Source organism: Halichoerus grypus, chromosome 6 (assembly GCF_964656455.1).
Source record: "Halichoerus grypus chromosome 6, mHalGry1.hap1.1, whole genome shotgun sequence".
Lineage (NCBI taxonomy): Eukaryota > Metazoa > Chordata > Mammalia > Carnivora > Phocidae > Halichoerus > Halichoerus grypus.
Genome location: NC_135717.1, coordinates 24,028,873 through 24,170,976, shown reverse-complemented (window position 1 = coordinate 24,170,976; position 142,104 = coordinate 24,028,873). Strand labels below are relative to the sequence as shown.

The following is a 142,104-nucleotide window of genomic DNA, read 5'->3' as shown; positions in this document are numbered from 1 at the left end:
CAGCCCCTCGTAGAGTGTGCAGTGGAAATGACAGGTTCCTAAGAGGCCTCCATATCCTGGAAAAGCAGTCTGCAAGGTATGGTCCGCTTCCTCCAGGGACCACATAAAATGATTTGGCATCAGGAAAGGAAATCTGAGAACTTGTGTGTGTGGTCTTTAGTGGTTCAAGGAAGAAGTCAATGTAATGTTGTGTATGGATGCTAGAGCCCTCCCTTGAAATGTCCACGTCAGACAGTGAGACTCAGGAACCTCAGGCCCAGGAGGGCGACTGGTAACAGCACCATCATTGGGGTGCACTGCCTATACTGCAGCTCCGTGCACCCCGAAAGGGGCTGTGCAGATAAATTACCATCTGTGAGTAGGCTAACCATCACCGAGCAGGCATGTGGCTTAAAAACGTCCCCCACCACAAAACCGCAGCCTGAAGATAATACTAACAGAGCAAACCCAAGAACACAATAGAGTCGACTCTCCCCCTCTCTGCAACAGCTAGCTTGTCGCAAGGTGAGAAACAAAGATTGTCTATTCAGATCAAAGCAAAGTCAGCCAAAAACAATCAAAACTCTCGTGAGAAATATTCAAAAAATGGATTGCTTATTAATGATGAGCTTCCTCCTCAAGCTTTGAGATATTCGCTGATGCTTGCATGACATCATCATGCTTAGCAACACATTTTAAGGTATTCATTGTACCTTCAGTTCAGTTTGAAATTTGTTTTCATATATGCTTTATAATGCTCCTAATAGCTGTTCACGGGTATGAGCACATACTTATGAGTAAAACAAATGGGCATGTATTAGGGCATGTACTAAAAAGCATGTTATAACATGTGTACAAAAGATACAATAAATAAATAAAGGGGAAGAACCAACTATGTGCTGTAAGCCTAACAAATTCAATGGGATTTGTCATCTATTTGTGGCACAGTTTGGGTGCTTCTCAAACAAAGTGCATGTTACCTAGGGGTCTTATTAAAATGCAGATTTGGGGGGCGCCTGGGTGGCTCCGTCAGTTAAGCATCTGCCTTCGGCTCAGGTCATGATCCCGGGGTCCTGGGATCGAGCCCCACATGGGGCTCCCTGCTCAGCAGGAAGCCTGCTTCTCCCTCTGCCTGCCACTCCCCCTGCTTGTGTGCTCGCTCTCTCTCTCTCTCTCTCTCAAATAAATAAAATCTTTTTAAAAAAATGCAGAGCTTCAGTTTCAGGAAGCCTGAGGCAAGGCTAGAGATCCTTCTGCTCAAGCTCCAAGGTAATAAAAATGTTGTTGCTCCACGTCACACTCTGAGTAGCAAGATCCTAAAAGTACTATGACCGTCAATTTTTAGTGTCAACTTGACTGGGCCACAAGGTGCCCAAATATTTGGTCGAAAGTCATTCTGGACGTGTCTGAGAATGTGCTTTTGGAGGAGATGCACATTTACATCAAGAGACTAAGGAAAGCAGATTGCCCTCCATCGTGTGGGTGGGCCTTGTCTAATCAGTTGAAGACTTGAATAGCCCAAAAGGCTGACCCTCCCCTGAGTAAAAGGGAATTTTCCTGCTGGACAACCTTCAAACTGGGATGTCAGTTCTGCAGATTTCAGAGTTGTTAAGGGCAAGTCCACATAATGTCTCTCTTCCTTGATATCCCTTCACCCAGTTCAGAACAATTACGTTGAAACACTGCCATTTCTGAAGTGAAACGATTGAATACTAGCAATTTTATAAGGTTCAATTTAATGTCCACTTCCTTCTAGATGTACTTCTGTGTTATTTGTCTTGAGCCATTTGACTGTTGGCTCTGTCAGTGCGGGAATTATGTCTGTACAATTCACTCTTCTTATAGCTCTCCAAACAGTGCTAGATATGCCACAGGTACTCAATAAATACTTATGACGTGACTATGTGAAAGAGTGAATGAATAAAAGAAGAGATACTTTCTTATGTAAACCAGGATGTCAGAAAGCAGAACTCCTCTGTGCCAGATACCGTCCTGGGTGCTGAGGATACAACAGCGGAAGAGACTTTGGTGTCCCTGCACTCCTTCCTATGGACAGTAATGCAAGGAGAGAGATAATAAACTAGCAAACCAGTAAATGAGTAAGCTAATTTTAGGCTATAATGTGAAATGAAGCCAGTAACTCCAAACGATGGGCTGGAGGGGCCGGGGCGGTGGTAACTGAGCCTGGGTGGTCAGGGACGGCTTCTCAGAGAAGGTGATATTTGAGCTAAGACCTGAAGAGTAAGAGCCAGCCTGTGAGGTCTGACGGAGGAGAAGAATTTGAGCCAAGCCAACACAACAGCTCCAAGGTAGCAATGAGCTTGGTACATTTGAGGAACAAAAAGAGAAGGCTGTGTCCCTTTACTTTCCAATTATAGTGAGCAAGTAAAAGACCCCACTGTTTCCAAACAGAGCTCAGAGTCCCAGCATCTTGCTTCAAAGCTTCCAGGAGTCCCAAGGTCTGAACTATGTTCTGACATTTAAACACTTGAATAGGATTCCTGAGCATTTCCTCTCCTACCAGAAACATCTTTTATTTTTTAGAAGGCAAGGGCCATGGGCAGGAGGTAACTTCCTGGAGTGGTGGTTATACAGGTGTAGATGAAGCTCATCCAACGGCACTTTGCCTTTTATGGTGTACATTATACCCCAGTGAAGGTGACTTCTAAAATGCAAGGACTCAGGGGCACCTGGGTGGCCGACACTGTCGCTTCAGGTCATGATCTCAGGGTCGTGAGATCGAGCCCCCCATGTTGGGCTCCATGCTGGGCGTGGAGTCTGCTTAAGAGTCTCTCTCTCCCTCTCCCTCAGCCCCTCTCCCTGAGCGCCCTCTCTCGAAAAAAATAAAAATAAAATAAAATGCAGGACTCAATGCCCCAAGAGAAGCAAACATATTTTGCCAGGAAGAAGACTTTATAGAGACTTTTCCATGGCCAACAGGATACGCATGCAAGGGCTCCTCTCACCTGGGGAGCTGGTCGAAGCCACAGGATAAGCACAGATGTGCAGCAAGAGGGGGAAGCTGGAAACAGAGAGAAAAGGCAAGAGAAGGAAGGACACTTACCACTTGATGCTATTTCTTTGCAAGGGACGCCAGCTCTTGCGAAGCATGTTTGAAAAACACACAGGACACTGGGCTACGTAATTTGCCACTTGGATTTCTGATTCTCTTTGAAGGTGGGCAAGATAATGACATGTGTCCCCTACTGGTTTCGAGTGTACAGAGCTTCAAACATGCGTTCCTGCCCCAAGGTCATACCTCATCAATGCCTTCTCCGAGAGGGCTGGCCCTGCCAGGGGCAGATGCAGAAAACATCCCTGGTCTTGATCTTACAGTGGCTCCTTGAACTGGCCCCACCGCATGTGTTGCTATTTGCAAAGCATCAAGCACTTGTTTGTGATGTGAGACAGCAGACGTGCTGCATGTGTCCGCTGCAAGGCAGTGCAGTGTAGTGGTCAGGGACCTGTGCTCTGGCCTCGGACTGATTGGGTTTGAGGTCTGACTCCTCCACTGCCCGGAGGGGGGCTTGTTCATCCTCATGGAAAGTAACCTGTGCCTCTTAAAAGGCAGACTGTCGTAAGGCTTGCCTCACTGGGGAAGGACCGAAAATCCTGTGAGAAGTTACACACAAGCTTACCGCCGAAGGTGCTTCAACATCACCTAGGCCAAAACTTTGCAAGGCATTTCATGTGGTCATCCACGGGTCTTCTCTCCTATTCTGAACCTGCCCCCTCCTCCTGCTAAGTCTGGAGTTGGGAGACCTGACCAATGTCACACAGCTAAAAAGATGTAGCAGAGCAAGGGCTAGGTACTGAGTTCCAGACTACAGCATTTACCCCTTTGGCAGAAACGGGACAGAAAATTCTAATAATAAGAGTTAGAGTCACTGAGCAGTGACCGTAAAGAGGTCCTGTGCTAAGAGCTTCCCAAGCCCAGTCTCAGCGAAACCTCACACAAGCCTATGACACAAGGATCATGGTTATCTCGTCTTACAGACAAGAAGAATCTAAAACTCAGAGAGGTGAAGTCACTTTCCCAAGGTCACACAGCTATTAAGTGGCCAAGCTGGATTGAATCTCAGGCTATATGACTGGAGCCCCCACTGCTAAGGTCGGCCTGACAGAGTTTCTAGGGACTGCAGCTAACAGCGCTAAGTGAACTGCATGGGGGTGGAGACCCAGGGGGAACCTGCAAGCTTCCTAAGAGGGAAGTCACCTCTCAAAGTCAACCAACAACTTCCATGGGAAAATGAAGGTCCAATGCTGTCGGACCTGCCAATTTCTCAAGAGAAGTCAGAAATCTGGATATCTGCGTGAACACGCCCGGCTTTTAAACATTGGCAACTGGTTCTAAGTTGGTTTTAAAACACGATATATAATAGGGACTAAAGAAATTTCACATCTAGATGCAGTGAGCCTTGACTGGATCCTAGTTTGAAACCCCAAGCTGTGGAAGACATTTTTTGGCATGACTGGGAACATTTTAAGATGATCGGATATCTGATGATATGATGGAATTTCCGTCCTTTATCTGGGGTGTGATACTGGAATTGTGTTGTGTGGGAGAATGTCCTTGTTCTCAGGAGATCCACGCTCAAGTATTTAAGGATGAAGTGTCATGTCTGCAACTGATTTTCAAAGGCTTCAGCCAAAAAACAAAGGAAAAAAGGAGGGAATGAAAGAGGAAGAAAGGGAGAGAGGAAATGAAAATATGGAGAGTACTAGAAAGCAAATATGACAAAACACTAATGATTGTTCAGTCTAGATTAGTAGTTCTCAATGAGGGGTGATTCTACCCCCTTGATGACATGTGGCTATGGCTAAGGACTTTTTTTTTTTCACTGTCACAGCTGGGTTGTGGGGTGGGTACTACTGGCACCTAGTGGGTAGAGTCCAAGGATGCTGGCAAACACCCTTCACTGCACAGAACAGCCCCCCACCACCAAGAAAGAGCCGGCCCCAAATGTTGGTGGTGCCGGGGATAAGAAACCTCAGAGACTATTCTGGAGTTCGTTCTTATTAGTCTTTCAAGTTTTTTTTTTGGTTTTGGTTTTTTATGGTATGTTTAAAATGTTTCACAGTAAAAAAAAAAAAAAAAGAGAGAGAGACAGAGAAACTTAAAAATTAAGAATGCATCAATAGCAATACCTTGCAGACCAAACAAAATATGTCTGTGCGGTTTGATAACCATAGCTGGCCACCATTCGCAGTCTGTTCTTCCAATAAATAGTGGCTGGATGTCATGTTGCTGTAGCTGGTGGTGAGTGTCTGGGAAGCTCTTACAATAGCGTGGGCAAGACCCCCAGAGCTCTGAGAATTACTGACTTTCTCCTGCTTCTAGTCCCAATCAGCCCAGAAGGAGGCAGGTCACATGCCCAGGGCTCTGAGCCCGAAAACTGACATCATCGAGGCCTCTCCTGGGATCACACGAGTGCACGGGGTCACAGGAGCATTTGGCGACATGGGGACAGCAAGGGGCTGTAAGTCTTTGAAGGGAGGCTGCGGGCAGATGAAATGAGAACAAGCCCCTCAGCTCCGTAACCCTCACAGCCCAAGACAAACTAATTAAGAGACTGCAGCCAGCACATTGGTTTCACCTGGAAGCCACCTCGGACCCTCTGTGAGGCCAAGCTCAGGTGTGCCGCCCCCACCCAACTCACCCTTCAGCCCCTCCAGCCAACAGCTAATGAGCTCGGGCTGTGGCTGGGACTCCAAATGATTCACTGCCTCAACAGGGCAAGATGCATCTGGAGGGTCCTTGGGGCAGCCCCCAGCACCACAAATGCACAGAGAGCCCTATACGTGCACGCAACACAAAACAGAAAGCAAGTAAGAGAGTCGCACTGGATTAATTCCTCCACCCCCAACCCTGTTAAGATAGTCCCAAACTCAAGAACAGTCTTTGTTAATGCTGAGGCCACTTTTTGGGAGCCATTCAGGGAGGCTGTTACACATGTGGATTTCTAGGGCTCATCCCAGACCTACATTGATTTGGAATCTCTGCGGACAGAACCATGAGAATGCGCATTTTGCATTTTTAGGAAGCACGGCCCCCCACCCCCCAATGCTCACTGAAACTGAAAACACAGTTGAAACCAGGGGGCTGGGGATTTGCAGTTTCCTGTGTGACCTTGGGCCAGCCACCCAAACTGAGCCAGGATTTTCTCCTCTATAAATGGGAATTAACAGCACCTGTCTCATAGTTGGGAGCACTGAAGAGGTTTACACACACATGCACTCACACGCACACACTTGTGCGTGCACGCGTGCGCACACACACACCCCCCCCCAGTACGGTGCCTGGCAAATGTTAGTTCCTTTTCCTTAATAGTGATTGGCCACACACTGGAAAGCCTAGAGAGCTTTACAGAAGTACACAGCCTGCACGCAGCCCCTAGAGATTCTGATCTAAATTGTCTAGGGTGGGGCCCCTTAGCAACAGGATTTTTTAAAAAAGCATTCCAGGGGATCTGAAATAGCAGTCAGGGTTGAAAACCATACCCTGGAAACTGCCAATAAAAGTCAACTATTCTTGGGGGCACCTGGGTGGCTCTGACCGTTGAGCCTCCAACTCCATCTCAGCTCAGGTCTTGATCTCAGGGTGGTGAGTTCAAGCCCCGGGATGGGCTCCACTCTGGGTGGGGGGCGGGTTTCAACTGTTCTTTCTCTTCAAGAGAATGCACTTCCACTGCATTCTGGAATTCCCAAAAGGTGTACAGAGGAGAAGCTGTGTTGAGGCTCTTACCAGGGACTGGGTGCGCGCAGATTCCACCCCAAGCAGCCCTTTGCAGGTACCTGCAGAAGAAAGGGGCTGCAACCTGCTAGGCTGGGCGATTCTTTTTCTCCTGACAGAGCTGCAAGGAGGCAGGACAGGAAGTGGAGTCCCTGCTGGGCCCTCAGGTCTGCGGTGAAGTGCTGTCTCCACAGGAATACACAGATCAAAGAGAGCCTGAAGCTAGCAGCACCTTCTCCCACAGACGTCCAAAGAGAGCCGCCCACCCTTAGCTCGACTCCCACCTTCTCACCTCCCTACTCCCGGCCTCCCTCCCCTCCCCCACCCCCCACCCAAACACCCAGGAGGGCTCCTCTAAGCGCTGGTTTGCAAGGAAAAGGCTCAGTGGATATTTGGGCAGAGGAATTCACCCGAATCTGCAAGGCAGCCTGCCTATCCCTGGGTGACTCCCTCCCTACACCAAGGCGACACCCGCCGCCTGCCGCAGTCCTGCCTTGGCACTCCTCCCTCACCTTAACACAGACCCCGGGAAGCTACAGGGATTGGCGGGGGACTGCGGGGACGCGAAACACCCGCGGCTGGGGCTGGAGACGGGGCATCTTGGGGTTGCAGGAGGTGGGCGGGGCCAGCGTGTTCCTCTTTTAGTTGGTCAGGGTTTCTTGAATACCCTCCAAGCTTACTTTGTGCCCCAAGACCCCAACATCCATTCACGCCTCCCTGCTGACCCAAACCAAGAGGAACTTCTTCACCTCTTCCCCCAAATCCCTCCCTACTGGAAAAAAAAAAAGGCATCGGATACTCTGCGTATAAATAGAAAATAATTACTAGTGAGGTGGTCATGTTCCTTCGCCTAGTTTTAGTGGGTCTCTTTGTTCAGTTTTGGGCAGGCGCACGGAGCGCGTGCATCCACACGCGCACACATGGGCCCCCGCCGGAGGTGTGGGGAGGGTGTGTGTCTGTGTGTAGGGGGTGGGACACATGGCGACCCCGTTGCCCACACTCGGAAAGAAGATCGAGCTTGCGCCCAACCCTCCAGCTATTGGAAGACTGCCTGTCGCTCTTCAACCCCGCCCGCCCAGACCTCACGCCAACCCTGGCCTCTGGTGGGTCTGGGGGCTGCGTCCCCGTGGCGGTGTCCTCCGCCTCCAAAGTTGTGAGAATCAATTTAGACACTTTTTAAAAAAGCAAAAGGCAAATAGCTCCATTAATCCCCAAATGCCTTCTCCCATCTGCTGCGACTTCCTCGCGCTGGGTCTTGCATAATGAATAAGGCAACCGGGAAAGTTGACGAATCAGGGTGTTGGGGGGCGGCGGGGTGGTGGGGGTTGGTGAACGGGGCTCCCGCCCTTGAAGTCCACGCCAACCCCGGCAAGGGGCTCAGCGCGCAGCTGAGGCCGCGGCCCCCAGCAAGGAGAGGTGGTGACCGGGGAAAGGGGCGAGGGTTTTGGGCAGGGGGAGGCAACCGAGGTCCCAACTGCAGGGACCAGGCAGCTCAGGGAGAGCGAGGCGGCCGCTCCAGGCAGGGCTTTTGTTCTCGCCCTCCCCTCTCCTTCCACCTCCCTCGCCTCTTTTTCGCGAGCCCTACGAATTGCAGGCGGCACACACTCCTTCCGTCCCTCCCTCACACACGCGCGCGCGGGCTCACACACGCCCCCCTTCCCTTTCGAGCTCGCCTGCTCTGTTTACCTAGAGGCTAGGATGTGGAATCCGAGCGGGGGACCCCTCCCCCAAACCCAAGACTTCGGGGCCACAGGCTCCCGGGCTGTGTGTCTCAGATCCGCTTCAATCCTAGGCGGGAGGGGGCGGCGAGAGGGTGAAGGGGGCAGAGACCCCCGACACACACACACATACACACGCGCAAATCCACACCTGTGCGGTGCCCAGCGCCCCCTCTCCGCGCTCCCAGCCGAAGTTGGCTTTCCCGGGCGACCTCCCCCAGCGGAGACGCGGGGGTTGGGGGGGGAGCGCCATTGCCCGCGGAAAGGTGGAGAGGGAAGAGCAGGGAGAGCGGCGCCCGGAGGGGAGGCGGAGGGGGGAGGCAGCCCACCTGGACATGTGTTCCCTTTGGGGCCGGTGCGCTTTCTCCAGCCCCAGCTTGGTGAAGATGCCTACAAGCACCATGACGGCCACCACCCCGCAGATGATGTAAACGATCAGGTTGGTCTTGTCCTTGGTGGGGTCGTGCAGGGGGTCGTCCTTGCGCGCAGGGGGCTTGCCGGTGTTGAGCCACAGCGGGGTGTTCTAGTTGGTGCAGGTGCTCTGTCTGGTTCAGTCGCCGCTTCTTAAACGTGCAGCAGAACCGGAAGCCACAAGTCCCGCAGCAGAAGATGAAGTCGCCCGAGCTGCAGTTGAACGGCGGGTCCCACTGGCCCATGACATCGAAGTAGCCCCTGCAGAAGTCTGGCGTGGGCGCCCGGGTGGGCGGAGCGTCCGAGACCCCCGCGCCCTCGCCGGCCTCTCCGGAGGCGGCCCCGGAGCGGTTGCCCCCCGCCAGCACTACCACGCCGCCCAGCTGCGCCAGCTGCCCGTGCCCCGCTCGCTCCTGCGCCCGGCACACGCGGGCGCACAGCTCGGTGAGGAAGCAGCCGAGGAGCAGCCGGAGGACGCGGCGCATCGTGTCTCCCAGCCCGGGCTCGGCCGCCGCTGCAGCCGCTGCAGCCGCCTCTCGAGGCGCGGCCGAAGCTGCCGAGGCTGCTGCCGGGGGCTGCGAGCCGCCGCGGGCCGCACATGCAGGGAGCGGCGCGGGGCGCTCGGCTCAGCCCGCGTTCGCCTCCAGCGCGCCGCGCGCCGAGGGGCCGGCCGGGCAGGAGCGCGCCTGGCCGGGCGGGGGGAGGATGAGCGGGGGCAAGCGCCGGGTGCAGGTCCCGCCGGCTACGGGGAGAGGCGGGGGCTGGCGAGCAGGGGAGAGTCGGTCTCTTCGCGCTTCCCCTCCGCCGGCGGCTCCGGACAAGCCGCCCCGCGCCCGATCCTTCTCACCTCTCCAGCTCGCCAAGTGCGCTGGAGAGAGCGAAGCAACACTTGTGGAATGAAGGGAGGGCAGGAGTGAAGGGGGAGGGGAGGAGGGTGAGCAGAGGAGGGGGGTGTGGAACGGGCGCGAGCTCGAGAGGGGCGGGGGCGCGGAAGAGGTGACTCGGGCGGGCGGGCGGGAGCGAGTTGGGGGGCGCGCAGAGCTGAGCTAGGCTGACTGGCGGGCGGGGAGGGGGGAGCTTCTTCGGCAGCCGCCGGGGCTGAAGGCACCGCTCGGGTTTCCCGGCAGGTGGAGGACCGCTGCCGGACCTCCCGCGCCCTCTCTGGGCGGGAGGCGCGGCTCAGACCTGTTCTGGGCGCAGAGGCGGCTCCGGCCGTGCCTTTTTCAGGCGTGCGTGCGCACAAGCTACGGCTCGAAAATGCCCTCCAGGGAAGGGGTGACTCGGAGGGGATAAGGACAGACTAAGTGGCTCCCACTCCAAAGCAGACGGGGGCACAGTCTGATTAGGCTCGCCCTTTCCAGGTGCACCGGACCACCTCGCCCTTCCCCCGACTGCGCCCTCCAGCCAGGCGCGCCTCCCGGATGGTGGAACTCCCTGGCAGGAGCCGAGGACCAAGGCTGAGCTGAGAAGGCGGGGTGGCAAGCCACTGGGGCCCGGGGTAGGCACCCCCGGGAGAGGGCCGTGGGACGAACTATAGTCAAAGAAGCGCTGGGGGTAGGGAGGAGGCAGCAGACAAGGCCAAGGCAGTGGCACGTCCCACGTCCCGGAATGTCTTTCCTTGGGACTCTCCTAGGCCCCTGGACCTGCCACTTTCTGTCCCTCTACGACCTCGCAGCGTTCCCTGCGTTCCACAGGAGGGCACACCGCGGCGCCGCCTCTGCGCGCCCAGATCTGGTGCAGCGCAAGGCCTGGGCACCCAGCCTCAGCCACCCTCCCGCACCTGGAGCCCGCGTGTGGGTCTCCGGAGCCGGCTAGCCCCTGTGCTCACCGAACTCCCCCCCCCCCCCCCCCCCCCCCCCGCCCAGACATCCTCACCTAGTGCTGCGGAGCCCGGCCTTGGGCCCTCAGCTTCCAGCCTCCCGTCGCCTGTCAGCAGTTTCCAAATCGGCCTTCTCCAACTCAGCCGATTCCAGTCATCCGGCGGCCCTCTCGCATTTCTCCCACTTCTTCTTTCCTCTGCTTGAATTTGACTCCAGTGGCCCCCAAAACGCGATGTGCACCAAAGCTGCTACACCGAATTTAGATCTCCACACGCCCCTGCGTTTTGTTTTTAATTGCATTAACTAAGTATACACTTTGCAGTCGGCTAGGCGATTTGCAGGGAAATGATGTCTCCACCACAATCCCCTCCATAGGACTGCAGTCGGGGGCTTCTCCGGGCGTTTTCAAAGCGCCAAAAAGTTGGGCCACAAATAAAATGACATCCTGGGTCCCCTTAATGGAAAAAGCATGGAGCGTGGGTGTTGGACTCTACTGCAAGTTTTTCAGAAGGAGAGGGACTTTAGCTAATTGTGCTTTCTCTCTGATGAATGCCACCTGTCTTCCCAAAGACTAGCCAAGAATGACCCTGTTCCAGCAAAAACACCAGGCCAACACTGATGGAGCATATCCAGGAGTATACCAGCCCTAGAAGATTCGTTGAATTGCGGGCTGTATTTTGTCCCAAACCCACCTGGACAAGGTATGAAATTGTTTAGTCTAAATTCATCAGCTCCATCATAATGGGATCCCCAAAATAGGATCGTGTGGCGCGTCTGTCGACCCACACCCACCACCACTGTGTGAGTCTCTACAAACACAAGCATTGGTGTGTGAGAGCTAATGATAGCTGACATTAATTCAGTGCTTGCAACATGCCCACTAAGCTTGTCTTTTCTAAAATCACCTCCTCACAGATGCTTAGAGCAGTGCCTAGCATCTAGCAGACAATCTGGGAATATTTGCTACAACATTTGAGGGACTGATCTCATTTAGCTCTATCTGCTAGATAATATAACCAGGCCCACACAACAGAGGAAGAGACTGAGGCCCAAAGCAATTAAACCAGTTTCCCATAGTAGCACAGGGAGGAAGTGCCTCCCTTGGCTTCTGACCCAAGAAATTTGACTCCTGGGCCTGTGTTCTAACCACTGCAGGTAATGCCTTCCTAAAACAGGCCTCCAGACTCCCTATCCACCTGATGTTACAATAGATGTTTGGTTTCTGTCTGTCTCCCCACACTGAAATGGTAAACTCCAGGGCAGAAAGGGGCCTCGACTCGTGCAGTCTCCCAGCACCTACAGCAGCGCTGGATGTGAGAAGCACTCAAAAAATATTTACAGTTTGCTTTGATTCACTTGTTCAGGTCTTCAATGCAAGACCCTTGGTGTTAACCCGAGAGGAAAGGGACAGACAATGGAGTTTCTGCTGTGGGGACCTTGCAGAGGGGTTGGGATATTTCTATGCACTAAATTAGAATCCAGGAGGGCTGCTCCAGCAGACTTGCCAAGGTCCAGGAAGCTGAGGCTCAGAGAGGTTAAGGGCTTTGTCCAAGGTCAAGTGGCCAGCAAATGGGAAAGCCAGGGCTAGATGCAGCCTGCCAGACTTCTAATCTCTGGCTTCCTGCCTTCCCACCCCACTGCACCCCACTGAGGTACCTCCCAGCCAGCATCAGGGCTGGGAGCTTAGGGCAACAACCTGATAGAAGAGTAGGTCACAGACACCTTCCCCCAAGTGCTGGGGGTTTTCAGACACTTCTAAATTTAATTGGAAAAAAGAAAAAAAAATCTGAGCGAAAAGAGACAAAATCTAGACAGAAAAGTCCATTTTAGAATCTGCCTCCGATCTCCGTAAAGTATTGCCTGTCACCAGGACATTTGAGTCCGGTCCTCAGAGGAGACTCACTCTGGCCGCAGTTCCCAGCTTTAATTAACAGAGACTGCCCCCTGTTTGGGACAAGGAGAGTGCAGGGATCCTGCTTGGGAAAGAAGCCCACCTGATCTTACCCCTCATGGCTTATTTGCCAGATCCCAACCCTTAAGCCTGCTATTGCCCCGCCACCGCCCCCTGCCCTGAGTTTCACCCAAACCAAATTCCCTTGCTGCACCTGCCTGCCAAGGCTGCTGCTGCACTCTGGAATATTGTCCACACCTGTTTCCCAAGCCTTTGAAAAACATAAGAGGGAAGAACCGTCTAGGTTCATTTTCCTCTTTAAAGGAAGAAAGTCCCTTCTTTTTTTAAGATTTTATTTATTTGAGAGAGAGAGAGAGAGAGCATGGGGAAGGGGGAGAGGGAGAAGCAGATTCCCCACTGAGCAGGGAGCCCAAGGTCATGACCTGAGCAGAAGGCAGACGCTTAACCAGGACCCCAAGATCATGACCTGAGCTGAAGGCAGATGCTTAACCGACTGAGCCACCCAGGCGCCCCGGAAGAAAGTCCCTTTCCTCTGGGTATGTCCACTCAATCAATAGAGTCACTACCTGCTAATAGATGTGTGGTTATTGAGAACATGCCCCCATTCAGAACACGTGATTGAGAAAGTATTTCTTTCAGGGCTCCTGAGTGGGGGAGGGGGTTTTAGAAACTTCCTAATTGAAACACCTGGCAAGTTCATGGAAGATGAAAAATCATCAAATACCACCCCCCACCACTAGCCAAATGAATTCATGCAAATGTGTTGAAATTAAAATGCAGCTCTTAATGAAAATACTTTCTATGAAAGAGATGATGACATTATTATTTACAACACAGGCACTTTTAATATCTAAAGAAGAATCTCCTTTGCTCTAGGCTTAATTATGTCAGATGGCAGAATGGCTTGCAACAAGACCAAAATCCCTACTCCCCAACAATTAGGGGAGGGAACAACGTTACAAAGAATCTTTACTTACCAGGACTTGCAACCAGGGTCCATCAGCAAGTCAGCAAATTAGATTATGTGTGCAGTGGCCCTCACTGGAGGGAGTTGTTTGTTAATAAGTCCTCATCAGATAGCTTTTAGGGTTTCAAAAAGGTTTCTTAGCAACTGTTAGCCTTGAGGAAGAAAAAAAAGAAAAAGAGATGACACAGAAGCTTTTGGTGTGAAACCTAAGGAGCTACCTGGGTGAAAATCGAAACTGGACCCCCCCCCCCAGACCAAGGCCAAGGAGAGACCAAAGAAAAGAGGCAGACCTCTCCAGAAAGGTAAGTAGGAGGGGTAATAAGCAAAGGAACTTACAAGGCTTATCCTGGGCCCCCCACAACAAGGGGATCTCTGCGCCTGCCTGCCAGAATCTTACAAGTTTATATTATCTAGAGGCTTCAGTGGGGGGTCAGTAGTGTATGGTCCAGATGGTCCTAACAGCACTTTGCTGTCTCAAGGCCGCATCCTTGAAATAGATTCCTAGTGCCAGAACAGTGGGTGGAATATACATCTGAGGACAGCGGAGGGGGGAGGAGCCTCTGCCCACCTGCTGCCCCCGGGGTCAGCCGGAGGTCATGTCCCCTCGATGACTTCCTCCAACAGAAGCCAAAACGGGGCTAGCCCCTGGCCATGCTCAAGCAACATGCTGATTTGATATATTTTATTCTCTTATTCTGAGAAGATAAAGGATCCCTTATGGAAGAAGTCAAGTGGGTCTGAAGTATGATTTCCCCAGACTGCAAGAGGTATGTGAGATGACTTTTGGTTTTACCCCCAAAGATTTTTTTTTAATAGTTTTAGATTTATTTCAATGTGTAGCAGAAAAAAAATAATGGCACATCAAACACGTGGCTTCACGGGCATAAATATTTAAGGTGTACATCAATTTAAAGTCAATGTAAGAAAAATAATAAATACGTTATAGTATTTATTAGTGAAATATAAAGAAAATGTGAAGTGCCTGGTGTTTAGGAGACATGGGTTTTGGTATCAGGACGGGGCTTCTCAGCTTCAGCGCTCCTGACGTTTTAGGGTGGATCCTTCTGTGTGGTGGGGGGCTGTCCTGTGCATTGCAGGAGGCTTAGCAGGATCCCCGGGCTCTACCCACTAGATGCCAGTAGCAACTCCCCATCGTGACAACCAAACACTCTTGGCAAGCAGACATTGCAAAATCGACTGAGAACCAGTGATTCCTGCCTATGTTTAAATCCTGCTTCTTTCTCATCTGAGGTCTAGGACCTCCAATGAGACGTCACTTCTCTAAGCCTCAGTTTTCCTATCTATAAGATGGGGATAAGAATGGTGTCTTTTCCCAGGAATATTACAGACACTCTGTATCTGGTGCAGAGTGCTTAGCACAATGAACAGAACCTTGGCAGGGCTTAGTAAAAGGTCATTCTTATTGCAGGAAGCTTGAGGGGGCCTACTGGGTGCCCTGAGTGTTGGGGAGACAGATGGCTAAGACAAAATCCTTGCCCTCGAGGACCTCCAAATCTCCAGGGCAAGTTAGAATATGCCTACTGTGCAGTCTTACAGGATCCCATGCTCAAGAGGGCCCCAGGCTTCGTCCACTGCTCTGCAGTTGCCTTGAAATTCTACATGATTTCTAAACAGGGGGCCCCATCTGTTAGGTAGCCAGTCCTCTCTATAGGGGATGCAGCTTGGGCAGAAAAAGAGGTCAAGCTTATGGGGACTTAGAGGGGGATGTTTAGCTCCAACTTCCAGCAGTCCTATGTTAAATGTATACAAGCATTCTCAGCAACGGAGCAGAAAGAATTTTGGTATACTCTCTTTAAAAGTAGTCCTCGAATGTCAGTCCAAAGCACAATACTGAAGGTGTCAGTAGTAAAGTTTTCACTGGTCCATAGAAAATTGAGAAAAATTATGGTTGATAAAATAGGCACTCAGTAAGCACCTCTTTTAATGGTTGTAGACTATTTGTATAACAATTCACATTCTGAAGTTATGTTAGTCTTATATTTATCATCCTGTGTGTGTGTGTGTGTGTGTGTCTGTGTGTGTGTGTGTAGTATTTTTAAAATACTTTTTACCAGGGAAAAAACGGATAAACTTATCCTCCCCAGTTTTTGGTCATTTTACTATAGATGAAATCCCAGCATCTGGGATGACTAATTTAAGAACCTCGCTTTAGTTCCCAAGTCAAGTGGCAGTTTGAAGCAGTTCTATGAATAATTTAAGTCCCTCCAACTGTACTGGGAAACGAAAACAGGTTTTAGGGTCATGCATTTTCCAGCTAGCTACCTTGGTTAAAATTACAAGGTGTCTCCCCAGGAATCAGCTAAGGCTAGATGGAAATCACACAGCTCCCCAGACCCATGTCTCTGTGCTCCCACCAATGCCTACAAATAAAGATTGTATCAGTTAGTTTTCTGCCATGGAACAAATCATCCTAAAACTTACTGGCTTAAAATAACAACTTTTTTATTTAACTAACAGTTCTATAGATTGGCAACTTAGGTTGGTATCAACTGGATGGTTCCTCTGGTCTTAGTTGGACTCACTCATGAATTTGCTGCTAACTGCCAGGTCACCAGCATGCTGGTTGTTCTGGGACAGCCTTCAGTTGGGACAGCTCCTCTTTGCTCCATGAGATTTTTCGTAAACCATCAGGCTAGCTTTTTCACATGGTGCCTCGGCAGGGGTCCCGAATCACTAAAATAAAGCATGCAAGACTTATTGAGACCCAGGGTCAGAACATTCTCTTGGTAAAAAGCAAAGCCATAAAGCCAGATCCTATTCAAGTAGGAGGGAAATAGACTTCTCTTAATTGGAAGAGTGGCAAAGTTGCATTGAAAAGAGACATGCATATAGGGATGTGGGACTAACTAGCCATATCAATGGTCTTAGTCCATTTGGGCTGCTCTAACAAAACACCATCCATTGGGTGGTTTGTGAATAGTAGAAATTTATTTCTCACAGTTCTGGAAGCTGGCAGGTTTAAGATCAAGACACAAGTCTGGTCAGGGCACCTGGGTGGCTCATTCGGTTGATTTTATTTCAGCTCAGGCCAGGCTCTCAGGGTCATGAAATCAAGCCCCACATCGGGTTCTATGATGGACATGGAGCCTGCTTAAGATTCTCTCTCTCCCTCTCCCTCTGCCCCTCCCCTCCATGCTCTCATGCTCGCTCTCTCTCTCTCTCAAAAAATAAAGAAAAGACACAAGCATGGTCACATTCTGGTGACAGCCCTCTTCCTGGTTCAAAGTCAGCACTTGTTCGCCGTGTCCTCACATGGTCGAAGGGGTGATGGACCTCTGTGGAGTCTCTTTTATAAGAAGAGTGATTCCATTTACGCAAATTCTACCCTCATGACCTAACTACTTCTCAGAGGCCCCACCTCCTAATTCCGTACACTGGGCATTAGGATTTCACGATACAAATTTTGAGAGGACACAAACATTCAGATGCACAGACGTGCATCGACTAACTACACAGTTCAAATCCCATTACTACCGACCACAGTAGAATGAAAATCTCCATATCACCAAGACTGCCCCACCAACAGTATTCCAGGAGAAATTTCTACACGGCTAGAGAAGCAACAGTTACCTAGAGCTATATGAGCTGTGTTTTCACCTGCATGTTCAGAACAACGCCCACATTGGAAAGTTCAGCGCACCAATAGCCAGCCATGTGTCCAAACCAGTAAACTGGGAGGTCCTTGATGCCATCCTTTGTCTCAACTTCTATATCCTATTGGTCACCAAGTTCTGTCAATTCTCCCTCCCGAATAAGCATCAAACCCTTCCTTTCTGTCATCCCCATTGTTCCTGCTTCAGTTCAGCCCTCATAATCTCTCCCAGGGACAAGGATACGGCTCCCTAGTTTTGTCTAACCCCCCCCCATGTCCTCATCCTGAATCCAATTGCCCTTCTGTCACTTAGCAAGACTTTATGGAATGCTCACTTCGTGCCAAGCACTGTGCTGGTGGCGGGGGATACAATAGGAAATCGGATAGAGCCTACAGTTTGGTAAAGGAAAGAAGCATAAAAAGACAAATTTATTAGTCAGGGTAGGGTATCTGCTATACTATGTAACCACAAAATCTCTGTGGCTTCACACAGTACATGGTGACTTAGGAATCCAAGTCCCTCCCATCTCGCAGTTCCGCCGTCATGAAATCATTGACTTTTAGCCGTGTGGAGGCCACATGGAGGCCATATGGAGCCATAGAGGAAAGAGCAGAAGGATGGCGTGAGGCAATTTACGGCCATGTCTGGAAGTGGCATACATCATTCCCACCGTATTCCGTTCGCTGAACTCGGTCACATGGTCCCAACTTAAACACAAAGAAGTCTGGGAATTGTAGTGTTCCTACGTGCTCAGAGGAGGAAAAAGCACTGGTGAGTATATCACCAGCTCCTTCCTCGATAGACGATTGTAAGGCATATGATAGACACTATGGTTAGAAAAGTAGAGCATCCTGTGGGAACCAGGGGAGGGCCTAATGTATTTAATATATCCTCGGATTCAGGAAGGTAGGGCAGGTGAACTGAATCATGGCCCCCAAAGATATCCGAGTCCTAAACCCTGGAACCTCAAACCGAGTTCCTGGCGAAAAGGACTCTGTAGATGTGATGAAGTTAAGGATTTTGAGATCAATTAACCTGAATTATCCAAGGGGTCCCTAACTGTAATCATGAGTGTTCTTATAAGAGGGAGCTGGAAAGAGATCTGGCTAGGGAAGAGGAAGAGGAGACGGGATGGAAGAAGCAGAGGTTGGAGTGACGCTCTCTGAAGATGGAAGAAGGGTCTCACGAGCCCAGGAAAGTGAAAAAAGGCGAGGAAGAGATTCTCTGCTGGAGCCTCCAGAAGGAATCAGCCTGCTGACATTTTGATTTTATTTTTTTTTATTTTTTTAAATTTTTTATTGTTATGTTAATCCCCATACATTACATCATTAGTTTTAGATATAGTGTTCCATGATTCATTGTTTGTGCATAACACCCAGTGCTCCATGCAGAACGTGCCCTCCTCAATACCCATCACCAGGCTAACCCATCCTCCCAGCCCCCTCCCCTCTAGAACCCTCAGTTTGTTTTTCAGAGTCCATCGTCTCTCATGGTTCTTCTCCCCCTCCGATTTCCCTCCCTTCATTCTTCCCCTCCTGCTACATTCTTCTTCTTCTTTTTTTCTTTCTTAACATCTATTGCATTATTTGTTTCAGAGGTACAGATCTGAGATTCAACAGTCTTGCACAATTCACAGCGCTTACCAGAACACATACCCTCCCCAGTGTCCATCACCCAGTCACCCCATCCCTCCCACCCCACCCCCCACTCCAGCAACCCTCAGTTTGTTTCCTGAGATTAAGAATTCCTCATATCAGTGAGGTCATATGATACCTGTCTTTCTCTGTTTGACTTATTTCGCTCAGCATAATACCCTCCAGTTCCATCCACGTCGTTGCAAATGGCAAGATCTCATTCCTTTTGATGGCTGCATAATATTCCATTGTATATATATACCACATCTTCTTTATCCATTCATCTGTTGATGGACGTCTTGGCGCTTTCCACAGTTTGGCTATTGTGGACATTGTTGAGCAGCTTTTTGCTCCCTAAAATGGGTAGGTTAATCCTCACCTTGAATGCTCTCTCCCTTATTGGCCATCTTCCAGCTTCATTGGCCTTCTTTCTTGTACCTCAGATATTTGATCTCTTTCCTGCCTCAGGGCCTTTGCACTCGCTGTTCCCTCTGCCAGGAAGGTTCTTTCCATCATCTTTATGTGACCACCTCCTCACCATTCAGGGCTCAACTCAAATGTCTCCTCCTCAGGAAAGGTTTTCCAGACCACCTTATGTCTCTTTCTCTGTTTATGTAGAATTTTTAGAAAGTGTACAATTCAGTGATTTTTGGCATAGTCACAGAGTTGAACAACCATCACCACTCTGATCCCAGAACCTTTTGATTATCGAAAGTCTGTATACATTAATGCAACAGCCAGTCCCCAGTCCTCCCTCTCTCCAGCCCCTGGCCATCACCACTCATCTACTTTCTATCTCTATGGATTTGCCTCTTCTGAACATTTCATATAAATAGAATCATCCGTTCTGTGGCTTTTTGGGTCTGGCTTTTTTGCAGAGGATCAGGTTTCTAGGTTCCATTCACGTTGTACCAGGCGTCAATACCTTAGTGCTTTTCATGGCTGAGTCATACTCCAGCTCGTATCACATATTTTGGTTATCCATTCATTCGTTTATTTGGGTCGTTTTCCACTTTGGGGCTGTTTGGAATAACGCTGCTATGCACCGGTGTCTCTTGATCCCGTTACACTTTTGTGTATTTAAGTTTCACAGCTCTCGGTGACTTATTTCACGTGCATACTTCTTATCCTGTCCCCTAGAATATAAGCTGCAGGCGGGCAGTGGTCTTGTTCATCTTGCATATTGCTGTATTCCCGGAGCCTTAAATAGTGCCTGGCACAGAGTAAGCAGTAGATGTTTGTTCAGTGAATGAATGAATGAATGAATGGGAGCAATTGCTATTCTCTTGTCTCTTGGAGGACTCAGTCTTTTCCTCAAGGGTCCACGTGGGACCCTTGCTGTGTTCCCTGTATCTCACATCTGACACTTCTCGCCGCCTGTAGTTCTCCATTATCTCATTGCCCCGTGAGCGACCACTCCCCCAAGCTCGGGGCCTCTGTTACCCTAACCGTCTCAGACTTGAATGTGCAGCAGAAAACGCAGGTGGCCTGGGCCCTGGAGTTTCTGAGTCAGTGGGTCTGGGTGGTTCTGAAAATTTGCATTTTAACGTACTTCGGGGGAGGGTTTTGCTCTTGGTTGGCAGACCACTATCTGAGAATCGGTGCTCTAGGGGGTAAATTTCAGCAGGCGGACTGGGCCTGTTGAGTTCAGAAGCGGTATGTGTGGGCCTCACTCAAAGCTCACCTTGCTTCTCTTTCTCCCTTGATGGGGATTCAGAGGGTTGTGGTTTGTTAAGAGCATCCTGATGGATCTGAGATCATGGCAGTATTGCTTGTGGGGGTGGACCCTGGAGAGGAGGCATGGATGAGGATGCTTACTGCAGGGTTGTGTACGGAGGTAGGGGGTGGCGCTGACCATCTAGGTTCCCCTAACCAGGGAAATGGAGAAGCAGGGCTGATACTCTGCCGCTTCACCGTGAAACCACGGCATGAAGGACATTCACATTTCTCAATAGGGCCAGCTCTCAGGTTGTGCAAAGAGAAAGAAACAATGAGGCTTATGGCAAAAACACTGCTCATGTCAAAGATACACGGCTGTGCAATGATATCTGCAACAGTCTATACCGTTCCAGGAGAATCCTATCTAAATAAAGATCCGACGGAGAGCAGGTGAAGAGGAGTAAATGTGTTGGTGAGGTCTGACCTTAGGAGTGATATCTGACAGCTGTCTCTGTTCTGTTCTGTGTGCAAACATTGAGCTGCTTGGCTAAGGTTACGTCTAATTGTGAAGGTCACTGTTCCGGTTGAATTGGGTGCCGGCCCTGCCCCCATCCCCTCCCCCCCATTAAAACAAGTCTTTTTTAAAGTCCTGATCTTGTGGTCCTGGGAATGTGACTTGATTTAGACATAGGGTCGTTGCAGATGTCGTGATTTAAGACAAGGTTATCCTGGAGCAGGGTGGGCCTCTAACCCGATATGACTGGTGTCCTTAAAAGACAGAGACTGTGGGAGACACACCAGGGGAAGATGGAGATTTCTAGCAACCGGCAGAAGCCAGGACGAGTCAAGGGAGGAGGCCCCCTGTAGGTTTCCGAAGGGGTGTGGCCCTGCCAACATCTTGATTTTGGATTTCTGGCCTCCAGAACTGTGAGACCATAATTTGTGTGGTTCGAAGCCATCTGGTTTGTGGTACATTGTTCTAGCAGTCCCGGGAAACTAATACAGTCCCTTCACACCTCTCTCCTTGTTTTCTTATTTGTCGAATAATAGTAAAAAATATCAACCCTTGGGTGAGCGTCAGCGAGATTAAACATGATGATAAATGGGAAGGGCCCAAAACACAGTAGGTGACTCGGGTTGTATGCTTTCCCTTCATCCCAGCTACTGATTAAGAGGGGCACCAACAAGGGGCGTGGCTGGATCACACCAAATCCTCCCTAGCTGCAGGAAACCCAGTTCACGCAGGATACAGAGCTCTGCGTAGGCTCTGGCTCAGCCCTGTACAACTGGCTGTGTGACCTTCAGCAGGTTAATTCACCTCTCTGAGCCTTTGTTTGCTCATCTGCAAAGAAGGAGTAATAAACCTCAGAAGGTGTTCGTATGCTACTTAGTTGAATTAAGGCTTGTAACGTGATTAGCATGGGGGCTGGCTTATGGTAAGTACTCCATAAATGTTACTTATTGCTAATAGTGGGCCATTGCTGTACATGAAGCATGGGCTCTAGCGTTAGCTATGAAGGGGGACTAAGTTTATGGGGTGCAGACATATTAGGTTCTTCACTGAATCCTCTCAACAACTCTGCAAGGTGGGTGATACTGCTCTTACGTAGCTATTGTGAGGAGCATGTGGACTGTTTTGCACAAAGTCCTTCTGTAACCTCTAATTGCAGTGACCATTTTACTCCCTTACGTCCTTTTTTGCCCTCCCACCCCTAACGAGAATGGCAGCTCGTGGAGTCAGGGGCCTCGTCTTCATAAGCCCAGTGCTCCGAGCACAGCAGATGCCAGTCATTGTGTTTGGAATGAACAGATTTAAATTCTTTCTTCTTTCAGGGCCCTTGCAGATGTCATGAGCCCACAGGGCCACTGCAACACTGACCACATGGAGAGGGACCTCAACATTGTGGTTCATGTCCAGCATTATGAAAACATGGATACCAGAACCCCCATAAATAATCTTCGTAAGTATAGTCGTGCGGTCCATTCCCAGCCCCGCTTGGTTATCCATGCAGTGATCATGTGTCTAGATTTCATGGTCTGTGTTTGGGTTCACTAAGAGCTTTTCTGTTTGTTGGCTAGTTAGAAGTTTGATTTCATCTCTCCAGGATGAAGCTGTGTTTGGCTTCATCCGATTTCACTTGGTTTGTTTCTCGGTTAAAGAGCGATCCACTTGGTTGGTTTCCTACGGTTGGTTCTGTTAACGGATGGCCTTCTTGTTTGGTTCATGATGGTTGGGTACCTCGTTAACCAATGGTTTACTTGGTTGGTTCATCTGAGATAGTTAATCTGTTAGCCAATAACCCATTTTATTGGTTCATCTTGATGGGGAAATCGGTGAACCAATGGCCCATTTGCTTATTTGCTTCTTGAAGTAGACCAGTTGTGATCTTTAGGTTTCATGCTGTTTTCCATGAACAGATAGTAGTTCAGAAGAATTAGATCTTCTTTTTCATCAAAATAAAGTTTGGCAAAAATAAATCCCAAACTAGCCTGTGTGTGTATGCCCACACACGTGCACATACGTGTTTGTGTGTGGGGTGTTCAGCTGTGGTTATGTTGGTTTGGGGTGTGTACACGTGACTCAGTAGCAAATTCCCTTCCATTTTTCTGCCAGGGGGAAAAAATGCTACATAGGTATTCTTGAGCTGACAGAGCATACTTGGGGATCTCAGTATGCTCCCTCAATTTTTCTTTCCTTTCAAAGGTCTTTATATACAATATACGTTATGGAGCTGATGTACTGACTAATGGGAGGGGGAAAGCAAGATTGTTTGGTTTTTGACAATAGTGTGCTACCGTGTTTATTCCTAGCAATTATGTTTCCAAGTAACCCCCACATTAAAGTAATGTGGAGGGCTTGATTTAAAATAACAAAAGCCAGACAATTTAAAAGATGCATTTAGTTGTGGCTGGAGGTTCTTCAAAACATCACGCATTTTAGAGACTGGGTTGCCTTGGCTGAGACTCCACTAGCAGAGTTGCATCGGTGTTTTATTTGCTGAATCATCGTTTTCAACTGTTTGGCCGCCAATTTTTATGCTCGATGGGTAGAGGAATAAATCTGTGGCATTTGATATAGGTGATGCAAATTCTTTGATTCTGTGTGGTGATAATTTTTCATAGCCTTGGAAAAATGTTGCAGTATATTTGTAAAGTCAACGTTTACACAGTTTGGAAATGGGTTACCAGATAGAATGTCTTAGGTGTCATTGTATTAAAGAATTCGACATTATTTATTTAGGAACCTGGTCGTAGAATGGCATGAGAAATAGCCACGTTTTAGAGCCAAATACATCAGCAATTGAAGTTTTATGACCGAATCTCACAGCCCTGAAAGATATGGTAAATTGTACCAACTCTGACATGGCAGTTGCTGAGCCCAGTTCTGGCTTTGATGGAAATAAGCACATTCTCTTTCAGATGTCACTGGGAAATAAGTTGAACCTAGGTGTATGTGGGTTCCAGCCCTGACACGTGAGCGAATACCATCACGGAGGAGACAAAGTTGAAATGGTGTTGAGTCCCTGGCTATACAAGGTGACTGTTAACAAGTTTCTCATGTGAAGTTTCAATCTTTAGGATGATTTTTGAATCAGCACTCAAATGGAATGACAAACTCATTGAAGTCACCCACGTTTCATCATTGCATCAGGCAAAAGGGCAAGGAACATTAATGAATCTTGTTTCAGTAAGGGACTTTTGTTTAAAGTTGTACTGAAAACAAGTTACTGCTCAGAGATGGGTGTCCAGGCACTGAGTAATTCAGAAGTCTCGTGACGGACTAACTGGGTCTATTTATGATTCTTGCTTTTAGTCTCTCAGTAATCAGTGCTATTTATACTAATCAGAACAAATGTGTCTTGTAATATTCTACTGGGTAGAAGTATACCACAGCATTCCTGGTGGACTACAGAAGAGAATTCCAGGTGTATGCCAACATTGTATTAACAAGATGTTAATTGTGTATATTGCTGCTGGGTTGATCCAGTCCTTATTTCCTAGAATTCTTGGGAACATCTGGAAAATAAGAAGCATATAGCCCTTCCGCAGATTTCCATTAATCAGTTCAATTTTTGTAACTAATTCAGTACTTGGTAGGAATGATAGGCTTCCTTGTAATGACTTTGTCTTTTTATTGATTCACAGGAGCTATTGATAGATTATAGACACAGGGAAAATTGACATGTTCAGGAGAAGGAGTGATTTTTGGGAGTTCACTGAAAGGATAGGCCTCGATGACTGGTATTTATCAGTTGTCAGGGGTTCAAGAAGCCATGCAGTTGCTAGAGCCCATTTTGACCCACAGAGAACTAGGAGAGAAGGAATCCAGTCCAACTGAGAAGTTAGACCAGCTCTTGGTGCCAGAATGAGAATGCACCTATTGAATATAAAACCTTTTTCCGGACATTGTGGGAACTATGAAGATTTACAATTACAAAAAGTGGGGAAAAAATGCATCCATTTGTGATATACCAGAAAGGGGCCCATCATGCCGTTGTTGGGGTGTTCTTCACTCAACATTCAAGTGACCAGATCTGACAGGGAATTTGATAGCCCAAACTTGAATGCCATTTTTATCTCTATTCAGTGACCCACTCGACATAGCTTTAAGAGAATCCTCCTCTCCATCTATTTATCTTTCTTCATCTTAATACTAATGCTAGACCCCTTTCTGGTCTTCCCATTATGCTTTGGTCACATGCTAAGAGAATCCAAAGTCAGTGGCAATTGAGAAAGAAGGGAGTGGGGAACGACTAGGGTAGAGGCAAATGGAAGGGGGCGGAAAGCTTCAATGTGGGGAAATTTTGCCACTTTTCCTTTCTAATTTTCCTATGGTAGATTTTTCCTGTGATATGCAAGACTTGCCTTTTTATCTGAAGATGGATTTTTCTTCAGCTGATGCCGTTCATATTCTTTCCAGGCATTCAGTGATATTGCCTAAAAATATTTAGTCTGATAATCAAAAGGGCCTCGACCTCTTTGATGAACAGGATGTAGATTCAGATGAGATAGTGATTTTTCACAAACGCTCCTCAGCTTCTGTATAATTAGAGTTTGCTTTTGAAGGCACATTTTGTCCTCAAGTGCTATGAACGTGCTCTGTCTCCCCCACCCCAGCCTCGCAGCCTGCCAGTGACACTCCCCATCCTTTCTGGGAGTGCAGGGTAAATATAGGCTCCCTTTCGTCTTAAGGATGGGTGATCGGAGTGAGGACCATGGATACAAGGAGAGAGCTCGGATCAACGTCTCTCAACTCGTTTGTGTTAACAGCACACTTTATTTTTTTTAAATGCAGTTTTAGTTTTGGAATACTTTTATCTTTACAGAGAGGTTGCAAAGATAACACCCAGAGTTCTGTATACTCCTCACCCACTTACCCCTAATGTGAACATCTTACATCACTGTGTACACCTGTCAAAACTAAGAAATCAACATTGGTACGTTATTTTTAGCTGAGCTGTAGATAATGTTTAGATTTCATGATATTTCTTCATTTACGTCCCTTTTCTGTTCCAGGATACCGCATTGTATTTAGTACAGCAAACTGGATAGTAGAATTTTGGTTGGCAGTACTGTTTAATGATGTGGTAAAGCCTGAAAACAACCCTAAATAAGTCAGCAGCAATTACAAAGCCTTTATTGCCATAGTATAAAAAGCGTCTCCCAGTGTCTCTAAAAATAGCCACATAAAATTATTTACCTGGTCACTGTTGGAATAGAACCAGTTGATACACTGATTGTGCTCTCACATAGACTCGTGGGACAGAGTACCCTCCGGTTCCACCCAAACATGCAACCCCTCTTTGGAATTGGATTGATGTTCCCCTATTTATTTAGCAGCATAACCTGAGCAGGTGAGATCTCACGCTGAACTGAGGAGAAATGCTAACTTGATGTTTCAGGATATAGAATCCATCAGAAAGACCAGGCTCCCATTCCAGCCTCACCCTACCCCCTACTGCCCCAGGACCATTCCCAGGTGGGTTTACAAGGAACCAGATGCAAAGCAGATCCCTGGTTTAGCTTCTGAAGATGCTGTACAGCTCATGTCTAGGGCCAAATGGATTTCCATTCATTTGTCCATATTTACAAAGGTACTTGGGTGTCGTTTAGTTGACTTTTGGAGACACTGGTCCAGATATTCCCAAATATCTTTTCAAAATCGGGGAGTTTCCTAATCAGGGCAGGTGTATAAGATTCAAACATATGTAAGATAACGAAATGTTAACAGTAACTTATATAGACAGCATTCTAAACCCCAAAAGCAATGAATCTTCAAAACCTTATTAGGTTGGTACTGTTCTTTTCACCTCATAAAGGTGGGGAAACTGAGGCTCAGAGAGGTTAAATGGCTTATCGAAAGTTCATCCAGCTACTCAATGATGGAGCTGGGATTTAAACAGGGCCAGTCAGACCCTAAGGTCTGTGTTGTAAGCACTACACTACATGACCTCTCCTTCTGGTACAGGTGTTTGCAGAATGGGGAAGTCTTCCCCTTAGGAGTTGAAGTTGATAAAGGATATGCTAGATGAACCCAAAGATCGGTTGGCAGTGTAGGAAAGAGAGCTATTTCCAAAATATACTCCAAGTATATTGTGGAGTCCTTCCTTAGGAGGAACAGTAACTAACATTTATTGAGCACTTGCTATGTGCCAGGCATTGTGTTAAAACTTTGGATGCCTTAGCTCGTTTTGTACTGAAAACAACCTTCAAACAGCCTAGCTCAACCCTGCCTCAGGATCTTTGCACTTGCGGTGCTTCCCGCCTACAGAACCCGGCTCCCAGGCCTCCACCCTTTTACATCTTACGCCCAAAGCTGCCTCATTGGAGAGGACTTCCTTGTTTCCCTCTGGCCCCCAAGTCACCTACTGTTCCCCATTTCCCCATTATTTTCTTTGTAACTTTTCTTCCCTCTGGAATTGTCTTCCTCATTCTTTATGCCTACAACATAAACTCCATGAGAACAAATGCTATGTGTTGTCATAGCGGCCCCACACGCTGTGGGAACCGGGCTGGCTCACCACAGCAGCCCCATACATTTTTGTCCAGTGAATGAAAAAGCCCATGGAAGGGGTATTGTTATGCCTGTTTTATGAAGGAGAAAACAGATTCATGGAAACTGAGGAACTCACCTAACACGATGACTGGGGTTGACTATAAAAATCACTAAGAAAACATAAAATTGTGGGGGATGGCAGATGAAACAGAAGAGGGAGAATATTATTGCAGCTGGGTGGCCAGATACATAGGGGTTCATTCTGTTCTTGTGTCTATTTGAAAATATCCACAATGAAATTAAAAGGGAAAGAACTTGTCCATGGTGTCCTAGTTAGTAGACAGAGGAAGTAGGATTCATACCCAGGTCTGTCTGATGACATAGCCTGGACTTTGTTGGATACACATGGGGGTTTCTTCTGGTGAATATCCAGGCTCAGGAAGGGTGGGAATCAGGGCCACTTTCGGGATTTCAGTAGGTGGAGTAAGTAATAAAGCATCACGATCTTTTGTCTTGAATGCATGTAATCGCTGTGTCTTTTAGATCCTATTCTTCAGAGAGACAAAATGTGATTCGTTTCTGACCAGCCAGCGACCTGGCTTCCTCTGGATCGACTGTCTGACTCTGGTTCAATCACTTGGATGTGGTGGAGAGTATCTTGACCCCTCTCATGACTATGGTGGGGCCGGTTCTCCAAGAAGGCCATGCTTGAGAAGTGGGGTGGAGATTGCCGTTTGAAGCTTTCTTGGGGTGGGAGCAGGGATCATGTCTGTTTTATTCACCCCTGTATCTCCTGTGAGATGACACAGTGCTCAATAGATGTTTGTTGAATGAACGGACACATGCATGGATGGATGAATCTCAAGCCGATGCGCCATAAGAAGCCCACTGGAACCTGTTAGCAGGAACCTTGGGATTTTGAATGTTGAGGAAACTCGGCTAATTCCAACTCCTGTGAGGCTTGAACTCTTTTCAACTCAGCCGCAGCTACCAACACTCTTTGTTTCTGAAATGTGAACATTCTTTTCCACAGTTGGGCAGGCTAAAACTGCTCCATCTGAGGACCTGTGACTATTACGGTTTTGGCACTTGGGTCAGTAAATTATAGAGTTAATGAGAGTTAGGGGTTGGATCTATAACTGGATTAGCTAAAAACATTTGTAGCTAAAAACAAGTGCAATGGTTTGAGCCAATTTTGTGTGGTTTTGGATCAAGAGTTCTGGTTTTCTCTTGAAGTATTCAGTGTCACAGATGAGTCTCTGATGTGGATGATGCCCGCTAAACATATCCAATGTGACTTCGCGATAGTGCATTGAGGGAGTGGGTAATATGGGCTTGGCAGGTCTCGGGTAACTGAACTGGGTATCTGCTCTTTCACCTATTAGCTATGTAATCTTGGAAAAATTTATGTTTTGAACCTCGGTGTCCCATAGTATAAAAGGAGCAAAATACAAGATTGTTGGGAGGATTAAATGCATTAACACATATAATGAACTTAGCATAATGGCTGGTAACATATAAATGTTGGTCGCTACCGTTATTATTTGTGGAACGAGTGAACATTAGTGCTAATGTGGTCCATTAACGAGGGGACAATGGTACACACCAGCACGAATTCATCGTGCAGTTGATATTTCACAGTGAAAATGTTTTCACTCTGTGTCAGTTGATAACACAATCTGTGTGTGTGCATGTGTGTGTTTGTTACTACTAATGTTTTTGATGCAAATGAGAACTAAAGAATCTGTCAATTTCTTCCCAAGGAAATAACTCTGATGGAGCAGCTGTACCATTCTTAGACATTTGTTCCTGTCTTATGTTTTCCTTCGATGCCCGCTGAAACACACAAGCTTTTGTTCTGTTAGGAATATTGATTTTAATATTTTATTTACAGTGGCAGACTAGGCCTGTAGGAATTTGTATGGTCTCAAACATGTCTTGTGTTTCCACTCAGAAAATGAGATTGTGTATGCGTGAGGGTGTGTGTGTGAGGGTGTGTGTATGTGTGTGTGCAAGCAACCGAGAAACAGAGCCCTTAAAGGAAAAAAAAAAAACCAAAGCCTACCACCTCCTGGGCTGTTTTCAAAAATTGCTATTAATGCTGGCCACATGGCATTGCCTAATTAAATTTGCATTGCTTTTCCAAAGTGCTTCAAAGCAGCTGTAGGACTATTTGTAAAGAAAGCCTAGGTGCCCATCACAGTGTCTGGTTTAGCTTAAAAGATGCGAAGTTCTGTTACTTCCATACCCAGGAAAGCCTATTCTTGGACACAGTTTCCTTGGGAGAGCATTTCTATTTCTATATCGGGATTAAATGATGCAACATGCCTACTATGTTTTTGACACTTAGCGTGGATATAAAAGGAGTAAAAAATAAAACAGATATAGGTATTGAAATAGGTATCGCACAGCCATGTTATAGATGAGAAGACTGTGGCTCAGAGAGTTGAAGTAACCTGCCCAAGGCCACAGGCATACTCGGTAAGGAGTTCCGATCCTATACGTGGGTCCAAACACGAACCCATCTCTGTCTGGCTTTAAGCTTTGTGCTCTATTGATGACGTTTCTTGCTTCCCCAAAGACCTACACTGGGTGATGCTCCAGTTACATCTCTTCTTCTCTTTCTTGTCCTCATTTATTGATTTCTGCTAAGAATCACTGTATTAGACTATACTAATCTTTGAAAATGGACCAGTTGAGATAAAGTCACTATTTCTGTTTTGGAGGACTCAGATCTTAGCCAATTTGTCTGATTCTTTATCATTAAAATTTCCATTGAGTCCATCAATATTTAACTGATACTTACTCTAATCCTGCTATGAGCCAGGCAGTGTACTTGGAATTGGAGGTATGAGGATGAATGAGACAAAAATCGGAACTGTTCTCTTGGAGTTTATGGGACAGTGAAATAAATAGGTAATTGCAAAGAAGCATGGTAGGAGTAAAAGTCAGGGTGCTTTAGGAGCATGCAGGAGACCTCCTCGAAACATCTGGGGTTGAAGGAGAGGGAAGAGATTAGGACCTTTTTTTTGAGAAATTGATATTTAGTTCTGAGAGAGCAATACACCCTAACAACTTCCCAAGAATCATATTGAAAGAAAGCAGAAAAATTTCATGTATTGATTTTCCCTGCCTTTGGTCGAGGGGAGATCTATCGGTTTTAGAATCTAGGTCTTTCTGGGCACCGGGGCGGCTCAGTCGGTTGAGTGGCTGACTCTTGATTGCGGTTCAGGTTGTGATCTCAGGGTCCTGAGATGGAGTCCCATGACCGGCTCCATGCTCAGTGGGGAGTCTAATTGAGGCTTCTCCCTCTCTCCCTCTACCCCTTCCCCTGCTCTTTCTCTCTCTCTTTAACATAAAAAAATAAATCTTAAAAAAAAGAATCTAGGTCTTTCTTGCAGGTCTGATTAGTTTTATACAAATTGTATACAGGGAGAAGGGGATTTTGTTTGGTCAGGGTCACACTGCTTTTAGTAGGAAAACAAAAATGCCATATTTAGGAAGACCTAAACTTCAGGATTAGCTGTCAGGAGTTGAATATAGATTGTTTTCAGAGTATTCTTTTCAGTTCAGTCAGCTTGCTGTTCTTCAAGATTAGTGTTGAATTTTTTCTTCTTTAAAAAAATAACAGCTGATACAAAATTAAGCAATATAGTTTAATACCATAATACATATATTCAAATAATTTAGAATAAGGTTTTAGGAAGCTGCTTGAAAAACCCCAATAAGAATTCTCAATAAAGTTAATTTTACAAGTTGAAAAGGAAACCCCATCACATTATTCTGATAATGCAGTTAATGAAACTCAGTGTAATCATAATCTGAATATTTCATTAAATGGAGACTTCAACTCATTACTTTAGGTATTAGGCTTGGAGTTGTGTGCTCACATGAAGACTGCCATGTTCAAAGCAGAGCCTGCACTGTATTCTATGCATTTAAATCCAGCCCTCTGTCCCCCAAGATGGGCTCGCCTTTGGAGATCTGTCCATGGCGCTGAATCACTCCCTGGATGCACTTATATGGTTCAAACGACCCAGCAAGAAAAGTTTATCTCCTAGAAGTTTGGAGCTTGAGGGCACTTCAGGAATCCTCTTGCCTTTGGCTCACCCCACTTTTGTTTTCAAAGATGATTAGAAATTGTAAAGAGATTGAAGAACCGTGGGATCCACATAGTGTACTAACTTTCAATTTTGCCAAGAAAGGGAAATTATGGTAAAAATAACTACAAGATACTATCACCATCATTTCATAAATGGCATGGGCATTTTCTCTCCTTTTCCCTCCCATCCGTTGAAAATGAGAACAAGGATTTGCAGTTTGGGGGATCACTGATTATTCCTTAAATGGTTTGCTCATTGAATGAGTATTTATTGAGTAAATACTGGGGGTTGGTGCTAGGGATACAGAGATTGGCTTTGTGTGTGTGTGTGTGTGTGTTTAGGGATGTAGGTTTATACATATATGACTTCATAGAGATTATACTCTGTCCATTCTTTGCATTTTACAAGTAATGAAACTGAGGACCAGGAAAATGTATGGTGTTTTTTTTTAAGTTCTCCAACAGTGAAACTTATCAGATTAACACTGTTTTAAAAATTTTATTGAATATTTAGGACAAAATAATTGATCACAAATACATGTTACTTGGCAGTCCTCTGAAATGGACTTAAAGTTGTGAAGGGAGGGGATAGACTTTATAGCTATTGGTACAGCACTAGTTTAGTTTGATGCCTTACCTGTAATCCAAACGAAACTCTTTGAAATATTCAGATATTCTTGACATTTTAAAAAAAGATTTTATTTATTTATTTATTTAGCACGAGTGGAGGTGGGGAGGGGCAGAGGGAGAGAAAGAATCCCAAGCAGGCTCCATGCTGAATGCAGAGCCTGACATGGGGCTTGATCGAATGACCCTGAGATCATGACCTGAGCCCAAATCAAGAGTCGGACGCCCAACCGACTGAGCCACACAGGCGCCCTGGACATTTTTGACATTTTGAAGAAAATACTGACTTGCCGAGAGCCCATGAATTGGAAGCTGTGCAGGGGCAGCATGTGGTATTTGACCTCCTTTATTGAGTAGTAACAAGGAATGGAGGAAGTGCTTCGTTCTTCAGAGACATTACTTGAGAATGTTAGTGCATAGATTCAAAGTCAAAGATGGTCATCAATCAAAAAATTCTTTGATAACGGCCAACAAAGACATTGCATAAACTTGCTTTTAAAAATTGTTCCCTGTGAACATTTTTGTTCCCTAATTAGCTTAGAGGTTTAGATTCTGGTATGCTTCTTAAAACATGTATTTATTGTTATTTTACTTACAAGAACGTGACATACATACATATAGTCCTAAAAATCTTCATATAATATAGGACTGAAAATCTTGCTTCTGTCTTTAATAACTCCTTTATAGATACAAACATGATCTTACATCATATAATATTAATTCAAGGTAAACTAGAATATTTCATTTTATTTCAACATGTACGTACCACGTATGACTTAAATACTTAAATTTCATCTATTTTGTTCATTGTTCTATCTTCAGTGCCTGTGATAGTGTCTGCCATATAGTATGTGCTCAATGTGTATTGCTAAATGAGTGAATGAATTTATAGAATTTTGGCACTAGGAAGAAATTCAGAGATTAGTTAGCTGGTCACCTCAATTTCACTACAGTACTGAATCATCATCTATAAATTTTACTTGCCTAAGATTGCCTCATTTTTGGGTAACAGCACCTTGATGTTTCTTTTGGGGGAACCATTTCTCATCTAGGTTTTGAGTGCAGCTAATCTCATCCTCCTCTTCCAAGTGTGAGCTTTTGACTCAGTCATAAGCCAACAAATGTATTCTGTTTCTACAGCGTATTCTAAATTTTGGAATAATATAGTGTTGGTCATCCAACTTTGTTATTTTTCTTCAGAGTTGTTTTGACCGCAGTGATGGGTTCGAGACTAGGCAGGTGACCCAGTAAGACCTAGGTCCACAATTTTGTTGCTGTACTGGAGAGAAAATAACTTACTGATAGGGCTGCAAGGAAGAGAAGATGTTCTCCTGGAGTTTCTGGAAGCCATCTTGTCACTACAATGTGGAAAACCTCCTAGAATAAAGCTATTATGCAGAAAGGCAGAATGGAGAGAGTGAGTTTAGTTCTGATGAGACTGTTTGAGTTCCTGGATCCAGCCACAATTGAAGTGAGATTTTTAGTGACCTAAGAGAATGAATTTCTTTCAGACAATCAGCTTGAGTTGGATTTCTGTCACTTGCAATGGAAAGAACTTCTGTAAGCAAAAGCTACATTTTCTAAATTACAGTTTTCAAAGCGTGTATCTCATTTAAATCTTACAAAAATCACTTGGGACTATAGCCTGTTAGCCAGGAATACCCCAATATATGCATAAATGGGCTAATTCTGTTGTGATTTCATCCTACTAGACTGTGAGCTCTTTGAGGTCTGGGATTAGGTCCCAACATTTGCACCTAAACATATAGTAGGCAATTAGTAAATAGTTGGTAAATAGACTAATGAAGCCCTGCCACTTAACTAGTTGTGACTGGTCTAAGCTAAGTGACTAGAACCCCAGTCTCCAAACTCCAGATCTAGTGCTCTTGCTTCCCCACCTAGCATTTGAGCATTGGGCAGTTTGGGGGTATAGTGACATCTGGTCTTCACTTTCATTACATCATGAATTACATTACCTGCTTACCACTATCCAATTGAGCTTTCCATTGCTCATTTCCACCGCAATAAAATAAAAATATCAAACTCCTCACATGCCTACAAGATCCTACATAACCTGCCAGAGCTCTTGTCCTTCTACTCTTTATCTCACTTGACCACAGCAAGTTCTTTTTTTCTTCTTGGAACACACCAGGATCACTGCCACCTTAGGAACTTGACTTTTGCTCTTCCATCTGCCTGTGACACTTGTCCCCAGATCTTTGCAAATGCGTGCTCCTTCCTGTTATTTGGGTCTTGGCTAAACTGTTATCTTTTGGGGAAACCTTCCCTATAGAAAGCAACCTATCCTATATAAAAAGTCCTACCACCATCCCTCTCTATTAGGTCTCCATTTTATTTTCATCATAGCTCACTCCCTAAAGTCATCTTGTTTACTAGTTTTCTTTGTGTCTTCCCCACCAAAATGTCAGCTCCATGATCCTGGGGACCTTGTGTGTCTTGTTCCCCACTTGTATCCCCCCTGCCCAGCACAGTGCCTGGTACATGGTAGGTGCTCTATAAGAATTAATCAAGTGAATGCTGTCACAATACAGTCCTGGGCACATTTTCAAGTATTTGCCACTGTTACTTTTTCTTTGTCAATCCATGGGGGTTTGATTTCTTGTGGACTCAACCTTCAGTGTTGTTAGCAGAGTTTAGCAGATGCCAACTTATGTGCTAAGAGAAGTTGCATACGTTTAAAAGATCATGAATAGATATTCCAGCATTACCTGGAAATTATGAAATGTCACACAAAGACAATGCTTTCAGAGTCTAGTCGACCGATTGAATCCCAATTGATTTTTTTCAATAGCGTTTCTCTCCATTTCTTTCAGCTTCTTTGGATCTTAGATTACCTCGTTAATGTCCTATCCGTGCTGACTCTCAATTTCATCAGCATGAAAGCAAATTAAGGAAGGAATTGGGTGTGTTTAATATTTATGCAATGACTATGGTGTGTTGATATGGATAATAATAAAAAAAAAAAACCTTAACTCTGGCGGGGCGAAGTAACGTTAATAATCTCCTGCTTTGGATCACAATATTGATTTAAATGTATTGCCAAGCAGAGTATTCTATCTCCTGCAGCTATGTTCTACATTTAATTATTATATTTGAAAGGAAGTCTTAACAATCCAGACGGAGGAGGTGGTGGGTACAAGGAAAAAAAAAAATCACAATAGACCCACAGATTCATTTCATATCCTGTAATTGGGCAATCATCCAATGGCAAGCTCTAAGCCCTGGCTTATCCATGGTTAAGATCAAGTATTTACCCACTCTTTGACTCTGAGTCCCCAAATGCCCCAAATATGCCACCAGATCTTATAATCCTCACCTCTGGAGCAAACTCAGGTCAGGCTAAGAAAAGCACTTAAGAACAAAAGATTTAGTCTTAGGATTTTCAATCACAAACTCTCTGAGCATCTCCTGCTTCCCAGGATACTTTTTAGTAAAAGCATGGAAAAAAAAAAATGGGATGGATTGTGTTGTGGATAGAGGGGATAGAGGGAGGAAGTTGTTTTTTTGTTACATTTTCTTGGTTTTCTGTCTTTGTGCCCCATTGTGCTCGCTTCAGCAAGGTTTCTGTTCATGCCTGTCCATTTTGTTAAGCAATCGCTCTGTATGTGAAACCCTCTATGAGGTTTACATGCGGTAAAAGGAAGAGCGCCGATAACATCTCCTGGATAGCTGCTGTGTGGCAGGTGTTTCGAATATATTATCTCATTTAATTCTCTTAACAAAGAGAAGGTGGGTAGGATTATCTATATCTGACAGAGTAAACTGGCCCAGACTATCCTTCTGCTACATGGATTCAAACACACTGGGGAAGGGGGAAGGCGCCGAGGGCAGCCCAGCCTGGTGATTCCACTTGCTGCCAGACCATTCCTCACCGCTCCATCCAGCATCCCATGGATCTGCTGCCTCTGTATGCTGCTGCTTCCAGGTCCCAGCCTGCACCAGCTTAGGTGTGGGAGGGATCTGCCCTGTGGGGACCCAGGAATCCTGCAAGACTCCTCCAGCCCTTTCCGGGGTGCCCGATCCCCCATTCCTTCCATGGAGCCCAGGAGCTCCGTTCCCCAGCCCTCCGTAGGGTCCCCCAATCACTCACCCTTCCCCAGGGCCCAGGAATCCCTCAGCCTCCCCAGGGGCCCGGAGCTCTCCCCGCACTTTAGGAGGTCCTCCTGCCATCTGGAGCCCGAGAGACGATGTGTGCAAAGGGCAGGGCTTAGCACAGGCCTGAAACAGGAGGGACCTGTGCTTGTCACCAGTGTCGCCTTTAACAGCTGTGAGACGTGAGGCACCGCATCTGGGAAGGCCCTTGCCCCATGGAGATGATGCTGCTCATGTCCATAGGTGCTCAGCACGTGGCTTCCTCTTGTCCTCAGCACAGTTATGGACACAGGCTTGGACGCCCCCAGCTCACTGAAGGAAACCAGCCCAGGGTCACACAGCTGGTAAGCAGCACAGCTGGATGTCACACTCTAGGCTCCCGGCCCTGTTTCCAGGGGCCACGAAGGGCTTCGTAGACGGGAGGCTGACGCTGGCTTTGGGGACACTTCCTCACCTCCACGAGTGATCTCACCTGTTCGAGGCCCCCAAACTCTGTTCACTGCTTCTTCTTTCCCTGCTCCCTGTTCCACTTATAATCAGGGTGACCCCGGCCATCCTTCCTGGAATTCCCTAGTCCCCCTTAGAGGCTGGGCCTCTCTCCCGTTCACTTTTGGGCTAGTCTGACTCCACCCCTTCTGTAGCTGGTCTCTCCTTCTATAACCAGGACCACCCAACTCTGGGGCTCTGGAGGCGGGCAGCAGCATCTAAACAGAATTTCATACAAATGTTTTGCTCTCCTTGTTTTGTTTTTGTTTGCTTGTTTTTTATGGTTTCTTTATATTTATGTTCAAGATACTGCGTTCCTATTTTAGCAGTGCTAAAATGGTTCCTGTTGACAAGAAATTGACACAATAAGTGGTGGCTTGTAGAGCATTGATTTTCAGCTGCCTTGGGCCTGAATGAGTTGGGGAAACATTGTGTTAGTCCTAGAGAGAAACAGTTTAGGAAGTTCGGCTCAGGACAGGGCCCAAGACAGATGATCACAGGGGGTTTGTCTAGTCACCTGGGTCCCTGGCCCTACCCACCTGCTTGGCTCTCCCCGCCCAGCACACCTGGAGCTGCCAGCTCTCTGGGTGTTGTCTTGGATCCCCCGGGAGAGAAGCTGGTGAATCTTTTCTCTTAAAATGCTTTCATTCCTAGAGGTCCCAAGAGATCCCATGAGAGTCAGCTTGGATTGTTTCCCCTGTGAGGTTCATAACGTAAAGCCCAAGCTAGTGTGTAGCAGGGTCACATAGGTAAGTGACAGATCTACCGCTGTTTGAGGTGTTAAAATGTCTCCGTCAATTAGGGATGATTTTGAGGCCATACGGTCTTCTCATACTAATATCCCAGGATATACCAGCCCAGAAGACATACTTGATTACAATTTTGTCATGCTTATTTCATTCGGTTCCAAGGTAGCTTTCTCTTTGGGATTTCTTTACTCCTATTTTATTTATAGAGGTACTTCTCCATTTCTAAACATATGGGAAATTCTAGTGAGCTTTTTATCCATGATTTCTAGCACATTCTATTACCACAACATGCTCTGTGTGATTTCATGCCTCTGAAACATACTGAAATGTCCCTTATGACCAAAATAGATCGGGTGCATTTTCGTAAGTGTATCCTATATGCCTAAAGTTAGTGTGTCCTCCACAGTGGTATATGGATGTGGACAGACATACGGAGATAGCTGTGGGATTCAGATGGTTTGCTATCAAGGTCTACATGTTATGGATGTTCTGTGTGCTTTGAGTCACTGAGAGAGGGTTGAAACCTCCCACTCTGCTTGTGTATTTGCTTGTTGTTGCAGTTCTGTCCTCCTTTGCTTTATATGTTGTTCAGCCAATGGCTCTAGGATGGGAGTTCTGGAAGGAAGGAGATAGCGCCCAGAAGAGGGGAACAGGGACCCGGGTTGGGAGGGAGCAGAAACAAGAAGGATGGCCAAAGTTCCAGAGAGGACCTGTTATTGGGATGGCACGTGGTGGGGCGCCAGTTGGGGAGGGGCTCTTTAAGTATGAGGTCACGCGGGGTGTCCATTATGATCTAGCAGGGGCAAAGGCAGATGACTGGCTGAGAGAGAGTATAAAGCCTCTGGGTTGCTAAGGAACGGTTCAACCAGGGCAAGGCTTGGAGAAAAGTGTATCGTCCTCCAATCCCTTCACCTGCTACTGTTTCCTGCTGACCTAGTGATTTCCTAACCTGCTGACCTACTACCCTTTCTGAACCTCCCCTCGAGTACTTACTCTGACCCTGACACCGTTGCTGACCCCTTCTTCTCCTGACAAACGCCTTCCCCAATCCCACCCTTTATTTCTACCCTGCTCCCAACCCTCCTTAAAACCCTGTCCCCTTCCCACCCCTTCCCACCCCTCCCTACCCCACCCACCCCTACCTCCACTCCACCCCCCATCTCCACCTCCTCCCTGACGCCCCAGCACCCCTTGGAAGGACCAAGACATGAAGGTCCAGAGGCTGTTGTTCCTGGTGCTCTTGCTCTGGTGTCCCGGTTCCCCAAACCCAAATGTGAGTAAACATGGCACTTCACTGGTATCTTCACAGGTGTGGGGGGGGAAGGGCAGAGGGGGAGGGAGAGAGAGAATCCCAAGCCAGCTGTGCAGTGAGTCCAGAGCCTGAAGAGGGGCTCAGCCTCAGGACCATGAGATCATGACTTGATCCAAACCAAGACGTCGTCACTTAACTGACTGAGCCACCCGGTGACTCAAAGCTGCTAGTGGTGTCTTCGTTCCTACTGGGTTCTTTCACATGGTGGTTAAATAATAGTTTCTTCATGGGGTTCTTGGTGGGAACTTGAGAAGAACTGCAGTTCTTCCTGAAGACCGAGGACCGCAGGGCAGGTTTCTCGGTCAGCCTGAAGGGGCTGGGGCCACAGGCGTCCACATCAAGTTCTGGGTCCTGTCTGTGCGCTTGGTCCAAAAAGAGCAGCTCTGGCAGGATGGAAACCTGAAAATACTAGGGTTATGGTGTCAAGAAGGAAGGATTTGAGAAGCTATGAAAAGCCATTGAGCTCTTTGTCTTCAATAGGGGGCTTGTATGATATGTACATTAGATCTCATTCAACTTGTCTTTGAAAATGTCAGGAATGCTAATGTCTAGGAGCTACGGGTATTAGACTGGCTCCTGGAAGCCCAGTGAAGATCCTGCTTCAAGCCTTGTATGTTGAGGGTCCATCTTCTACATACTTTGATTTCATATCAGCACATTGTTCATATTTGTGAAGTTTGGCAGCCCTGGGAACAGTGGTATCTTAGGCATCGGTGTTGGGACTCGAGTGTTAAACAGTGAAGTGTCCTTTGTGCTCTGTGCTTCCTGGTTGGTTGACTTGTAACAACTTCTGAGTCAGCCCTTTCCTTCTGGCCTTGGAAGCTGTCCCCAGGGGCTCTGTGTCCCACCAGGTCCACGGGAGCCTTGAGAAGCCCAGCAGACACTAAGTGACCGCATCTTGCTGGGACGTCTGTCCCAGGAAAATCTGATGGATTGATGTCATCAGGAAGCGAATGAGTTGTTATCCATTCTTTGGCCCAGTATGTACAGAGTGTTGATTTCCCCAAAGTCAAAAGCTCCTGAATGTCCTTAGGATTGTCCCAATATAAAGAAATACCTGGTTCCTAGTCTGACATTTCACTCCTTAAAAAATAAAACCCTTACCGTCAGGAGAGAGAGACAGACAGGGAACACCCTAGAAATAAGCAGACTTTTTTAGATCCGGCCTACACCAGATTCTTAGAGAGGGCTCTGCAAAGTGGGAGTAGTCAGGAAGGACCCTAGTGTTGAGGCAGACTCATCCCACATGAATACCTCCAGTCAAAAGAGACTCGATTCTGTTTCTTTTGAGTCTTCAAAGGAGGGAATTTCTTGGTAGTCTTTATTGGAAATATTCCCCTCTACCGAGGCTGCATCTCATAGATCACTTGGACTTTCTCACCCTCCCTCATCTCTGAGCTCTTGCATAAACTACCTGGTCTTGCATTTCCCTCCTCCACCTGCTCATGGCCATTGTCTGTTAGAAGCTAGTGTTATTGGCCCCATTGGATGTCATCTAGTTAAGAGTCAGCTACTGGTCAGCATCCCGACAGCTGCCAGATGTACCACGTGGCCACAACTGGGGGTGTTTTCCATTTGTGACAAGATGGCCTCTGTCTTTTGTGCATTTGATCCCCATGATCAACCATTGTGCAGATAGCTAATGTTCTCTTTCAGACAGCGGCTGTTCAAAGACCGTGTATGTTTCCCACCAGCACACATGTTTGTGACCTCAGCTGTGAGGGCTGAAGATGAAAATGTTATAGATTTCAGGGGTACTTTCTAGAGAGTTGTGTTTGCACGCAATTCAAGCTTGGTGTGAATGAGTATGAATTGCATTGTGAGCGTCTCGTCTCCTAAAATACTTGGAAGTCCAGTTTTTGTAAAATGAGATGTGTTCTTTGTTTTGGTGTCCATATCCAGGAATTTTGTATTCTTTTAGAAATGAAATTTCATGGTCACCTGGGTGGCTCAGTCAGTTGAGCTTCTGCCTTAGCCTTGGGTCATGATCCCAGGGTCCTGGGATTGAGCCCTGCTTGGGCTCCCTGCTCAGCTGGCAGTCTTCTTTTCTGTCTCCCTCTACCCCTTCCCCTGCCATGCTCTCTCTCTCTCTTTCACATCAATAAATAAAATCTTTTAAAAAATTAAATTTTAGAGTTGCTCTTGACTGATTTAGTTACAATACTGAGAAATAGGAACATGAGTGCCTTTCACTGGCTTTTGGAGATAGGTGTTCAAGTAATTTAAAATGTCACAGATATCATCAAAAGAAACAAGATCACCTGATCATGAAAATCTTCATGTACCCCTGAAATCTGACATTTTGGGCTGTGATTCTGAAGCAAAGTGGGCATTGAAAGAAAACATGACTGTTTTCAGAAACTAAACAATAATTCTCATTTATTTTTGTTGAAATACTCATCCCATATTATTCTAATAGAAGCCTCCTGTCTCTCTCTCACTCATGTCCTTATCGATAAACATCTGTCCATAGAACATTCTCATTTATATCTCTAGTACATTTTTTATTCTTGCTTTCTCTCATTCTTCCATAAATTTGGGGCATATTTTTGGAAAGGTTCCAGAGGAGTTTATCCAGGTCCTTCATGGATGTACAATAGAAGTCAGTGACTTCTTACCTACTGTAAGTATACATTTACTTATCTTGTCTATTTTATGTGGGCTTATAAACTCTTAAGTTCTGTTAGCTATAGAAAATTTATTTGCAATGTGTTTGTAGGCAAAATCAAATCTCTTCAGATTTGCCTATTAGATTTTTCCTACAGCTTCAGTGTTCTATAATGTATATATGATCACAACACCTTTTTCAAGAATAGAGTTTGTTGATATTTGACATAGGTAAACACAGTGAAACCCATCAGCACAGTATGATAGTAAACACACTCATCACTCCCAAAAGTGTGCCCCTGCTCCTTTGGAATTCCTCTGTGCTCCTTCTCCTCCGTGGGGAGGCAGTTGAGAGGTGTGCTTACCTGGGGAAGGCTGGTTGAGGGTTTGTAAAGTTGATTGTTTGGGACAGAGACATTGTAAATCTTTGAGATTCCTCATTGTCTCACGTGTTATTTCAGCTTGTCCATGTTGTGCCTGACCGTTTCCCTCTTGGCCCTGATGGGGTTGGAGTCCTATGGAAACTTCCCATTATCACTGCCCCCTTGGGAGTTTGTGTCCTTCTCATTTATATCTGGAGAACCATCCTCGCTGTAAGTATACTAAAGTAGCTTATATATACTGTTCTTCATACATAAGCAGAAAATTTTATAGTCATTGGACCTTTTGTATCCATTCAGTAATAGAAATATCCCTCTAATACATCAATTTTGATGATCACCTAGATTGAAATAGATGTAAATTTGTGTTGCAGTGCCTTCTGTGATCCATATGTTCTTTTTTTTTTAAAGTTCAAGCATAATTGGCCAACAGTGTAGTATTCGTTTCAGGTGTACAACATGATTCAGCAAGTCTATACATTTCTCAGTGCTCATCACAATAAGTGTACTCTTAATCCCCTTCACCTCTTTCATCCATCCCTCCACCCACCTGCCCTCCAACCCATGTGTTCTTTAGAAGTGTGTTGTTTCATCTCCATTTTTGGGTCATTCTCTAGCTATCTTTCGGTGCTTGATGTCTAGTTTGAGTCGTCTGTGGTCTGAGAACATACTTCCTGTGATTTCTTTTCCTTTGGTTGTTCAGATGTATCTTATGGCCCCGAATATGGCCTCTCTTAGTGAATGTTCCATGGGAACTTGAGAAGAATGTCTTTCCTTGGGTTGTTGAATGGATTATTCTGCAGATGTTAATGGATCCAGCTGATCGGTGATGCTTTTCAGTTCACCTGTGTTCTCATGGAATTTCTGTATCTGTTGGATCTGTCAATGACTGATAGAGGATTCTGAATTCCCCAGCTATAATAGGGATTCGTCTGTTTCCATCAGCAATTCTTTCAGTTTCTGCCTGATGTACTTGGACACTCTGTTGTTAATGCATGCACACGAGAAATTATTATGTCTTTTGGAGAATTGACACCTTTACCGTTGACGTCATTCCCATCATTATCCCCGACGGTTTTCCTTCCTCTGTAGTGTGTTTTGCAGGATCATTTCACTGGCCACAGGTTTCTAGTTGGATGTTTCTTTGAACACTTTAAACATTTCATCCTTCTTGATGGCAAGGTTTCTGAAGTGTGATGTAGTCCTTATCCTTATTCCTCTTGGGTAAGGGTTACTGCTCTCCTTCCCCCTTCCACCACCCACACCCAAGCCCTGCTCCAGATTTCCAGAATTGTTCCTTTGTCTTTAAGGACCTGTGACTGAACATTCTGGGTTAGGCATCGTTGGTGTTAGTTGTTTGTGTGTTTCTTTTGGTATTTATCCTGCTTTCCTTGTCTTGAGCTTCCTGGATCTGCGATTTGGTGGCTATATTAATTTAGGAAAATCCTCAGTCATTATTGCTTCAACTATCTCTCTGTCCATTCTCCTGCTGTTTTCCTATTATGTGTGTGTTACACGATTTGTAATTGTCCCACTGGTCTTGGATTTTCTGTGCTGTCTTTTTAATTTTTGTCTTTGTTTTTCTTTTTGGAAGTTTCTGCCGGAAATTCTTTAGGCACAATGATTCTTTCCTCTGGTATGTTGAGTCTCTTAATGAAGCCATCAAAGGCATTCTTGATTTCTGTTATGGTGTTGTCCAGCATCCCGGTAAAATCTTAGAGTTTCATATCTCTGCTTACATTCATCATCTCTTCTTCCTACTGCCCCCTTTTTGCTTAGATCCAAGATCAGGTATGGAAGGGACTTGAAATTCCCAGCCTGCCGATGCCATCGTCTCTGCCTTAGATGCCTCAGGTAGTGTGATTCTAGTGCTTGCTGGCGTGGTTTTTACCTCTAGTATGCCTTGTGAGGTTGTGTTGAAAGCTAGATCTCCTGTTCTGGTAAAGGAACTGAGGTAAATAGGACGTTAGGGTGAGGTTGTCTACTCATCTGTGTGCGGTTAGACTGAGTTTACTCCCAGGTGAGACAGGGAGGAGATTGCATTGGAGTGGAGACTTTCCGCCTCACCTCTATTGCTTAGTCTTTGGGAAAGGCCCAGTTAGGCTCTGGGGACATAGTTTCACTTGAAGGCAGACCTTTCTAAGAAGAACAGAAAACTTCTGAGGTTATTTCTAAATGGAATCTCCTCCCCTCTCCCTGCCAATGGAGAAACCTTCCCTTCAAAAGGAAAACAAGTATGTGCTACGGTGAGCGCTGTGAATTGTGCAAGACTGTTGAATCACAGATCTGTAGCTCTGAAACAAATAATGCAATATATGTTAAGAAAAAAAGAAGAAGAAGATAGCAGGAGGGGAAGAATGAAGGGGGGGGAAATCGGAGGGGGAGAGTAACCATGAGAGACGATGGACTCTGAAAAACAAACTCAGGGTTCTAGAGGGGAGGGGGGTGGGAGGATGGGTTAGCCTGGTGATGGGTGTGGAGGAGGGCACGTTCTGCATGGAGCACTGGGTGTTATGCACAAACAATGAATCATGGAACACTATATCTAAAACTAATGATGTAATGTATGGGGATTAACATAACAATAAAAAAATTAAAAAAAAAAAAAAAGAACCACCATGATGAGGTTTGCTCTTATAAGGACTGGGAAGTATGGTTGATTTCACAGCGAGGTAATGATCACATCATTCAGCCCTGCCCTCCAAGATATGTAGCAGATCCCCACAAGATACTTGAGCGATGAAGGGCGATGGCTGGCCCGACTGTACAGTCCCTTCCTCTCTTAATGCCAAACGGAGCATTTTCAATGTGAATAGGGGAAGACGTGTATATATGTATGTATGTGGATATATATATGAATGAAAGCCACTAAGAAAGTCATTTGTGAGTTCTTTGACTTGAACTCTTTTCCACTTTGCTTACTTTCTCCTTCTTCTATTATGCCTTAAGGGCTTTCTTTGTTGCACTGCATGATCCTGTCCTGTTAGGCGCCCTCACGTTGTTGTGTGATCATGATTTCCTGAATGTCTTTTCTCATATCTGTCTTAAAGGCCCAGGATGCATCCGAGGATGGAGAGCAGAGAGCCTTTAGGGCCAAAAAACGAGAACTGCAGGGTATGTTATTTTGGGGGAAGAAATCCCCATATGGTGGCAATGAGTTTGCATTGGGAAGGGAAAGAATGCCTTCCTGCCTTCAAGGTCTTGCCCTTCTCCTTTCCCTATCAAACCGAAGTTCTCAGGTCATGTGCACATACACACACAAAAGAAAACTCATCCTTTCCAGAATGTCAACGATTGTTGCAAGACCATTGCAATGCCCTGCGTTCTTTGAAAACGACTCAAGAAGCCGAACTGAAAATGCTGAGGAGGAAAGTGGATACCGTGGTGGATTTCTCTAAACGAAGACGAGTGGCTGCCGAAGAGTAAGCTATTCTTGTGTGAATTGCCACAGATACTATTGTATGAATTTCTGTGACGGCCAGTCTAGATGATTGTATTTCTTTTAGAATTGGCTCTAGAGTATTTTTGCCAAATGCATTCTGTAGGATTGTGCCTGCCCTTCCTGCCTTGATGTGTGTGACCTGCATTTCCCTTTGTGTTCTAACTGCTTGTCATGCTTGTTGTGTGACTCCTTGGAGTAGAAGAGGGAAGGTACCATCATTAAAAACTTTGATACCTGGATCCCCTCTGGGTCTGTCTGCATTGTCCTTTTGCTTTCCGTGTCATCCCATGTTCTTATTAGCCCTGAATTCAGTCACTTTTGGTTCAGTACGAGACTTGGGTCAATAATGTGGATAGAAAAATGGAATTGTCCTGCTGCAGAGACACTGGGAGTTTCTTTGTGGAAAGTGCGTTGGGGCTCCAGCAGTCCTGGATCCCTTCATCCAGTGTACGACTGACATCACTCACTGTAGCCCAGTTCCTAAGAAGGCCAGGGTATTTCCCATCCAGCTGATTTTTTTAGGTGGAACTCTCCTGGGTCCCAGCCAAAGCCTGCGGGTTCACTAGGGCTCACCTTTGCTGGCTGACCCTGAACTTGACTCGTTTCCTTCTAAGCCCATGCCCATAAAGTTGTTCAGCTTCTTTCCAGTTCACTTGCCTGTTCCAGAATGTATTGATGTGTCCTGGGGAGATTGGCTCCCACTGCCAGGCTGGCCTTCTCCTAGGCTTCCTTTTTCTCCATCTGGTTCTCGTGTTTCTTCATGTACTCTTTAGAAATTGGGTGCATTCACTCACGAGTTTGCTCTTTTGTCCAGTGTTTCCTTGATTTTCTCAGGAGGAGATCAGGACCTTCGAGTCCCTCATTCACGTTGAAAAGCAAAACTGTTCCCTGTCTTCCCTGGACACTCAGCTTTGTGTTATTCCTTCCCACAGCAGGGGTGGGGGCTGCTCTGTGTCATTGGCATCCTGGTTCTGTTCATTGGAAATTTCTTTTGGGGGTGGGTACAGTGTCCTGACCACCTTTCTGTCTTCTACACTTTACAACTGAGCCACTCCATTACAGCCGCTCCAGAAAGCATTTGCTGAAGGATTGCCTGAGAGACCAGAAGCAAATGCATGTGTCTTTCTCTGTCTGGAGCTTTTGACTCCATTTCTAAGAGTCCTTTTGCATGTGATCTTGAGTAAATCAGGTGTCCTGTTGAAACCCTTTCAATCAACACCATGAAGAAAAGAGTCTGAGGGCAACACAGCAAACCAGCCTTTCTAAGCATCGCACGTTGCTGCCTTCACTATCAGTGAACTCAGTCTTGTTCAAGTCGGTTGACTCCATGCAGTTGATAGTTTTCCATCTGAAATCTGTTGCGTGGAGAGAACACACTGACTATGTGACAGTTCACAGCCTTTTACACTTGAGGACATATTGCCGGCACTAAGATTGGCCTCTTCAAAGGAGGAGGCGGGGGTTGTAGTTGTAGACCCAGAGATGTCTGGGAGTGAGTTGCCATGCTGATGAAGCCATATTCTGGAAGGCTTCCTTTCGGGTTCATCGTGTCAGGCACAGCCTTGGTCTGAGGATCAGGGCTCCCCGTGGAGGTGTACGACTAACGATGGTCCCCCGCCTCATCCTATAGTTGGTCAGGCTTGGTTTTTCACTTTGAACTGAAAGGAGCCTTCACCGTCTCCGACAAAAGACCAACTCTGAGAGGACACAAACTGCAATGTTACTTGAGGACTTGATAATGAAGTAGAGAAGTGTAAAGACAGCTCCGATTGCAATGACTTGGCAGCATCCGGTGTTTGATTTTTCTTGAACCCTAAATGGGACCTTCAGTTCATTTCCCTCCTTGTGTTGTCAGTCTGTGCATTTATGAGGGACACTGGAATCTAGGCCATCCAGTGTGCTGGGAGGAATGACGGCAGAACTTCTGGACCTTGGCTACTGGACCATGTCTATACCTTTCCTGTCTTAGGAAGGTCGCAAAGACCCGCTGTGACCTGGAGGCAACAGAGAGTCAGCTGTCAGCTGCCGTGGAAAATCTGAAAGGAATCAAAGAAGAAACGGACAAGTACAAGTGAGTTCAGACACTAAATATTAGCGGCTGCTGACATCCCTGTTCACTTCGTACTTTTCACTTTTCTTCATTGTTTAGACTCAATTCCCATGTAATAGAAACAAAAATTCAGAGGCATATCCAGAGAGAATTAACAGACACAAAAAGTGAAGCTCTAGAAAGAACAAAACCATTTCATTACTAAACATGTCCTGATCCCCAGCGCTGGCCTGATTCTGTGGAAACTTCTTCCACGCCATCGTCCCTGGGGGTGGTGTCAGTTGTCCTAATCTTGAGGAAAGCAGTTTGTCGTAGGATGAATCCTACCCATAAAGCCGGTAGTGCCATCTGATGGCGCTGGTCTTTGCAACCCTGGGAACCATGGCGAGGATAGAAGTTTCCCAGCACACTTGATGGCACACTTGTCATGTGATAAATTAGGGAAAGATTGAAAATGGGTTAGGAAATTATGTCAACTCTGAACCCTGCAGGGGAAGAAAAACGATTACGGAAAAGAGGTAACGATAGCTTTGATCCTACTGTGCATTATAACCATGTGAAAAGTGTTTCCTGTGTCAGGATCAATTGTATGAGGGGACAGATAAGAGGAGAATGGCCACGTGGGCAGATGATTTAAAATCACAGCCAATATTGGGTGTTATCTGACGAAAGCAATTATAACTCACAGGCGAGAAGTCGGAGCGTTGCAAGATCAGCTGCGGGAGGCAGAGCTCACCTTCAAACACAAGGTAACCTGAGTTGTGCCCCAACATCCTGGCCCCTTCGCGCCTCCTGCAGGTGATGGAAGTGGCCCTTAGATCCCTGAACATGGGCTCTTGGTGTGTTGACTTTTTCAGATCGCAGCTCATGAGAGAAGTGCTCTAGATAACTGGGTAAGTGTTTTCTTTTTCCTCCTCTTCGTTTGGGGCACAGTCCGGCACAGCTGAAGGCGGATGTGTTTTTCTCCCCCAGAACAAGGCTCGGGTTTGGGAGAGGAAGATAGTGCAGCAGAGCAGGGAGAACGCCTACGTGAGACACAGGTGTGCGAGTTTGACGTGCCCTTTTCTGGGTGTCTTGAGGGGTCAAGGCTAAGCTGTTTAGTGTCTAGTAGAGGACATGGTGTTGTAATTCTTCTAGACGTCCATTCTTTTTCTGTATTCAAGATTGCACATGATGAGGAGAGGGACGCTGCCTGAGGGATCCATGAGGCAGGAACCGATGCCGGGAAGACCTGAGACACAGAACCGTGTGCGGAGAGGTAGGGAGCGTGCTGTGAAATGCAGCAGCCTGATCTCTGCTGGGAAAGCACACGATGTCCTTCCCGTTCCTGTGGGTGATCACTGTGTGTCCTGGAGAGAATCACGAGCACTACCTAAGGACAGCAGGTCGTCTGAAGGGGTGACAGGAGGGTGCTTTCCTCAGGTGCCCACCGGCAGCAGGGCACCTGTCCCTGTGACAGGTGGAGCTCATGCCCCTCCCCTGACTGCAGACCCTCCCACCCCCTCTACCACCCACCTACTGAAGAGCTGAGCCTGGAGGAGTTGTGAGCCCGAGCTCCCTTCCCACCTTGACGCAACGGTGAAGACTTTTTGGAAAAAAACAAAAATTGAGAAAAATGGCATTTATTTACTCTTTATGGAGGTTCCTTGATTTTTGTTTTATTTGTCATCGACAGTAGTCTATTAATCCGTGAAAGTCATGCATTTTACTCCTCTAATGTTATCGGTATAAAGCCACAGCTTTACTTCTCAATCTGCCTATTTTTACTTTGCTCCTGACTGTACGATTACTCTACTCCAATTCTTCTCTTAAATATTTACGTAAAAGCCAGTCACACATGCTAGGCCTCATCTATAGACTGAAGGATTGAACCATCAACTGGCGGCCTGAGAAAAGAATGCATGCCGTTCATGTTGAGGGTTTCTCCATTTTTAGCTGGTTGAGCCCAGAGCAGTCTACTGCCGTTCCCTTAGCTATGAAAATACCTGAAGCAAGCTGGGCGACGGTGGTCCCATCCTCGAGGGGGAGAGGCAGAGGTCTCCCCCTTGTCCTCAGGGGTCAGCAGAGACATTTGAGAAATGCTGTGTGTCTGAGAAGGGACCCAAGAGTGGGACAGAGGGGAACGTGTTAGGGGCGGGTTTGGAGGGTGGGTTTGAATTCTGCACAGTCGGTGCTGGTCTGAATCCACCTCCATCTGTTCTAGGGCTTTGGTCTGATGCTGAAACTGGTGGGTCTCCCATGGGGAACAGGGGCACTGAGCCTCCTAGAGACCCAGGGATGAGCAAGGTAACTACTGTGGCCTCTACCAGGTGTTCCGGAAACTTCTCCCTTTCTGAGCAGCACCCTGTCCTGGCCTTGTGTCTGTTGGGTGGGTTAGGGTTTGTCTGTGGTGTCGTTCACCTTTCAAAATACAAGCAGTTCACCCAGGGGCTGACAGGCTTCTCCATTACAGATCCTCACCTTCGGTGGCACCTCCTGAAGCCACAGGTGCTTAGAGGTGAAGGATGGCAGGGCGCTCACTGTGTGCGTGTGTGTGTGTGTGTGTGTGTGTGTGTGTGTGTGTGTGTGTGTGTGTAAACTCCTGGAGGAGAGCAATATGTCACTCCACACTGAAGTCGGCCAGTCCCGCTGACTCCTTGCAGTTTGCTTTCCCGCGAGAGCGGTAGTGGTGTTGGTTTTCGGGTCAGGAGACTAAGCTGGGAGAATGTCTGCGGTAATCCTCACAGCTGGAAACGGGAAAAGCCATGCCCTGCCTCACACTTTGTGCCACGTGCTTTGGGCAGCTGTGAGTGTTGGTGGAGAAGGTGAGCTGCGACCTCACGTGCATTCCATCTGTGTGGGTGAAGACGCGACCCGGAATCCCTCCAGTTGCACCCTGGGTGAGATGAAGGTGAACTCTGCCAGGGGCCAGGTGTGTGGTAGAAAACGCCCCCCGGAGCACAGCCGTGAAGAGGGAATCCCGGTGACTCCCTGCAGGGCCCACGGCTCACACACGTTTCAGTCGTGCTCCCGTGAGCGGGTTCTGATGCGCTTTGGTGGCTGTGCCAACTGATAGCGTCTCTCCTGATCCATCCTGGGAGGGTGACGCCTGCTCTCCAGACACATTGGTTTGCATCCGGGGATGCAGAATCGGCCCCTCAGTGGTTCTCGGCACCAAGGACTACGCATTTGCTCTGTGCCTGAGCTGAGGAGCATCGGAATGCCGGTGACGCAGATCCACAGAGCTGGGTCTCACGAACTCCTCGGGATCGTGTTCTTCTCAGCACTTTTCCCGGTCCGCTGCAGGACTCCAGAAACTCCTGTCTCCTGAGCGGTGTCTGTGGCCATGGACAGCACTTGGGAGAGTAGAAGAAGACCCCTTTGTCAGGGAGGGAAGCGGAGCAGGGTCAGGCGGGTGCTGGTGGGAAGCAGTTGGACCCACGAGGGGCTGTGATTCCACGTGTGGACACTGGGCTTCTCCGGACTTCTCAGCGTGTTTTTGTTCTCACTGAGTCACATGGCAAGCCTCTGGGGCCACACTGGACGAGGGGATCAGAGTGGGCCTGGACGCAGATGCGTGCCTGTCTGGCATATGCTGCTTATGGGCCGTTTCTTGTGGCCTCTGGTCACCTGGTAGGAGAAGACGACTTGACGTCCCACCTTCTCAGACATGGATGGTGATGTGTGGGGACACTACGTTCTTTCCTTCCCTGGTCCCTGAGTGTGTGGTGGCACCAAGAGGGGGACTAGGGTTTAGTGGCACTGGTGCTCTGCTCCCTGGAAGCTCAGGGTGAAGAGAGGGCCAGGTGCGGACCCCTGCTTCTTTGGGTTTCAGGTTGGTGGGGGTTCTGCTTCTGTCTGTCATAGCAACATTCCTTTGGTTTCTGTTCTGCAGAACCCTGTGGATGCAAGAGGACCCGCTCCTGTACCCGGCCCACTGGGTCCACCGTACCCCACGGATCCCCCTTCATCACCATCCTGGGGCCCTGGGGCACATCTCCCTCCACCCACCCAGTGGTCTCTGCGTCCTTACCCTGCACCCGAACCTACAGCACAGGGTGGGATGATATGAATCGTATGAATTGACTTACAATGTGTATTGTCTTCTTTCTTATTGAGTTGGTGGGGCAAAGGCTGAGTTTGTGCTGAGGCCTTGACGTTGCGAGGGGAAAACCGCCTGGGGGCGCTGTAACATCCTGAGGTTTCTCAGGACATACAGGTGTTGTGCTTGGCTATTTGCACACACTGAGCGGGGGGGGGGGGGGGGGGCGCGGGGAGGTGCCGTCGTTGTGAAGGAAGCGTCTCTATCGCACAATGGCAGACATATATTTCTTACCGTCGGGCACGTCCAGAGTCCACAGTTGTTGTTCTGGGTGGGATGAAACACACCTCTCACTTTTTTTCAGCGTGTTGAGTTTGAGCTCTCATTTCCTTAGTTATAGAAACACCTGAAGCAGGGCTATGGTCCCTTGATTAATCATCAGGGTAGGGGTCTGTCCCTTGTCCTCGGCAGTCAGTGGATACTTGTGGGAAAGCCTCTTGTCCGGTAAGGGAGGTGAGAATGAGAAACAGTGGCAGATGCTGGAGGCAGGTGTAGACGGTTTGTTGGAATGTTGCTCAGTCACTTCCAGTGGGATGGTCTTCCGTCTTTTCTCTGACGTGGGTCAGATGCAGACGCTGGGGCATCCTCCATAAGGAAGAGCAGTCCTGCATGCAGGCCTCTCATGTTATGGGAGAGTGAATGTTGCTAAGGACAGGATCACTTTCTTCAGGTTGCTCAGGAGACGCCTTTGATGGACTTTGTCTTTCACTCACACTGAGGTGGTCGGCAGGGCCCTTTGTGGTGAAGGAGAGCCGCTCTTCTCCGAAAGCTGGGCACAGCAGGTATGCGCATGCACACTGTACAGAGACCATATTCTGTGCTCTGGGAGGGATGAGGAGGGAATTTCAGGTGTCTGAGAGCAGCGAGGGACACATTCATTAAACGACATAGATGTTGTGTTCCGTATAAGGGAAGCACCAGCGATGGATCTGAAGGGCAAGAGAGGGAGCCATGAGTCACTAGAAACAGGAGGCTGTGGATGAGAAGGATGGAGGTGCTCAGGGGAGTGGATGGGCCTCTCTCGGGTAGAGCGGAGGCCGTTCCTGCAGGAGACCGGTGAGGAGGCCCTGCATTAATCCAGATTGTGTGCGCTGGTTTCACCTCCCCAGCTGCCCCCCCAACAGCAGGTGGGCTCTGAGCGGGGCTGATGGTGACAGTTTCCTTGGTAAGACCCACGATGCCCCATAATCCTCCCCCAGTTTCCTTGTTGAGGGATGGGCAGGGCAGAGGCCAATGACAGGAGACCCATTCCTCCCTCACCACACAGGGGGAGTTGGGTGTATGCTTCTGTCACTTTTTAGGTCCTGTACTCCAATCCATTCTGCACCAGAACTCCTGGGTCTTGCAAAGCCCTCCTTCTTCCCGGCTTGTGGGAGCAGCCATCCCCCAGTAGCTTTGGGGTCGTGGCTGGGCCACCGAGGTGTCCAGGTCTGTCTGTCCACATGCTTCCCAGGAGTGGCTGGGAAGTGCACTGCTGTGGTCAAGGTCAGCCTGAGCAGCCTTTGAAAATGGGATTGCCATGCCCTGTGAGCAGGGTCTGGGCCGAATGATGGCAGGAGAGAGGGGGAGACAGGAGAGGTGGTTCCCTGTGGTCTTGGACAGGGCTGCACAGAGCAGAAGGCCCGAGGGCCTGGGAAGAGAGGGAAAGAGACTGTCAGGGAGAGAGACACTGAGTGAGTGGTGGGGGGATTGGGCAAGTCCTAGAAAGCGACAGGAACCAAGAGAGAGACACAGGGTAGAGAGAAGCAGAGACGAAGAGGAATTTCAAGGATGACAAGAGGTTGCTGGTCTAGGTGTATGGAAGTGGACCATGGACCAGGGTGGAGGAGGTCGATGTAGGTGCTTTGAGCATTGGGACCAGAGAAGGTGGGAAAGCCGGTGATCAGATTTCCCTGAGCCCAAAGCTCCAACCTTCCTAGGGCTGAGCTTTGCAGAGGCCGTTTCACTTGGGAAGATGGGCACACCCCCTTTTGCATGGGGTTGTGGGGCCGAGCCTCAGGATCTGTCATGGAGAGAGATGGCTTGGCTGGACCTGAGCATGCTCTGTGCCTGCAGCTGAGGGGCCCTGGCTTTGAGCATTGTAGGGATTCCCAGTGCGGCCAGCAGAGGGCGCCCGCGCACCTCCACCGGGAGGGGGCGGTGTCCCCGCGCGCGCAGCAACTGCCTGCTGTCAGAAGACGTCATGGCGTTATCTGAGCCAGGGTAGCTCAGGGCAGGAGAGGTTGCTGCTGCCCCCTGAGGACCCACTAGCCCTCCGAGAGCCAGAGCTGCGTTTACCAGCAAGTTCTGCCGCCGCCCTGGGGAGAACCTGGGGCCTTTGCAGCAACTTGGTGCCTCCTGAGGAGCGACGGAGAAGCAGCCTTGTTGGCTGAGTGCTGAGGAGGGGGCTCTGGGCGGCTTCCCAGGACCTGCTGGTAGGTGAGCAGCACAGTCGCTTGCATTTTGGGGGCTGTTCCCCTGGTTTGGTCCTTATGTTCCCTGAGGGTATTTGAACCAGAGGTATTTTCCTCAGGGGTCCGTGGATTGAGGGGTCCCGCGACGCCACGTCAGAGATGCTGTGGTGGTTTTGTTACACATGCAGGCTGGTTTCTGGGGAGAAATCCTGACTCCAATGAAGAGGAAGGGGAGCAGCATTTAGTTGGGAGGTGAACACACTCACTGCTGACTCTCAGGACCTTCTAGAAGAATGAGCTGGGATCCCACTGTCTGATTTCTGCTGGAACCGACCAGAGCCCCAGGTAAAAACAAAGTCCCGTCCAGTGTGTAACCTTAAAGGGAGAAACTCTCAGGGAATTATCAGCCACTGTCGGGTTTCTTTGGGAGGAAAGAGACTTGAATGTAGGACAGAGAAGCTGTGATGAAACCTCAGGCACACTGGGGACTATCAGAGAGGCTCACTGTTTTCAGGAGGAAAGGGGGCAATTTGGAAGGCTGTTAAGAACCAAAGGTCCATTGGCGGCATCTGGTAGTTCCAAGTGTTGTAGCTTCTCATGGGTGAGTCCTGTTGGAGGAGGTGGGGGGGGGCATAGAGAGATGAGAATCGAGTTCTGCTAGCTGGAATAGTGGCGTACCCGTGTGCGCGGTGAAGTCCATGTCTTCCTGTTGGGTCCCCACTGGATTTGGAGTGGTAGTGTGTGAGGGCTCCCCCTGCCCAAACCTCCTGCCTGTGTTTTGTGACATTTCCCGTTATGAGTTTTCAAAATGACGCTTTTTTAAAAATTTTATTATGTTATGTTAGTCGCCATACAGTACGTTAGTTTTTGATGTAGTGTTCCACGATTCATTGTATTTGTGTAACACCCTTCCTCCTTCTGATCAAGATTTGCTTTGATGAGCAAAATACATCAGAGAAAGATAAATACTGTATGATTTTACTCATCTGTGGAGTTTCTAAAGAAAAAAAAAACAAATGAGCAAAGAGAAGAAAAAAGAGTCAAAGCAAGAAACACTCTTAAGTATAGAGAACAAGCTGTTGTTACCGAGGGGAGGTGTTTGGGGGAATAGGTTGAATAGGTGATAGGGATTAGGTCATGCACTTGTGATGAGCACCAGGTGTTGCCTGGAAGTGTTGAAGCGCTAGATTGTACACCTGAAATGACTGTCATAGTGTATGTGGACTAATTGTACATAAAAACTTTAAAAAAGTTTCCTTGGGAGAATTTCTTTTTCTTTTTAGGATTTTATTTATTTGTATGTATGTATGAGAGAGAGAGAGAGAGACAGAGAGGCAGAGGGAGAAACAGGCCCCCGCTGAGCAAGGATCCCAATGTGGGACTCAATCCCAGGACTCTGGGACCATGACCTGAGCCAAAGGCAGACGCTTAACCGACTGAGCCGCCCAGGTGTCCCCGGAAGGCTTCCTGATCAACAGTCAAGTTCTTTGTATTTAGTGGTTTTGTGTTTGAGTGCCAGCAAAGCTTTTTCAGATCGGCATGTCTCACGTTGGAGGGAATGTGCATCGCGGTTGGAAACTACTCAAGTGACACTTGAGGAACAGGGAGGGTTAGATGGGAGAAACTCTCACGAACTTCCCATGTGAAGTCTGTATCTGCTCAAGATTGAGACCAGTGAGCCAGCATCACTTCATTGGAGACAGTGTTTCTACAGAGGATTGAGAGACAGCAAGTACAGAATCCAAAACAAGATGACAATTCCAAACCATAGGTTGGTTTTAATCCAGGACCCTAGGTCTGAAAGGAGCCAACTGAAAATATTTATTGGCACTTGTTTGGACTGAAGGCAAACCCGGAGTCCTGTATGCCTCCTGGAAGTGTCCTCCCCCAGTGGCTAGGAACAAAAGAGACCAATACTGCAGGAATGCACTGAATGAAATCACTGAGCACATTAGGGAACCTAGAGTACACTGAAGAACATGAAGCAATAGTTAGAGAACTTGTTGCAAGAATAGGAATACTTCTGGGACATTTCAGAAACAGTATTGTTCTTTCAAAAGAACTGTTGAGAAGTCTATGGGTTATCAGTAGTGGTGTGTTATGTTGTAAATTCAGAAACCATGCATTTGGATTAGAATCAGGATTCAGTTAGTAGTTTAGGTAAAAGAAAGACTTTTGAATTCTGAACCTTCTCAACCTCTAGAAATGCTCACAAGATCAAAATGAGGCTATTTTAGGGAAGATCATAATCCCAAGAGGTTTCCTCCTTTTGCAAGAGACTGGGATATGCAGAAAATGGCATGTTCTTTGCACAAAAGAGGTAGAAGGAGCAACAGTGAGAAAAGGAATGCAGGCCTGGTCTGGACATGTGGGGAAAGCTGTCTCCCCAGATGTTTTCTATTTCAATTTGGGAAGTATTTACCTTCTTGTCACCAGATGGTGTACAGGTCCAGTCAGGGTTTGGTGCCTTCTTTCAATGTGTCCCGTGGACCCAAGAGTCCATTCCCTGGGATTTGGCAGCACAAGGTTTGGTTAGCAGTATGTGCTAAGGGCCTCTCAAGGGAGGTTGAAGAGAATCTCTGTGGAGGTGTCTTTTCCGACAGAGAGACTCTCCAGGTTGCAAGGTGTGATGATCAAGGTAAGTGTCCCCTGGGAGTGGCCGGTGAAAAGATTGCTCTGCTACAACACGGTTAGTTTTAATAGAAGCAACTAGATCTTTGCATTATTGAAATATATCCCCCTTTCCCACCTGTGGGTCAAAAGAGGCAGTGGTCGAATGCATGGATGTCCAGTGACTGTCTCCAAGGGTGAGAGTCTGAGTTCCAAAGGAGGTGGACTTGAGATTTCGAAGGAGTAACAGCAATGCCTTTGGCCCAGGTCGTTGGAAAATCTGCACATTTTGCGCATTGAGTCCCCAGTATTGCCATTATTGCATTGGACCATCTGTGAAGATAGGGGTTAGTGATGGACAATGAAAGTGTTGTCAAACTGGCCAAACATCACAAACGGGCTGAGGTCCCTGCACGGTAGAATGGGTTTTCTGGTCACTGTGTAGTTCAAGAGGGCTTCCCTGGGAGGGATACTTTTCTCTAACAGGATTGGAGCCACACACGAGTCATTGGCCTTTCTCCAAGGGAAAGCTTTGGTCCAGTGAGGAAACATAGGCACATTGACTAACACTTATTTCCATGAGATGAGGAAGTTGCATGAAATCCACTTGCCAAATCTCAAAGGGTTCATTGGGCAGTTTAAATGCCCAGGGGAGGTATGGATTTCTTTCCCAGGATTGTATTTTGGACCAAGGGGACGAGCAAGGTAGGCACTTTTTGCAGCCTTCTTAATATTTCCCCACCAATATTGGTTCATGAACACTATCAGTTTGTTATTAGCCCAATGGTTTAATGTTTGTACTGTTGTCAGGCGTGGGAATTTTAGAATTTTGGGGAGGGCCAGATTGTTACTTGATCCAAGGCAGAATTCTCTCTTTTTATCAGTCATTAGATTCCCAACATTGTTTCTCCTTGTCTGGGCCCAGTTGTTGGGCATATCTGATCAATTTTTCCAAATTGTCAATTGGTAGGACATCCTTCAGCACATGACAGAGGCCTGACTCTCAAGCTCCTTTTGAGCAGATTTTTTGGCAGAAATGTCAACAAGGCTGTTTCCTCTGGCGTCCAGGGAGTCAAGTGCAGAATATCCCTGGGACCTTAATAATAGCTAGATCTGCAGGCAAAAGTATGGCATCTGATGAATTTTGGACATAGGAGCCATTTTTAAAATTTTTTAATTTTATTATGTTATGTTACTCACCATACAGTACCTCATTAGTTTTTTTTTTCTTTAAAGATTTTATTTATTTATTTGACAGAGAGACCCACAGCAAGAGAGGGAACACAAGCAGGGGGAGTGGGAGAGGGAGAAGCAGGCTTCCCGCTGAGCAGGGAGCCCGATGCGGGGCTCGATCCCAGGACCCTGGGATCATGACCTGAGCTGAAGGCAGACGCTTAACGACTGAGCCACCCAGGCGCCCCTAAAGTAAGATTATAAACTGAAATACACACACACACACACCTATGATTATTTAGCACACATTTATTCCCCCAGATATTTACTCATTAACCTACTTTGTACTAGACTCTGTGCAGGGTCCTGGGCATACACAAGTTACAGATTCACACAGCTCATAGTTATTAGAATAAAAAAAAATGAGGTGGGATTATTACTGTCTTTGTCTCCCTTGGATGAAATGGCACATACATTAAACCATAGCTGACCTTGAGTTGCAGTATTTTCCATGCAAACATACCAGTTAGAGTCAAAAGTGGTGTCATCATTGACTTTAAACTCTACCCCTGGAGCCTCTGGCCTAGGTGGATAATTGCCCTAGGGAGAGTCATTTCTTTTGGGGTTCCCAAGGGGATGAAGGGAACCTTAGATGCCAGATGTAATGATCAAAACATTGACTCCATTTCTTTCTCTAGTCCAGTGGGCAGGGCACCAGGTGCATCCAGAAGAAGAAAGAGCTATTGTTTCCTATGAAGGGAAATGAAAATCACTATTTAAGAGTTTAAGCCCAATTAGTGACCTGCATTTCAGGGCCCCAGACAGTGTAGGTTAGATTATCACACATATTGCCACTTTACCCTAAATGTTGACACGAGAGGAAGGTTTTGGGTTTACCACATTTCTCATTTATTCAGATGGATGCTCAGATCATGAGAAATAAGAAGAGAATATAGCAGCACAATTAAGTGCCTTTGGAGCAATGTCATTATCTTCCCTTATTCCGTTGGAATAGAAGCTTCATGAAAGGAGCTTCTATTTGTCTGTTCTATTCACGATTCTATCTCTAGCACTTTGGATAATGCCTGGCACATAGTAGCTTTCCCAGGATTTGTTGACTAAATTCATGTATTTCTCCTACAGAAACATTAATATGGGTAGGCTCTTTCTCAGGAGACCTTCTTTTTGCCCTTTCTTGCTCACATACACATTTTCCTTCCAAGGAAGTGTTTGTGATCTGAATGTGTCTGTTATTTGGTCTTCCATTTATCAACTGCCTTGTCAGGTTGAATAACTGATCGTACTGAAAAAATACTTAGAGGAATGTTTTCCATTAATGGACGTGGAGTTTTTAATTTTGAATATACTTATTAGCAACATATATACACACACATAGACACATACATATATACACTTACACATGCTCTTTGTAGGCTTGTATCTTACAGAAATAGAACTAGTGAATTGTCCTCCCTAGTAAAACCAGTAATTTATCCTCCCTGATAAAACTCAGAGAGGATCCAGTTTGTACCAGGATAAACTATGCTATGCTGTATATCAAATAATCACCCAGATCTCTGTGGTGTATAGAACAACAAAGGTTTGCTTATGTTTTGCTCTTGCTACTTGCCTATCATGGTCTTCTGTGACCTGGTTGATGGAACAACCATTATTTGAAGGGTTACCAGTAGGTGTGGAAGAGTGAGCAATTATATGTTCTAGCTTAGATAGGATAGACATCATTTCCATTCATTGGCCAGAACTTGTCACTTGGCCAGAGTGCATATTCTCGGCATTACTTGGGTGGGGAGGTGGGGGGGGGGGGTTTCCTGGGTAATGGCTACTGTAGTTGTCCTTTTACCAGAATATGTTAGATTCATTCTATTTCTGGAAGTCTTTCATAACATAACCCAAAAGAACTTTCCTAGAGGAGCAGTACTTAAAAAAATAAAAACTGACCATTTTGTAACCTTAGCAAACTAGAATTCACATACAGGAGAGTGGTTACAATCATAGACTTTTTGGAACCAGATTTGGAACCAGAGAGAACGGAGTTCAAATTTCATCTGTGCCGCTTAGTGGCTGTGTGGTGTTATGTACAATATTTAGTTTCTCCAAGATTAGTATTTTCCTCCCTAAAACACTTAACAGATAAGATGAAATGACTGTGAAGATAAAATGAAATTCCGTACAGAGGTGCCAAGCACACAATGTCTAACACACATTCAGATTCATTACATGTTAGCTAGCTTGCAAGTTGGAATGTCTTGATATTTTAGGAGTTGGTGCCTCTTGGGCTAAGTTTTCTTGGCAGGAGATGCTTTCATGTTCACAGGAGGTCAGGCAATTAAGATTGCTCGCATTTGTCTGTGGAGGATGTTCTTGAAAGAGCAGTTCTTTTGAAATGGTTCTTCAGCTTACTCTGTTTAAATTTTAGTAATTTTTTGTGTCCACCCACAATCTCACACACGTATTGTCCTTACTCCAGACTCTCTGGAAGTCTTAGTATTTTCAAGTCTGAACCTTGGATATCTATCAGAATCTCCAGGGTGTTTTTCAAAGCACCTATGTCTGAGTCCCACGTCAGGACAATGAAATCGGTTTCTCTGAGAGAGGGGACTCAGTCATCTGTATTTTTAGAAAGCACCTCTAGTGAGTCTAATGAGCAGAGAGGATGGAGAACCACTGCTCTTCATAGCCTTTCTTTTGCTCACCTTTCCAGCTTCACCTACCACCACGTTTCTCTCCCTTGCCCACCATGCTCCAGCCATCTTTTTTGTTCATTGAACATGCCAAAGTTGTTCCTACTTCAGGGCCTTTGCATACACTGTTCCCTAGCCTGGAATCCATCAACTCAAATTTTCATATAACTGATTCTTTTTTATTTTATTTTATCTTATTTTTTATTGCTTTATTTGACAGAGAAAGACACAACAAGAGAAGGAACACAAGCAGGGGGAGTGGGAGAGGGAGAAGCAGGCTCCCCGCTGAGCAGGGAGCCCGATGTGGGGCTCGATCCCAGGACCCCAGGATCATGACCTGAGCCAAAGGCAGAAGCTTAACGACTGAGCCACCCAGGCGCCCCAATATAACTGATTCTTGTTCATCAGGTAGCAACTCAAATGTCATAGTTTTAGGGTGTCACATGATCACCCCTCATCCTGCTTTATTTCCTTTCTAACATTTGTTGGTATTTGAGCTATTGCCGATTCATTTGCTTGTTTCATGCCTATGTCCTCACTATTATATGAGATCTATGAAGGTAGAGCCTTTATATGATTTGTTCACTATTGTATGCCCAGGGCTTAGAACAGTATCTGTTCCAAGGTACTTAACCAAACATTTGTTGAATAAATGATTCTTGTCTGCCATTTGCTGACATCATTGGATGACATAATTTTAACAATCAATTCTTATGAAATCTTCACAAAACAATCATTTCCTTAGAAGCAAGACTTGTGGCTTCTCTATGTCTCATGCCCCTTGACACAATTTATATTGTTTATCGATCTGTTATAGGGAGAAAGGAGAAGAAGCACTGGATAAATATCCATTGTTATTGGGATCATCGTATACTATGGCCTTTGCCCTTTGCGCTTACTTCTTTTCTCTTACTGGTTACCATCATTCTTAAGGTTTCTTGGGTTGGAAAGCATTGAGGTTTCTTTTTCTTAAACTCCTCTCTCTAGGGATCATTAAGAAGAAGAAAACTTATGGGACTTGAAGTCAGAGGTTTGAGTTTGATTCTGATTCAGCAGCTTATCAGGGAAAACCATTTAACCTCCCCGAGCCTGTTAATGAAGTCAGGACGCTAACAGTTCCTATCTCAAAAAAACTGTATACAAATAAAGTGAGAGGGGTGCCTGGGTGGCTCAGCTGGTTAATCCTCTGCCTTAGGCTCAGATCATGATCTTGGGGTCCTGGGATCTAGCTCCTCTCAGTGGGGAGTCTGCTTCTTCCTCTCCCTCTGCCCCTCCCCCTGCTTTGCACTCTCTCTCAAAGAAATAGATGAAATCTTAAAAAAAATAAGAAGCAATAGGTAAAATTACCTTGTATTTTGTGGGAATTCAGCAAATACATTTCAAAAGAATATACCACTCATATGCCACTTAGATTTGCCATGTTCTTTCTGTCCCTCTTGCTATTGTATAAGAATGGGGGAAGGGACCTCCTTCTCAGTCTCCCTGCCTCCATCCTTCCCTCCTCTGGGCCATCAACATAGATTCTGATCTTTTCCACTATACCATCCTACTCTTCTAAAATATTGTGTAAAAATGTGTGCATTTTATTTTCACGTGTCAGGAAGTTGTTCACGCTCTCTCATTGTACAGTTTTCTCTTGGATCCGTTGGTGTTGAAGGATAGACCTTTGGAAGCAGAAGGCGCTGTAGAGTTCCAGACCCTTAAGCTTACAGAAGAGAAGGAAATAATAATCTATTTACCTTGAGAGGCTGTGAAATCAAAGGAAAAAGTCACCTGCTCCCACACCTCAATTGCAGTCAAGAATAACTGACTTTCCTGAGACAGATGTTTCTGAGGCAGATCAGACTTTCTCTGTACTCATATACCACATGAGGGAAGTTTTTTTTATTGTAAGATTAAAAACAAAAAGCAGGAGAAATAAAGCAGGATCTAAGAGTATAAAAGCTTTCACAATGTGCCGGACAAGAGGACAAATGGAAACAAGTCCATTCATGAAGCTGCATTAAGAAACCCCAGATATTGTTTGAGTTGAGGCACTAGGAGAGACACATACGGAGAGATGTGTCTCGGATTATACTTTGGTTTCTAGGAACTTCCAGCAGCCACCATCAAATACTAATTTGGAGAATCTGGTTTGAATATTGCCTAGCTTAATGGTTTTCAAAGTATGTTTTGGGGATCTTTAGAATCAGAATCATTGTGGCATGCTTTAACTTGTTACCTTATTTGCATTATTTCTCTCATTATTTACATATACATACTACATACACATATGAATATATACATATGTTTGTATATGTATATTCACACACATTTTTTTCTAAACCATTTATTTGAAAGTAATTTGCAGACATTATTCTCTTCACATTTAAAGTCTTCTGCATTCATCCTTAAGACATAAGAAGGACATTCTTCTGTATAACAATAATACTATTTTCACACCTAAGACAATCATAGTTCCTTGATATCATTTATATCCCTTCCACAACTGAAAATTCTTTATCTCAAAATGTCTTTTCGAGTCTTTTTTTTTTTTGAAGATCCAGGATCCAAACAAGATCCATGTCATGCATCTTGTTCTTGTGTCTTGTTGGTCTTTTCTAACCTGGAGGAATTCTTCTGCTTTTATTGCCGTGACATTGCCTTTGAATCCAGGGGAGTTGTCTTGTTGAATATTTCACATACCGCACATGTGTGATTGTTTCCTCATTGTTGTGGTCTGAATCTTTGCGTCCCCTACCCCAAATTTATATGTTGAAATCCTAACCCCTGAGGTGACGGTATTAGGAGGTGGGAACTTTGGGAGGTTATCAGGGATCACCTAATAGTTTAATTGAGCCTACTAGTTTTGAGGCTAATAGTTTACCTTAATGAGGCTTTGCCCTCATGTATGGGATTAGCACCCTTACGACAGAGGCCCGAGAGCTTTCTTGCCTTTTCCACCGTGTGAGGATACGAGAAGAGGACCCACATCCAACCATGCTGGCACCTTGATCCCAAACTTCCGGCTTCCAGAACTATGAGAACTAAATTTCTGTTGTTTAGAAGCCCACCCCAGTGTGTGGTATTTTGTTATGGCTTCCCAAATGGACTAAGACACTCATGGTATCATTTAACTTGTTAATGTGAATTGGAGATTAGGTTTAGATTGGAGTAGATCAGATTCAGGATCAATATTTTTGACGAGAACATTTCATAGGCAATCCACATACAATACATTGCATCATGTCACTAGGCCTATGTGTCAGATTGTTCCACTGTTAATGATGTGAAATGGGCTTACTTGGTTTAGATGGTGTCAGACACATTTCTCATTTGAAGGTACATTGAGGTAAGCATGTAATTTGTGGGATAATACTTGGCTCTGTGTGAATATCCTATTTCCTAAAAACTTTCATTGAGAAGAGAGAGCGTCCAATAATGATCCTTATCTGAATCAATCACTGCATTGGAGGTTACAAAAGGTTGATTTTCAAATTCTGTCATTTTTCTACATTTACTAACTGCCATTTTCTCTAAAAAGAACTTTACTTCCTCCTCCTAACCTCAGTATCACTACCGAGTCATAGGATTTTAAAACGTCGATGTTCTAACCAGTTGCAATGATTATTCTTTTTGATGTCTAAATTTTCTCAAATTTGGTCAGTGAGAGCCCTTTTAATGGACTTTTGTATTCCTTTGACACGCCCCCATCATTATTTCATTACTTCTTTACTTTCTCATCTAACGAGAGGTCCCAGGCTTACCTGGTATTCGCTCTGCTCTATACTTGGAAACATCAGTGTCTCATAGGATCTCCTTGAATAGGAAATGATCTTTAGAAGTCATGATGTACGCTCAATGTTGATTCATTATTATTAGATACCATTGTTTGGAGGAACTTTTTAGTACATAGAACTGGGAAAAACAATTTCCAAATCCAATTTAACATTACAATTGCTTTTTAATGTTTGGGGAGCATTTGTTTCTATTTTCCTTGAAACTATCTATTCATGTATTTTGCCTATTTTCCTACCAAGTTTGGTCTTTTTCTTCTTTAAGAAGCCGGGATATATTAGGGATATTAGCTCTATGTCTGTTAGATAAGTTGCAAATATTTTCACTCCGTACCTCATTTGTAATATCTGACCCCCATTCGCCAGCCTGGAGCTAATTTCTGAAGAAGGGCTCCTTATTCACATGAGCAAAACATGGACAGAAGAAAATGGAATTCCTGTTTTTTGGATGTCAGGCACTTTTTTGGGTGCTTTGTGAACATTTTCTCATTTGCAGCTTATGAAATATCTTTGAATATTATTTCTTGCCTGAAACCCCTGTGGCTAACGTGTTTTAGAATTCCTTGTTTTTCAGTTTTTATAAAGGTGATACGGTGTATAGAACCATGCTACTCCCCTAACAGGATCTGGAGCTGCATCTTGAAATCATACTAATAAATATTTCTGCATTGAAATATATGAATATTCCTACTGATTAGGATAAATAAATACTATGGGGAGGAGTTTCACTTGCTGATAGGTCAGGTTATGCAGCCAAATGAGATATGAAAAGCACTTTTATTTTTCAGAGCTTTTCGGATTTTGGAATGGTGGATAAGAGATGTTGGAGCTCTATCACCTTTACTTTGTAGGCAGGGGAAAGGAGTTTTGGTGTTTGTTTTTTAACCAAATACATCCTCTGACTTTCACCCTCTTCTTTTTCCATTTGTTTTGTAAGGAAGGGAGGAGGGGGCAAGCTGGAGAGCTTGCGGATTCAAGTGAGTACCATGAAAAGCGTGGTGTCTCTCCACTTGTCTTCTCTCCACCTCCCTGCAGCCAGGGTGAGACTGAGACGTGCAGCCCCTCTGGTAGCCCAGTATTCTTTATAACCGATATTTAACCAATATTCTTTATACACTTGTTCAATATCTGTTTGGAGGAAAGGCTGTTTGCTGCATGGGGGAAGGATGAAAAAGAAAGATACAGGTGACAGTGTGCAGCCTCATCCCCAGAGTTCCAAGCACAGCAGCTCTGCCCCCAAACGTGCATGCCTCTCTCAGTCGGAAGGACACTCTGCAGTTGGTCTGATCTCCTCTCCTTAGGTGGGTGGTTAGCAACCACTTCCTTTCATTCATGTGTCTTTTATGGGATTAGTACATAGTATACCAAATTACTTCCAGCCACACACTCTCAGTCTCTCTGAGAGGGATTATGATACTACACATTTTTTGGTCTTATTCCTTTTCTGGTTCCCTTAACAGACTATGCCCCAAACAAATATGCTGTAGGCCCTGGTCTGTAATGAAATATTTTGCCAAAAGTGCTTGTTTTGCTTCATTATCTCCACTTATCTGGCTGAATACGGCCTCCTTCTGTACTGTGGAGTGTTTCTGTTTTTTTTTTTTTTTTAAAGATTTTATTTATTTATTTGACACAGAGAGACACAGTGAGAGAGGGAACGCAAGCAGGGGTAGTGGGAGAGGGAGAAGCCGGCTTCCCGCCAAGCAGGGAGCCCGATGCGGGGCTCGATCCCAGGACCCTGGGATCATGACCTGAGCCGAAGGCAGACACTTAACGACTGAGCCACCCAGGCGTCCCTGTACTGTGGAGTTTTATGGTTTTTATATTCTGGTTTTTCGTGACCTATCTCATTTTTCCATCAAAACCAAACTCTCCTGTCTCCTTGTGCCTCAGGGTGCTACTGAAAATCTAGTAAGTGATTTCCAGTATAGAGGAAGGACTGGATTCGTGATCCATTCCTCCCACAGTTTTGATCTTTGACATAATACCTTAACTCAAAAGTGCTCTAATGGCAAGCAGGTATTATAGGCCATAGCATGTAGGTGGAGGGACTGCAAATTGAGGACTTTTAATTTCATCATCAGCACACCACCCTATGCGCAGTCTCAGTCAGCTAGGTGTCTAACTCTCGCTTTAATTTTGGCTCAGGTCATGATCTCATGGTTGTTGGATTGAGCCCTGTGTCAGTGTCAGGCTCCACTTGAGATGGGAGTCTGCTTGAGATTCTGTCTCTTCCTCTGCCTTCCCCACTTCCTCCCCTCCCCCGCCTCGATCTCATGCACTCTCTCTTTTGCTCTCTCTCTCTCATAAAGAAATCAATCTTTAAAAAAATGAGTCAGAGAAAGATAAACATTCCGATTTTAAAATGGAAAAAGGACAGTAAACATAAGAAAAACTTCAATCTTACTAGTAATCAAAGGACAAAGAAGATTATTCACTTTTCACATTGGCAAAGACTTAAAACCTGATCATATCCAATGTTACTTGCTCCTTTACTGTCTGGAAGGGTTTTTGTAAGTTTCATGTTATTTCTTCCATAAATGTTTGATAGGATTTACCAGTAAAACCACTTGGACCTGGGGCTTTCTTTCTGGTAAGGTTGTTAATAATTATTTCAGTTATTAAAATAGATGCTGGATCATTCAGATTTTTGTTTTATTTTGTGTGGTATGTTATATTTTTTGAGGCATCTTTCCATTTCATCTACATTGTTGAATTTGTTGACATAAAACTGTTCACAGTATTTTCTTGTTATCTTTTTTTTTTAAAGCTTTATTTACGTATTTTAGAGAGAGAAAGTGAGAGACTGGTAGAGGGGGAGAGGGAGAGAGAGAATCTCAAGCAGGTTCCCCACTGAGTGCAGAGCCCAACATGGGGCTCAATCCCACGACCCTGAGATCATGACCTAAGCCAAAACTGGCTAAGGCCAACACTTAATCAACTGAGCCACCCAGGCACCTCTATCTTTTTAATATGTGTAAGATCTGTAGCGATAACTCCTTTTATATTTCTGATATTGGCACACAAAAATTTTATGTTAAAGGATGATCATCCAAGTGTTTTATAAAGTAAAAAATTGAAAAAAAATATAAAATCATACCTCCAACAATAAGGGATTAGTAAAGTAAAAAACTTTATCATCTTGACAGAATGAACTACTACATGTCCCTTAATATTATATGAAAACTATTATGAAATAATACTGCATGCTTACCAGGATGACTGAAGTTCAAAAGATTCATAATAACAAGTGTTGTTGAGGGTATGGAGCAAATAGAACTTTTTTTTTTTTTTAAAGATTTTATTTATTTTTTGACAGAGACAGCGAGAAAGGGAACACAAGCAGGGGGAGCGGGAGAGGGAGAAGCAGGCTTCCCGCAGAGCAGGGAGCCCGATGTGGGGCTCGATCCCAGGACCCTGGGACCGTGACCTGAGCCGAAGGCAGACGCTTAACGACTGAGCCACCCAGGCGCGCCCAAATAGAACTTTTTTAAAAAAAGTTTTTCTTTAAATGCCAGTTAACATACAGTATAATATTAGTTTCAGGTGTAGGATTTAGTGATTCAACAAACCAAACAACATCCAGTGCCCATCACAACAAATGTGCTTCTTAATCCCCATCACCTGTTTCACCCATCTCCCCACCCACCTCCCCTCTGGCAACCATCAGTGTGTTCTCTATAGTTATGTCTCTTTCTTGGTTTGCCTCTCTCTCTCTCTTTTTCCTTATGCTCATTTGTTTTGTTTCTTAAATTCCGCATATGATTGAAATCATCTGATATTTGTCTTTCTCTGACTGACTTATTTCGCTTAGCATAATTATGCAAATGGAACTTTGATTCAGCTTCCACTGTGGTAGGAGTATAAATTGGGAATTAGAAAACTGTGGTAATATCTTAATCAAACTGAAAATATGCATACCTTATGATTCAGCATCTCCCCTCCTAGATCTCTCTCAATCATAAATCTTTGCATATATTCAGCCACAGACATGTAGAATAATATTCAAAGCACCTTTATTCATGTTATCCCAGATTGGAATCAATCCCATTCTCTCACCAAAAGTAGAGTGGATCAGTAAATTTTAGGTGTATTCATACAATGGGATTCTACATAGCAATGAAGAAGAATGAACTATTGATACAGATACAGACAATGACGTGGATAAATCTCACAGGCATTATTTTGAGAGAAAGAAGTCAGACACAAAAGAGTACAGACGGGATGATTCCATTTGTATAAGGGAGCAGGCAAAATTAATCTATGGTTTTAGAAGTCAGAATAATAGTTACTGATGGAAAGAGAGGCTAAAGGTAAAACTTGAGACCAGTTAGAGGTGAAGAAAGGAAGTGCTTCATTCAGAGTTAACTCCAGTAGGGAATGCTCAGAGGAGAGACTTCCGGAGCAAAATTTAGTTGAGTTTTTTAAGCTGTGTCAAAACACTGGGAAAGCAGGTTTGCAATTTAGAGAGTGGGATGTTCAAATTGCTTGTCATATTTAACATTCCTGTGACTTTTGTGGTTGGCCAGTTCTGAATTGGGATGGCCCATGGAATCTGCTTGCAGTCATCTGCCACTCAGAATTGATTGCTCTTAGGATTTAATTGACTTTTCCCAATTCCTGAAACTGCTTTTAGGTACAGAAATTTACTTCTAAGTTCATAAAAGGAGGAGTTCAGTTTTCACAGAGGCATGAGGACATGAGGGAGCCTATTAGGGTGCTGGGAATATCTTATGCCCTAATCTAAATGTGATTACAGGCGCATAAACATGTAAACATTCATTGGGCTGTTCATGTAAGATTTGTGTACTTACTGAATGTATGTTTTACTCAATTAAAAATTTTAAAATGGTATTATGTAAGTATGCATTATTGCACAGAACAACATTTCTCTTATATTGCTGAATGAAAAAGACAAGTTATGCTAGAACATTTCTCCTTGAATTCACTTCTACTAAAAAAGTGTTTCTATATACGAAGAAAGAAGACTGGAAGAATATACACCAAAATATGAGATGGTGAATGACTCTTATTTTTTTATTTTTGTTTATTTGCATTTTCTAAACTTTCTCTAATGCTTGTGTATCTGAGGTGGTCCAGAGCCCTCCCCAGACCACCACAGCCCCACGCTCAATAGCAGTAACCACAAGCATTTACCACCTCTGACCCCAACACATCTGGGACGTCATCAGCTCTACCAGTCCACCGGAGGTAACCATCTTCATCCATGATCCCTCTGTCCCCTATGAGGTAAGCCATGTGGACTCTCGCTGAAGCATATTCCTCCCAGCTCACCTGAGAGAAGAACAAATTCAGAAACCTAAATTTACATAACTTCCACAATCATTTAATGGTATGAGCTGAGCACTGTGCTAGCCCTGAAGGGAGATAGAGAAAAAGAACACAAAATCTGCACTCTCCAGGTGCTTCCCAGAGAGAAAACACACATAGATCTTTGTTGGTGACTTCTGTTAGCATCAGGTGTTTTTTTTTTTTTCTTCCCATCTGGAAACAGGAATAAGGATGGTACTTTACCCAGAGGTTTTTTCCTGAGGCGGAAATGATGCAATGCAAGCATAGCATTTAGCATAGGGCCAGTTGCCGTGTGTGCAAGGGACGCTGGCTTCTATTTTCTTAGGCTCATCATCCATCAAACACAATCACTGCTCTTAAATTGTGCCTTTAATTTCAACACTGTCCATGGCTTTCTATCAGAAGGTGACTTTGGATTTATGTTCTTACACCAGAAACACAATAGAGTGATTAGTACAAATACCCCTTAGCACAGACAACCTCATTTTGCTTGATCATTCTGTAGAGTATCCACAGATTCTTTTTTTAAAAAGATTTTAGGGGCGCCTGGGTGGCTCAGTCGTTAGGCGTCTGCCTTCGGCTCAGGTCATGATCCCAGGGTCCTGGGATCGAGCCCCGCATCGGGCTCCCTGCTCAGCGGGAAGCCTGCTTCTCCCTCTCCCACTCGTCCTGCTTGTGTGCTCTCTCTCTCTCTCTGTCAAATAAATAAATAAAATCTTCACACACACACAAAAAGATTTTACTTATTTGAGAGAGAGAGAGAGAAAGAGAAAGAACACAGGGAGAGAGCACAGAGGGAGTTGGAGAAGCCGACTCCCCACTGAGCAGAGAGCCCGGCATGGGGCTTGATCTCAGGACGCTGGGATCATGACCTGAGCTGAAGGGAGACGTCCAACCGACTGAGCCACCCAGTGCCCCAGATATCCACAGATTCTAACAGCACTTGACTTGACTGCTATTGAAACCACAAGACCAGTTAGTCTAGGTTCTTGTATCTAAAAAAAATCTGCTTCTTAAAGTTCTAATGAATTTTGGTAAAACTCTGTGTAAGCAACTCATTCTCAAGTCGAATAATCCAAATAGGTGTATGAGATACCGGAATCTCTTATTTGGAATCTCTATATTATGGGGGAGAAAGAGATTTTTTTGGTATCAGTGTGTCTGAGTTATCTTGTCAAAGTTTGAAAATATTAAGCATTATCCCTTAGAGAAATTTGGTAATATTAGAACTTTTAAAAAACAAGAAACAGAATCTTAATTATAGAGAACAAACAAATGATTACCCAAGGGGAGGGGATGAGTGAAGTAGGTGATGGGGATTAACGAATACACCTGTGATGAGCACCAAGCGTTGTATCAAAGTGTTGAATCATTGGGGGCACCTGGGTGGCTCAGTCAGTTAAGCGGTTGCAGCTCAGGTCATGATCCCAGGGTCCTGGGATCAAGCCCTGCCTCAGGCTCCCTGCTCAGCAGGGAGTAGAAAAAAATTACATAGCCTTTAACTCAGAAATTTGGCTTTTGATAATTTTTCATAGGAAATAATTAAAATGGCATTCAAAGAGTTAACAAGGTTACTCACTGAAAAAGTATGTTTAATAGGAAACATTGGAAATGAAGAAAATTTCCAATAGTAGGGGATATGTTCAATAAATCATGATATTTCCTTTTGGTAGCATACTGGGAAATTAATAAAATTCTCTGTTCTATAGGGGCGCCTGGGTGGCTCAGTTGTTAAGCGTCTGCCTTCGGCTCAGGTCATGATCCCAGGGTCCTGGGATCGAGCCCCGCATCGGGCTCCCTGCTCAGCGGGAAGCCTGCTTCTCCCTCTCCCACTCTCCCTGCTTGTGTTCCCTCTCTTGCTGTGTATCTCTCTGTCAAATAAATCAATAAAATCTTTACAAATTTTTTTTCTGTTATATAAAAGGATTTACCTATATGTGAAAATCATAAGTAAAAAAGCAAGATTGATAGCCAGTAGGTAGAATGTAATTCCAATTTTATAAAATAATATATGTACATAGAAAACTAAGAGAAGGATATATATCCAAATGTTCACAGTGAGTAGTAATGGTGGGATTATGAGTGAAAAGAATTTTCTTTGGCCTTTTTCTTAGTTTTTCAAAGTTTTCTATATCTAACATAGAGTTTTATTATTAGAAAGGTTGAATACATAATATTTATATTTAAAAATAATTAAAAGGAGGCTTCCCTTTACAGAAAAAATGGAAATCGCTTTATAGAGGAATGCCACCTAATTAATATGTAAGGAATGACAGGTTGAAAAGCACCATTTTGCATCCTCCATTTTCATAATTGATTCAGGAAAGAATCATTAATGCATGCTTAAAATCATTGGGTGAAAGTTGATTGGAGAATAAGATATTCAGCGAGTCTCAAATCATTACCCCACAGATTCCTTATGAAGTATAAAGGAGAAAATGTGCCTTTACCATGGAGAGAAATGGTAGTACTTTGTTAACCAAAGGACCCAAATTAATAGCTCCCAAAGCGGGACAACACAATGTTTCCCCCAAGATGAGGAAATGAGAAATATGCACCATCTATGAAGTATTTTTGTCAAAAATGTTGATCCCGAGACTCTAGAATGTGGGGCAGTTTACAAGACAGCCGTCCTCTATTCTTTGGAACTGTCTGTGCCATGAAAAACAGAAAAGTTGGCGGAACTTGTTTTAGATGGAAAAAAACTCACAAGCCGTTAGAACCGATTAAATGCACAAACCTTGAGTGAACTCTGGATTTAGAAAAGCTAACAAATTTTGAGTAGAAAGGGAAAAATATAAATACGGGCCGGATATTAGACAATATTAAAGGATTATTATTATTTTAAAGATTTTATTTATTTATTTGAGAGAGAGAACAAGAGAGAGAACCCAAATTTGGGGGAGGGAACAGAATCCCTGCTGAGCAGGGAGCCCTACTCGGGCCTCGATTCCAGGACCTTGAGATCATGACCTGAGTCAAAGGCAGACACTTTTTTTTTTTTTTTTAAGATTTTATTTATTTATTTGATACAGAGAGAGACAGTAAGAGAGGGAACACAATCAGGGGGGCTGTGGAGAGGGAGAAGCAGGCTTCCTGCTGAGCAGGGAGCCTGATATAGGGCTCGATCCCAGGACCCTGCGACCATGACCTAAGCCGAAGGCAGATGCTTAAGACTGAACCTACCCAGATGCCCTCCTCTGAGGTTTCTTAAACATACATTCTTTTTTTTTTTTTTTAAGATTTTATTTATTTATTTATTTTAAGAGATAGAGACAGAGAGAGCACAAGCGGGGTGGTGGGGAGAGGAGGGTGGAGGAGCAGAGGGAGAGGGACAAGCAGGCTCCATGCTGAGCGCAGAACCTGATGCTGGGCTTGATCCCACAACTCTGAGATAATGACCTGGGCTGAATGTTCTATGCAACTAATGAATCATTGAACACTACATCAGAAACTAAGGATGTACCGTATGTTGGCTAACTGAACATAAAAAAAAAAAGAAAAGAAAAGAAAAAAGAGTTGGACCCTTAACTGACTTAGCCACCTAGGCTTTATTTTGAGGCCAGTCCTCAAAATAAATGGTTTCATATGTTTTGGAAGAGTTTGTGAAAGATTGATGTTAATTCTTCTTTAAACTTTGGGTAGAATTTGCTAGTGAAGCCATCTAGGTCTGGGCTTTTCTTTGTGGGAGGTTTTCTGATTACCGATGAATCTCCTGACTTGTTGTCCGTCTATTCAGATTGTTAATTACTTCTTAAGTCTTTGTTGGTAGTCGTGTTTTACTAAGAATTTGTCTATTTCATCTAGGTTATTAAACTTGTTGATACACAGTTGTTCATAGTATTTCCTTATAATCTTTTTTGTTTCTGTGTGGTCAGAATGACCTCTATTTTATTCCTGACTTTAGTAATTTGAGTCTTCTCTCTTTTTATTTTGGTCATCCTATCTAAAGGATTAGTCAACTCTGTTAATCTTTTCAAGAAATAAGTTTTGTTCAGGTGATTTTTTTTTTCTTTTTCTTTTGTTCTTTTTTTTCTTTGTCCCTAGTTCATTTTCCTTATATTTTTTAAATTTATTTTTTCTATTTTTCTATATTTCTGTATTTTCAATGTTGTAAATTTTCTTCCTTATGCTTGCTTTGGGTTTAGTTTGCTCTTTTTTTTTTTTTTTTCCAGTTTCTTAAAATGAAAGATTAGGCTATTGATAAGTGATCTTTCATAGTTTTTGAATGTAGGAGTTTACAACCATAAATTTCCCTCTCAGCACTGCTTTCGTGGCTTACCATAAGTTTTGGTATGTTGTATTCTGCTTTCATTCATCAAGGTATTTTCAGATTTCCCTTGTAAATTTTTCTTGGACCCGTTGATCATTTGGTAGTGTGTGTTCATGTTGATTTTCCATATTTGTAAATTTTTCAAATTTCTTTATGTTGTGGATTTCTAATTTTATTCCATTATGGTTAGAGAACATACTTTTTATTATTTCACTCCTTCCTTTTAAATTTATTGAGAGTTGCTTCCTGGCCTAACATATGGTCTGTCTGGGAGAATGTTTTTTGTGCACTTGAGGAAAATGTGTGTTCTGCTGTTGTGTGGTAGAGTGTTCTATAGGTCTATTCATTCTAGTTGATAAAAGAAAGGAAAATTTCATGTATGTGGGCCCTGCTTCTGGGCTCCCAGGGAAGCTCGACTTTAACATTTACCGAGGTCATAATGACTCAGCAAAACCTCAAAGCATTGGCTCTATTTCTGTCCCCAATGCACATTGTATATCTGCTTCATTAAAAATATAATCAAAAAGGAACATCCCAAACATAAAGAAAAAAGAAAAAAAACCACCTGGTTCCCATAAGATTAAAGTCATACAACTTTGCTGCACATACTAAAAACATAAGATAAAGTCTGTAATGAATGGATAAAGAAGATGTGGTATATATATACAATGGAATATTACGCAGCCATCAAAAGGAATGAGATCTTGCCATTTGCAATGACGTGGATGGAACTGGAGGGTATTATGCTGAGCGAAATAAGTCAAACAGAGAAAGACATGTATCAGATGACCTCACTGATATGAGGAATTCTTAATCTCAGGAAACAAACTGAGGGTTGCTGGAGTGGGGGGTGGGGTGGGAGGGATGGGGTGACTGGGTGATGGACACTGGGGAGGGTATGTGTTCTGGTAAGCGCTGTGAATTGTGCAAGACTGTTGAATCTCAGATCTGTACCTCTGAAACAAATAATGCAATATATGTTAAGAAAGAAAAAAAGAAGAAGAAGAATGTAGCAGGAAGGGAAGAATGAAGGGGGGGAAATCGGAGGGGGAGAAGAACCATGAGAGACAATGGACTCTGAAAAACAAACTGAGGGTTCTAGAGGGGAGGGGGTTGGGAGGATGGGTTAGCCTGGTGATGGGTATTGAGGAGGGCACGTTCTGCATGGAGCAGTGGGTGTTATGCACAAACAATGAATCATGGAACACTATATCTAAAACTAATGATGTAATGTATGGGGATTAACATAACAATAAAAAAATTAAAAAAAAAAAAAGATAAAGTCTGTAACTTTCTGGAATGTTAGTTACACCCAAGTGTCAGAGAATGTGTCTCTGGTGCTCATACACTGGGATTATTCAGTGTCACTGGTTTTGCTAGTTATCTTTGAGATTCTTTTTTCTCCTTTTAGTAACCTTACAACAAATAAAGGAGAAGATCCATCAACTGAGAAGAGAAAACAGGGAGCTTGCTCAGGAAATATCCCTTTGGGAGCTGAAGGTATCAGTGCCTTTTCAAATACTTTTTGTGATTTCATTTTGGTTACTTCCACCTCTTGTAGTTCATCCTATTGACTTATTTCATGTGATCCAGAAATGGTCCTGATTCAAGAGAAGTTTCACAAATGTAGAGCACTGCCTCTCTATTTTGAAAGGAGTCACACATGAGTAGATAGGTTTGTGTAACCCGATGCTATTTTGGAATTCTCTTTCCTTCTTCATATGTTTTATAGATCCAGGAAGGCAAGAAACATCTTGCAGAAACCAAGAGTGAACATAAGTTTCTCTCTGAGGAAGTGCTTCAATGGAAGGTAAGAATCCCTTCTTTGCCTGAATTGTGTCCTACCAACAGAAATCAAAGTAATGAATTATCATCATTATCATGATGATTATTATTATTTTAAACACTGATTGATTGATTGATTTGAGAGAGAGAGAAAGAGTGAGTGGTAGGGGACAGAAGGAGAGAGAGAATCCCAAGCTGACTCCATGCTGAGTGTGTAGCCTGATGCAGGGGTCAATCCCATAACCCTGAGATCAGGCCTTGAGCCAAAACGAAAGCAGGAGTCAGACACTCCCCCGACTGTGCCACCCGGATGCCACCCAGGTGCCCCAAGGAATGGATTATTATTACTCATTCAAAATGTTTTGTTGAAGGAGAACATCAAAAAGGTTGAGGAAGTTAATGAAAATTTAAATGACACCCTTCGTCGGGCACGGGCTCACTTGCAAATTGAGAGAGAGAAGAAGGTCAAGAATCAGGATGTGGTAAGAGCTGGCTGTTGAGTTTTAGCTTAATGTGGCTCCGGCAGGCTTTTGGTTCACTGGGTGAGGTGAGTGCAGCATCCTCGCTTGCTGTTTAGCACAGTAGAGAGTGGGCATCTGGGAACTGAAACTCCTACGGAGCAGTGAGCTGGGATTTCACTTAGAACCACCATGATGAGGTTTGCTCTTATAAGGACTAGGAAGTATGGTTGATTTCACAGCGAGGTAATGATCACATCATTCAGCCCTGCCCTCCAAGATATGTAGCAGATCCCCACAAGATACTTGAGCGATGAAGGGCGATGGCTGGCCCGACTGTACAGTCCCTTCCTCTCTTAATGCCAAACGGAGCATTTTCAATGTGAATAGGGGAAGATGTGTATATATGTATGTATGTGGATATATATATGAATGAAAGCCACTAAGAAAGTCATTTGTGAGTTCTTTGACTTGAACTCTTTTCCACTTTGCTTACTTTCTCCTTCTTCTATTATGCCTTAAGGGCTTCCTTTGTTGCACTGCATGATCCTGTCCTGTTAGGCGCCCTCACGTTGTTGTGTGATCATGATTTCCTGAATGTCTTTTCTCATATCTGTCTTAAAGGCCCAGGATGCATCCGAGGATGGAGAGCAGAGAGCCTTTAGGGCCAAAAAACGAGAATTGCAGGGTATGTTATTTTGGGGGAAGAAATCCCCATATGGTGGCAATGAGTTTGCATTGGGAAGGGAAAGAATGCCTTCCTGCCTTCAAGGTCTTGCCCTTCTCCTTTCCCTATCAAACCGAAGTTCTCAGGTCATGTGCACATACACACACAAAAGAAAACTCATCTTTTCCAGAATGTCAACAATTGTTGGAAGACCATTGCAATGCCCTGCGTTCTTTGAAAACGACTCAAGAAGCCAAAGTGAAAATGCTAAGGAGGAAAGTGGATATCATGGTGGATTTCTCTAAACGAAGACGAGTGGCTGCCGAAGAGTAAGCTATTCTTGTGTGAATTGCCACAGATACTATTGTATGAATTTCTGTGACGGCCAGTCTAGATGATTGTATTTCTTTTAGAATTGGCTCTAGAGTGTTTTTGCCAAATGCATTCTGTAGGATTGTGCCTGCCCTTCCTGCCTTGATGTGTGTGACCTGCATTTCCCTTTGTGTTCTAACTGCTTGTCACGCTTGTTGTGTGACTCCTTGGAGTAGAAGAGGGAAGGTACCATCATTAAAAACGTTGATACCTGGATCCCCTCTGGGTCTGTCTGCATTGTCCTTTTGGTTTCCGTGTCATCCCATGTTCTTATTAGCCCTGAATTCAGTCACTTTTGGTTCAGTACGAGACTTGGGTCAATAATGTGGATAGAAAAATGGAATTGTCCTGCTGCAGAGACACTGGGAGTTTCTTTGTGGAAAGTGGGTTGGGGCTCCAGCAGTCCTGGATCCCTTCATCCAGTGTACGACTGACATCACTCACTGTAGCCCAGTCCCTAAGAAGGCCAGGGTATTTCCCATCCAGCTGATTTTTTTAGGTGTAACTCTCCTGGGTCCCAGCCAAAGCCTGCGGGTTCACAAGGGCTCACCTTTGCTGGCTGACCCTGAACTTGACCCGTTTCCTTCTAAGCCCATGCCCATAAAGTTGTTCAGCTTCTTTCCAGTTCACTTGCCTGTTCCAGAATGTATTGATGTGTCCTGGGGAGATTGGCTCCCACTGCCAGGCTGGCCTTCTCCTAGGCTTCCTTCTTCTCCATCTGGTTCTCGTGTTTCTTCATGTACTCTTTAGAAATTGGGTGCATTCACTCACGAGTTTGCTCTTTTGTCCAGTGTTTCCTTGATTTTCTCAGGAGGAGATCAGGACCTTCGAGTCCCTCATTCACGTTGAAAAGCAAAACTGTTCCCTGTCTTCCCTGGACACTCAGCTTTGTGTTATTCCTTCCCACAGCGGGGCTGGGGGCTGCTCTGTGTCATTGGCATCTTGGTTCTGTTCATTGGAAATTTCTTTTGGGGGTGGGTACAGTGTCCTGACCACCTTTCTGTCTTCTACACCTTACAACTGAGCCACTCCATTACAGCCGCTCCAGAAAGCATTTGCTGAAGGATTGCCTGAGAGACCAGAAGCAAATGCATGTGTCTTTCTCTGTCTGGAGCTTTTGACTCCATTGCTAAGAGTCCTTTTGCATGTGATCTTGAGTAAATCAGGTGTCCTGTTGAAACCCTTTCAATCAACACCATGAACAAAAGAGTCTGAGGGCAACACAGCAAACCAGCCTTTCTAAGCATTGCACGTTGCTGCCTTCACTATCAGTGAACTCAGTCTTGTTCAAGTCGGTTGACTCCATGCAGTTGATAGTTTTCCATCTGAAATCTGTTGCGTGGAGAGAACACACTGACTATGTGACAGTTCACAGCCTTTTACACTTGAGAACATATTGCCGCCACTAAGATTGGCCTCTTCAAAGGAGGAGGCGGGGGTTGTAGTTGTAGACCCAGAGATGTCTGGGAGTGAGTTGCCATGCTGATGAAGCCATATTCTGGAAGGCTTCCTTTCGGGTTCATTGTGTCAGGCACAGCCTTGGTCTGAGGATCAGGGCTCCCCGTGGAGGTGTACGACTAACGATGGTCCCCCGCCTCATCCTATAGTTGGTCAGGCTTGGTTTTTCACTTTGAACTGAAAGGAGCCTTCACCGTCTCCGACAAAAGACCAACTCTGAGAGGACACAAACTGCAATGTTACTTGAGGACTTGATAATGAAGTAGAGAAGTGTAAAGACAGCTCGGATTGCAAGGGACTTGGCAGCATCCGGAGTTTGATTTTTCTTGAACCCTAAATGGGACCTTCAGTTCATTTCCCTCCTTGTGTTGTCAGTCTGTGCATTTATGAGGGACAGTGGAATCTAGGCCATCCAGTGTGCTGGAAGGAATGACGGACCATGGACCAGGGTGGAGGAGGTCGATGTAGGTGCTTTGAGCATTGGGACCAGAGAAGGTGGGAAAGCCGGTGATCAGATTTCCCTGAGCCCAAAGCTCCAACCTTCCTAGGGCTGAGCTTTGCAGAGGCCGTTTCACTTGGGAAGATGGGCACACCCTCTTTTGCATGGGATTGTGGGGCCGAGCCTCAGGATCTGTCATGGAGAGAGATGGCTTGGCTGGACCTGAGCATGCTCTGTGCCTGCAGCTGAGGGGCCCTGGCTTTGAGCATTGTAGGGATTCCCAGTGCGGCCAGCAGAGGGCGCGCGCGCACCTCCACCGGGAGGGGGCGGTGTCCCTGCGCGCGCAGCAACTGCCTGCTGTCAGAAGATGTCATGGCCTTATCTGAGCCAGGGTAGCTCAGGGCAGGAGAGGTTGCTGCTGCCCCCTGAGGACCCACTAGCCCTCCGAGAGCCAGAGCTGCGTTTACCAGCAAGTTCTGCCGCCGCCCTGGGGAGAACCTGGGGCCTTTGCAGCAACTTGGTGCCTCCTGAGGAGCGACGGAGAAGCAGCCTTGTTGGCTGAGTGCTGAGGAGGGGGCTCTGGGCGGCTTCCCAGGACCTGCTGGTAGGTGAGCAGCACAGTCGCTTGCATTTTGGGGGCTGTTCCCCTGGTTTGGTCCTTATGTTCCCTGAGGGTATTTGAACCAGAGGTATTTTCCTCAGGGGTCCGTGGATTGAGGGATCCCGCGACGCCACGTCAGAGATGCTGTGGTGGTTTTGTTACACATGCAGGCTGGTTTCTGGGGAGAAATCCTGACTCCAATGAAGAGGAAGGGGAGCAGCATTTAGTTGGGAGGTGAACACACTAACTGCTGACTCTCAGGACCTTCTAGAAGAATGAGCTGGGATCCCACTGTCTGATTTCTGCTGGAACCGACCAGAGCCCCAGGTAAAAACAAAGTCCCGTCCAGTGTGTAACCTTAAAGGGAGAAACTCTCAGGGAATTATCAGCCACTGTCGGGTTTCTTTGGGAGGAAAGAGACTTGAATGTAGGACAGAGAAGCTGTGATGAAACCTCAGGCACACTGGGGACTATCAGAGAGGCTCACTGTTTTCAGGAGGAAAGGGGGCAATTTGGAAGGCTGTTAAGGACCAAAGGTCCATTGGCGGCATCTGGTAGTTCCAAGTGTTGTAGCTTCTCATGGGTGAGTCCTGTTGGAGGAGGTGAGGGGGGGGCATAGAGAGGTGAGAATCGAGTTCTGCTAGCTGGAATAGTGGCGTATCCGTGTGCGAGGTCAAGTCCATGTCTTCCTGTTGGGTCCCCACTGGATCTGGAGTGGTAGTGTGTGAGGGCTCCCCCTGCCCAAACCTCCTGCCTATGTTTTGTGACGTTTCCCGTTATGAGTTTTCAAAATGACGCTTTTTAAAAAATTTTATTATGTTATGTTAGTCGCCATACAGTACGTTAGTTTTTGATGTAGTGTTCCACGATTCATTGTATTTGTGTAACACCCTTCCTGCTTCTGATCAAGATTTGCTTTGATGAGCAAAATAAATCAGAGAAAGATAAATAATGTATGGTTTTACTCATCTGTGGAGTTTCTAAAAAAAAAAAAAACAAATGAGCAAAGAGAAGAAAAAAGAGTCAAAGCAAGAAACACTCTTAAGTATAGAGAACAAACTGTTGGTACCGAGGGGAGGTGTTTGGGGGAATGGGTTGAATAGGTGATAGGGCTTAGGTCATGCACTTGTGATGAGCACCAGGTGTTCCCTGGAAGTGTTGAAGCGCTAGATTGTACACCTGAAATGACTATCATAGTGTATGTGGACTAATTGTACATAAAAACTTTTAAAAAGTTTCCTTGGGAGAATTTATTTTTCTTTTTAGGATTTTATTTATTTGTATGTATGTATGAGAGAGAGAGAGAGAGACAGAGAGGCAGAGGGAGAAACAGGCCCCCGCTGAGCAAGGATCCCAATGTGGGACTCAATCCCAGGACTCTGGGACCATGACCTGAGCCAAAGGCAGACGCTTAATCGACTGAGCCGCCCAGGTGTCCCCGGAAGGCTTCCTGATCAACAGTCAAGTTCTTTGTATTTAGTGGTTTTGTGTTTGAGTGCCAGCAAAGCTTTTTCAGATCGGCATGTCTCACATTGGAGGGAATGTGCATTGTGGTTGGAAACTACTCAAGTGACACTTGAGGAACAGGGAGGGTTAGATGGGAGAAACTCTCACGAACTTCCCATGTGAAGTCTGTATCTGCTCAAGATTGAGACCAGTGAGCCAGCATCACTTCATTGGAGACAGTGTTTCTACAGAGGATTGAGAGACAGCAAGTACAGAATCCAAAACAAGATGACAATTCCAAAACATAGGTTGGTTTTAATCCAGGACCCTAGGTCTGAAAGGAGCCAACTGAAAATATTTATTGGCACTTGTTTGGACTGAAGGCAAACCCGGAGTCCTGTATGCCTCCTGGAAGTGTCCTCCCCCAGTGGCTAGGAACAAAAGAGACCAATACTGCAGGAATGCACTGAATGAAATCACTGAGCACATTAGGGAACCTAGAGTACACTGAAGAACATGAAGCAATAGTTAGAGAACTTGTTGCAAGAATAGGAATACTTCTGGGACATTTCAGAAACAGACTCTCTCCTGAGTCACTGTGGTTCAGGCAACGCGAATGGCCTTGCCCATCTCCCCAGCTGCCGCTCCTCTCCCTGTTACCGTGTGTCCTCCGGAGCCCTCAGGGTTTTGAGGCGCACATCCATGGCAGCCCAGGGCCCAGGAGCTGATGAGAAACACAAAAGTGGAGGGTCGGCCGTTTGGTGCTCCACTTCTCTCCCAGTGCAAAACCCCTCCTCCACACACTTGCTTTCTCTTAGTGTTGTTGCTTCCCAGCGCGTCCAGGGACTCATCTCTGGATCCAGGGGCTTGAGGCTCCCACTCTGGCCATGGACAAAATGGTCTTCCTGGCTGTGGACTCCAACACTGGGGAGATGGACTGGCATGCCCGCAGGAAGAGGACAGTCATCTGTGGGGCCGACCCACCCGGCTCCCTTTCCCCATAAACACCCAGGACATGTGCACCATGTCTGAATAGCTGGAGACAGAAACAAAAACCCATGACTTTATGGGGCTAGAAATGAAATAGTCTCCTGAGGGAATCTGTAGAGTGGGAAAAGGGGGGAGGGGAAGCAGTCCACACTGAGAGAAGGTAGGGCTGTAGCAGAAGGTGGTTTGGCTTTATCAACGTCTGCGCTGTGGGTCCTGTGCTCTTTCACTTACCACTACACTGCCTAAACCTCTTTGGCACAAGATCGCCATCCTCAGGGTTATGGGGGAAACATCCGTGGCACCCCTGTGGCACAGTGAGGGTATCAATTCACACCCTGACTTACGCCAGGAGACTTGAGACCATACGACCATTGCCACGACAGAGGCTCCAACCCTGATGATGCTGATTTGAGACTCTCTGGAAGAAAAAACGGAGAAAGATGAACAGGGTAAAAAGACACTCCCTAACCCAACCATATATCAAGGACCAAACAAACCCAAGAAAAGGAGGAATGGAAGAAAGAAAACTGGATACAGGAAGAGGAACCCCCCAAATTAATTCAACATAGGTTCACAATTGGGCCCAATTGGAAATCCAAAATTTACAGGGGCGCCTGGGTGGTTCGGATGGTTAGGCGTCTGACTTCGGCTCCAGCCGTGATCCCGGAGTCCTGGGATTGAGCCCCATGAGAGGCTCCCTGCTTGGAGGGGAGTCAGTCGGCTTCTCCCTCTGCCTCTGCCTGCAGCTCCCCCTGGTTCCTGCTCTTTCACACTTGCTTGCTGTCTCTCTCTCAAATGAAGGAATAAACCTTAAAAAAAAAAAAAGAAATCCAAAATTTACTAAGATAATGTATATGGCAAAAGATAAAAGGAGGTCAATTGGCTTTTGGCCCTCTAAAACATGGGTTCTGAATTAACTTTAATGTCTGCTAAGATGTACCAGTTGGGTAACCTTCATGGACTCAATACCAGGGCTCCAATTATGGTTATACCTAGTAAAATAACCATATTTTCTAGCTTCTGTATTTAATGCTTTGACATCAGGCCTTGCTGACTTTGGAGGGACTGTCCCTGGCAGGCTTACTTAATTCTTAGAAAAAGTCAACAACTTGCCTGTGAGCATACCTTTCACATCTAAACCAACCAGTACAGAACCCTTACCCCCCAACCACCTCCTCTTAAGAAGCTCTGGGCCACTATGCCCTGCCCTGATCACCCCAAGGGCAGGGACAGACTACTGCAGACACCACTATGGCCTGGAGCCCACTGAAATTATTCAAACTAGCCAGTCTTAAACGTGCTTATCCTGCCTCACCTGTCCCTTCCCATGGAAACCACAATAAAGGGTCTTGCCCACATTTTCCCTTCACTCCCTCTTTCTCCTGACCAATCCTGGTGCTTCCCCAGGTGGCCCTCCATGGCTCTCAGAACCTCCTTTCTTGGGATCTGTAAATCTACAAAACTTCTTCCATTGTGACAGCTACTTCTATATCTTCCTGACTTATCATACCTGATTAAAATAAATCCTGGTCCCCTTAAAACCTTGAGACCCCTAGGGGCACCTGGGTGGGTCAGTGGGCTATGCTTTCTGCTCAGGTCATGATCTCAGAGTCATAGGATCCAGCTCCATGTTAGGCTCCATGCTCAGGGTAGAGTCAGCTTGGGATTCTCTCACTCGGCCCTTCCGTCCCCCCTCCCCCCCCCACTGGGCTCGTGCACTAAGTGTCTCTCTCTTTCAAAGAAAGAAATAAAATCTTTAAAAAAACACAAGGGAGCCCAACAAATTTAACGATGGGGAATATTTTGCTAATATAGATTTGGTCAGTATGTTCTGTTCCATGCGTATTTCAACATCCTCTCAGTCAAATGTGCCTTGACTTTGAAGGGGACACATTTTACCTTGTTAAGCACAGGGCACCCAAACCTCTCTGCTATCACAAGCGTCTTTGTGGGCAGGATCTTCCTGCACCCGTCTTTCTCCGGGAACATAGGTATGACATCACATCTACGACTACCTACGTGAGGACATCTGTTTGACACACTTGTTAAGGACATACAGGTGCAGGGGCCACTGGGTGGCTCAGTCCATTAAGCGTCTGCCTTCGGCTCAGGTCACGAACCCAGCGTCCTGGGAACAAGCCCCGCATCAGGCTCCCCGCTCACTGGGAAGCCTGCTTCTCCCTCTCCCTCTGCCCCTACCAGCCCCTTGTACTCTCACTCTCGGGCTCTTTCAAGTAACCAAATAAAATCCTTAGAAACAAAGAAGGACGTACAAGTTCAAAGTCTGTCAGTATTTTTTTTTTGGTTCTGGAGGCAACATATTCCTTGTTTATAAATTTTACATAAGCCCATTTAGGCTGTTACTTGTCAATGAGCCCATGCTGGGTGGGGCTCCCCTCAACAAAAGGCTCTAGGATCTGTCCAAAACACCTGTGAGGGGGCGACTGGCTGGCTCAGTTGGTGAAGCGTCTGCCTTTGGCTCAGGTCATGATCGCAGGGTCCTGAGATCCAGCCTGGCAGGGGACTCCCTGTTCAGTGGGGAGCCTGCTTCTTCTCCCACTCCCTTTGACCTCCTCCTCCAGCTCCAACTGTCTCTCAAATACATAAATAAAATCTTGAAAAAGAAAAAATCACCCGTTAGTGCTCCAAGTAAAAAGGCTTTAGCAACTACCTCTCCAGCTTCCTGGAGTCCCTGGAATTGTCCATGGACTCCCAATGCAAGTAATGGCCCTCCTTGGCCCTGGGTTATAGACCAGGAAAGAAGCAATTGCTGACCATGCACTGGGCTCTCCTGGAAACGGAGTCTCTCACAGACTCTGAGCCTTCATATCCCGCTGTCTGCTGTTCCTCGGGTCATGATACCCCCACCAGCTCAATGTAGTTACCAAGGCCTTCTTGCTACAGGCTGAAGCCAAAGTCTGCATATCCAACCTGCAGGTGGGGGTGGCTGCTTCTATCCACAGTCCATTGCCAGATTCCATGGTGCTGGAGGACGTCAGCCTTTCCTTCTACCCCTTGGCTACCTCAGGATTCCCTTGGGATCAACTGAGTGACCATCAATGACAGTTGATACATTTTGGTTTTGAAGACCAACTCCCCCTCTTGGTCACGTGACAATTTCACTTCCTAGAGAAGCACCTGTCCTAATCCTTAAAAGTCTCAGTCCCAGGTTGAAATTGATGTCTAGATATCAGAGTCCACTGTGATGGAAAGCCTGAGATTAAGATTCAATAGGCAGTGTTGTCTTGGTAGCAGGGAACATCAGAGGGCCTCCAATGGCCTCGGCCTCACTCAAAGTTCCCTTCCCCCTCTGCTCCCACAGATCAGGTCTCCTGGCCAAACGACCTTCTTTATCCCAGGGACCAGGCACAGTTTCTCCCCAAGGAGTAAGGTCCATTTCCCTGACAGCGTGTGGAATTATCCAGCAAGCCAGTCATGCCCTCCTGCAGGAAGAAGGGCTCACCGTCACTCTCCTGTTACTACAAGGTCTGCCCCCGCCCCAAAGCCCTTCTTCATTCTGCTCCCAGGTAAAACCCCCTTGTGGCCCTGCACGGTGTGCGCCAGGAGTATACATGGGTAATAAATTACTGTCGAGCTCATCTGTTCAGCATCCGGACATCCCATAACTTTAGGGTGGGAATCACTCCCTTTACCAATGGGTGAAGAGGAGAAAAATGAAATCCTTCTGCTTTGTACCTTTGTCAAGGCACAATGATGAGGCTCATGCACTTGAAGTTATTTGGATAATAATCTATTTGGGGCTTGTAAGAATTCCCTGGGGCTAAAGGGCGGCCTGTATGTGAATGATGAGCAGGAGGGAAGGCTGCAAAAGCAAGGGCTTGGATGGTCTCTTAAAGGTCGAACTCCAAGCAATGAGGGAACCCACAAATAATGACAGCAGGGAAGTCACATCAGATTTTCATCTCAGTTCGCCCTGACAGCAGCATGGAGAATGGATTCAAAGGAGGCCGAGAGTGGAACCAGCAAGATCAGTAGGCAGTCTACTGCACTAGTCTGTGCAAGAGACAGGAATGGGTGAACCAGAGCACTGGCAACAGAAAGGGAGGGAAGGAGTTAAGATATTTGGCAGGCGGAAGATACAGCAGAATGGAAAATTAATGGAATGAGATCTTTAAAGAAGTCTGAATGGGAGGCGCTTGGGTGGCTCAGTCAGTTTAGCGTCTGCCTTTGGTTCAGGTCATGATCTCGGTGACCCGGGAATCAAGCACCACATCAGGCTCCCTGCTCAGCAAGGGGCCTGCTTCTCCTTCGCCCTCTGCCACCCGCCCTGCCTGTGCTCTCCTGCTCTCTCTGTCAAATAAATAAATAAAATCTTTAAAAAAAAAAAAAAAGAAGAAGAAGAAGAAAAGAAGTCTGAATGGATGGTTTCCAGAGTATAGTGGAGTAATTAGCCTGGAACTGCAAATGAAGATTTGCAGTGGCTTTTGAGGAAATGAAGAAGGGAGTTGACCATGGACATTTGAAGTAAAAACCGATTAAATACTGATCAATAGGAGCTAGTTAAGTAATTTAGGGTATATCCATAAATGCCTGCATTTCCTTTTAAAGAATGAATTGGAATTCATTCACATTTGTAAAGATCTCCAAGGCAGAGTGATTTTTTTTTTAAAAAGCAAGTCATAGAATACTATACGCCCAAATAGACAAATATACATATATTTCTAAAGGCCTGAGATAAATCAGGTTACCCATGAAGTAGATTCCCAGGCAACATAAAGTGAAATGGAAAAAACAATTAAAAATAAAAACGGAGAAAGAGAAATGGGACATAGATGGGAAAATCAAACTTGCATTTTTAAAAAAAATGTATTCATCTTAAACTTTCATGCTATACACCTAGTTTCTCAAACAAAGCGTATGTGCTCGTGTATTTGATAAGTTTGGAACATTAAAACAAGTTGATGTTTTCCTTACCAAAGGTATATGTAGATAGGTGCTCCTTATGAAAACATCAAAGCATTACAAACAATACTGGAAGTACCATTGACCACAGCCCCCAACCCCACCAGTGTCTACTCTCATAAGAAATAACCACCATTTTCAGTTTGGTGAATACCTCTGCAGTCATGAAAAGATGCCTGTTTTTGTTAACTCATAAAAGAATATTTTTATTAAGCTGAAAGCAAGACTGCAAAAATATTACGTTTTGCAAAAGGACATTTTGGGATAAGGTAAACACACAGAGCGACTTGGGGTCTTTCGAGCGCTGTCTCATCTCTGGCTTGAGAATCCTCTATTCCTTTGAGAGGCCTTTGGCCGCCATTCCAACCTTCTTGGCAGGTGACAGTATTTGGGGTGTGTACGCGGGCAAAGCATCAGTGACGGCATTTAGAAGAAGGTGCTCCGATCCATCCGTTTCCGGTCCAGGTGGGGTAATAAGAGACACAGTTGTGGTGCGGGGCTTCGCATCTTTTGTCCGGGATGTGGATCCTAGGGTAGCGTTCAGACGTGGCGGGCCCTGTTTCATAGCCAGTTTTCCCCTTCCTCCGGAATCTGGGGGCTTCGCGTCATGAGCAGAGGGCTTTGGTGGTGGCAAAGCTGAATGAGATTCCGCTTCTAGAAACTGGACGAAAAGTCCTGAAAAAGAATTCTTGGCCATAGGTCGGTGATTTGGCTTCACACGTGTGTTGGGGGCGCTTTTGGATCCAGGCCCCCGAGTCATCCAGCTGGTAACACCACCTGGCCCTTCATTGAACAGCTGCCGCATCTGGTCTTCTCGGATCCCCAGCATGCTTCCCATCAACCTTAAGGCTTCCTGCCGTTCAGCATCAGGTGCTTGGAAAGATCCCAGGAAGAGGCTCCTTAGTAGGCTTTTGTCCACCATTCCTTCGGACTTACTGACTAAGTTCATCAGTTTCTTCTGTGTGTCCTCCAGGATTTCCTGCTGGACCTCATTCTGTTTCTGGAATTCTTGGAGTTGGTCTTCCTTCAGCTCCAAGTCAGCATTTGTTTTATGTAATCGTCCCTGCAATGACTTCAGTTTTCCTTCTAGGCTGTCTGCCTTTTCCATCCATTCGGCGAGCTCCAACTTGAGGTCAGCTAGGATGTGACCATACCGCTTTCCTTCTTCCTGGGAGGCAGCAAGCTGCAGCGCGGTGTCCTCTCTCTGCTGGGTCACCACGTGCAGCTGCTCCTGCAGCGACTCTACCTGCACACTGGCTCCTCGGCTGGCATTTTCCATGGCAGTGGAAGACAAAACGAGTTTTCCCTGCAAGACCGTCACTTCCTTCCTGAGTTGAGCCACTTTGTCTTCTGAGGCCAGAGCTTCCCGGCGATGAGCGTCTTCGGCTTCTAGAGCGAGGTGTCGCCGTCTCTCCAGCTCCTGGGTTAGGCGTAATTCGCTCTCACGTAAATGGTGAACCTCCTTCTGGAGGGCACAGGTTTCCGTTTGTTTCTGTTTCAGGGCCAACAGGACTTCATCTCTCCCCTGTTGGCACAGAACTGTCTTTCCCTGCATGGATGTAACTGCACTGACCAGCCGGTTCAATACCCCGGTCTCGTGCTCTTCTTTCTCTTGCAATAGTTGCTCCAAAGCAAGTGCCTTCTCTTTCATCGCAGCACCCTGGGATTCCTCCTCTCTCCGCATCACTGAAAGCAGCCTATCTGTCTCTTGCAATGCCTCATTTCCCACTTCCTTTTCTCTAGAGTTTTCCTCGACTTTTGCATTTTCCTCTTTCAGTTGACACACATCCATTTCCAACTCTGCTATTCTCTCCTTCAGATTGGTGACCGTCTGCCTCAAAAGTTCATTTTCACTCACTTGGCTACGGAAGTTCTCCGGTAAAGAAAGCAAGTCCTCACTTTTCGCTTGGATTCGGAGCTCCTGATCCTGAATGAAGTTTTGTAGAACGGCCTGTTTCTCCTTCAGCTGCTCGATGTCAGAATCCCTGTGTTCCTGTTCTTGGCCTTCTCCTTCCCACGTGGCAGCCACTGAATCAATCCATCTCTGCTTATCTTCCTGGAGGGCTCGAATCATTGTATCTTTTTCTTGCATGGATTTTCTCAGCTCTTCTACCTCCGCTTGGAGCAAGTGAGAAGCCTCACTCACTCTGTCAGATTTCATGGCCTCCAGAGAGTCCGCTGACTCTGAGGAGTCGGGGGAGGGCTGGAGGAAAATCACGTCCAGTTTCCCTAGAAGGAGATCCTTGGCATTGCAAAGCTCCCCGATGCTGAGCTGAATTTGTGCCAGTTCCTTCTCTAAATGTTGTAATTTTATTTCATTGCCTTTGTACGTTTGGATCAGGTCACTAGAGGTCGTCTCTAGTTCAGAATCCTTTTCGCTGCTGGCGAAAGACCCCGCCTGGAGTTGTGCCAGAGCTCTCTGAAGCTGGGGTGACTCACGCTTCATATTTTGGACTGTGGTCATCACCTGCTGTTTCCACTCTTCCATGATCTTCACTCGCTGTTTTAATGTGTCCCGTTCCTGTAGAAGCTGCTTGAACTGATCCATATTAACGCCTCGAACCTCATTACCAGTGCTGGATGGTTGCAGGAGTGTCAATAAAGTCTGACATTTCTGACTTAACGCATCCACTTCGAGGTCTTTCTCTCGAACAATGTGTGATAAATTCTGAATCGTTTCTCTAAACAGCTCCTGACCACTACTGTCAATTCTAGTGGACAGTTTTTGATTTTCCTCTTGCATCCGCCGGAGCTCTGCTTCTGTGGCAGCCATTCTATCTGCCATTTTGTCATACTCTGTCTTCAGATTGCTGTTCTCCCTCGTTTTCTCATTTAAGACAGCCAAGACCTGTTCGCTTTTCCAAGCATGCTCTTGCAATTGCCGCTGAAGTCGCTCCATGTCCCCGTTCTGGCTGTGAGAAGCCGCAGAGATCCTGCTGGAAAGACCCTGAATCTCCAAGTCTTTCTGCTGGATAATCTGAGTTAGTTTACCAATCTCCTCTTTGGAGAGCCGATCGATCTGTTCCGTCAGTCGGATGTTCTGTTCAGTTAGAAGCTTCATCTCCAGTTCGTGTTCTTTGATTCCTAGGACTGATCTTTGAGTTTCGGCTTCACGTGAATCAAGCTTTTCGCTTCTGTTTTCTCTAGGAAGAGGCTGACTGGTTGTGACTTCCACATCATCACAGTCTTCTGTTGGAATGTGCTGGCTTTTGTCAGGCAACCGGGCTTTCATTTGTTCTATCGTGTCCTGCAAATGCTGAATCTCCTCGTCTTTCGCTGAAAGGAGCTGAGCGTGTTCAATATTCATCTGCTCCTGCCAGTATTGGAGATGCTCCACTTTCTGCTTCTGCTCTTGTAAAGAATGAAGCAGTCCTATCTTGCCCTGCTGCTGGTTGTGAATGATCTTCTGTTGCTCTCTGATTTCCTCCTCGAGATCATCCTTTAACTCCTGCAGTTGAAACACCTCACACTCTAGTTCTATGATCTCGTCTAGGATTTTAGGGTCGACCGCAGGAACAGAGCGACTCTGTTGTCTTAGGCTCTCCAGTTCTTCTCTCACATGATGATTTTCGCCTGTCACGGATGGGAGACACCTGTCTTTGTCCTCCACGGATGGCTGGAAAATGTCACTGCTTCTGAAGGTTTGGGTAGACTGGCCGAATTCCTCCTGAAGCTCTGGACTTCCTGTAAGTTCTTCAATATACATCTCTTTCTCTTTAATGAGTTGTGTCAATTGCTTCTGCTCCTCCAGAGCAGAGGACAGCATTTCCTCCGTTTCTTTACGGTCAGCGTCCATCTGCTCGATCCTCTTTTTGAGGTGTACTATTTCCAGGTCTTTCTCTTGACTGTGTTGAATGAAATGCACATGCTCTAAAGGGGACAATTCTTTGATAGTTTGCTCACACTTGTTTGTTTCCTCCAACAGCTTCTTTTCCGCCCGAGCCAATTTTGCTATTAACCGTCCTTTTTCTATTTTTAAAGCCCTCACAGCAGTGTTGTTTTCCAGAGAATCCTCGTTGTTCTGGAGAATAGATTCTTCCAGCTGATGTCTTACATCCTGGAGCGCCAAAACCAACTTTTGGTTTTCTGCTCTGAGATCAGAAGCAACGTTGTTTAAACTGTCATTCAGCCGCTCCATTTCTGCAAGCTGTTGCTTCAACCTTCGAAGCTCAGTTTCCCTTTCTTGAAGTAAGTCATCTTTCCCATGACCGGCAGACTCTTGATGTTGCAGGTCTTCTATCCGTTTTTCATACTCGAGGAGTTGTTTGCGGTGCCTGTCAATGATGTCGGCCAGTTTTTCTTGATGGACACTGTGCAGTATCGCAACTCCGAGTTGATGTTCCTCCATCTCCCTCATGCGCCTCTCTTCTAGGTCCCTGATGGTGCTCTTCAGTTTCCAGATGGCATTGGAGTCTGAGCTATTTGGTCCCTTGGACAAACGTTTCCAAAGTGTAAGATCAGCCTCCAGTGTTTTGATCTCGTTGAGGAGTCTGTTGATTTCTGTCTGAGATGATATGACATCAGCAAAGTCCATCGTGAGATCCGAGTTGTAGCCGGTCAAGGAAGTCTCACGGCCATCCACTCCCCCCTGGGAATGGCCTAGGCCAGAGCCCAGGCCACCAACCCAGGAGCACATCTCCGCGGGTCATATAACTGTCCTGGTCCGCTGTGGAAAAGCGTCCAGCGCAGTCGGACTACCCCGCCAAGTGTCCCAGAACCCCTGCTTGCGCCAGGCTAAGAATCAGAAGACAATAGGCGTTTCTAGGCAACGCCTGCGTGGGCCCGGCACCCGCCTCCCCTGCGCGGGCCACGTTGCTAGGAAAGGCCGAGGCCTCGGGCCTTCCCAGGGCCGACTCTGGCCACTGGTCCCGGTCCCAGCCGCTCAGCCCCACGACTTCCCATGCAGGGCTGGGCCCCTGCCCCTTCTGCCCCTGCTTCCTGGCTGTCCTGGGTGGGCCCCTAGTGAGTGCTCCTGCCTGACTGCCCCCAGGTGCCTGCCCACAGAAAATGCATGTGGCCCTGGACTTTCCCCCTAAGTGGTATCTCGGTACACAACTCCTGCGGCTTGTGCTTTCCACACAACAGTATCTTCTTAATCGAGGTGACTAGTACACAGGCACACGCATCCATTCACCTAGGAGAGCAGATCGCAGGTGCATTTGACAGATATCTACACCTGCGCAGAGGCACGGCCCTCAAGGAGACTTTGGGCATTTCCAGCCTCCAGAGGCTCCAGAGTGTTCTGTCCCTCTGTGCCCTGCCAGCTCTACGCGGACAGTGCGTCCCACACCGGGGTTTGGCGGTTCACTGCAGGCTCCGTGCGCTGGGCGCATCCGCTGCCTCGCGGAGGCTTGCGGCTTGACCCGGCAGGGGGTCGCGGGCGGCGGTGGTGGCGGTGCCGGATAGGGGGCCTCCGGGCCCTGCACAGGGCGGCCCCGGGGTTCCCGCCATGGGTGGAGGAGGGGCTGGGTACCGCGTCCCGGGTCTGGCCTCCCAAGGCCCCGACCCGCCGTGCCACTGGATGAGAGGCGGCGAGGGCGGGGCGCCGGCCCCAGAGCCGCTTCCACTGCCGCCTCGGGTGGACATGAAGCGATGTCGGCCCCCCTCCCCCCGGGCGATTCCTCGAGCTGCCCGGCCCTGGCCGTGCCGGCCGCCGCGGCCGCCAGGAAGAAGCAATGCAGCTGCATGAAGCAGCTGACCCACCAGACCGTGGGCAGGCGAGTGCGTCGGTCCGGGTTGGCAGGAGCCCGTACCAGGCTCGGGCGCGGGAGGGCCGGCTGCTCTCCTGGTCGCGAGCTCTGGTCCCTTGCCGCCGCCCCACATCAGGCCTCGGGGTCCGGGCCTGGGGCTGCGCCACGCCAAGACCTGGAGCCCGGCTCGGTGCCGCTGCCCGAGCCCCCGGGGAGCAGCGGGGTGGGTCGGCCGTCCCCGTCGCCCTCTGTCCAGGCCCCACCCAGCATCGCCCTGGGCGGACTGCACCCGAGCCTTCCCCTGCCCTCCCCCGGGGTTTGCCCTGGGTGAAAACTCCGCTAACCAGTGAGCCCCAGGCCGAGCGGACGCTGTGCTCTGCGGGCGATGATCTCAGGCGTTCCCGGTCGCCCCGCCGCTGCAGACCCTCCACCTCCCAGTGCCTGACGGCACTAAATAAGGAAGGGGCCATCAGAGCCCCTGGGATCCGCCCAGGACGTTCGGGCGTCCATCCAGGGACTCTACAGGTGCCGCGGTCTCCACACCCGGGCCCCTATGACCAGACTGCCCAAGACCTTGACATTGAGAAATTGGGAACTGGGAGGAAAGAACTGTGGAAACGCCTTGGGACGACTTTTAGTTTAATTTTGAAGAGCTTTTTAAAAAGCCTTTCTCCCTTTGGATTTGGAAGCCGATTCTTCTCCAGGTTTCTTTGGGACTGCTTTAATGCTTGACAGGAAACATGATCCATTATGAAATGACAGAACAGACCGGAATTTGTGGAGCATCAGGCTGTTGCAACAGGAACCGTTGGTGGTGTTGAGAGCTCCTGCAGGTGACTGTCATGTGCCCCGTTATCGGGGGCACATCTTTCAACGTCTTTGGGGCAGTTGGCTGTACTGGACCTACTGTTTATGCTGGGAGAAATAGGAAAGTGTGAGTTTTCCACAGCTTTTGCTTCTTTTTTCCCCCAATAGTGGGGTCAAAAGGGGGGTTTAGTTTGACCAAAGCACGTGTGTGAATGGCACGTCCATCCTGTGTGTTATCCATTCATAGAGCATTGCGAGGCCACGTTCTCGTCCCAAGATCGAGGACCTTGTGAGCAACCCCACAGTGAGGTTCCGTGGTGCTGTGCAGCTTTCTCGTGACTATCATTGGAAAGTCGACCTCAGAATACTTACTTGGGAGAAGATCTTCATCCTGAGGACGAACACACAGTAAGTTTTCTAATTCTGTATTCCCTCATACATTGACCGACCATCTTCATGGACTGAACACTAGGCCCCAAACAGCAAAGGTGTACTTAGCGCCTTAAATTAGGAACACTATGGTCAGAAATGTATTTTGAGGTGACTTTGGTCTCCGCATGGAGAACGGATGGAGGACAAAAGTTAGGAGGATCTCACAGCCATCCAGGAAGAAGGTCCAGGGAAGAAGTCATGGGGAGTCTGAACTGGGGGAGCCGCCACTGGGATGGACGTGGGGAAGCACTGAGAGGTGCTGGGGAAGTAGGACCTAACAGAGTTTTCCAAAACCCAGACTGAGACAGATTAGGGAGGGTCAGGAAACCAATGTGGGGGGGGGGTGGAGTAGGGCCAGCATTTAGGGGATCAAATAGGATACAAGAGCAAATATCACAAAGCACCCCGCATGGTGAGGGCGAGCACTGTCTTGTGGTACTACTACTTTTTCTGTGAGAGGAGAGCACGGTGGGGGGAAAGGGCCGGCACTCTGGAGCCGGGGAATGGGCTTCCGATCCCAGCTCCACCACGTGTCTGCTGTGAGGCGCTGGAAGTCACTAACCTCCCCGGGCCAAACGTTCCTCGTCTGCACAGTAGAGAAAGGGACAGCACCTCACGGGGTTGTGAGGATTCCTGAGGAAATAAATACACGAGAGACTCTCCCAGCAGGACCTGCCCTAGTAAGCGCCGTGGCTGTGCCTTTATGACTTATGACACGGGACACAGACGTGGGGCCTGAGGTACAGACACACCGTGAATCGACAGACCACAAAGAACCCCCTGAACAAGCACAAGGCCCTGTGTAGAGAACAGGGAAGGAACCCGGACTTGCAGGAGCTGCAGTCCATATTGTCCTGGTTCTGCCACTAACCAGACCCATCGCCTTTCCTGTGAATGAGCGTAGTTACATACACCTGTTCTTGCCCCCTAACAGAGCAGGTGAGGGACCAAATCAGGGAATAGCTACAAAAGGCCTTTGTTTCATATCACCATCACCCAGCCTTGCACATCCCCAAACCGTACCGAGGATGCTGTCATGATGACAATAAAATCATCGTTATCAGACATGGATGGAACTGGAGGGTGTTATGCTGAGCGAAATAAGTCAATCAGAGAAAGATATGTATCATATGACCTCACTGATATGAAGAATTCTTCATCTCAGGAAACAAACTGAGGGTTGCTGGAGTCGTGGGGGGTGGGAGGGATGGGGTGGCTGGGTGGTAAGACATTGGGGAGGGTATGTGCTATGGTGAGCGCTGTGAATTGTGGAAGACTGTTGAATCACAGATCCGTACCTCTGAAACAAATAATACATTATATGTTAAGAAAAAAAAAGAAGAAGATAGCAGGAGGGGAAGAATGAAGGGGGGGAAATTGGAGGGGGAGATGAACCACGAGAGACTATGGACTCTGAAAAACAAACTGAGGGTTCTAGGGGAGCGAGGTGGGAGGATGGGTTAGCCTGGTGATGGGTACTGGGGAAGGCACGTTCTGCATGGAGCACTGGGTGTTATGCACAAACAACGAATCACGGAACACTACATCAAAAACTAATGATGAGGGGCGCCTGGGTGGCTCAGTCGTTAAGCGTCTGCCTTCGGCTCAGGTCATGATCCCAGGATCCTGGGTTCGAGCCCCGCATCGGGCTCCCCGCTCAGCGGGAAGCCTGCTTCTCCCTCTCCCACTTCCCCCTGCTTGTGTTCCTCTCTCGCTGTCAATCTCTCTGTCAAATAAATAAATAAAATCTTTTAAAAAAAAAACTAATGATGTAATGAATGGTGATTAACATAACATAATAAAAAAGGAAACCTCTTCCTTATCGTCAATATGGCAGATGCAGGGGCTCTGGGTCTCACAATTCCACTGGCAGGGCTCTTCCACACGTGCTGAGGACATGTCTACAAGGATTTTTTTCATAACCCCTGTTGCAACAGCAAAGGATGGGAAGCCAGGCACCTATCCTTCACCGAGGCCCTGGTGACATCACATATGTGGCTGAGGGTGGCAGCAGGTGCAAGCAGCTGGGGACAGGGGCACAAGACAGGCAGTCACTGCATTCCTTCTGAATATATTTTTAACATTTTTGAACCAGGCGGGCACCTTCACAAATGAAACAATTCGGGAAAGAAAAAGGGGAATTTTCATTTACCTTTAATCTCCAGAAGGTGGTATCTATCCCAGCGCCAAGATTTAGAATTTGATAATGACATCCTGTCTTCCGCAGAAATGCCTTTAGCAGCTGGCTGATGCCTTGGACTCGAGCAAAATATCCTGAGAGACAGAGACAAGCTATCGCTCAGTGAGGTGGGAAATCATCCCTGCAGAGCCCACCCCAGGAGAAGAGCAAATGAGGACCCTTCTGCTCTTCTTTGGGGTCAGCGGTTTATCTGTGGACTTCATGGGACAAAGAGTGACTTTCACATTCTCTTGTTTTTTGTTTTATGTTATGTTAATCACCATATAGTACTTCAGTAGTTTTTGATATAGCGTTCCATGATTCATTATTTGCGTGCAACACCCAGTTTTTTTTTTAAAGCTGTTTGAACTCAAGTAAGTACAATCTACTTGATGGTGGAATTAACCATCTTAAAAAAAAAGTCCCATAATTTTACATAAGAAAGCCAAGGGTTTTACATAAAAAATCAGATCTAAATGTTCCTCTTGGAAATATACTTTCTCTTGGTTAGGTGTAAGCCTCTCAGGACTCTGTGAAAACTCAACAATGCGAGATCATGACAAAAATAAGATTCTGGGGTCAGGAAACGGGGCAGATAAATGTCAAAGCAAAAAAAAAAAATAAGAAAGAAAAGCCGTATTGCCACCACGTTCCCTTCCTCTCCATCCTGTGTGGGTAAGAGCCCCTGTTTATAAAGTGGCCTCATAGACCGTCTGCAGGAGGGGAAGGCATGAGCAAACGTTGCCGAATAAATGGACTGGTTCAGCTGTGGGGTGGGGAGCTGGAGTGAAGACGATGAGAAATAAAAGAGGGGAAAATGGAAAATAGTATCTGTTCTAAGAGGGGGAAATGGAAGATAATATCTGTTCTAAAGCCCTGTTGCTTAAAGTATAACTACTTTAAGAACCAAATCTCAGTAGCATTTAGAAACTTACTGCAATGGGACATAGGAATTCTATGTCTATTGATTCTCCTAATAAATAAGTTGAGCTTCTATTTTATGTGTCTCTTGCATTTTATTTTTCTAGGAAATCATTTTTCATGTATGTCATAGAATATCGTCCACAACAGATAGATTATTGGAACAAAACTTTAAAGATGCTCACCACATGTTGCCTGGGAAGCCCTCTCCTAGTGGGTCCGGTCTGGAGATGCCAGCCCATGCAGAGGAAGAAGGAAGGAAGGCCGGCTGACACCCTGCCTGGGGCGTCCAGCTCCCAGGGCCCCAAGGTGGGTTCCCACCTCTGTAGCACTGGTTAGGAAAGCTGCCTCAGGAGCCTGGGAGACAGGATTTCAGGCCTCTTAGCCAGGCCTGGCCCCATCTCCCTGATGCCTGGGTTCACCCTCAGCTCCAAGTAAGGTCCATGGCCTTATTCTCAGGAACCACCACTTTACACTTTCTTTACATTTCTTATACAATCTACCCATAGGCTCCATCTTTAGGGTGAGGATTCCCCTGCATGCCCAAGGACTGTGGTCATTTGGTCAATTTCTCAATCTGACTAAGTCACCCTCCCATCTCAAATCCCTTCACTGCCTTGATAGAAAGGACTTCAGAGCCTAACAGTGTTACTATCATTTTACTAAGGTCAAGAAAGTAATTCCTTACTTGACCAGACAGTTCACAGTAAAAGATAATATAAATGGCTCTTAAACATATAAAAACGATCTTCAACTTCACCCCCAAAAGAAGAGGAATATAAAATAAAATTACCGGGGCACCTGGGTGGCTCAGTCGTTAAGCCTCTGCCTTTGGCTCAGGTCATGATCCCAGGGTCCTGGGATCGAGCCCCGCATTGGGCTCCCTGCTCCGCGGGAAGCCTGCTTCTTCCTCTCCTACTCCCCCTGCTTGTGTTCCCTCTCTCGCTGTGTCTCTCTCTGTCAAATAAATAAAATCTTAAAAAAAAAAAAAAAGAAAGAAATACTAAAAGGGATCCTCTACACCAAGAGAGAGCCCAAAAGTAACACTGGACCAGAAAGAAAAAGATCTACAGAAACAGGGACTATACAGGTAATTTGACGGTACTAAATTCATATCTCTCAATAGTTACTCTGAATGTAAATGGGCTAAATGCTCCAATCAAAAGACACAGGGTAGGGGTGCCTAGGTGGCTCAGATGGTTAAGCGTCTGCCTTCGGCTCAGGTCATGATCCCAGGGTCCTGGGATCGAGCCCCGCATCGGGCTCCTGGCTCAGCGGGGAGCCTGCTTCTCCTTCTCCCTCTGCCTCTCTCCCTGCTCATGCTCTCTCTCTCTCTCTGTCTCTCCCTGTATCTCTGTGTCTCAAATGAATAAACAAAATCTTTAAAAAAAAAAATCATTTAAAAAAAAAAAGACACAGGGTATCCGATTGGATAAAAAAGCAAGACCCATCCATATGCTATCTACAAGAGACTCATTTTAGAACTAAAGACACCTCCAGATCGAAAGTGAGGGGGTAGAGATCCATTTATCATGCTAATGGATCTCAAACGAAAGCTGGGGTAGCAATCCTCCTATCAGACAAATTAGATTTTAAACCAAAGACTGTAGTAAGGGATGAAGAAGGACGCTGTATCATACTTAAAGGGCCTACCCGACAAGAAGATCTAACAATTATAAATATATATGCTCCTAACTTGAGCAGCCAATTACATAAACCAATTAATAACCAAATGAAGGAAACACAACGAGAATAATACAATAACCGTAGGGGACTTCAACACCCCACTCACAGCAATGCACAGATCATCTAAGCAGATGATCAACAAGGAAACAAGGGCTCTGAATGACACACTGGACCAGATGGACTTCACAGATATATCACAGAATGCCATCCTAAAGCAACAGAATACACATTCTTCTACAGGGCACATGGAACATTCTCCAGAAGAGATCCCATACCGGGGCACAAATCAGGTCTCAACCCATACCAAAAGATTGGGATTATTCCCTGCATATTTTCAGACCACTACGCTTTGAAACAGGAACTCAATCACAACAGGAAATAGGGAAGGAACTCAAACACTCGGAGGCTAAAGAGCATCCTACTAAAGAATGAATGCATCAACCGGGAAATTAAAGAAGAATTAAAGATTTCATGGAGATGAATGAAAATGAAAACACAGCTGTTCAAAACCTTTGGGAGACAGCAAAGGCGGTCCTAAGAGGAAAGTACATAGCAATACAAGCTTTCCTCAAAAAATCAGAAAGTCTCCAATACACAAGCTAACCTTATGCCCAAAGGAGCCGGAGAATGAACAGCAAATAAAGCCTAAACCAAGCAGGAGAAGAGAAATTATAGAGATTAGAGCAGAAAACAATGAAATAGAAACCAGAAGAACAGTAGAACAATCAATGAAACCAGGAGCTGGTTCTTTGAAATTATTAATAAGCTTGATGAACCTCAAGCCACACTTATCCAAAAGAAAGGGGAAAGGACCCAAAATAATAATGTCATGAATGAAAGAGGACAGATCACAACCAACACCAAAGAAATACAAACAATCTTAAGAACACACACAGCAACTATATGACGACAAATTAGGCCATCTGAAAGAAATGGATGCATTCCTGGAAACTTAGAAACCACCAAAACTGAATCAGGAAGAAATAGAAAACCTGAACAGACCCATAACCAGCAAGGAAATTGAAGCAGTGATCAAAAAATCTACCAACACACAAGAGTCCAGGGCCAGATGGCTTCCCAGGGGAATTCCACCAAACATTCAAAGAAAAACTAATACCTATTCTTCTGAGGCTGTTTCAAAAAATAGAAATGGAAGGAAAACTTCCAAACTTGTTCTATAAGGCCAGCATGACCTTGATCCCAAAAACAGACAAAGACCCCATGGATGCAAAAATTCTCAGCACAATACTAGCGCACAGGATCCAACAGCACGTTAAAAGGAGTATTCACCGTGACGAAGTGGGATTTATTCCTGGGCTGTAAGGGTGGTTCAACATTCGCAAATCAAATTCATGTGATACTTCACATTAATAAAAGAAAGGTCAAGATCCATATGATCCTCTCAATTGGTGCAGAAAAAGCACTGGACAAAATGCAGCATCCTTTCTTGATTAAAACTCTCCACGGTATAGGGGTAGAGGGGATATACCTCAATAACATAAAAGCCATCTATGAAAAGCCCACAGCGAATATCATTCTCAATGGGGAAACACGGAGACCTTTTCCTGTAAGGTCAGGAACATGACAGGGATGCCCACTCTCACCACAGTTTTTCAACTAGAGAAGTCCTAGCCTCAGCAATCAGACAACAGCAAAAAAGAAATAAAAGGCATCCGACTGAGCAAAGAAGTCAAACTCTCACTCTTTGCAGATGACATGATACTTTATGTGGAAAACCCAAAAGACCACCCCAAAATTGCTAGAACTCATACAAGAATTCAGCAGGATATAAAATCAATGCACAGAAATGAGTCGCATTTCCATACACTAACAATGAGACAGAAGAAAGAGAAATGAAGGAATCGATCCCATTTACAAGTGCACTGAAACCCATAAGATACCTAAGAATAAACCTAACCAAAGAGGTAAAGGATCTGTACTCCAAAAACTACACAACACTTAGGAAAGGAATTGAGGAACACAAAGAAATGAAAAAACGTTCCATGCTCATGGATTGGAAAAACATTGTTAAAATGTCTACACAGAGTAATCTAACCATTCGATGAAATCCCCATCAAAATACCATCAACTTTTTTCACAGAGTGTAACAAATAATCCTAAAATTGGTATGGAACCAGAAAAGACCCCGCATCGCCAGAGGAATGTTGAAAACGAAAACCAAAGCTAGTGGCATCACAATGCCAGACTTCAAGCTATTGTACAAAGCTGTCATCATCAAGACACTATGGTTCTGGCACAAAACCAGACACATGGATCAATGGAACAGAAGACAGAACCCAGAAATGGACCCTCAACTCTATGGTCAACTAATCTTCGACAAAGCAGGAAAGAATATCCAGTGGAAAAAGGACAGTCTCTTCAATAAATGGTACTGGGAAAACTGGACAGCCACATGTAGAAGAATAAAACCGGACCATTTTTTGGCACCATACACAAAGATAAACTCAAGATGGATGGAAGACCTTACTGTGAGACAGGAATCCATCAAAATCCTAGGGGAGAACACAGGCAGGAGGTTCTTCGACCTCAACCGCAGCGACTACTTGCTAGATACATCTACAAAGGCAAGGGAGCAAAAGCAAACATGAACTATTGCAACTTCATCAAGATAAAAAGCTTCTGCACAGCAAAGGAAAAGCTCAGCAAAACTAGAAAAGGCAACCTATGGAATGGAAGAAGATATTTGCAAATGTCTTATCAAATAAAGGGCTAGTATCCAGGATCTATAAAGAACTTACCAAACTCAACACTCAAAAAACAATTAGTCCAGTCAAGAAATGGGCAGAAGACATGCACAGACATTTCTCCAAAGAACACATACAAATGGCCCACAAACACATGAAAAACTGCTCCACTTCATTCGGCATCAGGGAAATACAAATGAAAACCACAATGAGATACCATCTCATACCAGTCAGAATGCTTAAAATTAACAAGACGGGAAATAACAAATGTTGGCGAGGATGCGTGTGTCACCACTCACTGAATCAGAAAAATAGAATATTGCCCACACCCCAGAGATCTCTTCATGGTTCTCTTTCTTCCCTAAAGGAATTTACTATCTTGACTTTTATGGTGTTCATTTCCTTGTTTTCCCTTATAGTTTACCTCCTAAGGAAATACCCCTAAACAAATTATCATATTTTACTTGCTTTTGACCTTTATGTGTGTAATCAGATATTACTCTGTAATATTTGGCTTCTTTTCTCAGCATTATGTTTTTAAGATGTGTCGATGTTGCTGCAGGTTGCTGTAGTTAATTTTCATTGCTGTATAATAGCCCATTGTATAAAAACATCATGTGTTTTTTATCTGTTCTACCATTAATGGACACTGGGTAGTTTTCATTTTGGGGCTATTAGTGATTCATGCTGCATTGGATTCTTGTACATGTACGCTGGTGCATATAAGCATGCATTTCTGTAGCATTTTTCTGGAAGACGAATTGCTAGTTCACACTGACATGACATTTTACCATGCGATTTTCCAAAGTATTGAAATGCTCCCATTAACAGGAGAGGAGAATTCCCATTGTTCCATAACATTGGCAATATTTGTTATTGTCAGAGTTTTTAATTTTTGTCAATCTGATGGATATATAGTGTTATCTTACTGTAGAGTTTTAGTTTTGCATTTCCCCATGTTTGCAGGTTAATTTCAGCTAAACTGAAATCTGCTCTTTGAAACTTATGGGCATTTATGTATCTTTTAAAGAGTCTGAGATTAAAAGGGCTACTTCAAAAATCAGAGTAACATGTCTTAAATATAGAATTAAAATATTAAGGTGTTCTATGGCTACCCTTATGAAGCTAACTCTGAAACACAGGTTTGATTTTATTCATGAAGCCTCAAGCGATTTGGATCCTGTTTCCATCTGTATTTCAAAGCTCATATTAAGCTACTTTTTGAACATTCCTCAGTCGATGATCTTTGTCCAAACCCAGTAAAAATACAACCAAAGCATAGCTAATGACTGCATCAGAGAATCTGCCCATTTTACCTACTTTGGATAAAGCTACAGAAGAATGAAGAAGACACCCTCAGTGAACTCAGCCCTCCTGTCCCTGACTCTGACTCTGATGTACCAGGACAGGGTGATGAGGATGAGAAGGTGAACCAGATGTCTGCTACCTCTCTCATCCCCAAGAGCTGACCCGGCTCAGCCCCAGGCCACCTGGTACTCAGACCTCAATCACTTCTCCGCACGTCCTTCAGGGAATCCATCATTATTTTGTGGTTGTTTTTTTATAAGCAGAAAATTTTATGGGGAAAAATGAAGAAGAGGATTTACATCATGCAATGTACCTACCACAGATGTTCACAGCCAACTTTTTGGCTCCCTGAAATTCTTTCTCTCAGGGCTGCTACCATAACCCTTCTCTCCTTTCCTACACGCATCCCAGTCTTCCTTGATGTCCTGGGCAATTCATTTCTACCCTCTAACTTGCATTCTCTGCTCAGAAATACAAAAGCCCTTCAATTCACATGACCCTACCCTTCAGAGAAGGCAATGCAGTTCTGTTAGCATCCTAACATGCTCTTGGGATTTTATCCCCCATCACATTACAGTTTATAAAATACCCCTCATAGCCACGGAGAATGTGAAGACAAGGTCTGATAAATACATCTTTGCCATCTTTTTATGTCAACTTCCAAAGTTGATCCAAACCCATTAGCCTCACCACCACCACCCAGCCCTTGCCAGAAGAGTTAACATGAACTGACAGGAAGTGAGTGACTTCCAGTTGGCTTTGACCACCAGCAAATTGCCCAAAAGGCAAGTAAGAACATGAGGAAGCAGAAGCATGAATGATCCAGATGACGAGGCTCTGAGCTCTTAACACTCTGGGCCCGGGGCAGAACATCCAAGGCCTGATTGCAAGTTCTCTTGTCACTTTGCCTTCCCCTAAGTCTCAGGTTCCCTACCCTGGAGCACTGCAGTGCTGGCGGGGAGGCTCTGCTGCCGGAGGATCAAGAGCAGTGGAGAAAATGGACAGGTCTTCTGCTCTACGAGGTCTACGGACAGTCAGAAACAGTAGGTAGATGGTACTTTCTTGGTCAGTCAGGATGTGCTGAGCCACTGAGCCCAGCAGACGAGCTGAACCATGTATGTGCAGAGGCCCCACTCTGCTCACAGCATTGCTTGAAGCCAATGGGAGGCTTCAGAATTCTAGGCTAATTTGCCCCAAATCAATTTGCACAAAGACAATTCACAGCTCATCAGTTTGTCAAGAGGCCAATGTACTGAAAACTATTGGACAAAACTTTGAAAAGGGGTGTAAGGACATGGTGCTACCATCCTTGTGATCATTAGCTCTAGGGAGCCCAGGAAGGGTGGCGGGATGGGAGGTTCTCTCCAGTTACATGGAGCCCACCATCTGCAAGTCCTGCCTACTTCATCCCTTCCTAGGGTGGCAACCACAGGCAGCCAGGAGCTGGCCCCAGCAGTTCATTTCTGGTGTTCACGTGGACAGCACACAGGTTTGATTGTGGGACACTAGCTAGAGTGGGGGAGGGAGCAGAAACTTCCTGTATATACCAACACACACACACAGACACACACACACACAGACACACACACACACACACACACACACACACACACACACAGTGTGACTCCCAAAGGCATCACTGACTAGCCAGGTGACAGGGCATTCAGAGTATCAGGCATGTCTTGAACCACAAAAACGTTATTAATGATAGTAGGGGCAGGGGCAGGTATCTTTCTTCCAACACAATTCTCAAGTCATTTCTGTTGCTGGGCCACTTTGCCCAGCCTCCTTGTTATCCCTGTAACTGACAGATAGATGACTACCATCTCAGGAGCTGGAGCAAAATGACTATTTTAGCCTCAATTCACATACTTGTCTGACTTTTTTGCAAAAAAAATATGCTTTTAAATCATCAGTTAATTGGTCTGCTTCCAGGCCTAAGAAATATTAAGACTCTAGGTTAGTTCTTGTATGGTTCATAGTTTATATTTGGACAAGGAGGAGGGTGGGATGAGAACTACAATATACCCATGATCCAGGTTCCTTTGTATCAACTATTTGCAACAACAGAATACTGCCTTATACCCAGGTGGTGCTGTATTTCACAAAGTATTTTCATAGCCACTGACTCATCTGTGGAACATTTTCCACATGCCTGTACTGTGAGCAGCAACATAGCAAAGGAGAAAGAGCTTTCCCTCTCAGGAACTCAGACCCCAGTTCAAATCTCAGCTTGCCAATTACAGGCTTCAAGACCATTGGCATAGCATTGAACCTTCCAGAGTCTCTGCTTCTCTGTCTCCAAAATGGAAATATAACCCAGTCTCACTGGGTTGTGATAAGGGAAATGAAAGGAAGTATATAAAGCTCTGGCTACAATGTCCAACCTCTTGTACATGCTCACCTTGCCGTTACTCTTGTTTTTAAGTAAGTGTTGCCCTAGATGCTAGGATAGTAGAGATGAATGGGGCAATCTCTATTCTCAGGATGCTTGTTATCCACTGAGGGAAACAGACAAGCAAAAATAAGTATAATTGGGAGCTCCTGGTTGGCTCAGTGGGTTGAGCTTCCGACTCTTGGTTTCAGCTTAGGTGGTGATCTCATGGGTCGTGGGATTGAGCCCCCGCATAGAGCTCCATGCTCAGCAGGGAGTCTGCTTAAGACTCTCTCTCCCTCTGCCCCCCAAACCCCATTCAAGCACTCTTGAGCTCTTTCTCTCTCTCTAAAATAAATGGATAAATATTTTTTAAAAAAAGAAGTATAATGCTCTGTTGGCTACAATGGAAGTGTGGGAAGAAATACTACAGAAGGAGAATCTCCCAACTGACTTTTCTTGGGGCCAGAATAATAGCTAGTTGTAACTGTTTATGGAACTAACTTGGTGTGCCAGGCACTGTGTGAAGAGTTTTCCACACACTCACAGGTACTATGAGAGCTAAGTGTTGTAATTACCCCCCTTTACAGAGGAGAAGATGAAAGGGGATTAATTGGCACATAGCTGGAGTCAAGATTCAAATCCTTGGGTGGCTCAGTCGGTTAAGCATTTGCCTTTGGCTTGGGTGGTGGTCCTGGGGTCCTGGGATCGAGCCCCGCATTGGGCTCCCTGCTCAGCTGGGGAGTCTGCTTCTCCCTCTCCCTCTGCCCCTCCCCCTCCACCCCTACTCTGTCTCTCGTTTTTCTCTCTCTCAAATAAACACACAAAATCTTAAAAAGAAAAAAAAAAAGATTCAAATCCTGGTCTGGCTTAGCTTTAGAAAGATATTTTAGAGTACCATAAAGGAGGAATAAAGTTCATCAGGAAGATAAATGGGGGTGGGGCAGTTGCCTAGCAGAGGGGACAACACAATCTGAATATTCTCAGCACAGCTCTGAGTCGTTGAGACAGTGTTCCTATCACTGTTTAACAGCCTGAGTCAATGTTAAATGATGTCATGGCCTTCCTCTAACAAACGGACACATGTCTGACATACAGTGCGTACTCCACACCTCACATTACATGCCCACAGCCCCGGGCTCACCCCTTTGCTTCTTTTTTGGCCCCTCCCACTGGACCGGGTAGCCCCAGGAGCTAGCACAGGCCCAGTCCATGTCAGGTGTGGTGAATATCTGCTGACCAGAATTGGGTCAATGCCTTGCACCTAGAATCTGGGCCTTCTAGCTTCCCCATAAGGGTTCTTTGCATAGCATCGAATGACATGGATGAGTGAGGATGCTGTGTGTGGTTCTTAATGCTTTGTAATCAGCCTGGACTCTTGGACCAACCCCATTTTCTTTCTTTTATGAATAGGGAGTAAGTTGTGGCACTCTCCGTGGAATGAAGATCAAGCCGGGTTCCATCAGGAAAGGCATCCCCCGCCTTCGACGTCCAGGTCTGGTCCTAAAGGCATTTGCTGGGTGCAGTTAGGGCTCAGCTGGGATTGGACAATTGTGGGACACCAGGTGACAGAACCAGCTGTGCCCACTCCACCCCACCCCCACCCCAGTTGTTGTCCTTCTTCCTCTCCTCCTGTTTTCCCGCCGATTTCCTGGGGAGGCTTCAGTTGAGAACTGCAGTATCCTGGGCATGAATGCTGCTCAGCCTGGCAGCCGGAAGCCTCATACACAACAGATGGGACCAGAGCACCTGGAGGGAGCCCTGGCAGCTCTCTCCATCAGCTGGTGCTTCTAGTTTTCCCTGATCTGTGTCTTCTAGCTTGAAGACACGTTTGCCACGTCTGCATGTCCATGAGACCAGTAGACCCATAACTTGGGTTTCACCACTTCCTGACTTCAAACTCTTCTGACAGCTGTAATCTATTTCCCAACAGGGCTCCTCCCCCCATTTATTCTCACCAGTGTCACACAAATAGTCAGGTACTGTGTGGGTGGGGCAGGCGTGTTGGGGTGACCCTGCAGGGTGGGATTCACAGCCTGTTGCTCCAGATCATTGACGACAAGGGCAACAGCCTGCCGTTCAACACTGAAGGCAACACTGGCATCAGGATGAAGCCCACCAAGCCCATTGGCCTCTTCATGGGCTACGAAGTAAGTGGTGATCCTCACCTGCCCACTTCCAGGCCCCCAAAACCCCTTCAGGGAGCAGTGTGGGTGCTAAGGGGGTGGATACAACTCCGCAACACGAGCCTTCTTCACACCTCCCTTCAGTCACTCCAACTCAATGAAGCCTCTTCTAACTAATCTCTAAGCTCCTAGTGTGTTCTCACATCCTTTCCTGTCCGAAACCGTCTGACACTTAAGTGCTGACAGGGTAGAAAGAAGCACCCCAGACTTGGGTTCCAATGATCTCTTTTTTTTTTTTTTTTTTAAGATTTTATTTATTTATTTGACAGAGAAAGACACAGTGAGAGAAGGAACACAAGCAGGGGGCGTGGGAGAGGGAGAAGCAGGCTTCCCGCTGAGCAGGGAGCCCGATGTGGGACTTGATCCCGGGACCCTGGGATCATGACCTGAGCCGAAGGCAGAAACCTAACGACTGAGCCACCCAGGCGCCCGTCCAATGATCTCTTGAGGTTGAGTATGCAGGAAGCTTTGACTGAGTTCAGATCCTACAGTCCCACTTACCAACAGGCTGTGCACAAATCTGTTAACCTTGCTGAGCCTCCAGAGAGGACAGTGGTGCCCCCGCTTCACAGAGGAAGAAACTGCAGATTGGAAGCTTTGTATGTTTTCCCCACGTCAAATAAATGGCAGGTCTAGGATTCAAACCCACATCTTTTTGGTTCCCAAACCCTACGTAAGATCCAGGGATTACATAAAACTGTGACAGGCTCTAAGGAAACCTGAAACTCTTGACCAAATTCTCAGCTTCCAAGATTGTCAGGGGAGAGTGGACAGACCTTGAAGTTGATCTCAGACCCGTCTCCTTTCTCCACAGGAACAACCGTTGGTGTCCCTGTTGGCCTCACTCTATGCCTTGGGGGTGGGTGGTGCTGCTCCTTTTGTGCCATTATTGACCAAAAGCAAACAATGCAGGCCCTAGCCTTAATTCACAGTAGTACGATTTTAGGCTTGGATAAAAGAGAAAATAAACAGAGTAACAGATATATAGATCAGTGGTTCTCAACCCTGCCTGTATGTTAGAATCAGTTGAGAAGATTTAAAAAAATAATTCTTGGATCCAACCATAGAGATTCTGGTTAAATTAAACTGGGATGGTCCAGAGCAACATCAGTTTTTTTTTTAGTTGGAAATAACATATTTTATTTTACAAAGATGTCCTCCTCTATGCCCACACCTATGTAGATATATACCCCATTTCACATGCTCTCTTGACTATATGTTGTCACTCCTCCACTGAGATTTGTTTGCTTTTTTCCTTTCTTTTCTTTACTGAGGTAAAATATATAAAATTTACCCTTTTCACCATTTTTAAGCATACAATTCAGCAGCACTGAGTAAATCACAACATTGTACAGTTACCACCATGCATCTCCAGAAATTTTTTCCATCCCAAATGGAGACTCTGTTCCCATTAAATAATAACTCCCCCCTCCTCCTCATATCCCCAGCATTTGGTAACCTTTAATACACTTTTTGGCTTTAAGAATTTGCCTGTTTTAGTTACCTCTATTAAGTGGAATTTTACAACATTTGCCCTTTTGTGTCTGGCTTATCTCACCTAGCACATGTTTTCAAGGTTCATCCATGTTGTAGCATGTGACCAAATGTCATTTTTTTTCAGGCTGAATGGTATTGTATGGGTGTACCATATTTTGTATATCCATCAATTTCTTAATAGACATTTAGATTATTTCCATCTTTTGGCTACTGTGAATAATGCTGCAATGAACATTGGTGTGCAAGTATCCGTTTTGAGTTCCTGCTTTCACTTCTTTTGGATATATACCTGAAAGTGGAATTGCTGCATCATATGGTAATTCTATATTTAACTTTTTTTTAAAAGATTTTATTTATTTATTTGACAGAGAGAGAGAGACAGCGAGACAGTGAAAGAGGGAATATAAGCAGGGGGGAGTGGGAGAGGGAGAAGCAGACTCCACGCTGAGCAGGGAGCCTGATGTGGGGCTTGATGCCAGGACCCTGGGATCATGACCCGAGCCAAAGGCAGACGCCCAATGACTGAGCCACCCTGGCGCCCCTATATTTAACTTTTTGAGGAACTGCCAAAATGTTTTCCACAGTGGCTGCACCATTTTATATTTCTATCAGCAATGTACAAGTGTTCCGGTTTCTCCATATCCTTGCTAAACCTTGTTATTTTCAGGTTTGTTTGTTTGTTTTGTGTGTATAATAGTCATTCTACCGCATGTGATGTGGTATCTCATTGTGGTTTTGATTTTCATCTCCCTAATGACTAGTGATGTTGAGCATCTTTTCATGTGCTTATTGGCCATTTGTGTACCTTCTCTGGAGAATTGTCTATTCAAGTCCTTTGCCTATTTTTAAAATTGGGTTGTTTGTTTTGTTGTTGATTTGTAAGAGCTCTTTATATATTCTGAATATGAACCCCTCATAAGATATATGCTTTGCAAATATTTTCTCCCATTCAGTGCATTGTCTTTTCACTCTTTTGATAGTGTCCTTTCAAGTAAAATTCTAAAAATTTGATGAGGAACATTTTATCTATTTTTTTCTTTTGTTTCCTGTGCTTTCGGTGTCATAGTCAATAAATAATTGTCAAATCCAAAATCATGAAGACTTCCCCCTATGTTTTCTTCTAAGAGTTTCAGAATTTTAGCTCTTGTGTTTAGGTTTTTGATCCATTTTGAGTTAATTTGTGTATATGGTGTATAAGGTAACTGCATTCATTTGCATCTGAACATCTAAGTTTCTCAGTGCCATTTGTTGAAAAGATTGACTCTTCCCACTCAATGGTCTTGGCATTTTTGCCTAAAAGCCATTGACAATATATGTGAGGATTTCTTTCTGCGTTCTCTATTTTATTCCAATCATCTATGTGTCTTTTTTTTTTTTATGCCAGTTTTGTATGGGTGTACCATATTTTGTATATCCGTCAATTTCTTAATAGACATTTAGATTATTTCCAGTATAGTTTTGCAGTAAGTTTAAAAATCAGTAGTGTAAGCTCTTCTCCCTGGAAAGAAGAACTTTCTTCTCCCTTTAAAAGTTTGTCTTGGCTATCTGGGATCTGTCAAGATTTCATATGAAATCTATAGTTTTGCAGTAAGTTTAAAAATCAGTAGTGTAAGCTCTTCTCCCTGAAAAGAAGAACTTTCTTCTCCCTTTAAAAGATTGTCTTGGCTATTTGGGATCCGTCAAGATCTCATATGAATTTTAGGATGAATATTTCTATACCACTGAGATTTTGATAGGGAGTGCATTGAACCTGAAGATGGCTTTGGGTAGTATTGTCATCTTAATATTAAGTCTCCAATTAATACAGTATATCTTTCCATTTATTGATACCTTCTTTCATTTCTTTCAGCAAAAATTTTTATTTTTCAGTGTACAAGTCTTTCACTTTCTTGACTAAATTTATTCTTAGTATTATATTCATTTTGTTGCTATTCTAAATAGAATCATTTTTTAATTTCTTTTGTCCATATATAATTTTTTCTGTTTTTTAGTTCTTTGTTCATTTTTTCTCTTAGTTTTTGATCATTTAACACGTTTGACTTATTATTTCTTCCAAGTTTTTATTTAAATTCCACTTAGTCAACATACAGTGCAATATTAGTTTCAGGTACAGAATTTAGTGATTCATCACTTACATACATCAGCCAGTGCTCATCCTAAGGAGTGCACTCCTTAATCCCCATCACCTATTTCACCCATCCCCCTGCCCCCCCCCCCTCTGGTTACCATCACTTTGTTCTCTACAGTTAAGAGTCAGTTTCTTAGCTTTCCCCTCTTTTTTCCCCAATGTTCATTTGTTTTGTTTCTTAAATTCCACATATGAGTGAACTCTAAAAATCAGATTCTCCCACTTCCCTGGGGGTTGAGGTTGCTGGGGTTTCATTGTTTTGTTTTTGATTTTGGACTGTTGAAGGCTATAGTAGTCCTTTGTTGTGGTACATTTGCAGATTCTTTAAAGACTATTGTTTGTCATGTGTGATTACTGAGGTTTCTGATCCTTTAGCTCGTGTTCAGTTAATGTTTTGACAGAGATTTCCTTGAGGGGCAGGAGCTCAAATGAACAAAGAAAAACATCACCAACCAAAAAAGAAGAGAGAACAACCACTGTGCAGATTGGCTCTGTGCTGGGATACTCCTTCACCACTTAGCTGGACTTGCTCTGAGCCTAGGGATCAGCCTGAGATGAAAGCTTAAGGTTTTCTCAGGACTTTGCTGAGCATGCATCTTGCCCAGGCATGTTCATGGCTGTCTTAATTCCCCCATGCATATAGCTGTCTTGAACATCCTAATTTCAAAAACAAAAAACAAAAAAACCCCCAAAACTCACTCCAGCATCTCCCCCAGACCTTGATGGTCTATTGTATATCTCCACCCATAATCTCTTACTTCAGGCAACTTCACTTTTGTAGTTTGCCTGGTAGCTTCTATGAGCCGTGCTTGCTGCTTTTTTCTGAGTTACATAAAGTGAGTTCCTTGCACCTGTCCTTCAGGCAGCCCCCCAGATAGGTTAGAAAAGATGCACACAATAATCATTATTTTACTTTAAAACACCTGTTTTTTGGGGGCACCTGAGTGGCTCAGTCGTTAAGCATCTGCCTTCGGTTCAGGTCATGATCCCAGGGTCCTGGGATAGAGCCCCGCATCGGGCTCCCTGCTCCGCGGGAAGCCTGCTTCTCCCTCTCCCACTCCCCTTGCTTGTGTTCCCTCTCTCGCTGTGTCTCTCTCTGTCAAATAAATAAATAAAATCTTTAAAAAAAATAAAACATATGTTTTTTAAAAAGTTAATCGGTATCACAAATGGAAAACAGTATGATTTGCCAAAAACAGAAGGCAATTAAACTATAACTACAATGCAAACAAAACAATTTTTCTTGAATTCTAGCTAAACCCTGTTCCCACTAAAAGCTCCAGTCCTGAAACTTACTCTTGGTAGTTCCAGAGCTTTTAAGAACATGTCAGACAGTCTCCTTAATACAATCAGAACAATTGGAAGGGAACCTAAAATGGGATGTCATTCAATGTTGTTTTTTTTTTTTTTCCTGGACCCTTTTCAAATCATTTCGTGTTTCATGAGAGGGATGATCTCAACACATTGCTTAGTGGTTGAGTACAAAGGCTGTGGAGCAAGAATTAAATTCAAATACCAACCCTACCACTGACCAGCTGAGTGACTTTGAGTGAGTTATTGTGCTTCTCTGAGCATTCATTTCTTCTGTTATGGCCTATAAAAATCTAGCCTCACATAAAACCTGCACATGAATGTTGAGAGCAGCTTTATTCACAATAGCCCCAAACTGGAAACAACCCAGATGCCCTTCAATGGGTTGACACCCAAACTGTGGTTCATCCATAACATGAAGTACCATTTAGCAGTAAATAGAACAAAGTATTGATGAACATAAGAAGCTGGATGAATTTCCAGAAAATTATACTGAGTGAAAAAAATAAAAACAGAGCTAGTCCCAAAAGATTACATACTATAGGATTCCATTTATGTAACATTCTTAAAGTGACAAAATTATAAAACTAGGGACTAGATCAGTCCCTGTCAAGGGCTTAGGGATTTGGAGGGAGGGAAAAGATGAGGGAGATGGGTGTAGATATAAAAGAGCAACACAGGAGATCCTCAGGATGACGGGAGTCTTCTGTAACTTGACTCTGGTGGGGGATGCACATTTGATAAAATACACGTAGACACACACAAAAAAGTAAAAGTAAACTGGGAGATCTAAGTGAGATTGGTGGACTGTAGCAATGTCAATATCCTGGTTGTGATATTGAACTGTAGTTTTGCAAGATGCTACCATTGGAGAAAACTGAGTAAGTGGCACACAGGATCTCTCTGTGTTATTTCTTATAACTGCATGCAAATATATAATTGTCTTTTTAAAAAAGATTTATTTATTTATTTGAGAGAGAGAGAGAGAACATGTATTCATGCATGTGTGCATTAGTTAGGGAAGGGGTGGAGGGAGACAGAGAATCTCAAGCAGGCTCCATGCTGAGTGCAGAGCCCTACACAGGGCTCGATCTCACAACCCTGAGATTATGACCTGAGCAGAAATCAAGAGTTATCCGCCCAACCGAATGAGCCACCCAGGTACCCTGCAAATATACAATGATCTTAAAATAAACAGTTTAATTAGAAAAATAAAAGCCTTGTAGGTTTTCTGGGAGGATCAGATGATGTAGTATTTTGGGAAGGAAATTCATTTAACAAAAGTTTATTGACACCTCTCATTTGTCCAGGCACTATGTGAATGCTAAGCTGAGAACAAGTAAATAAAATACACAGGGTCCATGTTCTAGTGGAAATTTTGTTATACTAGAGTGCCACACAAAAGTGAGTTGTTACTTTAAGAAATTATCCTTAAAATTGGCTCAATATTGTTCACTAATTGACAAGTAGTGTTCATTGAGTACTTGGATATAATGAAAATAGACTCAGAGAGATTACAAAACTTGCCCAGGTGCCAAGTAGAGCCAGGAGCGGGATCCAGACCCAGATCTGAGCACCAGGTTGTGGCTCATCATCTCTAAACTCATTGCCTTCAACAAAGGGGTATTGTTGTCTTTGCAGGACAACCCAGTAAAGACAGCCGAAATGGCGTGTGGGGACTTTTACAACTCTGGAGATAGAGCAACTATGGATGAAGAGGGCTACATCTGGTTCCTGGGGAGGAACGATGACATCATCAATGCCTCTGGGTAGGTATGGCTGACCTGAGCCGGGAGGCATCACCCTCACATGCCTCATGGGATCTAGCTTGTTCTGACATTCATCCAAGCTTGGTGATGGTTAGCTCAGTCTAACTCTGAACAGAGCTCTGTCCGTGAGGCCCTTTTCTGGGGATACCTGTGTACCTCCCCCAAGCCCTGCATCCAGAAAAGTCTATCAAAATGTAGTTCAAGAGGTCTGCAAGGCGAACCATAATGAGACATTATGCAATTTAAGGAATTTGGAAGGAAGACGTTACTTAGGCCCTTTTTGGTTGAGGAAGCTTCCTCTATGTTTGGCTCCTCTAATGGGACACAACAATCACTGAAAATTTTAATAATAGATAACAACAACATAAACCTTTATGAGGCACTTACTATGGGGACGCACACTCTGCAGTGCTTTATATAACCCAGCTCTCAATGCTAGAAGGTAGATGCAATTTTGCCATTTTACAGATGAAGGAACTGGGTTACTGACTAGTGAATAAAGTTCCTTAAAGTTTCAAAGAGTGCTGGGTACAACCAAGATTTACCAAAGCTGTCTGGCTCCAAGTCAGTCGTCCCTAAACCTTAACGTGATTTGGAAGAAAAAAAAAATGACACATTGTACCAGAGTAACAAGTTCTCTTGGATATTTCAGGGAAGTTGAGTGTGTTTACCTTTTAAATTTCTAAAACATGCTAATATAATGGGGAAGAGTATGCAGAATTTGCATGAATGTTTAAGATAAAGGCCGAGGCTTCTACTAGGTTTCATGCCAAGGGAAGCTGCTTGAGCCCAGCCCCAGAGCTCGGGGAGGACTAAACATTCACCCTCCTCCCTGAGCAGAGACAGTGAGGTGAGAAACTCTGGGGAGCATGTGAGTGTTGTATTTCTCAGCACAGAGTGCCCATTCTTCATGTTTGGGGCCCATGACAGAGCCAGGGCACAGGTATCTGGCTTCCTGTGACAGTTATCCTATGTGACAAGGGACGAGGTGACCCTCCAAAACATGAGACTTGAGGGCCTGGGTCACCCGGCCCTGGCAGCCACTCAGAAACCAAGGAGCCATTGATCCTGCAGGTACCGCATCGGGCCCGCAGAGGTGGAGAATGCCCTGGCCGAACACCCGGCTGTGGCTGAATCAGCTGTGGTGAGCAGCCTGGACCCAATTCGAAGGGAGGTAAGGAGGAGGACACAGAGGTCATCGTGTCTGTGTGTGGGCACCAAGGCAGTTGCGGGGAAACCTTCCTCCCGGTCCTGTCTCTCCAACCTTGGACCTAGGGTGGAGGGGGGCCCCCCCGGGGTGTGCATGTGCATTTACACCGTGTGGCCACCAGAGAGCAGTGTGGCCTCAACCATGTGTGACAGAACATGATGCTTGTGAGTGTGGCTTGCAGCTGGGGCTACTGCTGCCCATCTCCTAATTTCTGAGCCCTTCCTACCTGCCGGCTCATTTCACCCCCCTCACAGCAACCTCATTAATTAAGGACTCTGAGACCCTTTTTTACAGGGAAAGAAACAAGCATAAGGAGATTAAATAAGTTGCCTGATCACAAAGCTGTTAAGTGGTGGAGCCAGAATGGGAATCTGAGCAGTCTGGCTCCAGAGCAAGCATTCATTGATTCACTGTGTGCTGAGCACCTACTCTGGACAAGGCCCTGTGCCCTGTAGAAGCGACATGAATAATAGGAACGTAGTTAATCACCACCATTGATTTAATGCCCACAGAAGTCTACCTACAATAATAGGGAAAATGGTGATGATAACGATAGGAATAAAAATCAGTTGAAACGAGCTTCGTGGTTTATATGAATGATCTCGATGAATCTTGAGAGCCATGCCCTGAGGAATGAAGCCGTGCTGTCCCCACATCAGAGAAGGACATGGAGGCTGAGGGAGGTGAAGTAATTTTCCAAGGCAGAGAGTAGAAATTGGAAGTATGGACACTGGTCCTGTTCTTTTCCAGGGGCTCAACTGTCAACTTGTTTTTCCATTTACTTAATACACATTGACTTTTTAGACTCTACACTTGGTTGCCACTCCCCCTGAGCCTCCACTCTGGTTCTGTGCTGCAGGTGGGGAAGGCATTTATTGTCCTGACCCCGGAATTCCTCTCCCATGGCCGGGACCAGCTCACCAAGGAGCTGCAGCAGCATGTGAAGTCAGTGACAGCCCCGTAGAAGTACCCCAGGAAGGTGAGTGAGGGCAGAGGGATGGGGTCTGGTCCCCTCCAGTGGGCCCTGGGCTCTGCTGCCCCAAATCTCTTAGGGTCGCTGAGGTGAAGCTGATGTAGCCCATGGAATGAGCATTTTTCTCTACCGAAGAAGCATTCAACTTAGGGGTTTAGGGGAGATCCATCTTAATCCTGGAAACCTCTATCCTGTGTCAGAAAACAAAAAGGCTGACAAAAAACCTACAGAAAAAAATCAGCCAAGAGCCTAGAAATATCCAAGAAGGTTATTTGAAATCTTTCACAATGTGAAAAAGACATTCAAGTCAACAACTGCCACACTTGTAAAAAACATTATTTGTAGTAAGAAATATATTCTAAATTGAAGCCCAGTACATATATAGATACATAACAAACAAAAGTTAACAAAATAATATTTATTGTAGCATAAAATACATTCTGAGAGGTTTTTTTTCTACCTCATTTGTTTTCAGTGCCATGTGCGAACTATGAAAATGTCCAACAATAGAGAAATGATTAAATTATTCGTGGTAATTAATGCTGTCCTATAATTTAAAAAGATGATGCAGATCTCTTATTTGTAACATAAAAAACATCACAAAAATATATTATTAAGAGAAAAAAGCAGGCTGTGAATAAATATACATGTTATCTGACTTGTTGAAAAACCACGTTTGCAAGGATACATGGGTGAAAAATTTAACGTGTCTTTCTTTTGTAATAATACATTGCTGTGCTTTCTGAGTGTTTACCCAAAGGTAGATAGCTAATATTTATTGAACATGTGTGCCAGGGGCTGGACTCAAAGCTCTACATGTATTATTTCATTTAATCCCCCCAAACCTGAGATGGCATAAGCATCCATTTGACAGACTGGAAATGGGGGAGGCTGAGAGACTCACAGTAAATTGCCGGAGGTTGGACTGAAGAAAAGGGCAGAGCTGAACTCAAAGCCAGTGTATCTGAAAACAGAGTTCGTCCTTCACATGTAAGGCTCTGCTGCCTCCTAGAGAGTAGACTGGAGGCTGCATGCCAGTTAGGATGGGCTGATGTTACTGTGAGGAACTAGGAGCCCCTCGTCTTAGTGGCTCCTACTAGGGAAGTATCTTTCTTGCTCCTGCCACATGTCCGCATGGTCTTCCTGGGACCAGGATAAAGGAGCACCCACACCCACCATAGGTAACTGCCAGGTGCTAGAAGAGATGGCCAGAGTGGATGCCAGACCCAGTTGTCCCAAGTGTTCTGTTCGAGGTGGCACGCCTCACTCCCACTCACATCTCACTGGTCAGAGCACGTCACAGGGCTGCATCCAACTTCCCGGGTCAGGGGACACCCTGACATGCCTTGGTGGAGCCTATTGGGGCCACCACATGGTGCCAGCCCGTCTGGGGGACTGTGCAGGGGCAGAGGAGGAGCCTGGGGCATTGGTAAGAAATGACAGCAGGACTAAGTTGGGATGGGTTTGCTTTATCCTTGACCAGGTGGAATTTGTCTCAGAGCTGCCCAAAACCGTCACGGGCAAGATTAAAAGAAGTGACCTTCGGAACAAGGAGTTTGGTCAGATGGAATCAGCAAAAGCCTCAGAAACCACTGTGTCTTCTTCGCCACATCCCTGGCTGCCTCAGTTTCCTCACTATGGGGAGGGTGAGGAGGGGAGTGTTGGACATTGATTTTAAGAGCATCAGGAGTGCTCACATTCCAGCATTTTTGTTCTTTTAAATTAGTATCCGTTACTCTCCTGCTTCCAAGTCCCCGAGTGAGCGCCCAGTATGTGGCTGGGGTAATGAACTGACATCAGCATCCAAGGGGACTTGTGTTGTGCTTTTATTCTGTGAATGAACCAGTGCTAAATGCTGTCCCTCCATGATTCTCCCCAAGCCCCATTGGAGAGGACTCTGGGGCCAGATTCTCCCCCCTGGTTCCAGGGGCCCTGGGTGACTCCTTTTGTCTGTTCAACAAGCACAACACAGAGGTCTGAGGAGGGACCCTTCCTTGGGCCCAGGTGTCCACCTCTGCCTGGCTTGCCCATGCCCTGCTGGAGGGTGAGGTCAGGGCCAGAGCTAGTGAGGTGGCTGGGGAAGGGGGAAGGCGCCGAGGGCAGCCCAGCCTGGTGATTCCACTTGCCTGCCAGACCATTCCTCTCCGTTCCATCCAGCATCCCATGGATCTGCTGCCTCTGTATGCTGCTGCTTCCAGGTCCCAGCCTGCACCAGCTTAGGTGTGGGAGGGATCTGCCCTGTGGGGACCCAGGAATCCTGCAAGACTCCTCCAGCCCTTTCCGGGGTGCCCGATCCCCCATTCCTTCCATGGAGCCCAGGAGCTCCGTTCCCCAGCCCTCCGTAGGGTCCCCCACTCACTCACCCTTCCCCAGGGCCCAGGAATCCCTCAGCCTCCCCAGGGGCCCGGAGCTCTCCCCGCACTTTAGGAGGTCCTCCTGCCATCTGGAGTCTGAGAGATGATGTGTGCAAAGGGCAGGGCTTAGCACAGGCCTGAAACAGGAGGGACCTGTGCTTGTCACCAGTGTCGCCTTTAACAGCTGTGAGACGTGAGGCACCGCATCTGGGAAGGCACTTGCCCCATGGAGATGATGCTGCTCATGTCCATAGGTGCTCAGCACGTGGCTTCCTCTTGTCCTCAGCACAGTTATGGACACAGGCTTGGACGCCCCCAGCTCACTGAAGGAAACCAGCCCAGGGTCACACAGCTGGTAAGCAGCACAGCTGGATGTCACACTCTAGGCTCCCGGCCCTGTTTCCAGGGGCCACGAAGGGCTTCGTAGACGGGAGGCTGACGCTGGCTTTGGGGACACTTCCTCACCTCCACGAGTGATCTCACCTATTCGAGGCCCCCAAACTCTGTTCACTGCTTCTTCTTTCCCTGCTCCCTGTTCCACTTATAATCAGGGTGACCCCGGCCATCCTTCCTGGAATTCCCTAGTCCCCCTTAGAGGCTGGGCCTCTCTCCCGTTCACTTTTGGGCTAGTCTGACTCCACCCCTTCTGTAGCTGGTCTCTCCTTCTATAACCAGGACCGCGCAACTCTGGGGCTCTGGAGGCGGGCAGCAGCATCTAAACAGAATTTCATACAAATGTTTTGCTCTCCTTGTTTTGTTTTTGTTTGCTTGTTTTTTATGGTTTCTTTATATTTATGTTCAAGATACTGCGTTCCTATTTTAGCAGTGCTAAAATGGTTCCTGTTGACAAGAAATTGACACAATAAGTGGTGGTTTGTAGAGCATTGATTTTCAGCTGCCTTGGGCCTGAATGAGTTGGGGAAACATTGTGTTAGTCCTAGAGAGAAACAGTTTAGGAAGTTCGGCTCAGGACAGGGCCCAAGAGAGATGATCACAGGGGGTTTGTCTAGTCACCTGGGTCCCTGGCCCTGCCCACCTGCTTGGCTCTCCCCGCCCAGCACACCTGGAGCTGCCAGCTCTCTGGGTGTTGTCTTGGATTCCCCAGGAGAGAAGCTGGTGAATGTTTTCTCTTAAAATACTCTCATTCCTGGAGGTCCCAAGAGATCCCATGAGAGTCAGCTTGGATTGTTTCCCCTGTGAGGTTCATAACGTAAAGCCCAAGCTAGTGTGTAGCAGGGTCACATAGGTAAGTGACAGATCTACCGCTGTTTGAGGTGTTAAAATGTCTCCGTCAACTAGGGATGATTTTGAGGCCATACAGTCTTCTCATACTAATATCCCAGGATATACCAGCCCAGAAGACATACTTGATTACAATTTTCTCATGCTTATTTCATTCGGTTCCAAGGTAGCTTTTTCTTTGGGATTTCTTTACTCCTATTTTATTTATAGAGGTACTTCTCAATTTCTAAACATATGGGAAATTCTAGTGAGCTTTTTAGCCATGATTTCTAGCACATTCTATTACCACAACATGCTCTGTGTGATTTCATGCCTCTGAAACGTACTGAAATGTCCCTTATGGCCAAAATAGATCGGGTGCATTTTTGTAAGTGTATCCTATATGCCCAAAGTTAATGTGTCCTCCACAGTGGTATATGGATGTGGACAGACATACGGAGATAGCTGTGGGATTCAGATGGTTTGCTATCAAGGTCTACATGTTATGGATGTTCTGTGTGCTTTGAGTCACTGAGAGAGGGTTGAAACCTCCCACTCTGCTTGTGTATTTGCTTGTTGTTGCAGTTCTGTCCTCCTTTGCTTTATATGTTGTTCAGCCAATGGCTCTAGGATGGGAGTTCTGGAAGGAAGGAGATAGCGCCCAGAAGAGGGGAACAGGGACCCGGGTTGGGAGGGAGCAGAAACAAGAAGGATGGCCAAAGTTCCAGAGAGGACCTGTTATTGGGATGGCACGTGGTGGGGCGCCAGTTGGGAAGGGGCTCTTTAAGTATGAGGTCACGCGGGGTGTCCATTATGATCTAGCAGGGGCAAAGGCAGATGACTGGCTGAGAGAGAGTATAAAGCCTCTGGGTTGCTAAGGAACGGTTCAACCAGGGCAAGGCTTGGAGAAAAGTGTATCGTCCTCCAATCCCTTCACCTGCTACTGTTTCCTGCTGACCTAGTGATTTCCTAACCTGCTGACCTACTACCCTTTCTGAACCTCCCCTCGAGTACTTACTCTGACCCTGACACCGTCGCTGACCCCTTCTTCTCCTGACAAACGCCTTCCCCAATCCCACCCTTTACTTCTACCCTGCTCCCAACCCTCCTTAAAACCCTGTCCCCTTCCCACCCCTGCCCACCCCTCCCTACCCCACCCACCCCTACCTCCACTCCACCCCCCATCTCCACCTCCTCCCTGACGCCCCAGCACCCCTTGGAAGGACCAAGACATGAAGGTGCAGAGGCTGTTGTTCCTGGTGCTCTTGCTCCGCTGTCCCGGTTCCCCAAACCCAAATGTGAGTAAACATGGCACTTCACTGGTATCTTCACAGGTGTGGGGGGGAAGGGCAGAGGGGGAGGGAGAGAGAGAATCCCAAGCCAGCTGTGCAGTGAGTCCAGAGCCTGAAGAGGGGCTCAGCCTCAGGACCATGAGATCATGACTTGATCCAAACCAAGACGTCGTCACTTAACTGACTGAGCCACCCGGTGACTCAAAGCTGCTAGTGGTGTCTTCGTTCCTCCTGGGTTCTTTCACATGGTGGTGAAATAATAGTTTTTTCATGGGGTCCTTGGTGGGAACTTGAGAAGAACTGCAGTTCTTCCTGAAGACCGAGGACCGCAGGGCAGGTTTCTCGGTCAGCCTGAAGGGGCTGGGGCCACAGGCGTCCACATCAAGTTCTGGGTCCTGTCTGTGTGCTTGGTCCAAAAAGAGCAGCTCTGGCAGGATGGAAACCTGAAAATACTAGGCTTATGGTGTCAAGAAGGAAGGATTTGAGAAGATATGAAAAGCCATTGAGCTCTTTGTCTTCAATAGGGGGCTTGTATGATATGTACATTAGATCTCATTCAACTTGTCTTTGAAAATGTCAGGAATGCTAATGTCTAGGAGCTACGGGTATTAGACTAGCTCCTGGAAGCCCAGTGAAGATCCTGCTGCAAGCCTTGTATGTTTAGGGTCCATCTTCTACATACTTTGATTTCATATCAGCACATTGTTCATATTTGTGAAGTTTGGCAGCCCTGGGAACAGTGGTATCTTAAGCATTGGTGTTGGGACTCAAGTGTTAAACAGTGAAGTGTCCTTTGTGCTCTGTGCTTCCTGGTTGGTTGACTTGTAACAACTTCTGAGTCAGCCCTTTCCTTCTGGGCTCGGAGGCTGTCCCCAGGGACTCTGTGTCCCACCAGGTCCATGGGAGCCCTGAGAAGCCCAGCAGAGACTAAGTGACCGCATCTTGCTGGGACGTCTGTCCCAGGAAAATCTGATGGATTGATGTCATCAGGAAGCGAATGAGTTGTTATCCATTCTTTGGCCCAGTATGTACAGAGTGTTGATTTCCCCAAAGTCAAAAGCTCCTGAATGTCCTTAGGATTGTCCCAATATAAAGAAATACCTGGTTCCTAGTGTGATATTTCACTCCTTAAAAAATAAAACCCTTACCGTCAGGAGAGAGACACAGACAGGGAACACCCTAGAAATAAGCAGACTTCTTTAGATCCGGCCTACACCAGATTCTTAGAGAGGGCTCTGCAAAGTGGGAGTAGTCAGGAAGGACCCTAGTGTTGAGGCAGACTCATCCCACATGAATACCTCCAGTCAAAAGAGACTCGATTCTGTTTCTTTTGAGTCTTCAAAGGAGGGAATTTCTTGGTAGTCTTTATTGGAAATATCCCCCTCTACCGAGGCTGCATCTCATAGATCACTTGGACTTTCTCACCCTCCCTCATCTCTGAGCTCTTGCATAAACTACCTGGTCTTGCATTTCCCTCCTCCACCTGCTCATGGCCATTGTCTGTTAGAAGCCAGTGTTATTGGCCCCATTGGATGTCATCTAGTTAAGAATCAGCTACTGGTCAGCATCCCGACAGCTGCCAGATGTACCACGTGGCCACAACTGGGGGTGTTTTCCATTTGTGACAAGATGGCCTCTGTCTTTTGTGCATTTGATCCCCATGATCAACCATTGTGCAGATAGCTAATGTTCTCTTTCAGACAGCGGCTGTTCAAAGACCGTGTATGTTTCCCACCAGCACACATGTTTGTGACCTCAGCTGTGAGGGCTGAAGATGAAAATGTTATAGATTTCAGGGGTACTTTCTAGAGAGTTGTGTTTGCACGCAATTCAAGCTTGGTGTGAATGAGTATGAATTGCATTGTGAGCGTCTCGTCTCCTAAAATACTTGGAAGTCCAGTTTTTGTAAAATGAGATGTGTTCTTTTTTTTGGTGTCCATATCCAGGAATTTTGTATTCTTTTAGAAATGAAATTTCATGGTCACCTGGGTGGCTCAGTCAGTTGAGCTTCTGCCTTAGCCTTGGGTCATGATCCCAGGGTCCTGGGATTGAGCCCTGCTTGGGCTCCCTGCTCAGCCGGCAGTCTTCTTTTCTGTCCCCCTCTACCCCTTCCCCTGCTCATGCTCTCTCTCTCTTTCACATCAATAAATAAAATCTTTTAAAAAATTAAATTTTAGAGTTGGTCTTGACTGATTTAGTTACAATACTGAGAAATAGGAACATGAATGCCTTTCACTGGCTTTTGGAGATAGGTGTTCAAGTAATTTAAAATGTCACAGATATCATCAAAAGAAACAAGATCACCTGATCATGAAAATCTTCATGTACCCCTGAAATCTGACATTTTGGGCTGTGATTCTGAAGCAAAGTGGGCATTGAAAGAAAACATCACTGTTTTCAGAAACTAAGCAATAATTGTAATTTATTTTTGTTGAAATACTCATCCCATATTATTCTAATAGAAGCCTCCTGTCTCTCTCTCACTCATGTCCTTATCGATAAACATCTGTCCATAGAACATTCTCATTTATATCTCTAGTACATTTTTTATTCTTGCTTTCTCTCATTCTTCCATAAATTTGGGGCATATTTTTGGAAAGGTTCCAGAGGAGTTTATCCAGGTCCTTCATGGATGTACAATAGAAGTCAGTGACTTCTTACCTACTGTAAGTTTACATTTACTTCTCTTGTCTATTTTATGTGGGCTTATAAATTCTTAAGTTCTGTTAGCTATAGAAAATTTATTTGCAATGTGTTTGTAGGCAAAATCAAATCTCTTCAGATTTGCCTATTAGATTTTTCCTACAGCTTCAGTGTTCTATAATGTATATATGATCACAACACCTTTTTCAAGAATAGAGTTTGTTGATATTTACATAGGTAAACACAGTGAAACCCATCAGCACAGTAAGATAGTAAACACACTCATCACTCCCAAAAGTTTGCCCCTGCTCCTTTGGAATTCCTCTGTGCTCCTTCTCCTCCGTGGGGAGGCACTTGAGAGGTGTGCTTACCTGGGGGAGGCTGGTTGAGGGTTTGTAAAGTTGATGGTTTGGGACAGAGACATTGTAAATCTTTGAGATTCCTCATTGTCTCACGTGTTATTTCAGCTTGTCCATGTTGTGCCTGGCCGTTTCCCTCTTGGCCCTGATGGGGTTGGAGTTCTATGGAAACTTCCCATTATCACTGCCCCCTTGGGAGTTTGTGTCCTTCTCATTTATATCTGGAGAACCATCCTCGCTGTAAGTATACTAAAGTAGCTTATATATACTGTTCTTCATACATAAGCAGAACATTTTATAGTCATTGGACCTTTTGTATCCATTCAGTAATAGAAATATCCCTCTAATACATCAATTTTGATGATCACCTAGATTGAAATAGATTTAAATTTGTGTTGCAGTGCCTTCTGTGATCCATATGTTCTTTTTTTTTTTAAAGTTCAAGCATAATTGGCCAACAGTGTAGTATTCGTTTCAGGTGTACAACATGATTCAGCAAGTCTATACATTTCTCAGTGCTCATCACAATAAGTGTACTCTTAATCCCCTTCACCTCTTTCATCCATCCCTCCACCCACCTGCCCTCCAACCCATGTGTTCTTTAGAAGTGTGTTGTTTCATCTCCATTTTTGGGTCATTCTCTAGCTATCTTTCGGTGCTTGATGTCTAGTTTGAGTCGTCTGTGGTCTGAGAACATACTTCCTGTGATTTCTTTTCCTTTGGTTGTTCAGATGTATCTTATGGCCCCGAATATGGCCTCTCTTAGTGAATGTTCCATGGGAACTTGAGAAGAATGTCTTTCCTTGGGTTGTTGAATGGATTATTCTGCAGATGTTAATGGATCCAGCTGATCGGTGATGCTTTTCAGTTCACCTGTGTTCTCATGGAATTTCTGTATCTGTTGGATCTGTCAATGACTGATAGAGGATTCTGAATTCCCCAGCGATAATAGGGATTCGTCTGTTTCCATCAGCAATTCTTTCAGTTTCTGCCTGATGTACTTGGACACTCTGTTGTTAATGCATGCACATGAGAAATTATTATGTCTTTTGGAGAATTGACACCTTTACCGTTGACGTCATTCCCATCATTATCCCCGACGGTTTTCCTTCCTCTGTAGTGTGTTTTGCAGGATCATTTCACTGGCCACAGGTTTCTAGTTGGATGTTTCTTTGAACACTTTAAACATTTCATCCTTCTTGATGGCAAGGTTTCTGAAGTGTGATGTAGTCCTTATCCTTATTCCTCTTGGGTAAGGGTTACTGCTCTCCTTCCCCCTTCCACCACCCACACCCAAGCCCTGCTCCAGATTTCCAGAATTGTTTCTTTGTCTTTAAGGACCTGTGACTGAACATTCTGGGTTAGGCATCGTTGGTGTTAGTTGTTTGTGTGTTTCTTTTGGTATTTATCCTGCTTTCCTTGTCTTGAGCTTCCTGGATCTGCGATTTGGTGGCTATATTAATTTAGGAAAATCCTCAGTCATTATTGCTCCAACTGTCTCTCTGTCCATTCTCCTGCTGTTTTCCTATTATGTGTGTGTTACACGATTTGTAATTGTCCCACTGGTCTTGGATTTTCTGTGCTGTCTTTTTAATTTTTGTCTTTGTTTTTCTTTTTGGAAGTTTCTGCCGGAAATTCTTTAGGCACAATGATTCTTTCCTCTGGTATGTTGAGTCTCTTAATGAAGCCATCAAAGGCATTCTTGATTTCTGTTATGGTGTTGTCCAGCATCCCGGTAAAATCTTAGAGTTTCATATCTCTGCTTACATTCATCATCTCTTCTTCCTACTGCCCCCTTTTTGCTTAGATCCAAGATCAGGTATGGAAGGGACTTGAAATTCCCAGCCTGCCGATGCCATCGTCTCTGCCTTAGATGCCTCAGGTAGTGTGATTCTAGTGCTTGCTGGCGTGGTTTTTACCTCTAGTATGCCTTGTGAGGTTGTGTTGAAAGCTAGATCTCCTGTTCTGGTAAAGGAACTGAGGTAAATAGGACGTTAGGGTGAGGTTGTCTACTCATCTGTGTGCGGTTAGACTGAGTTTACTCCCAGGTGAGACAGGGAGGAGATTGCATTGGAGTGGAGACTTTCCCCCTCACCTCTATTGCTTAGTCTTTGGGAAAGGCCCAGTTAGGCTCTGGGGACATAATTTCACTTGAAGGCAGACCTTTCTAAGAAGAACAGAAAACTTCTGAGGTTATTTCTAAATGGAACCTCCCCCCTCTCCCTGCCAATGGAGAAACCTTCCCTTCAAAAGGAAAACAAGTATGTGCTACGGTGAGCGCTGTGAATTGTGCAAGACTGTTGAATCACAGATCTGTAGCTCTGAAACAAATAATGCAATATATGTTAAGAAAAAAAGAAGAAGAAGATAGCAGGAGGGGAAGAATGAAGGGGGGGTAGTCGGAGGGGGAGATGAACCATGAGAGACGATGGACTCTGAAAAACAAACTGAGGGTTCTAGAGGGGAGAGGGGTGGGAGGATGGGTTAGCCAGGTGATGGGTATTAAAGAGGGCACGTTCTGCATGGAGCACTGGGTGTTATGCACAATGAATCATGGGTCACTACATCAAAAACGAATGATGTCATGTATGGTGATTAACATAACAATAAAAAATTTTTAAAAAAAGGAAAACAAAACTTTGACGTCTTTGCTGTGCTCATCTGTCTCTTCACTTCCCCTTCCTGTGGGGCTGGGTGACAAGGGCCAGAGCAACTCAGAGATTCCTAAGCAACATGTGAAGTTACAGGAATCACCATGGTTTTCTGTTTGCCCTCCACTGATGGACTTTCCCCTAACAACTGGCTTGTTGATAGCGTGCTGATATTCCAATATCCTGGCAAGATTTGGGGGCTGGCCTCAGCCTCTCCTCATCCTGTAAAACTTTTGAATGGGGAAATATGTTAATGGTGTCAAAATGGGGTCTTGCCTAGAGTTTCCTAAGCTATAATTTATCAGGGTGACTCGATCTGGATAGCCTGGTTCCCCTCTTTTGAAACATCCGCTGTCATTTCTCTTGTTGCTTATGCTTCATCTCTCGCCACGTGCCACTCTTTTTCTCCTTCGATGGCTTTTCTTTCTTTTTGATGACCCTCTGTAGCAATCTGGGAAACTTCATAGCACCTGATGTGCCATAACTGTGTGTGAATTCAGCAAACAGCCAACCCTTAGTAATAGTTCAGAGAAGCTTTCTGGACAAGGAAAACGGCATAATTTTGTCAGCGCTTTGCTCACCTGCCAGCCTCCCTTCCTACATTCCTTCCTCCCTTCCTTCCATTTTCTTTCTTTCAGGATCTTAGAATAATCCGTTTCTGAACTCAGTGTGGCTATTGGGTTGCATTAAAGTTACGGAAATGATGAATTCATGAATGTGTTTTAAAATGTCTGCATGGTCCGCTGTCAAAATTGAACAGGTTGAACGTTCATTTCACAGAATGTGACTAGATTTTGGGGTCAAAACTAAGTTATATACCTTTGTGCTCTTTATCAGAAATGGATTGTGAACTATGGTGACTTAATCAGGAAATTCCAATTTTGTCTTCTTTTTTCATCCTGTGAAGTCATTCTGCTAAACAAAATGATTATTGTAATTTTATTGGATGACTGTTTCCGTATTGACCTGAACTAGAGATTTTGACTAGTAATATGTTTTGACATCAAACTTCATTTTGTTTCTTCCTCTCTTAGATAAAGCCTCGACAATATCAAGGTAAGTTTTTTGGCTTTAGTTTTCATTGTCGTAAATTCTCGGTACTGGTGTTTGATGTGGGTATAATAGGACTAGGGATAAATATGGTGACTCCTGATGTCTAATTGACTTGTTAACTCCTGAAAATCGTTCTCTTTCCCATGTGGAGTCTAAGTGACAATGTGGAGGGTGTTGCCATCTCTTAGGAGACCAGGAGGAGGTATACCTCATGGGAGTAGGGAGAATAGGAAGAGTCATTTTGCAGAGACATGTTTAGGAGGCATGCGATGATAGGAGCCTGAGGTCTGGAGTGAGTACTTTGCCATGACCTGGCTCTTGGTGAAATGTCGAGATGAGAAAACACTCTTTGAGTCTAACAAGCAGGCTACACTTAGAGAAGGAGCCACATGTTGCCAGACAGAGCGTGTGTCACAAGAGAGGTTTAAAGCGTGGTTTTGAGTCTGAAGTGGAGGGAGCCTTTCCTGCCAGGGGAGAATGAGTGGAAAGGAACGGGTGCCAGTGGGGGTGATGTACTGTGTCGGGCCTCATGGATTGTGGTGATTCCGTGGTGCTGTCTGTTGACGGCCAGGGTGGCTGCCTGGCACATAGCAAACCCTCGAATGCTGGTGTTCGTCCCTGTGAGTGCAGCAGTGGGGGTGGTGAGAAGAGAGATCTCAGGGCACGAGAGCGCTCACATTGGGCCAATAGAAGAGAAGTTTGCACTTTGAGGTAAGATGAGAGAATTATGATTTTTTAGAAGATTCTGTTTATTCACTTGACAGAGAGGGCACAAGCAGACCGAGTGGCTGGCAGAGGGAGGGGGAGAAGCATGCACCCCACTGAGCCCAGACCCAGATGTGGGATCCCAGGACCCAGGGTGGAATCATGATCCGATGTGGGATCATGACCCAAGCTGAAGGCAGACACTTAACTGACTGAGCCACGCAAGTACCCCGAGATGAGAGAATTAAGTGCCAGTTAGAGGAGTCTGTGTTCTCGACCTTCGATGTGTTATCCATCAGTGATAGGGTGCTTCATGAGTGTTGTTTTCCTGTCAGGGTAGAGGGTAACCTTCTCATGTTGGGATGAGAAAAGCTTGTGTCCCAGGGAGTGTGAGTTATCCAGGCCCTCCAGAGACTGTAATGTGGAGTTTGTACCCGAGTGTGTTTGATTCCAAAGATCTTGTCCTCCAGAGCCCCTGCCTAGGGTTCATGACAGGCAATCTGTGAGCAGCAGAAAGTCACTGAAGGCCTTGGAGGTGTCACTCAATTGCCACTTTGAGCTTTCCTTGTGTGGAATTCCAAGGAGGATCTGGAAAAGGACATGGCGCTGAGCAGGAGCAAAGGATGGTTTTGTTCATTTTGGGTTGTTTGCAGGGACTTATTTTTGTACCTTAATCATTGGAGGAGAGAAATGTTAGTTGACAGGATGCTTGGTTTTTCTGTTAGGTATCTGGGGATGACAACAGCATTTGCAGTGATTGCATTTTCCAAGATTGGTGCTTCCGGATGGGAGTAAACTTAGAAGACATTTGAGGGCGTTTCTCTATTTTTGAAAAAAATTTCAGTAGGAATCTCCCCAAAATAGGTTGTCTTAGGTTTCCAATGCTGCTAAAACTTGCTTCCTTAGGGCACAATGGGAATGCTAACAAGTTAGTTACACCCAAGTGTCAGAGAATGTGTCTCTGGTGCTCATACACTGGGATTATTCAATGTCACTGGTTTTGCTAGTTATCTTTGAGATTCTTTTTTCTCCTTTTAGTAACCTTACAACAAATAAAGGAGAAGATCCATCGACTTAGAACAGAAAACAGGGAGCTTGCTCAGGAAATATCCCTTTGGGAGCTGAAGGTATCAGTGCCTTTTCAAATACTTTTTGTGATTTCATTTTGGTTACTTCCACCTCTTGTAGTTCATCCTATTGACCTATTTCATGTGATCCAGAAATGGTCCTGATTCAAGAGAAGTTTCACAAATGTAGAGCACTGCCTCTCTATTTTGAAAGGAGTCACACATGAGTAGATAGGTTTGTGTAACACGATGCTATTTTGGAATTCTGTTTCCTTCTTCATATGTTTTATAGATCCAGGAAGGCCAGAAACACCTTGCAGAAACCAAGAGTGAACATAAGTTTCTCTCTGAGGAAGTGCTTCAATGGAAGGTAAGAATCCCTTCTTTGCCTGAATTGTGTCCTACCAACAGAAATCAAAGTAATGAATTATCATCATTATCATGATGATTATTATTATTTTAAACATTGCTTGATTGACTGATTTGAGAGAGAGAGAAAGAGTGAGTGGTAGGGGACAGAAGGAGAGAGAGAATCCCAAGCTGACTCCATGCTGAGTGTGTATCCTGATGCAGGGGTCAATCCCATAACCCTGAGATCAGGCCTTGAGCCAAAACGAAAGCAGGAGTCAGACACTCCACCGACTGTGCCACCCGGATGCCACCCAGGTGCCCCAAGGAATGGATTATTATTACTCATTCAAAATGTTTTGTTGAAGGAGAACATCAAAAAGGTTGAGGAAGTTAATGAAAATTTAAATGACACCCTTCGTCGGGCACGGGCTCACTTGCAAATTGAGAGAGAGAAGAAGGTCAAGAATCAGGGTGTGGTAAGAGCTGGCTGTTGAGTTTTAGCTTAATGTGGCTCCGGCAGGCTTTTGGTTCACTGGGTGAGGTGAGTGCAGCATCCTCGCTTGCTGTTTAGCACAGTAGAGAGTGGGCATCTGGGAACTGAAACTCCTACGGAGCAGTGAGCTGGGATTTCACTTAGAACCACCATGATGAGGTTTGCTCTTATAAGGACTAGGAAGTATGGTTGATTTCACAGCGAGGTAATGATCACATCATTCAGCCCTGCCCTCCAAGATATGTAGCAGATCCCCACAAGATACTTGAGCGATGAAGGGCGATGGCTGGCCCGACTGTACAGTCCCTTCCTCTCTTAATGCCAAACGGAGCATTTTCAATGTGAATAGGGGAAGACGTGTATATATGTATGTATGTGGATATATATATGAATGAAAGCCACTAAGAAAGTCATTTGTGAGTTCTTTGACTTGAACTCTTTTCCACTTTGCTTACTTTCTCCTTCTTCTATTATGCCTTAAGGGCTTTCTTTGTTGCACTGCATGATCCTGTCCTGTTAGGCGCCCTCACGTTGTTGTGTGATCATGATTTCCTGAATGTCTTTTCTCATATCTGTCTTAAAGGCCCAGGGTGCATCCGAGGATGGAGAGCAGAGAGCCTTTAGGGCCAAAAAACGAGAACTGCAGGGTATGTTATTTTGGGGGAAGAAATCCCCATATGGTGGCAATGAGTTTGCATTGGGAAGGGAAAGAATGCCTTCCTGCCTTCAAGGTCTTGCCCTTCTCCTTTCCCTATCAAACCGAAGTTCTCAGGTCATGTGCACATACACACACAAAAGAAAACTCATCCTTTCCAGAATATCAACGATGGATGGAAGACCATTGCAATGCCCTGAGTTCTTTGAAAACCACTCAAGAAGCCGAATTGAAACTCCTGAGGAGGAAAGTGGGTATCGTGGTGGATTTCTCTAAACAGAGACGAGTGGCTGCCGAAGAGTAAGCTATTCTTGTGTGAATTGCCACAGATACTATTGTATGAATTTCTGTGACGGCCAGTCTAGATAATTGTATTTCTTTTAGAATTGGCTCTAGAGTGTTTTTGCCAAATGCATTCTGTAGGATTGTGCCTGCCCTTCCTGCCTTGATGTGTGTGACCTGCATTTCCCTTTGTGTTCTAACTGCTTGTCACGCTTGTTGTGTGACTCCTTGGAGTAGAAGAGGGAAGGTACCATCATTAAAAACGTTGATACCTGGATCCCCTCTGGGTCTGTCTGCATTGTCCTTTTGGTTTCCGTGTCATCCCATGTTCTTATTAGCCCTGAATTCAGTCACTTTTGGTTCAGTACGAGACTTGGGTCAATAATGTGGATAGAAAAATGGAATTGTCCTGCTGCAGAGACACTGGGAGTTTCTTTGTGGAAAGTGGGTTGGGGCTCCAGCAGTCCTGGATCCCTTCATCCAGTGTACGACTGACATCACTCACTGTAGCCCAGTCCCTAAGAAGGCCAGGGTATTTCCCATCCAGCTGATTTTTTTAGGTGGAACTCTCCTGGGTCCCCGCCAAAGCCTGCGGGTTCACTAGGGCTCACCTTTGCTGGCTGACCCTGAACTTGACTCGTTTCCTTCTAAGCCCATGCCCATAAAGTTGTTCAGCTTCTTTCCAGTTCACTTGCCTGTTCCAGAATGTATTGATGTGTCCTGGGGAGATTGGCTCCCACTGCCAGGCTGGCCTTCTCCTAGGCTTCCTTCTTCTCCATCTGGTTCTCGTGTTTCTTCATGTACTCTTTAGAAATTGGGTGCATTCGCTCACGAGTTTGCTCTTTTGTCCAGTGTTTCCTTGATTTTCTCAGGAGGAGATCAGGACCTTCGAGTCCCTCATTCACGTTGAAAAGCAAAACTGTTCCCTGTCTTCCCTGGACACTCAGCTTTGTGTTATTCCTTCCCACAGCGGGGGTGGGGGCTGCTCTGTGTCATTGGCATCCTGGTTCTGTTCATTGGAAATTTCTTTTGGGGGTGGGTACAGTGTCCTGACCACCTTTCTGTCTTCTACACTTTACAACTGAGCCACTCCATTACAGCCGCTCCAGAAAGCATTTGCTGAAGGATTGCCTGAGAGACCAGAAGCAAATGCATGTGTCTTTCTCTGTCTGGAGCTTTTGACTCCGTTTCTAAGAGTCTTTTTGCATGTGATCTTGAGTAAATCAGGTGTCCTGTTGAAACCCTTTCAATCAACACCATGAACAAAAGAGTCTGAGGGCAACACAGCAAACCAGCCTTTCTAAGCATCGCACGTTGCTGCCTTCACTATCAGTGAACTCAGTCTTGTTCAAGTCGGTTGCCTCCATGCAGTTGATAGTTTTCCATCTGAAATCTGTTGCGTGGAGAGAACACACTGACTATGTGACAGTTCACAGCCTTTTACACTTGAGGACATATTGCCGGCACTAAGATTGGCCTCTTCAAAGGAGGAGGCGGGGGTTGTAGTTGGTGACCCAGAGATGTCTGGGAGTGAGTTGCCATGCTGATGAAGCCATATTCTGGAAGGCTTCCTTTCGGGTTCATTGTGTCAGGCACAGCCTTGGTCTGAGGATCAGGGCTCCCCGTGGAGGTGTACGACTAACGATGGTCCCCCGCCTCATCCTATAGTTGGTCAGGCTTGGTTTTTCACTTTGAACTGAAAGGAGCCTTCACCGTCTCCGACAAAAGACCAACTCTGAGAGGACACAAACTGCAATGTTACTTGAGGACTTGATAATGAAGTAGAGAAGTGTAAAGACAGCTCCGATTGCAACGACTTGGCAGCATCCGGAGTTTGATTTTTCTTGAACCCTAAATGGGACCTTCAGTTCATTTCCCTCCTTGTGTTGTCAGTCTGTGCATTTATGAGGGACACTGGAATCTAGGCCATCCAGTGTGCTGGGAGGAATGACGGTAGAACTTCTGGACCTTGGCTACTGGACCATGTCTATACCTTTCCTGTCTTAGGAAGGTCGCAAAGACCCGCCGTGACCTGGAGGCAACAGAGAGTCAGCTGTCAGCTGCCGTGGAAAATCTGAAAGGAATCAAAGAAGAAACGGACAAGTACAAGTGAGTTCAGACACTAAATATTAGCGGCTCCTGACATCCCTGTTCACTTCGTATTTTTCACTTTTCTTCATTGTTTAGACTCAATTCCCATGTAATAGAAACAAAAATTCAGAGGCATATCCAGAGAGAATTACCAGACACAAAAAGTGAAGCTCTAGAAAGAACAAAACCATTTCATTACTAAACATGTCCTGATCCCCAGCGCTGGCCTGATTCTGTGGAAACTTCTTCCACGCCATCGTCCCTGGGGGTGGTGTCAGTTGTCCTAATCTTGAGGAAAGCAGTTTGTCGTAGGATGAATCCTACCCATAAAGCCGGTAGTGCCATCTGATGGCGCTGGTCTTTGCAACCCTGGGAACCATGGCGAGGATAGAAGTTTCCCAGTACACTTGATGGCACACTTGTCATGTGATAAATTAGGGAAAGATTGAAAATGGGTAAGGAAATTATGTCAACTCTGAACCCTGCAGGGGAAGAAAAACGATTACGGAAAAGAGGTAGCAATAGCTTTGATCCTACTGTGCATTATAACCATGTGAAAAGTGTTTCCTGTGTCAGGATCAATTGTATGAGGGGACAGATAAGAGGAGAATGGCCACGTGGGCAGATGATTTAAAATCACAGCCAATATTGGGTGTTATCTGACGAAAGCAATTATAACTCACAGGCGAGAAGTCGGAGCGTTGCAAGATCAGCTGCGGGAGGCAGAGCTCACCTTCAAACACAAGGTAACCTGAGTTGTGCCCCAACATCCTGGCCCCTTCGCGCCTCCTGCAGGTGATGGAAGTGGCCCTTAGATCCCTGAACATGGGCTCTTGGTGTGTTGACTTTTTCAGATCGCAGCTCATGAGAGAAGTGCTCTAGATAACTGGGTAAGTGTTTTCTTTTTCCTCCTCTTCGTTTGGGGCACAGTCCGGCATAGCTGAAGGTGGATGTGTTTTTCTCCCCCAGACTAAGGCTCGGGTTTGGGAGAGGAAGATAGTGCAGCAGAGCAGGGAGAACGCCTACGTGAGACACAGGTGTGCGAGTTTGACGTGCCCTTTTCTGGGTGTCTTGAGGGGTCAAGGCTAAGCTGTTTAGTGTCTAGTAGAGGACATGGTGTTGTAATTCTTGTAGACGTCCATTCTTTTTCTGTATTCAAGATTGCCCATGATGAGGAGAGGGACGCTGCCTGAGGGATCCATGAGGCAGGAACCGATGCCGGGAAGACCTGAGACACAGAACCGTGTGCGGAGAGGTAGGGAGCGTGCTGTGAAATGCAGCAGCCTGATCTCTGCTAGGAAAGCACACGATGTCCTTCCCGTTCCTGTGGGTGATCACTGTGTGTCCTGGAGAGAATCACGAGCACTACCTAAGGACAGCAGGTCGTCTGAAGGGGTGACAGGAGGGTGCTTTCCTCAGGTGCCCACCGGCAGCAGGGCACCTGTCCCTGTGACAGGTGGAGCTCATGCCCCTCCCCTGACTGCAGACCCTCCCCCACCCCCTCTACCACCCACCTACTGCAGAGCTGAGCCTGGAGGAGTTGTGAGCCCGAGCTCCCTTCCCACTTTGACGCAACGGTGAAGACTTTTTGGAAAAAAACAAAAATTGAGAAAAATGGCATTTATTTACTCTTTATGGAGGTTCCTTGATTTTTGTTTTATTTGTCATCGACAGTAATCTATTAATCCGTGAAAGTCATGCATTTTACTCCTCTAATGTTATCGGTATAAAGCCACAGCTTTACTTCTCAATCTGCCTATTTTTACTTTGCTCCTGACTGTACGATTAGTCTACTCCAATTCTTCTCTTAAATATTTACGTAATAGCCAGTCACACATGCTAGGCCTCATCTATAGACTGAAGGATTGAACCGTCAACTGGCGGCCTGAGAAAAGAATGCATGCCGTTCATGTTGAGGGTTTCTCCATTTTTAGCTGGTTGAGCCCAGAGCAGTCTACTGCCGTTCCCTTAGCTATGAAAACACCTGAAGCAAGCTGGGCGATGGTGGTCCCATCCTCGAGGGGGAGAGGCAGAGGTCTCCCCCTTGTCCTCAGGGGTCAGCAGAGACATTTGAGAAATGCTGTGTGTCTGAGAAGGGACCCAAGAGTGGGACAGAGGGGAACGTGTTAGGGGCGGGTTTGGAGGGTGGGTTTGAATTCTGCACAGTCGGTGCTGGTCTGAATCCACCTCCATCTGTTCTAGGGCTTTGGTCTGATGCTGAAACTGGTGCGTCTCCCATGGGGAACAGGGGCACCGAGCCTCCTAGAGACCGAGGGATGAGCAAGGTAACTACCGTGGCCTCTACCAGGTGTTCCGGAAACTTCTCCCTTTCTGAGCAGCACCCTGTCCTGGCCTTGTGTCTGTTGGGTGGGTTAGGGTTTGTCTGTGGTGTCGTTCACCTTTCAAAATACAAGCAGTTCACCCAGGGGCTGACAGGCTTCTCCATTACAGATCCTCACCTTCGGTGGCACCTCCTGAAGCCACAGGTGCTTAGAGGTGAAGGATGGCAGGGCGCTCACTGTGTGTGTGTGTGTGTGTGTGTGTGTGTGTGTGAGTGTGTGTGTGAGTCGACCCCTGCCCACCCACAGTGCCCGGGCGGGGACTTAGCTCGAGGAGGATGACACGTCACTCCACAGTGAAGTCTCTGGCCGGCCTGACTGCCAGTCAGTAGGTTACGATCAGGTGCGATTGGTGTAGTGTTCATGTTGGGGTTAGATGATTTACCTGGGACAAGGTCTGTGGTAATCCTCACAACTGGAAACTAGGGGAAACTCTCTCTCCATTTTATATTGCCTGTTTTGCAGTTTGGCATGTTCTTAGATAGGGCAAGTTTCGTAAGTCATCCCTGTTTGACTTCTGCTGGTAAAAATGCTGTACAGAATCCCTCTACTTGTACCCTTTCGACGACTGTTGTGAATTTCCAAAGCTGTTGGGTGTACTGGCACACACGATCTGAAGGGGGGATGTCGGTGATTAGCTGCATGACCCGGGCCTCACAAGCCCTTCAGTTGGGCTTCTAGGAGCAGGTCTTTTTGGTCTTATGTCACTGTGAGAGCTGGTTTCTTCTCTCATCACACGTTCTGGAGTTGTCCATGAGAAAACATAAACATTTTTGTGAATTCTGTTATTTAGCCTTCCCATCTTAATTTCCCACTGGACAAAATTGCTCTGGAACTCAGTGTGCGGAAAATTCCGAAGACTGTGTTTTAAGATAAACACAGCCGCTGCACGTAAATAAGGGCCATTGGTACCATGTTCCTCTGGGAAAACCCTTTTCCAGGTCCACTATCAGACCACAGGCCCCTAATTCCTCAAGGGTCTTTGTGGCCTGGACAGAAACTGCAGAGAGTAGAAGACCGCTTTGTCAGGAAGTGAGGCAGGTGGGGACAGTCAGGGGCTTTGCGGGCAAGGGATTCACCTCGAGTGGCTCAGATTCCTTGTGGAGAAAGGGCATTCAGTTTCACCACATTCTGCCTATTCTTTTTTTTTTTTTAAATATTAATTTGACAGAGAGAGACAGAGCGAGGAGGGAACACAAGCAGGGGGAGTGGGAGAGGGAGAAGCAGGCTGCCCGCTGAGCAGGGAGCCCGATGCGGGGCTCGATCCCAGGACCCTGGGACCATGACCTGAGCCGAAGGCAGACGCTTAACCAACTGAGCCACCCAGGCGCCCCACATTCTGTCTATTCTTAACAAACCCAAATCTTCTGCGGTGGTTGAAGAGGAACGATGAAGTGTTGTCCACGATGTCAATGCCTCCGTGTCTGGAGTGTGGGCTGCTTTACTCGTTTCCAGTGATCCCTTTTCACCCTTTAAGACACTACTTCTTGGTAGTGAACGTTGGCAGACATGGGTAGTGATGTTTGGTGACAGTAGGTTATTCCTGTAACATCCATTCTCCTTCCTCACCCCACCCCCCTTATTATAGAAGGCAGCTATTGGGAGGGATAAAGTTTTCTAGCACGATGTGGCTCTCCTGGAACATGGTATTGGAGAAGGAGCAGGATGCTGAGAGCTCTCTTGGGTTTCAGCTCTTGGTGTTGCAACTTTTGTGTGTCTTGCCCAAATATTTTCTCCTCTGTTCTGCAGGTCGGTACAGATGTGAGAGGGTTTCCTCATGCCCCAAGGCCCCCCCATATGCCCTACCACATGGGGCAGGGTTTACCAGGCTTCACTGGCTATGGGCCACCTGCACCTCCTCCACATGGGTGGACATGGGGGCCTCAAGCACAGCTCGTTCCTGCTACACATGGTAAGATGATCTGAATTGGATGACCTGAATCGTAAAGCCTATTCATAGTTTAAGTACTTCAGTTGGTGGGGAAGATGTAGAGGAGGTACCAGAAGGCTTTGCAATGCAAGGATCGACCTGAGTGAGGACATAGTAGCATTCCTCACCTTTCTCTGGACATCCATTTCATGGACTGTCTTGTTTCACCCTACAGAAATGGGCAGCAGGTGTCCGCCATCGAGAAGAAAAGTGACAGTTTGCAAAAGACAGACATAAAAGCTTTGCCCATGGGCACTGCCCAGACACAATGTTTTGGGCCCTGGGATGGATGAAGCACAACCTCAAGTCACTGTGACTTGTGGAGGCCCCAGTTGTCCAGTGTTATTCATTAGCTCTGAAAACATCTGTCACTGGGTGGACTGATCACATCCTCAGGTGTGGGGGACTTGTGTCTCCTTTGTCCACAGGGGTGAGAGGAGACCTGTGAGAAACGCTCTGAATCTGGAAGGGATGTGGGAGTGGGAGAGAGTGGAACAGGGTGGGGCAGGTGTAGAGGGTTGGCTTCCATCCTGCATGGTCAAGGCCAGTCTGAATCCACCTCCGTCCCTTGTAGGGCTTCGGCCGTATTCAGAAACCTGTGGCACACAAGGGGACAACAGCGGCACCCCGCCCAAGAAGGTCCCACAGAAGGACCAGGTAAATACTGTGTCTTTCCTCAATTGTAACCATTTCTGGAATCCTGTTCCTGTCTGGGCAGCACCCTGTCCTGACCTGTGTCTATTGGGTATGTCCTGGGATCTGTGTGTGGTGTCATTGACCTTTCAATATGCCAAGTCTTCATTCGGAGCCTACAGACTTCTCTGTTTCCAAATCATCACCTTCCGCGGGGCGTCCTGAAGCTCCAGGTGCTTAGAAATGAAGGAGAGCAGGACCCTGCCCTTGTGTGTGTGTGTGTGTGTGTGTGCATGTGTGTGTGTGTGTGTAAACTCCGGAGGAGAGCAATATGTCACTCCACACTGAAGTCGGCCAGTCCCGCTGACTCCTTGCAGTTTGCTTTCCCGCGAGAGCGGTAGTGGTGTTGGTTTTCGGGTCAGGAGACTAAGCTGGGAGAATGTCTGCGTAATCCTCACAGCTGGAAACGGGAAAGCCATGCCCTGCCTCACACTTTGTGCCACGTGCTTTGGGCAGCTGTGAGTGTTGGTGGAGAAGGTGAGCTGCGACCTCACGTGCGTTCCATCTGTGTGGGTGAAGACGCGACCCGGAATCCCTCCAGTTGCACCCTGGGTGAGATGAAGGTGAACTCTGCCAGGGGCCAGGTGTGTGGTAGAAAAGGCCCCCCGGAGCACAGCCGTGAAGAGGGAATCCCGGTGACTCCCTGCAGGGCCCACGGCTCACACACGTTTCAGTCGTGCTCCCGTGAGCGGGTTCTGATGCGCTTTGGTGGCTGTGCCAACTGATAGCGTCTCTCCTGATCCATCCTGGGAGGGTGACGCCTGCTCTCCAGACACATTGGTTTGCATCCGGGGATGCAGAATCGGCCCCTCAGTGGTTCTCGGCACCAAGGACTACGACTACGCATTTGCTCTGTGCCTGAGCTGAGGAGCATCGGAATGCCGGTGACGCAGATCCACAGAGCTGGGTCTCACGAACTCCTCGGGATCGTGTTCTTCTCAGCACTTTTCCCGGTCCGCTGCAGGACTCCAGAAACTCCTGTCTCCTGAGCGGTGTCTGTGGCCATGGACAGCACTTGGGAGAGTAGAAGAAGACCCCTTTGTCAGGGAGGGAAGCGGAGCAGGGTCAGGCGGGTGCGGGTGGGAAGCAGTTGGACCCACGAGGGGCTGTGATTCCACGTGTGGACACTGGGCTTCTCCGGACTTCTCAGCGTGTTTTTGTTCTCACTGAGTCACATGGCAAGCCTCTGGGGCCACACTGGACGAGGGGATCAGAGTGGGCCTGGACGCAGATGCGTGCCTGTCTGGCATATGCTGCTTATGGGCCGTTTCTTGTGGCCTCTGGTCACCTGGTAGGAGAAGACGACTTGACGTCCCACCTTCTCAGACATGGATGGTGATGTGTGGGGACACTACGTTCTTTCCTTCCCTGGTCCTTGAGTGTGTGGTGGCACCAAGAGGGGGACTAGGGTTTAGTGGCACTGGTGCTCTGCTCCCTGGAAGCTCAGGGTGAAGAGAGGGCCAGGTGCTGACCCCTGCTTCTTTGGGTTTCAGGTTGGTGGGGGTTCTGCTTCTGTCTGTCATAGCAACATTCCTTTGGTTTCTGTTCTGCAGAACCCTGTGGATGCAAGAGGACCCGCTCCTGTACCCGGCCCACTGGGTCCACCGTACCCCACGGATCCCCCTTCATCACCATCCTGGGGTCCTGGGGCACATCTCCCTCCACCCACCCAGTGGTCTCTGCGTCCTTACCCTGCACCCGAACCTACAGCACAGGGTGGGATGATATGAATCGTATGAATTGACTTACAATGTGTATTGTCTTCTTTCTTATTGAGTTGGTGGGGCAAAGGCTGAGTTTGTGCTGAGGCCTTGACATTGCGAGGGGAAAACCGCCAGGGGGCGCTGTAACATCCTGAGGTTTCTCAGGACATACAGGTGTTGTGCTTGGCTATTTGCACACACTGAGCGGGGGGGGGGGGGGGGGGTGGGCGGGGAGGTGCCGTCGTTGGGAAGGAAGCGTCTCTATCGCACAATGGCAGACATATATTTCTTACCGTTGGGCACGTCCAGAGTCCACAGTTGTTGTTCTGGGTGGGATGAAACACACCTCTCACTTTGTTTTCAGCGTGTTGAGTTTGAGCTCTCATTTCCTTAGTTATAGAAACACCTGAAGCAGGGCTATGGTGCCTTGATTAATCATCAGGGTAGGGGTCTGTCCCTTGTCCTCGGCAGTCAGTGGATACTTGTGGGAAACCCTCTTGTCCGGTAAGGGAGGTGAGAATGAGAAACAGTGGCAGATGCTGGAGGCAGGTGTAGACGGTTTGTTGGAATGTTGCTCAGTCACTTCCAGTGGGATGGTCTTCCGTCTTTTCTCTGACGTGGGTCAGATGCAGACGCTGGGGCATCCTCCATAAGGAAGAGCAGTCCTGCATGCAGGCCTCTCATGTTATGGGAGAGTGAATGTTGCTAAGGACAGGATCACTTTCTTCAGGTTGCTCAGGAGACGCCTTTGATGGACTTTGTCTTTCACTCACACTGAGGTGGTCGGCAGGGCCCTTTGTGGTGAAGGAGAGCCGCTCTTCTCCAAAAGCTGGGCACAGCAGGTATGCGCATGCACACTGTACAGAGACCATATTCTGTGCTCTGGGAGGGATGAGGAGGGAATTTCAGGTGTCTGAGAGCAGCGAGGGACACATTCATTAAACGACATAGATGTTGTGTTCCGTATAAGGGAAGCACCAGCGATGCATCTGAAGGACAAGAGAGGGAGCCATGAGTCACTAGAAACAGGAGGCTGTGGATGAGAAGGATGGAGGTGCTCAGGGGAGTGGATGGGCCTCTCTCGGGTAGAGCAGAGGCTGTTCCTGCAGGCCAGCAGCTTGAGCAGTGAGTGTGAGGACACCGTGAGATCCACACCGGGTTGCTGCCTGTGTCCGTCACACGGCGTGGATAATGCAGTTATTTGTATCAGAACGTCATTGTTGCCATAAAGCTGTTCGTTCCTAATCTATAAGGATTGTTTCCTCTGAATTTCTGAAGGTTCTGAACTGGGTGAAAGAATGTGGTGGAGACTTGGGAAATTGAACTTGGTTCCTTTGGGGATTCTTGTCTGCCTGAGTTTGTGGGCCCCAGTGAGAAAAAGTGAAGACGGGACCAAGATCAGCAGAGTGGCTGCCTTGGCCTTCAGCCCGAGTCAGACTCTTGGTGGGGAATTCAGGATTGACCAGGAGCCACCCTCGCTGGATCCCTGTCACTACGCCTCTGCCTCTGAGTCACCGCTCTGCCTGCACTTTGCATCTCCCTGAACTTTGGTCACAGTATCCTGCGGATTTACCTGTGTTCCTGCCCGAATGCCAGCTCTCCGTGGGGCCTACTCAGAGCCTCAGCTTTGTTATCTGTGAAAGGGGAGCCTGTCGGATTCTGAGGTCATTAGAAGAATAGGAGTTGAAGTACATAAAGAATCTGCAGGGGCCCCTGGGTGGCTCAGTCGATTAAGCATCGGACTCTTGATTTCTGCTCAGGTCATGATCTCAGGGTTCTGTGATCGAGCCCCAAGTCAGGCTCGGCGTTGAGTGTGGAGCCTATCTAGGAATTTCTCTCCTCCCCACTCCCCACCCCCCACCGCCTTTCCAGCACAAATTTGCCCTTTTTTGGTCTCTGTCTCTCTGTCTCAAAAAAAGAGAAAGAATATGCAAAATATCTGGGCTGTTGGCCACTCCCCCTTCTCACTGTTTACATGAAAATAGCTCCATCAGATGATCATCAAAAGATGTTCATTTAAGTCCACAACATTACACTGAGAGTATAACACCTCAGCCCAGAGATTGGCATCCTCATTTCAAAAATAAGGCAAAGACCCCCTTTTTTTTTCTATTAAATTTTAGGTCCTAGCCGAGAATGAAGTAAAAGATCATTCTGAGAACATGTCCATGCAGAGATTTATATCTGAGATGTGAAGACAATTATTTTCTATTACATACAGACTCACGGAAGCAGCCACACACTCAGGTGTTCATTCAAGGCCTCAGATATACC

At 46.0% G+C, this 142,104-nt stretch overlaps 3 protein-coding genes, 5 long non-coding RNA genes and 1 pseudogene across 15 annotated transcripts in view; 5 read left to right on the top strand and 4 right to left on the bottom strand.

Annotated features, from left to right (window-relative positions):
• LOC118540406 (protein shisa-9-like) overlaps positions 1 to 9,343 on the bottom strand; it is a 13,780-nt gene extending 4,437 nt beyond the window's left edge. The window contains exon 1 of the mRNA XM_078074728.1: positions 8,760 to 9,343. Within this exon, the coding sequence (XP_077930854.1) occupies positions 8,760 to 9,326 (567 nt within the window). The 5' untranslated portion in view covers positions 9,327 to 9,343. The remainder of the gene's footprint in view (positions 1 to 8,759) is intronic.
• Positions 9,344 to 13,045: 3,702 nt separating this feature from the next.
• On the bottom strand, positions 13,046 to 16,230 carry LOC118540407 (uncharacterized). Of its 2 annotated transcripts, none has more exons than XR_013448841.1 (3): positions 16,084 to 16,230; positions 13,551 to 13,692; positions 13,046 to 13,142 (listed from the first exon to the last, which is right to left on the bottom strand). It is a non-coding gene; the product is annotated as an uncharacterized LOC118540407 (long non-coding RNA). The 2 variants fall into 2 exon arrangements; XR_013448840.1 differs by having other exon boundaries at positions 13,068 to 13,139.
• A 6,047-nt stretch (positions 16,231 to 22,277) lies between these two features.
• On the top strand, positions 22,278 to 45,144 carry LOC144382255 (uncharacterized). Its single transcript, XR_013448839.1, has 3 exons — positions 22,278 to 22,408; positions 41,902 to 42,033; positions 44,871 to 45,144. It is a non-coding gene; the product is annotated as an uncharacterized LOC144382255 (long non-coding RNA).
• Positions 45,145 to 81,468: 36,324 nt separating this feature from the next.
• LOC144382253 (uncharacterized) lies at positions 81,469 to 97,786 on the bottom strand. Of its 3 annotated transcripts, none has more exons than XR_013448837.1 (4): positions 97,595 to 97,786; positions 96,987 to 97,158; positions 95,854 to 95,975; positions 81,469 to 81,764 (listed from the first exon to the last, which is right to left on the bottom strand). It is a non-coding gene; the product is annotated as an uncharacterized LOC144382253 (long non-coding RNA). The 3 variants fall into 3 exon arrangements; XR_013448836.1 differs by having other exon boundaries at positions 97,603 to 97,786; XR_013448835.1 differs by lacking the exon at positions 96,987 to 97,158 and having other exon boundaries at positions 97,603 to 97,779.
• Positions 86,636 to 92,015, bottom strand: LOC144378756 (thyroid receptor-interacting protein 11 pseudogene; annotated as a pseudogene).
• On the top strand, positions 96,971 to 119,038 carry LOC144382252 (acyl-coenzyme A synthetase ACSM1, mitochondrial-like). Of its 4 annotated transcripts, none has more exons than XR_013448834.1 (7): positions 96,971 to 97,110; positions 106,288 to 107,024; positions 113,638 to 113,765; positions 114,840 to 114,939; positions 115,835 to 115,954; positions 117,432 to 117,594; positions 118,487 to 119,038. XR_013448834.1 is itself a non-coding variant. In XM_078074724.1 (7 exons), the coding sequence occupies exons 3-6, from the start codon at positions 106,983 to 106,985 to the stop codon at positions 115,937 to 115,939; spliced, it is 375 nt and encodes a 124-aa protein (XP_077930850.1). In that variant the 5' UTR covers positions 96,971 to 97,110; positions 106,288 to 106,369; positions 106,923 to 106,982; the 3' UTR covers positions 115,940 to 115,954; positions 117,432 to 117,755. The 4 variants fall into 4 exon arrangements, 3 of the variants coding, with proteins under 3 accessions (XP_077930850.1, XP_077930849.1, XP_077930851.1); XM_078074724.1 differs by lacking the exon at positions 118,487 to 119,038 and having other exon boundaries at positions 106,288 to 106,369; positions 106,923 to 107,024; positions 117,432 to 117,755; XM_078074723.1 differs by lacking the exon at positions 118,487 to 119,038 and having other exon boundaries at positions 106,288 to 106,439; positions 106,923 to 107,024; positions 117,432 to 117,755.
• An 866-nt stretch (positions 119,039 to 119,904) lies between these two features.
• Positions 119,905 to 129,587, top strand: LOC144382254 (uncharacterized). Its single transcript, XR_013448838.1, has 4 exons — positions 119,905 to 120,821; positions 123,926 to 124,057; positions 127,503 to 127,524; positions 129,265 to 129,587. It is a non-coding gene; the product is annotated as an uncharacterized LOC144382254 (long non-coding RNA).
• A 1,138-nt stretch (positions 129,588 to 130,725) lies between these two features.
• LOC144382042 (transport and Golgi organization protein 1 homolog) lies at positions 130,726 to 134,254 on the top strand. The gene is made up of 6 exons (XM_078074027.1): positions 130,726 to 130,784; positions 130,954 to 131,092; positions 133,082 to 133,183; positions 133,851 to 133,911; positions 134,020 to 134,055; positions 134,135 to 134,254. The coding sequence occupies exons 2-6, from the start codon at positions 130,968 to 130,970 to the stop codon at positions 134,252 to 134,254; spliced, it is 444 nt and encodes a 147-aa protein (XP_077930153.1). The 5' UTR covers positions 130,726 to 130,784; positions 130,954 to 130,967.
• Positions 134,255 to 135,438: 1,184 nt separating this feature from the next.
• LOC144382070 (uncharacterized) lies at positions 135,439 to 139,871 on the top strand. 2 transcript variants are annotated; one of them, XR_013448465.1, is made up of 4 exons: positions 135,439 to 135,450; positions 137,254 to 137,416; positions 138,009 to 138,091; positions 139,681 to 139,871. It is a non-coding gene; the product is annotated as an uncharacterized LOC144382070 (long non-coding RNA). The 2 variants fall into 2 exon arrangements; XR_013448464.1 differs by lacking the exon at positions 135,439 to 135,450 and having other exon boundaries at positions 137,097 to 137,416.
• Positions 139,872 to 142,104: the final 2,233 nt, after the last annotated feature.

Bases quoted from the DNA above. Each gene is read 5' to 3' on its own strand.
- LOC144382252 (XM_078074724.1), top strand. From the start codon at position 106,983: ATGAAGCCCACCAAGCCCATTGGCCTCTTCATGGGCTACGAA. The intron at 113,766-114,839 runs GTAGGTATGGCT...TTGATCCTGCAG, and splicing joins GACATCATCAATGCCTCTGG to GTACCGCATCGGGCCCGCAG. The intron at 114,940-115,834 runs GTAAGGAGGAGG...TCTGTGCTGCAG, and splicing joins TGGACCCAATTCGAAGGGAG to GTGGGGAAGGCATTTATTGT.
- LOC144382042 (XM_078074027.1), top strand. From the start codon at position 130,968: ATGGAAGACCATTGCAATGCCCTGAGTTCTTTGAAAACCACTCAAGAA. The intron at 133,184-133,850 runs GTGAGTTCAGAC...TATAACTCACAG, and splicing joins GAAGAAACGGACAAGTACAA to GCGAGAAGTCGGAGCGTTGC. The intron at 133,912-134,019 runs GTAACCTGAGTT...TGACTTTTTCAG, and splicing joins AGCTCACCTTCAAACACAAG to ATCGCAGCTCATGAGAGAAG.